The sequence below is a fragment of the Diabrotica undecimpunctata genome, chromosome 1 (genome assembly GCF_040954645.1).
Source record: "Diabrotica undecimpunctata isolate CICGRU chromosome 1, icDiaUnde3, whole genome shotgun sequence".
NCBI classification, from domain to species: Eukaryota; Metazoa; Arthropoda; class Insecta; order Coleoptera; family Chrysomelidae; genus Diabrotica; species Diabrotica undecimpunctata.
The window spans coordinates 43,381,135-43,515,836 of record NC_092803.1 but is presented as its reverse complement, the minus strand read 5'-3'; the positions used below and the strand labels follow the sequence as shown (position 1 = coordinate 43,515,836).

The following is a 134,702-nucleotide window of genomic DNA, read 5'->3' as shown; positions in this document are numbered from 1 at the left end:
TTCGCAGCCTCAAAGAACATGATCGTAGGAAGCACATGTTTTCTACACAAAAAAATACATATGGGGACTTGGACCTCGCCTGATGGATTAACGAACAACCAAATTGATCATGTGATCATAGATGCTAGACACTTCTCCAACCTTATGGATGTCCGCACCTATCGAGGCGCCAATATTGATTCAGATCATTTTCTAGTTGGCACAAGAATTCGGGCTAGAATCTCAAATGCGAAGAAGGAGAGAAGTACCAAAACAAGGCGCCTTAACATTGAACTCCTCAAAAACCCGCAAACGATAGAAAATTTTCAAAACTATATCGAAACTAAATACATAACTAAAGAGAATCTAACAATTAGTGAACAATGGGAAACGTGTAAAAATTACATTAAAGACGCAGCAAATAACATCCTAGGGCCGCAAAGACCACCACCACGCAATGAGTGGTTCGATGCTGAGTGCGAGGACATTTCAAGAAGAAAGAACAATGCATATAAACTGATGCAGCAAAGAAAAACCCGAGAAAAAGAACAAAAATATAAAGATCTCAGAAGAGAAGAGAACTACATCCATCGGAGAAAAAAGCGAACTTATGAAAATAGAATATTGGAAGAACTTGAGGCGTTAAAAAAGGGAAATCAAACAAGAAAATTCTATAAAAATCTAAATAAAGCAAGAAAAGAATTTAAACCAAGGATCGGACTATGTAAGGATAAGGAGGGACATATACTCAATACAAAAGAAGAAGTATTGAAAAGGTGGGTGGAACACTATAAAGAACTGCTTACTATAGAAGTAGAAGATCCAAATCAACCACCCCCAGGAGCAAACAACAATACACCATTGGAGCCTCCATTAATTCAGGAAGTACGGGATGCAATAAATCACCTAAAAAATAATAAATCTCCAGGAAGTGATGGTATGCCCGCGGAACTTATTAAATGTGGAGGTGCTACTCTGACTAATCATATATATAAAATCATACTGAGAGCCTGGAATGAGGAACAAATCCCAGAAGAGTGGTGTATTGGGATCGTTTGCCCGCTACACAAAAAGGGCGATGAATTAGAATGTAGAAACTATAGGGGAATAACCCTCCTTAATACAGCATACAAAATATTTTCGAGTATTTTATATGGTCGCCTGAGTGAATATTCAGAGGAGCTTCTTGGCGAATATCAAAGTGGTTTTAGGCCTGGTCGATCAACAACAGACCAGATCTTTGTGCTAAGGCAAATACTGGAAAAAACCAATGAATTCAATATCGACACATACCATCTATTCGTAGATTTTAAATCGGCCTATGATAGTGTCCTAAGAAATAAATTGTATGAAGCCATGGATGAATTCCACATCCCCGATAAACTGATAAGATTGGTTAAGGCTACAATGCGTAAAGTTGTTTGCAAAGTCGAAATACAGGGCGAACAATCACAGGCATTTGAAACGCATGTTGGGCTGCGACAGGGAGATGCGCTGGCGTGTCTCCTTTTCAACATAGCTTTGGAAAAGGCGGTCAGGGATGCCCAAATAGACAGCAGAGGAAACATTTTTAATAAATCATCCCAAATTTTGGCATATGCAGATGATGTTGATCTAGTTGCCCGCACAACACGCAAGCTAGAAGAAATATATATACCACCTTGTCAAACGCCTCAAAAAATATGGGCCTGCAAGTAAATGAAAATAAAACTAATATAATGTCATCAACACCCAACAATAGAGCCAGAAACATCGGCCACCAATTCACGGTTGATAATTCTACCTTTGAGGTGATGGACAAATTCACATACTTAGGCTCCCTGATCACCAAGGAGAACGTCATGATGGAAGAAATCAAGCGAAGAATAATCCTAGCAAACAAATGCTATTTTGGACTGAGTAGACATATGAGAAGCAGAAACTTAAGCCAAAAAACAAAAATAACCATATACAAAACCCTTATACAACCAGTGTTGACATATGGGTCGGAGACATGGACCATTTCCAAGGCAGATGAAAATTTCCTGCTTATATTTGAACGAAGGATCCTGAGAAGAATATTTGGTGGCATCTGTGAAAATGGTGTTTGGAGAAGGAGGTACAACTACGAGATATATCACAGATATAAACATATATTTGGTGGTAAAGACGTAGTTTCCTTTATAAAAATAGGAAGACTAAGATGGGCAGGACATCTGGCAAGATCACAGCAGAACAACCCTCCTAGAAGAATCCTTATGTCACAACCTGTGGGACGTAGAAATAGGGGTAGACCAAAACTCAGATGGAGGGATGGTGTAGATGAGGATGGTAGACAAATAGGCGCAGCAAACTGGCAACAGTTGGCAATGGATAGAACTGACTGGCGTAATAGACTTGGGAAGGTCGAGGCTCTTTTATAGGGCTGTAGCACCAATGATAATGATGATGTCGCTATTCCCTATTTTTGGAACGAATCTGCACACCTGCCATGGTCAATGCGCACTAGAGTTAATGCAGACCATTGTTTGTAATTTACTTCCATGTCGGTGATATTGCAATTGTAACCTTCAAACCAAGGTTTGTAGTTGGTCATAGTTATTGTTTTGAAGTTGTTCAAAACTTGGCATTAAAATCCCCCATTGTTATTGTTATATCTCTATTATTGGTGCTGTCTAGTGCTTTTTTAATATCATTGTAGAACTCTTCTATTTCATTTTCATCTTTATCTGCAGTGGGGGCGTACACCTGTAAAAGAGTTCTATGCGCTGTTTGGACTGTGATCATTAACACTCTATCCGATATAGGAACAAAACAAGTTACAGCCTGGCAAAAACTTCGATCAATCACTATCGCGACGCCATTATAGTGGTGAATATCTTCATTTCCTGAGTAGTATATTTTGGCATCGTCGACTTCGATTTCGCCAGATCTAGGCCATCTGGTCTCGGATATCGAATATATAATGGTTAAACAGGAGAGGAGCGAGTACTGAACCTTGTGGAAGCCCGTTATTGATGAGTTTTGGTTTGTTTATTCCTCCGTGTGGCATCGCCGAGTTTTTGTAGCAGGTTTCATACCTTCGTACTTGATTGGGAGAAATTCATTGTTTTAGTAGCTTCGGTCCAACGTTGTCTTCTAGTGGAGGAGGTCACTGCTAAAAAGTTTCTGGTAAAACATTTCACATTGTTCATTCCGTCCTAAAATATATTCTCTTCTGGTAATATGCTTTTTGGCTGTAGTAGTTATAGCTTTTTTAAAAAGGTGGTACCATTTAGGTAGTGCTGATACAAACCGGGTACATTTATCTAAATCTATTTTATATTTTTCCCAGCCAGCTCTTTGAAAATTCAATCTAGGTTGTAGAAGGGGCCGTGGCCGTACTAAGGTATAGTTACATCAATCTCTAAGATGACAGGTCTATGATGGCTGTAAAGTTACTATCAGCCAATTAATTTTGATATTAAAGATCAAATATGTATAGTATCACACAAATATGTATAGTATCACATTTATACTTCCAAGATGTGTTGGATATCTATAAAAATATGGTAGCTACATCTGCAGTATGTATAGTATCATATTTATACATCTATGATGTATTGAATATTTAATACATAAGTACTGTCACTGTGAAATATTTTTAAACACACCGCAAGAAAAATTTAAAGTTTCTATTTTGCTATAGTACGTTTGTTATGTTGTGTCTTGTTCCCTTTTTAAATTTCTGACGACTGGTTTTTATAACGCGAAACAAAAATCTAGCTTTGTTTCGCGTTGTACACAGTCGGAAAAATCTATGTACCTATGTGGTTTCCGTTGTAAGAGATGGTCGTGTAACATCCAATCTAGTGACACAACACTCATACCCACGGTGCTTATATTTATGCAAGAATGTTATTCACAGTATTGATTTGGTGAAAAACGTGGAGAACTCTATAGATGTAGAAGTGTAATGGTCTGAAAGGCTTTATAAGCTTACATATATTTAGTAAATATGGAAAGACAACGAAAAACTTATCTGAGATACATTGCTGAATGCGTGGTCTGTAATTAATTAATACATTGTTTGTCCAGAAATATGGGAATATATTGATTTTCCTACTTGTTTTATGTAAACACCTCTAATTTTATTTTTGTTACTTTTTAGAAGAAAGACATTCCCTTCTCGGCTGCCCGAGCATAAGCGATCTCTCCACAAACCTTTGCGAAATAGAAGATTCAGAAAACGAGTCCGAGCACAAACCACTTAACAGCTATCTAGGAGGCGTGCAACAGACCTCAGTCTGACACAAACCTCACACGGGTACGACCAGAAGGACCCGTTTCCTTGGATAGTATAAGATGACCACTGTACCAATGGATAACGTTAACTGTTAAGTTTGAATTTAAGTGAAATTTAGATAGGAACGACGTGATTATGAACTATTCGACGTGTAGTTGAGCTAAAACGTTTTATTTGTGAAAAATTTTACTGTATTATTTCCGATACAGATCTTTTTCGAAAAACTGTATAAAAATGTATATTTCGTTCACTTTTAGTTTAAATCAAAAAGAAAAATCGAAACTTGACAAATCGATTTACATAAATCTGTTAAAATACTGGGTGTCTTCAAAAAATTCGATTCTTTGTTTAAATTGTATACAGTAATCGGTTATTGAGAAATCGATGTGCATCTTCTTAAGGTGTCATATTAAATAAACGGTAGCCTCTCTTACTCTCTACATTCCCTTCCAATATTAAAAGCTCCATTATCTCCGTAAATTTTTCCCCAGTAAGCAATATTCTTTCTTTTCATATATTTAAAAATTATATAAAGCAGCCTTTTCCATGACATTCAGAATATTCGACAAAGAGAGAACTTGGAAGTTTGTTATGAAGTTGGAAATGGATGTGGGATTGAAGGTCCATACTTTCTTGTCGTGTAACAGTATAGGCGGAACATAATCCTTACGTACGTTATATCTATTCCACAATAGGTCCAAAACTTCCGAATTTTCACGAAGGTATTTCTGGCTTGGTCGACTTATTACACTTTTTGGATCCTTTTATTAATCAGAAGATCAAGTATTTTAAGTTCGATTTCTTTTCCAGCTTCATATACGTAATATATATATAGAGCTTTTTTATAATAAGACCTCTTTTTCGTATTGGTTTTAAAGATGTACTATTGATGTTTAGTATGAATAAAGATTGCTATAGTAAAAGTAGAGCCAGCAATCTAAAAGATTCATTATTATTCATTTCTGATAAAAAAAAACAGTTATTTGAGTACAGCGAGCAAAAAGAGAGTGTATTTGTTTATAGCATCTGGGCAAAAAAGTCTATATTTACAAACCTACATAAATTTTTTTTTCTAGATTTTTTTTTCATATTTTAAAAGGTGGGTCGGAAATCTTCGTAAGATACCAGGTCTAATCTCTGGTTATGTAGGATTTTCTTACCGCCACTGAAATGGCTGTCCAGCCCTCCACATGTGACACGCTCAACCGCAATCGCCGCCAGGGCGAGAACCTAACCACTTTAACCCTCCATCCTCTTAAACACACTTTTGTGATCCACGGATACTGGACGGGAATCACTCTGGTGAGGCCCTAACTTAATTCTTGTCTCGTTAAATCGCTACACAGTTGGCCTTTGTGTTTTTGTGGCTACAGCAGTTTTTCTTGGGGTCTCCTTGGACTGGAGCGTCTGTATCACGAATGCATGGGTCCTTGCCCACGTATCTTCATTCTCACATATCCTCGCAATCATATCGCTCACAGAATCAAAACGAGCACCATTCCTTCTCTCCAATTCACACTCCATCTTGCACATCCCAACAGTGTATGTGACACAGTGGCAATCAAACCACAGTAGGGGCTGTTGGTTGAAGCCGTTTTCTTGAAACAGAAGAGCACCTGCGACAGGTAATAATCCACACACCGGTATCCACATTAGATTTTTCAGATCTCATTTGAAGTTTTCTCAATTTTTGACGGCGACGGCAATAGTATCTTAATAGTTATGTTATTTTGAGTGTAAATATTGACAGAAAATCAATGAGTCAAAAGTAGGGATACAGTATAATTGAAGTTATTTTAACAATTTATCTTTTTATATTATTATATATTAATATAATAATAAATCTTGTATTCTTATAGAAATCGTAATCGAAATATACGAGCATGACATTATTCGATTCGATTTATGTAAATCGATTGTTTGCCGATATTTCTTGATGTGTCATTTAAGCGAACCTAGAAATAAAATAAAACAAATTCTTTTTGGTTAATATTTAAAAATCCTATTTTTCCTGGATAGAACCACTCGGCTCGATACAAACATTCGATATTAAATAAACTATTCGGGAATTGAAGAATAATATACTTAAAAAAATTATCGTATAGTCCGCATATCAACACAGTTAATCGAGGAATTTTTTATAATAATATAATATTGTGTTGTATTTATTTTACTTTTTTTCTATGTAACTTTTTAGGATATATTGTGATAGACTGTTTCTGTAGCTTTCCCCTCGTCAAATTCCTCTTTTAACTGCGAGCTACTTAAAGAAAATTATGTAAATAAAAGGACCTAAAATATTTTTGTAATGTTAGTGAAATATTCGAAAAACAGGGTCCGTATATTCAACCCTCTGTATTTATTATGTCTTTTTTATGTTCTATGAAGGGTTGAATATGCCAAACCGTTTATTATAAGTAATTGTTTTGGGAACCGACACTCTGTATCTCTATAAAAATTAGAACAATATTTTAAAAGGGGATCCAGACGTTTGGTTCTTGCTAAATATTTCGTATTTTTTTAAATAGGTAAATAGGGTTCTCACATAGCATCATTGCCATTTTTGTATTACTTTTACACCCAATATAATGTAGAAATAAGATTTTTATATCTATAGTTTAATTTGAGCTTAAGTTTCGTCGTTATCTTTATTATTAAATCTGTCAAATGACTTTGTGGTATAGCTGAACTTTTTCTTACTAATTCCAAACTTTAGAGAAACAGACCCTTCAACTTATCTCTCGCCCTCTCCCTCTCTTTCATCTGTTCGTTTTATTATTCATGTCTTTCGCTCTATTCCTTTTTCTTTCTTATAAACCGTCTATAATTTTTAATACCTCTAGAGATTTATATCAATAATAATATTACATGATTTGAGTTTTTCTGTTTTTAGCTCTCTATCTTCCTCATCTCTCCCTCATACTCACTCTTCTCTATTCCCCCTTCTCTTATCTTCTGAGCGTTATATATCCTTTAAATATCATTTTCGGCTTATTATGTTACTAGAACTATTTGATTTTTCTGTTTATATTGATTTCTTTATATATATAAAGAAATCAATATAAACAGAAAAATCAAATAGTTCTAGTAACATAATAAGCCGAAAATGATATTTAAAGGATATATAACGCTGACATATATAAGAAATACAGTCATGATTAACTTGTATACTGCCGATTGATTTTTCCTGCAAATGCCATTTCTTGCCCAATTAATAAACAACTTCAATCTCTTGCCTGTTTCGCAAAGTTTCGAAAGAATATTTTCAGAATCCTGCAAAGATATTTACAGATTTTGATTTTTCCAAAGATAAATCGTGAACCAGTCTTATAAGAACATAAATTTAGTCCCAATTTTGCAAAAATTTGCAATTTGATTTAACTTTTATTTTAAAGATTATTTCGTATTAACTGTTTTATAATTCGCTTGTTTACTTTTGGTATATAATAAATCGTATTAAATTTTTTTTTTTTTACTCACATGTAAGAATTTCGTGAAAACTATTACACGGTACCAGTGCGGCAACACTGTAGTGCCGTAAATTTTGAGTGTAAGTAAAATCAAATAAAAAAAAAAACAGATTATACTGTAACTAGGACTCGCCTGCTTACAATTTTACCATATTACAATATTTTGCAATTTAATATATAAATAATCTACAACGGGAATCAATAATAAACTTTTCTTCCAATATAAGTCACAATTACAGTGTTGTCAAAGTGTTTCTTTGCTTTTCCTTTAAATATTTATGTATGTAAAAAACTCTACATTCATCTCCAGGGAACCAGAAAACAATCACATTTTTCTAGAACTTGTTGTCCGGTTTTAATGTCTATAAAATTTTGATATTCTCGATAAGAAGTCACTCGTAACTAAATTAAGTAGTCGTTTATCATACTGAACGTGTTTTTAAACAAATAACCTAAACAAAATCAAATTCCAGCTGCAGAACTGATTATACTATAGGTGAAATTTTTTATACTTGTTTTTCTTTTACATCGTTAGTTTTTAGCAGCACGGTTAGAACAAGGTGATTCATTCCACTTTAAATCTTTTGTTCGTGTGTTTTTATTTATTTAATTGTGATAACCCTCATTTATGTGGTGTTTTAGAGTTTTTACGGGGTGGTATTCACCATTATTACAGTTGATTTTAAATAAATACTTAAAAGAGGCGGAAAATCAAATATGTATTACAAAAAATTTCGTAAAATGGGCCTCAATAACGTATCAAGTAGTATGGAAAAGGCATACGTACCTTTATTTTGATCTCCAATCTAAGTGTAAGTTCTGGCCTTATATTTTAGGCAGTTAAATAATCTAAGCTAATTTTTGACTACATTTTATTGCCGATTTGTTCTACAGTTTCTAACTTTATTTTACTTATTTGTATATATATCTTATGGTGAGTACAGACCCCATACCAGTGCATTTATTGTGTATAAGTTAATTATTACGGTTTTATGGAGTATCAACAGTAAATTTTTGTAAATTGAATGATATGAATAATATAGAAGATTCCAGTTTACAGGTCGTGGTCTGGATTATTTCTTCCTAACGTTTCATCTGTTAATGCATCAGACATTTTCAAAGCTAATGTAGCAACGGTGAAATTGCACTTCCGAACTACTAATTATTGACTACAGCTTCTCGAGAACGCAATTTTTAAATCTTCTTTCTTTTTCCCAAATCGGGCTAGACACTACTTGTCTCTGGAATCGTTGCCCCTTTGTTCAACTCCACCAAGAACTTTGGGGGGAACTTCACTTTCTTATGGGGAATTTAAGAATTTCTCGTAGCTCAATACTTGGTGTGTCCTCATAGGACTAAACATTTCACAAAAAAGGTGCCTGGAAGTTTCTTCCTCCATTTCCCTAGTTGACAATGTCTAGGCACATTCAGTGACCTGTGATCGTCTTTAATTAGTCTCATCGAAAGCGTTCTTTCAGTGTTATTAATGATTTTGTTTAAATTAGTTCTCTGCATCTCTGGTTATGACGACTCTTTTCCATCGACGTTTGAATCGCATTTCTATCATTATCATCTTTCAGGACACCGCTGAATGGTTATGGGCCTTTAACAATTCCTATAGAGCCTTGATTTACCAGCTAAGTATTGTTCTGTACTTAAGTACAGAGTTAAGTTAAGTAATTGGTTGTATTATTTCGGTTTCTGCAGATTATTCAGTAAAATATTCACCTTACCTTGCCAGAATTATTATATTTGGTGTATCTTTTTAAAATACAGACCTTATTCTTCAATTTGAGATTAATTGAATGCTTTAATTGATATAATGAAATGAATAATGAAATGTTTTAGCTTCCTGACCTCTGAATATCAACTAATAGTCATTTGATAATTAACCTCTATCAATTTAAATAATATATGATGGGCGTTCTATAATTATATGAGTCCTGTTCTACAACGGTCAATTTTTAAAGATGACAATGACGTCAGATTCTTTTGTGTTCATACAAGACAGTACCAGTTAAACAGCCTTCTCTACTGCAGTTTGTCATTCTAATGTACATTGAGCCACTGTTTGCGATCCCAAGTGTTTCAGGCAGTCCTTGCAATGGCAAATTAAAAACTAATATATGTGTCCTGATCTTCATTTTTTATTTATCGTGTCCCTAAAATATAACAAAATATTTTTTCATATTTCGTGTCTGTTTTGAACATACCACTATATTGACCATGTCCTTTGCAGTGCTATCGAGTACTAGAAGTTGTCAGAGGAGTAGCAGACTCGCTTTGTTGAAGCTTTTGTCTGTTATTTGCAAATACAACAGTGTTGCCGGCATATTTTATATTATTGACATACAGTAATTTGTTAAACGCTCGGAAGATACTCACGTTATTAAAAATTAACAGTAAACGTGCTGATTTATTTTAGAACATTGTTGATACCTCATTTGCCTTAGTCCTTTAGTAGATCTTCTATTTTGACTAATTTCTATTGAGTTGTTAAATGAAATGTGCCTAATAAAGATTATTAATGATGGCAGCTCAATTCACAAAAGAAACTTAATACTTTATCTAGGATTAGACGGTAGTAAAAGACTTGATATTTTCCTGGTAGTGCAATATTAACCATACAAAGTGTCCATAGATTGAGTTCATACAGAATTGCCATATGTTCGGCAATCATACTCACTTTTAGACACATTTTGGCAGTTGACATAAATCGTTTTTGAATAAATTAACAGCTGATACTTGTCCAATTACTTTTGGCAGCTTTTTGTTGGTTAGTGATTTTTACTTTTTAAAGAATTTTGTTGCGTATCTTCCGAATTATTTGAACTGTTTCAATTTATTTAGCGATGTAGTTTGAGCGTGAAATAGGGTTTATTGAAAACTGAATGCTTTTATGATATTGCCAGATCGCAAAGACAATAGTAGATATCAAATATTAATAAAGAATGGTAGCTAAAAGGGTATTTAGAAGTGATTGATGATTGCCATTATGTGCCAGGAACTTTTTTGTTTATTTTCACATGTGATACAAATAACACTATTTTCTAATTATTTAGACACGTCGCATTCGCCTACCTATATATTATATCTTTGTTCAAAGATGTGGAATACTCTTTTTGACATTTGTACCACCGATTGACTTTTTATTACCATTAAATATATAAAATTACTGTAATTTTTACATAAATGAAATAAACTGATTTTTATATAGCTAAGAGTTTCATTTAATTTTATTTTAACCCTTTTCGTTTATATCGCTAAGAGTTTCATTTAATTTTATTTTCGTTTCTCCTTTTAATACAATAAAGTTGGTGCCAAACAGTGGGAGAATTGGTGATGTGATGTGGCGGTTTTCCATGTGTGGCACGGTACTTGTCCATTTCTTGAATTTCAACTATCTCCCAATTTTAGATCTCTGAATTTTAAATATGAACTATATTTGAAATTGATCATTTCGAAACCAATTGCCAATTACGGCACTTTCCTGACCGACGCGAGGTCGCCATTATAAATCAGAATTTTACTATAAAGCAAGCACACGTGTTCGTATCCAATATTAATTGTACCATTAAACCAGTACCAGTAAACAATTATTCACATTCGGTTTATCAACTTAGTAGGTACCGCTGCATCAATAATATATTAAAACAAATGTGTATTTCTGAATTTTTTTATTGAAGTCATTTATAAATTAGTATTTAAAAATAGAAAATTTTTCATCAAAATTAATGAATATACACTCCCAGTATTCATTATTCTTTTTTCTTCAATTAAAGAAGTCTGTGATAGTAAGTTTATTTCAACTATTAATACAGTGATACCTACCAGTAAGTTAACACTTACATATTAGTTGTTTATTTTAGCTACAACACCCTGTTGTATAAGAAAAAAAAGCAAATGTTATAGAAAGAAGTTTTTTTTATTTTAAACAATTTTGAAACGAATAAATATTATAGAACTAACATTTTTTATAACTGAATATAAATAAATGACAAATTCAACTGACAACTACATATTATTATATGTATTATAATCAACATCAAGCATAGAAGAAAAGTGAATAAAATATACACACTCGATAGAAAAAATATCGACGCAGGACAGATCAGCAGTTGTCTAATGATATGTAATGATATGATAATATATGTAAAGAAATATGTTTCCAAGTTCAGTGAATCAACTACACATAATAAAACATATTTATATTAAAATGCAGAAAATATTCACAGATTCTTGTGATCACATATAATATTTAATAATAAAACACATAATTTAACAAATAATTTTGGAGATTGAAGTGTTAAAAGATAAACCACAAAAAGGACAGTTAATGTTTTGGTGAGAGCGTTTTTGTCACTTTAATATTTGGCGAGAGCGCTAGTTTACTTCATAAAATTATAGCATGACTAACTAGATGGCGTCACCAACGTTAGTGTGTATTCCTAATTGCATAGCTGCTAGGAACTGGCATGTATATAATGTTAAGTGAAAAAGTTTCAAAAAGATATGTTATTTATAAGCGTATTGTATTATATATATTCTAATTTTAGATATATAATATTTACGTCATAAATTCAATATTTTAGCTGTGACATCTATATATCGATGACTAAACTAGTTCAGAAGTTAATTTATTTTGACATTACTCCATGTATGGTTTGTGTTACTCCCTAAATGTTATACAAATGTAGCAGTATAACTGGTTGCCTAGTATTAGCATTTAATACCACAAAATGCAGGAAACATTTAGAGATAATTCATCATAATGGAATAATATTTAATATAAAATACTGCAATATTAATTAATAGGTAACTCTGAATTGGTTCCGTCAGATGGATAAATAGCACAAATAAAATATTAAGTACAGTTAGTAAGTAAATATAGCTAAAATAAAACAATACATAATCGGCATTTCTTATTTTTTTCATAAATAGTTTAATTTTATGTTTCTTGAAGTCAACAAAATTATTTACCCAGTTTTTCATACAACCAGTAATATTTTACGTTTCTTAGCAACAATTTGGCCGAATTTGTAAAAAATTAGTATTTGCCAAAATTACACTGTCAAACCGCTCTCGCCAAGATTGTAACTGTTTTTTAATGGATAATACTTGCTTAGTATACCCAGTTTACTTATCCCATCTCCCAGTGTCTAGTACATTGATTACTTAAGTAATTCATTTTTTGCTGCTATATTCATAGATAAATAATATAGTATATATGGCTACATTTGACAAATTTTGACTTCGACTGTAGTCGGCTGAAAATTACTATACAACCAATGACATGTGCTCAAAGACAATATTAATATAGGGAAGGGTGGACATAGTGGCCACTGCGGGCATAGTGGTCACTGGTTTTGTCCGGTGTTGATACACAGCGACAGGCCCGTCAACTCTTTCATTTGAACGTCTTAGATGTGTTAGGCTACGGTTATATTGGACGCGTAGTCTGACGACCAATCAGTCGGACACAAACGGACGACATTGGTAGTGCGACTAGGTGGTCGGATTGCAAGCGTTTAACTGCGACTATGTGTTCAGAAAACATGGCCGAGGATGAAGAATATTTATTAGAAAATAATTTTTTACTTCTTTTGATGTTAGAAAACTCAAGAGTATGGGTAAATGATATATATAGAAATAGAGAAGAAAATGGCGAGTTTCACTTAATATGGAATGATTTGTTACGCCAACCACAGAAGTTTTTTGAATATTTTCGAATGTTACCTGAAACATTTAATTATATTTTGTTTCATATTTCCGAAAGACTGGAAAAACAGTCGAACTTTAGAAAGTGTATTCAACCAGCAGAAAAACTGGCATTAACATTAAGGTAAGTCATTACTTATGAAATTATTTATTAAACTAAATTTATTTTTCATACAAACTTAAAAAAGAAATACTTTTTTGAAGTTAGGATATAAAAACTAAAATAAACTAACAAGTCATGTATTCTTCATAACATTGTCATTGACAAGGAAGGTATAAAGGAATTCAATCTTTCAAAAACAGTGGCAACTATGGGGACGCACCAACCAAATAGATCAAGAATTAACAACAGAGCAAATCAACAAGCATATGATATTAGAAATGCTTTTAAAACCTTACTTACTGTTTTCACCCATTTCTTTTGCCAGGGATATCCACATCTTACGAGCCATTTATCGATTGTGATAATCTTTATTAGTTTGGTCCCATAATGACTTTCTTTCAAATACACCCAAAATTAATTTTTCAATATCCATTTTCAGACGCACGTTGCCGCAGGAAAAAAGTTTGTATTTTGAAATTAGTCGTCCGTAAACGTGCATAAACTGACGGCTAGTACTTATTCAATATATAAAAGGTAAGCTGTTCTGCTCATTTGTTTAAAAGTTATTGAAAATTTTTGTGATTTTCAACATCCTTATATAAGATAAGTGTATTTAATTAGTAATTATTACAACCAAACTTTCATTCAAAATACAGGCAAATGGTAGTAACGTCTTAAAAGAGTTGTATTTAGGCTACAAAACGATGTGTTTGTGTAACGCCTTGCTCGATTCATTTAGCCGGTAGTGTGGCATTTATATAATCGCGGCTAAGAGGGCAAAGTAGCCACGTCTGTGGCCACTATGCCCGACATAAAGTAAAATATATTTTCATTGAAAAATAATAGTATTTTATGTTATTATTAGCATAATAGCATGTGTTTTATTTCAATTTTTACCGATTAAAGTCTGGTTTAGGGGTTTTCACCTGCAGTAAATCTATTTTAGCAGGTAATGTAGACTTTATATTATATTCCAAGATCACTTATTGTACTATGTAATTACTTGATACAATAAATTAGCATTACTGTATACGATTAAAATGTTTTTTTTTTTTTCAGATGTAGCGATGGTGTCAAAATATCAGAGAAAGAGTCATCAGCAGTCATGAGACTCCGCAGCGATGCAAAGAGCAATCGATGCCGTGAAGAAAGACGGAATGCCTTATCAAACGGCTGCTAAAACCTTCACTGTGCCTAGGAACACACTAAAACGTTGCGTACTAAATAAAAGTCAAGACGCCACTGACAATAACAAAATATTAGGCCATTTTCGAGCTGTTTTCAACAAAGAACAACCACAGCAGTTGGTAAATTATCTCTTGGAGATGAAGGTACGTTTTTTTTGTGGAATTACTGTAGCTGATTTGCGCAGCCTTACTTACCAACTGGCTGAACGGAATAACATCCTCCATGGTTTGAATAAAGAAACGAAATTAGCAGGAAAAGATTGGGTAACTGGGTTCACAAAGCGCCCACCTGAGCTTGTGTTAAGAAAATCTGAGGCGACTTTAGCAGCAAGGGCGCAAGCATTTAAGAAAACAAATGTAAGTTTTTTGACATTTTGGGGGATGTTTAAAAACATCACTTTGATCCTCCATAGAATTTACAATGAAACTGGACTTATGACTGCCCAGTCAAAGACTTTAAAGGTTTTGCTCCAAAAGAGCGGCGGCAAGTCGGATCTCTTATATCTGCAGAGAGAGGTGTTCTCAGCACATTTGTAATTTCTATGTCAGCTGGGGGAGTTTTTATTCCTCCTTTTATCATCTTCCCTAGACAGCGGATGAAAGTGGAACTTCAAGACGGCGCTCCACCTGGAACAGCTTTTGTTTGTCATTCTTCAGAGTGGATGCAAACTGAGATCTTTACACAATGGTTTGACCATTTCTTGAAATTTGCGAAGTCATCCGAAGACGACTCAGTTTTGTTCATACTTGATGGACATTCCACCTATACAAAAATCTAGATTTCATTGAAGGGCTAGAGAAAATCACAGAACTGTAGTTTGCATTCCCCCCACTGTAGTCATAAGCTGCAGCCACTCGATGCTACTTTCATGGGGCCCTTTAATGCTTATTATGTCCAAGCGATCGAAAGATTCTTGCGTAATAATTCTGGTAGATTAGTGACACAGTATCAGGTATCTTGGAGAGGCTTTTCCATTTGCAGCTACTTCAACTATTGCGGTAAAGGGGTTTGGAAAATGTGGCATAGTTCCTATAAACAGACAGAAGTTTACTGACGCGGATTTTGCTGCAGCCATGACCACAGAAATTTCCGTGCAAGATTCTAGCTCTCTTCAAGAAGCTGAAAATCAAGAACTGGGTGTTGAATACCAAGAGAAAACTTCTGCTGTGGTGCCAGGAGAAGATTTGGCAGATTCGCAACAAAATATTCTTCGACGTCAAGACACCACTTGCAAGTAAAGAGAACCCGCTTTCTGGAGAGATAGATTTCCGATCAGCAACCTCTGCATCCAACGCTTCAGTTCCTATGTTTTTCAATGACCACAGACAAAAATTCACTGTAGGATCTGGAGATCGAAACTCTACGTTCGTTCTAATTTCTAAAGACTCGCCAAAGCCAAGTACTTCAACATTCCAGCACAGTGCACTTCCTTATTTCAGTACTTCATGTGATTTAATCAGCAACTTCAAGTGCAAGGGCACTACACTTTTGCTGTAAGCCCACGGGATATTGTTCCAATCCCTAAAGCAAATATTAGCAAACGAGAAAATAAGCGAAAAAAATGAACAGCTGCAGTTTTAACCTCAAGCCCTTTCAAGATGGAACTAGTAGCCGCAAAAGCAGAAAAAGAAGAAAAGGAAAGGTTTAAGAGAATAAAGCTGAAACTGAAAAAATCAAAGCAGAGTAACAAGAGGAATGAAGGAAGCAAAGAAAAATTAAAGAAAAGCAGAAAACGAAATCAATATCAGCGAAGCGTGCTTTATTTAATAACTCGAACAGTGACATGAGTGATACTGATTGCCTTTTCTGCGGGGATTCCAAGTCAAGGGAATATGAAGGCTGGATAAAGTGTTCGGGCTGTTTACGATGGGCACATTAAGCTTGTGCTGGGTGTGAAGAAGAAGACAATGACTTTATTTGTGACGTTTGTAAATAAACTCGGTGTGAAACTTTGTTTTTCTACAATGGCAATAATGTTTTTATTTTGAAAATACACTTTCATTTAGTATACAAATTCAGTTTAAATTTTGTATTTTACATCGGACAAAGTAGCCAGCTCATGGCCAATTTGCCCCACCTCGCAGGGCAAAGTGGCCATTTGGTAGGGTTAGGGTAAAAAATATGTATCTAAAAAATTTACCGAGATAAAGTGAAAATTTAAATTGCCTTATGTAGCTAGTATATAGGGTATCGTATGTTAATATAAATATAGTGTATTTCTAATTTATTTTCTTCAAGATAAAGAAAAACATTTCTTAGCATGGCTACTTTCCCACCCTTCCCCTACTTTAATTTAAAATAATTTTAGCAGTTTTATTTTAAAAGGATCTATTCTAATTTTAGCTAGATTTTATTAGTTTACTGCTGGGATATATTTATGCCAATGTGTATTAAAGTAAAGATGTAATAAAGCCAAGTATTTTTTTTTCTATTTGTATCAATAAATAAAATTTTGTCATGCTATTGTCCTAATAGCAAAAAGAAGCATTAAATGGTTAAAGTACTGAGAATCCAACGCTTGAAAGAATGCCAGGATACAAATATGAAAAACCTACTTGTACGTTCTCAGATGAAGAAAGAGATAAAGGAGATAGGAGTACGCAGATATTCATACTATTCGCGATAATAAACAACCGGTCTTTATTAAACCAGCTGAGATGGATTGTATTGTAGCGTTTTAAATTTTTTTTAACTACGAAATATTTATATGTTACATGTTATTTCTAACTATAATATTTCAAGATTTTTTTGTCGCTGAACAACGATTTGTTTACATTCAAATCCCCCAAATCTCTGAATACATTGTGAGGTAGAAAAATCAATATAATAAGTGTTATTTCTTCATATTTGAAAGTAGTTTGTTTGAGGGTCGCTTTGTAACATAGTTGAGGCCTGTTTTAAAAACAAGAAATTTATGTTATGGACGTAAGAAGGGTCGCCCACACCAGTATTAGATTTAGGTCAAAAGGGAAATTTATTTTGGTTGAATTTGTAAAATCTAACGCAGAGAAGTCAAGCAAGAGATGTCAGAGTAGAAAGATGTTTGGGTAATTAGGAATGGCGAGTCGATTCAATTTTTTTGTGTTATGTCTTAAGACCGGTTAAGGTGATAATACTCTTTGCATAATGGCAGTTTAGAACAAAGTAATCATCATAAGATTTGTGCAGTACACCGGCACTGAAGAAATTTTGGAAAATTATTATATAGGATGTCCCCGTCGTCAGCTTGCTTCCTCCACCGAAACTAATTCTACATCTTTTGATTGTTCGTCCCTGAGTATGGAAATGGTTGCTTTGTCCCTGTTGGAGAATATGTCCAGATAGATGTCCCATAGATGTGATCCCATAGAAACAGTGAAAATCAAGGTAACATTTAACGTATTAATTTTAAAGTAAAGACAGACATTTTTTTGCTAAAACAATAATTGCTTTCATTAAAAGGATTTGTAATAATTAATAAGTTGTAAATTTTATGGTTTAACTTAGCTGTCATTTTAATTGTTTTTTTTTTAAATTTAATGTTAACATATGACAGCTAGCTCTATTTTTTTCGATATTTATTTGTTTTGTTTGTTTAAAAAAAAGGTTAATCTCTGTGCGGTAACATTTGTAAGTTTTTGTAGTATCTCCAACACCTGGAGTTTGTAAACGAACACATGTAAGTTTTTTATTCTGTATTTGGCAACTATTTATATAGTATATTTTTTATGCCATTTATGTGTTGATAACTGTTTGTATGAGACAAAAATAAACGTTTTGATTTGTTTCTCTGATCCATTTTTTTTTTATTTATTTTAGAAATCTCCTAACCCTTTATGTATTTTTTTATTTTAGGATATTTTTCCTAAATCCAGCAAGTTTAGGATTCTTCGAAGCGGCGTCCTTTAGTGTAAAATAGCTAGAAGCCCTTTCTTGTTGTATTAATTGTCCAGTTGTCCAGGAGATTTACGTAAGTAACCCCTTTCTTTCATATTTTGGTAGCTACACCAATCTGACACCCTTTTCGTTCACTTATCCACGACCCCAGCTCTCCAGCAACCCCCTGAGTGCCGTTCGCATAGTAGCGTTTATTTTGCTTGCCCTATCTTCGCCCCCATAGTTTCTGTCCCCTATTTCTACCCCTATGTTCGTACCCTGAGGTAGGCAATATAATATCGTTACAAAATGGCGCCCCCAAGGTGTGACATTTTTTAGATTTTGTCCTTTTTTCCAAGCCAGTTATATGAAACCCCCTCTTTCTAATAGTGTCCCTAGTGTCTCACAAACAGTAATTGTTATGTAAAGTACCCATATCAACATTGTATTGGATATTAACATGATATGTATTTTTTTTCTATGTAAGGTACTGTAGAAATATTTATATGTATTTTGTGTATTTGGTAAATGAAAGCAAATATTTGAGTTGAATATTTAAATATGTATTTTGGATGATGTTTTAATATTGAAAAGAATTTTTAAAAGTTAATAACAGTAACAAATACCGTTATTGTTGCATTTATTCTTAATTGATTTGACAGATTTTACAGAAAAATCGGATTTTGTAATTTTGTTTGTTCGGTCATTTTGAGTAAATGTCTGTATTGTTGTGAGTGACCTTTTTTTGTTTGAGCTGTGTAGTTGTGAAGTAGTGTTATGCATTTTGTCTTCTAATTAACCATATTTGACGGCGTATTAAATGCCACAGGTTAGTTAAAGTTTGTGTACGAGGAGTAGTCATTGTGAGTCGTAGAGAAGATTCGACCAAGTTTAGTCTCAGTGGTAGACTGTTTGTTTGTTGTGTATCCTTTCTTGTATCTGAATGACCACAGGTGTAATATACTCGTGATCAGGAGATGCTGTTTTAGTTTTAACTAGGAGCAGTCTCATTTAGTTTTCGGAACAAGAGTTGGTTTATTTTGGTGTTTATTTAGTGTAGCTCACTCAAAGGTCAAGTTTTCAATATTATTAATGTTTTGTCTCCCCTTGTATGTAAAGTTTATGTTGCTTGTTAGTGTCCATGTTGTCCCATGTTGTTTAAAACCATTTTTTTAGTCCTTGTTAGTGGAAGTGTGAATTTTTAAGAGACAGGTTAGAGACCTCATTTTTGTTTACCTACTGATTACTAAGTCAAGAGCAGAGGTTGCAGCGAATTGGATGAGTTTTGGATTCCAGTAAGCGGGTGTGCAAGTGAGACTTACTATTAGGTGATAAATGGAAACGGTTGTTTCTTAGAATTGTCATATTTTCTACTAGTTGTTGAGTTTGATCTTAGTTATTTTGTGTGTTTGCTTTCATCCAATTTTTGAAAAATGAAGTCTACTTAGGTTAATCATTTGAAATCAGGAGAGTCATCTTATGAGCTCATAAGAGGTAAAAATGTCCCAAATAAGACAGTTGATGATGAGAGAAAGATGTTAAAGGCTTTGTTGGCCAAAGAGGCCACTTCGTCTTCAAGTTTAGTCGATTTGGTTAATAATGTAGTAGATGCTGAGAAGGAGTTGGATGAGATCATGTTAATTATAGAAGATTTATATAGTAGTGCTCAATCAATAAATGTAGAATCAACCAAAGCTGATTTTGCTAGATTTGAGACAAGGTCTACACATTTAGATACCAGATTAGAAAATTTCCCTACTAATGATGTTGAGGAGGAAATAATAAAGTTTGTCAATGAGTGTAAAGATGATTTGTTGATATTGAAGGGTAATGTGTTAGAAAAAGAGGAAATGTTTGATGAATTAGCGAAACAATCCACTAGTTGCCCAGTTTCAGCCCCTGTAGTTCCTAGTTATACAGTCCCAGCCCCAATAATACAGGTTTCAACTGCTGTCATTATTTCTGATTTACATATTAAGTTTAATGGTGAAAGTAAAGCCCTCCCCACATTTTTAGAAAAAGTAGAGATTCTGCTAGGTCTAGGAATATTTCCGAAGACATCCTGTTTCGTTCAGCCATTGAACTATTTGAAGGTTATGCTGCTATTTGGTATAGGAGTGTTAGAGATAAAATTACTAGTTGGGATGAGTTGGTAGCCCTACTCAAATCTGCTTTTTTGCACCCAGATTATAATGATAATCTCTTAGATGAAATTAAAAGTAGAAAGCAAAAAAGAAATGAATTCATAACCATTTATTCAGCAGTGATGGAAAACCTTTTTAAACGTTTGGAAACTTACCCTAGTGAAGCCCAAAAGGTGAAAATAATGAGGAAAAATATTTTAGTGGACTACATTCCACTAATAGCCCTACAAGATTTTGTTACAGTAGAAATGTTAGTAGCAACTATAAAACGTTTGGAGCAGAATGTCCTGCTCTTGTTGCAGACTACTAAAGGTCTTGCAGGTATTTCAATTGCATGTGGTGAATAATCAAAACAAGCAAGATAAAAGTGGAGTAGTTAACAGACAGGACAGAGAAAATAATTCTTCTAGGAGACCCAATCCCAAATATATGTATGAAAATGATAGACCCAGTCCACCAGAAAATACTGAAATAAGAAACCAGTCTTTTTCATCCCCACCTCCAATGATGCAATCTTTTTCATCCCCACCTCCAGTAATGCAGTCTGCCCCTTATCAAGCCCCCAGAAATCCGAAAAAGATTATTTGTTTTAATTGTAATAGGCCAGGTCATATTTTCCGTGACTGTAGAAGCAAGTCAGTATCTTGTTATCGTTGTGGTTATAAAGGTGTGACCATATCTTCTTGTCCTAAGTGTTGTATTTCGAATAGGTCTAAGACCAATAGACCTTACAGGCCATCATTGAACCCAATTTTTGAAAAGAAAGATTTTGATAGTCGTCCTCATGTTAGTATTTCTATTTTTTCTATGAACTTTGTAGTTCTTCTAGACAGTGGTTGCTCTACATCCGTTCTAGGTGCCGCTGGAGTTGAATTTTTAAATTATCAAGAAATTAAATATAATCCCACATCTAATAAGCATGGCTGCTTAGCAGATGGTCTATTTCTACCCCTATGTTCGTACCCTGAGGTAGGCAATATAATATCGTTACAGTATTGAAAATCGATAATCGCCTAACCCATAATTAACCACAGGAAAATAAGTCATCAAATTTACTTTTATAATTACAAGTACGAGCTACTACATTTGAATGATTGGAACTGCTTTATATAAAGTTTTAACATCAATGTAGCACACAGTGGTAACGTCTGAACCTGGAGAACGCAATCTCAAATGAAGTTCTGAAACTGTTTTCTTGTGGCATGTCTAAATTAAATACTGTGTTGTGTGTGTGTTTAGATTAATGACCTTGGTTTAGACCAATTGGACAGCCTGTAAAATACTGTGTTTGTATAGGAATAGGCCACAATTGATGGTAATGACAACTATCAGAGTTTGAATTTTCCATAAGGCAAAACATCCCCCCTTATATATTTTCAGCCAAATGTGGCTGTTGCCTATAACACCGTGGGCAAAAGTGAATCAACCTTCAATTTTGTTGACATTACTTAACCATAGACATATAATATAAGATAGACTGATCGTTGCAATACCAGCCCGTTCCCCCAGTGCAAAAGAGCAAACTGACGGAAAACAGTACCTGCATCTCTTTCTAATTTGCCAGGCTTATCGACCGCATGACCTAAATAACCTATGACGTCACGTGGTCGATAAACCCAGCCCATTAAAAAGAGATACAGGGACTGCTTAGGGCAGTTTTCTCTGTCGCACTGGGGAAACGCGACTGTATTGCGGCAGTCAGTATATCCTGTATTATATGTCAAATAGAATATGGCCCGAATAGAATTCTGACGTATCGGGATTCTAAAACGTATGATGTTTGTTTTGACACACTAAAAATATTCTATGCAGATTTATTTTGATATTATGAATGAATATGAAACATGCAAAATAAAACATTTTGAGGCACACAAAATGGTACACTACAAATTAGTTATAGTATCGTGTTCGCCACTTAGTAACAGACTTCGGTCTAATGATTGATTTTTTTTATTATATTCGTTATATATAATGTACTCGTTATTTCCTCTTCTTTTATTTGCCATGTCGCATGTTAGGATTCGATCAGTTGTTTATTTTCTTCTCAGCCAGAGGCCTAAAACTCTATTTTTATACAAAGTGCCCTATGATATCTTATATGACGCTATACGTTCATTAATAATGAAGATAGTGTGTGTGTGTGTGTAATCGGATGGGCTCGTGTTCGTGTAAGCGCGTGATCGTGTGGGCACGTTCATATATGCTGTGAGCGTCTTTGTGTGGTCGCTTGTTAGTGAATGGGGGTCTTCATGTGGTCATGTTTTCATGTGTGCGCGTGTTTTTGTAAGAGTGTGTTCGTGAGGGCAGCTGTTTGTGTGGGCGCGTTTTTGTGTAAGCATGTCCGTGTGAGCGATTGTTTCTTGTGGTCACGTGTTAGTGTGTGCGCGTGATCGCTTGTTAGTGTGGGCGCGTGTTTGTGTGAACGCGTTTTAGTGTGGGCACTTTCATGTATGCTGTATGTGTGTGTTTGTATGTGAGTTTGTGTGTGTGTTTGTAACATTTTTAAACCAAATTCAACGGTGTACCACAATGAGGGACTTAACTTAAATTTTCAATTTATTTATTTTTAAAAATAATCAATTGAAGTGTGATGTGATTCAAAATGTGAAGTCATTTTATAGGAGGTGCTCAAAATGACCTTCTTATTCAACACAAGTTCACGTGTACATGTCGCATGTATCATCTCCGAAGTAATTAGGGTACATGCTTGTCTAATTTTAGTTTTTAAATCGTCTACATCTGTAGTTTCTTCTTTATAAACAATTCCTTTTAAATAACCTCATACAAAAAAATCTAAGTGTGATAGCACAAGCAATCTTGGAGGCAATAGGACTGTCCGTTAGTTCCAATCCATCTGTTTGGACATGTGGCATTAAGATAATTGATTACTATACCGCAGTTATGTGGGGGTACGCCATCATTACCATATCGTACCTCCTCCTTTAGATATTCTTAAAAAATATATTAAACGCCAATTAAATAACTCACACCAAATATAAATTTCCGTTTAGTTTGAAAGCGAGTTTCACTTAACACGTGCGGATTTTCCACTGACCAATAATGGGAGTTATGGCGATTTACAATCCCATTGTTATGAAAACGAGTTCCATCATTTCTAGTTAAGTTAAAAAGTTATGAGTGTCTTGCCTTATCATATTGGTATTAGTCTTGCATTATGACGATGAAGCAAACACAGTTTAAACGGATGTTAATGGTGTTTTTTTTAAATCCTTGGAACTGTAGTTGAAGACACTCTAGTTTCTATAGCTATCGATGTAAAATGTTTACTAAATTTTGTTCCTTCATATATTGGTTTGACATGATCTCTATATTTACCGTTCGGAAATGAACTTTGCCGGATCTTATCCTCAACCCTAGCAAAAGATGGCAATAAGGTTTTTTTTTCGAAAAAGCGTCCCATATATAAGGCTTGAGCATATCGAGCATTGTTCCTACATTCATCATAAAACAACAAAATATCTACGTATTCATTCTGTGTGAATAGGAAAGGCATTTTTACTACTGTATGAACTCAAAATATTCTAAAACTAAAATGAACGTATTAGTGAGTAAACACAAGAAATTTGATTAGCTCTTACTATTTGTAGTTGTCAAAAAAGGATTTAAATAAAATTTCAAGGACAACTTGATTTTCTTGTGAATTTGTAAAAACTATGAAAGTTTCTGGTTAATTTAAATATGATAAATGCGCCATTAAATTAAAAATTTAGCGCATTTATTAACATTAGTTAGTTTTCCATTGTAATGACCTCTCAGCGCCCGTGATGACGTCACAGATCTCATGTATACATCAATTGATAGTATTCTAGATAGAATTGACAATCCACAATTTTCAAATAAAAATATTCATTACTTCCTGAATTTTAGGCTGCTAAAAACATGTTAGAACACCTTCTATAGGCCCTGATTTATACCCAAACACCTTTGTGCCAATACATGAATACCAAACAATGCCCCTTTGGTGACCATATCTCTTCTTAACCCTACTTGATTCTCGGAACATTTTTTGGTGTTCGGTGAAGTTAGAAAATTCAACTAAAATTTTAATGTTATCTTCATCAATGAGTTTCAGGAGCTCTATTCATCATCATCATTGGCTCCACAACCCATGTCTTGGCCTGCTCAAGGATAAGTCTCCATTCTCTCCTATTCTTCGCCTTGGCTTTCCAGTTTCGTACTCCCAACATTCTCAAGTCTTCCTCCACCTGATCCTTAAATCGTGCTCTGGGTCTGCCTCTCCTTCTCACTTTATCTATTCTTTGATTATAAATATGTTTTGGCAGCTCCATCCTCTATTAGTAGCTCATTAGGTCCGTCAGTCTTAACCTTCTTTGTTTGCTTGATCGTATGTAATAACTTCCACGCGTAAAATCGGTGGATCCATTTCTACAAAAGGGTGGGGAGTCATTGGTGCTCGATGATCATGGAAAAGGTCTTTTATGTATTCTGACCAGCGGATTAGCTGTTGTTCGACGTTTGAAATCAGTAAATTATTCCTGTATTTAATTACAGTTGTTTGCTTGTAAGCAATTGATACTCTTTGACCTTTTTGTGAAAGTTAAAGCTGTAATACTTCTGTTCGTATTCTTTAACTTTTTACCTTTCCTGAGAATCCCATACTTTACATCCCATTTGATCTCATGGTTTATTTCCCCTTGTACTTAATTGGATCTTGCTTATTTAATGTTCTTTCATCCATTAAGTTTAAGATCTCGTCTCCCATCCAGTTTTGTTTTGCTAGTCGGTCTGCCAATAATTTTTTTTCTCCTACTGTCACTATGGCATTTTTAGTGTCATCCCATGTTTAGTCTCTCTTCGGCAGGAGCCGAAGGTTCTTATTTATTTTCTGCTAAGCTTCTTGCCGAATAACCGGATTTTTAGTTCGATATTATTCTAATTTTTTTTTATATCCTTTATTACATAAATTGGATTTCTCTTAGTTTATTTCATAAAGCTTATTTCTTTACTTTGTTTTCAAATTGTTTCAAAATCTTTCTAACTTCTCTTTTTATGCCATCAGTATAATTACATCGATGTTAATGGCAGCTAATCTGAAAAGCTCAACGTAGGTGGCGCTTGTGTAGTTGGAGGTTACGTCAACTCTTCAAATCAATTTACTTGTAAGTAAATATTGCGTTTATTTTGGCTGTGTGAATTTAATTTGAGAAAATAAAATGCCTCAATGTTGTGCCTTTGTGCTCATCGAGAACATCAGGACACAGGTTTCCCAAAGATATTCTGATGACAAAAAACTGGATTCTAGCAAGAAGGCATAAATATGTGCCGACAATAAATGCACGTATTTGTTAAAATACTTATATTTTTCTGGAATATTTAGTTGCAGCCATATTTACTAAGAATTTAACAGGGAGAACCCTGTAGTTGGCTGTATGCCACAGGTATAACATATTAAAATGAAGTAAAGACTTCGGTTGTATGTTTTTATATTAAATTAATTTAATATACTAACATACAAAAGAAGTCACCACTGTTACGTTACATGACTGTATTAGCTCAAACTCAAATACTTCACTATAAAACTCAGATGAACATAAATATTTTTATTTTGGTCTGAGCTATAGAAATAAAACATTAAGAAGATTATTAATATAGTTTACCTTTCGATAGTTGCTTCCTTTTTTCCAGTAACTTTGGCATTCCTTCTCCTTAATTTATTTTTTAACGCACAAACAGTCCAAGATCCGTATTTTTCTGCCATAATTTATTAAATCGTAAACAAAAACACCATATACAAACTTCACGAACTGTCATAACGTTAACCATAGATAAATAATATATGACGTTGACCCCCAACTACACTAGCGCCGCCAAGCGGGAGCAACGGCGTACATAGCTGTCATTCCTGTGTATAACACCTTGTGTATATATGTTATGTTTCTAGGATTCTTCTTCTTACGAAAGAAAGCTATGCCAACTATGTATATGTCATCTTTTATTAAACAAATATTACACAATAGCATATGCCACAATAATTTTGTACTTGATTTCAATAAAACAACATGAGTTATATAAAAGAAATAAGAGTCCAAACATACGAGATTAAAAATAATTTATTCGTAAATATCCTACACATGATACAATTTGTTACACTACGCCTACGGTGAAATTGCTGGTTATTGAACATCGAACCATAGACCTTCACAAGAATTTAACCAAACAATTTTACATTAGCTTCAATTTTGTCACAAATAAAGTTGTTAAAAATTATTTTCATTGCATAATTAAGCTTTGTGAAAGGATGTTAATCAACCTTGAAGTTTACGGCCGCCATCAAGAAGATAGTCACAAATAGTATGGAACCATCCGGCAACTATGTATGAGGTTTATTGTGTATTTAACGATTTGTGACTTGTGCTGTGTAGACAATAAGTACTTTAAAGCCAACACTGAATTTGTGACTTACCATAAACAAGCCAGACAACGTTGCCAAATTTTAAAAAATGAAGTAAAATAAAAATTTTGTTAGTCACATGAGTTGTTACATTTTAAATTATTAATCGATGAGTATTTGCTAGCGGACATAAACGTCTCAAAGGCTTATGAGGAATTTTTAAATAATTAATGTTGTATTGGAATTAATTTTTCTCCTGAAGTGATCGCTGGAAGAGGTGCTTCGACAGTAAGGACGCCATCTTTACTTAAGGAGCTCTTGATGTGTTCGGGGTTTGTTCCTTTAGGCAGTAAGAATTCCCTATTGTATTCTCTGTATACGGATTTTGATTCTGTCTTCTCTTCGTGTTTAGCGTGAACCTGAAAACAAAAAAGAGATCAATTATATCATCATGGTTTAACACGGAGGTGGTTTGTTTTATAACAAAAATGATACTAAACTAGAATAACTTTACAGTAAGATTTGATGTTTTACATAGCTAAGGGAATTCTTTCCAAAAGGACCCATGAAACGACAGAAATATCAGAATGTTAAAATGTTATGATTAAAAATGGTCTTAAAATTCACTGACCAACCAGTAGCATAATTCAGTCAAGTTTAAAATTTATAGGTGAAATATTACGACCAGTTTTAACAAGAACCTCGTTAGAAATAAGCTGTCACACGAATTTTAGGCTTATTTGAGTTGATTATGAAATTAACTTAAACCGAAGAGGGTCTACTGAACAGCTAGTATTAGCATTATGAACAATTTTACTGTGTTGTGGCCCATTTTATTCATTCATTTATTTTATTTAGAAATATTCATTCTAATTTTATGATATTTTAGGATGAAAACTTATCGCTTATCGTGTACATACTGTCAAAGCTGAAATTAATATTTAAATTTAGCACAGATTTAAGAAAAAATATTGTACTACAAATATAAGAAAATATTGACATAATTCTATCCACATTCTCACGTAAGATATTTTCGTATTAATTAAGAGTGCAATGATCTTTTATTTAATTTTGCTTATTGCAGTACCCATTATGCATACAAAGTTGTTTTAAATACAAGCGGTGTAAATATACAATCCAGTGAACTGGCACGTGACATTCCCGAAATAGATATTTTAAAGGCGTGTTTAGAATTAGAAATAAAATACGATAGTCGATTAGGTAGTTCTTATGACAATATTGATGGAAATTTCATGAATGATTTAACAATAATTATTCATCTAAGAACTTTTGATATCGTAATTATATCGTTCACTTTTTCTCTTGTAACAATTTTTTATTTAATAACTGATCAAAGTGCAAAGTGGGACTTATATATCCAATAGAAGACACAAAGGTATAGGGAAGAGGCTTGTACCTTGGGCCAGCTTGTACCATGAGCCACCCCATTTTTTTTTAATTTGGCGCGCGAACTCTCTCTGTTTCTTATGTCAAGCTCTTCTACAATCGTCGTCATTCTGTGGTTAGTTGTTGAACGTCACCAGAAATCATTTGCGACCGTCTTAAAAATATAGTGAATTACTTTGTGAAAAGTAAGTATTTATAGGATAGATAATTTTTTTTTAATTTTTGTGTTAACAGATATGGTAAATTAAATCACAGGGTGTGTATGCTTATTCTAACAGGTACTTAAACAACTTAGTGAGAAATATAACAAAACAGTTTTTTTCAGTTTAAATTCATATTCTTTTTCTTTTCGGCCGAGTCTTGTACCTTGGACCACTATCACGTCTTGTACGTTGGTCCGCGGCCCAAGATACAATCTCTTGTAGGTCGATAAATAAAACAGTTCTTTTTTCTTTACATATGCCTAGAAGCAAAACCGACGTAAAAAGAGCTCCGACAGATCATGAAAACCTATTAAACGCATACAACAATGCAATTCAAGAAAAGCAAATATCGGTCTGATTAGCTGCAAAGGAATTCCATGTGTCACGGACAACACAGATTATTGGTCCGTGGTCCCAACAATTTCCTCTCTTATGGTGCTTGCAAAGTCCGCAAGCACCATAGTCTTTTCCACTGATAAGGAAAACGACTTATGTCAGTATTTAACTCAAGCGAGTCATATGCATTATGGACTTTAGCATTTGAATACGCTAAAGCCATCAATCAGCCAGTCCCACCGTCCTGGAATAATAATTATCGTGCCGGAAACAGTGGTTCCTTGGCTTTATGAGTCGCCATAAGCCACTTAGTTTAAGAAAGCCACAAGCCACTAGCCTATCTCGCGTAACTAGCTTCAACAAACACAATGTCTCATTATTTTTTTCAAAATTAAAAGAAGTCATGAATAAGCATACTTTCACACCAGTAAAATATACAATATTGATGAGAGTGGTAACACTAATGTTCACGTTCCTGGAAAAATTGTAGCTTGCAAGGGTATTAAACAAGTTGGTTCTGCTACAATTGGAGAAAGGGGTACTAATGTAACATTTATCGCTACTATAAGTGCTTCAGGGAATGTTGTCCCCCCTATGTACATATTTCCCAGAGTGAATTTTAACCCCTAATATGCTGAAAGGTGCACCTGCTGATTCGGTGGGAACGGCTCATCCTAGTGGTTGGTCCAATGGAGTCATATTCTTAGAATATTTAAGGCATTTTATACATATCACAAAGCCTTCCGTTGATGATAAAATATTAATAATATTAGACAATCATGAAAGTCATATTACCCCCGAAATCATCAACTTAGCTAAAGAACATGGGATCGCAATATTGACTATTCCACCTCATACGAGCCATAAGCTCCAACCCCTCGATCGCAGTGTTTTTGGCCCATATAAAACTTATTATAACAACGCGTGCACCGAATGGATGATAAGAAACTCAGGAAAACCAATATCTATTTATGATGTCGCGAAAATTTCTAGTAAGGCATATAAACTAGCATTTAATCGCACAAATATTGAATCTGGATTCAGAGTTTCAGGGATCTGGCCAGTGAATAAAAAGTATTTTAAGAACACGAGTTCTATAGTTCTTCGGTCACTGATAGAGATAATCCTGTTAATACCAATGAAGACATTTATTTCAGACCCCCTATTAATAATCATAAAATAACTGCTGAGACTGAAGAACCTGAGCTACCATACAAGTCCTTTACCTAAGGCACTTCCAAGAACAAAAATACAAAAAGATCGTAAAAGGGGCAAGTGTCGAGTCTTAACTGATACACCTGAGAAAAATGAAATAAAAAACGAGCACGAGGAAAAAATGAACAAAAATATGAAGAAAACAGCTGTGAAAAGAAAAGTTATGGACACCCAACCGAGAAAGCAACATTTAACAGACAATAAAATTAAAAAGACTAAACCAGTATTTCCCCAATCGAAGGATCTCAACAATTCATCATCTTCTGACAACGACGACGTCGAAAGCATTCCTTACGATAATAGTTCGGATCCGTCTTCTGAGCATGAGTCAGACATAGATTGGGAAGGACATATGTCTAAAAATAACAAACCAGACACACGAACAGATTTTACACTGGAAACTGGTAGATTCTACCTAACAAAGCTTATTGGAAAGAGGATCGTACGATTTTATGTTGCTAAAATAGTATCTTTAACTCCAACAATAATGGTTAATTACCTGAAGATAATCCGCTTATCTGAAAGCTTCTGCCTGATTGATATAAAGGCATATAAATTCGAAAAGGAAGACATCATTGAAAGCGTCGTGGAAGTTCCCAAGAAAGATGGATCCTCAAAACGTCAACAAGATATTTATACTTTTAACTATTTAAGTATTTGGTTAAGTAAAGTTTACGTTATTTAAATGGTTTGTTCTTATGTTTAATAATAATAAATCATTGATTTATATTATTGGTAACTCATTTTGCTTAAAATGGTCCTTATTCTAAACAAAACTTAATAAAACAAATATTAAAAGGATTTTATTCCTATGTAACCTTAAATGTGTCTGTTTATTAAAATAAAAGTTTTGGTAATTATGTTTACCAGTGGCCCAAGGTACAACCTTTGGTGGACCAAGGTATAATACGTATTGTACCTTGAGCAAATTGTAGGCGTTCAGGAATTTTTTTCTTTTAAGAAAACCAACTCATGTAATCAGTTGTTATTTTTATTTTACATACTACAATAGTTTATACCTGCCCCAGTGTAAATTTTAAAAATATAACTTCAATATTGTATTTGTAATACGTACTTAAAACAATCCTGCCTAAGGTACAAGCCTCTCCCCTAGACATTTTGGAGTTTGGAGTAAATAGTAAATGTCTCCCCGTCTAATACACAAAAGTTGCAGAGTAAAACGTTGCATAAACGACTCCCTTGAAAAATGTCTCCACAATTATTCAGAAATTTTGAATCCAATCTAAATTCAATGTTGAGTGGATTCAATGAAAATAAATATACAGCAGCCGCCTTTCTAGATATCAGTAAAGCGTTCGACAGAGTCTAGCACGAAGGCCTGTTGAATAAAATGAACCAATATGGTTATAGTGTGGCGATAACCTTCTCTCATCATATAAGCCGACAGGTGGTTCAGAGCTCGGATAGGGCCAACCTTGTTAGAAGCTGGAACCATGGAGGCTGATGTGCCAGTGAGTGGTATTGTCGCCTTATCTATACCTCATATACACAGCTGACACCCCCACCGAACCAAGATCGTTGCTAAGTCTATACGCAGACGATACAGCGATAACTGCTAGCAGTACCACCCCAGATCTATTAACAGGACACCTAAAAAGGGCTTAACAAACGGTTAAGAAAACCAAAAGAATTAGAAGTCAACTCTCATAACTAATAGTCGGAAGAGTAAACTGAGATCCAACAAAAAGAAAATACTAACTCAGAACCGTATGATCAGAGAGGCTCTGAATATACTAAGTACGTTCCATTAAGGTACGTATTTATCGATTCAGAACAAAAGAGAATCCTGACAAAAATGGATAAACAAGCACACGTGATTTTCAACGATCTAAGGAATCATAACAGCAGACTATTAAGACAATTGACAGACTATGAAGAAAATCAGAGGACTGTATATAGGCGATCCAGACAGCAGCTAGCTGGATATAGAGAAGACCCAGAAGAACAGTGAAGAAATGAGATAGCCATATAGTAGTTGAACGTACGCAATAGCAGAAGGTCCAAAAAAATACCAAAAAATATATACACAAACCATCCCATTATTACTTTCTCTCTAATATTATTTTCTTTTAACCCTGTATAATAACCATCTGTTACAGCAGTTATGCAGCGTTAATACAAAACAAAAAAGTAGATCGAGTGAATGCTGACCAGCCAAAACAGACAGACAAGCCGACCTTCAGGAAAAAGGCCCTTCGGCACCTAATACCATTCAAGTAGGTCAAAAGGACCAAGTTCGTGGAACCTGAGTATCGGGGTCACGTAAGAAGAAACGTGAGCTCGATAGCAGACCCTTCGGGAGCTCAGCCAACGAGAACAAAATTTATTTTGCCAATTCGGAGGCTGAGTGACCGAACACACTATTCGGGTGGAGAGTCCTAAGTCGGTGACTAGCTGTCCGCAACACACATTTTGGAGCACAAAATGCCATGGAACGACAAGTTACTGGAGGCACATTGAAAAACAGACATCCAAAGTAATTTTCAGAACAAAGCCTCCCCATACGTTATGTCCTGCAATGGAGAGGGGTGGTTGGTTATAGCTTGGGGGGTCAGATAGATACCACTCAAGCACATAGGTACAGGTAAAGGTTGTGAAGATTAAAATGGTTATGAAAATGTAAATATTTTTATACCGTTTTGTGAGTGACTTTTATGCAGTTACTCAAGTTTTCACTGATGATGGTCTGATAGGAGCAAAAACCACTGGGAACATTTTAAGAAATAAATTTCTTATTAGTCGCAAATGGGTAGAAGAAAGAACAAAATCAAAGTGATTTATGACCAGTCGTCGTATAAAATTGTACAGTTGCCTGCATCATACTTTTTAATATGTAGGATAACAATGTGTGATAAACAAAATCTTATATATTAAAAATAAATATCACAGCATAATTATCATACATTAACAAATTTCTCAGTAAGGTCACGTCTACATCACGTCCAAAAGACTGTTAACATCACCTATAAACATTGTGTTGACATCATGTAATCATTAATTGCTTCTAGTTTGAGCTTAAAAATAAAGTCACTTGGCAAACCGCCTTATTATTTATTACAATAAAAGTGTAACATTCCACTGGCGACATAACGGTCTTTATATTTATACATTATTTAATGGTTTTGTTGCAAGCAGAGTATTCTAGAATGTATATTTTAAATAGCTCAATTGTAGGGAGTAGTTTACAAATATGTACAAGTATTGTACCAGAGCATACAGGGGAAACTGAAGTTAGTAACCCATACAATTTCACGTCTGTGGATTTGATGCAATTTGACTACATTGGACGCGTGTTTTTCTGTGGCGCACTCACGGGGAGGTTTTGGGGGTTAAAACCCTCCCCAGGACATATAAAGTAAAAAATATATAAAGAATAGTAGGAAAATGTAACTTGTCTTTCACACACAATACAAAATATTCAAAACGCTAATTTAATAATTAAATTACCACCTTAAATATGTGGAATACAATAATTATTGTATAAATACACAATAATACGCTCATGACAAAAGTAGACAGAACGAGTCTGTTGCGAGTAGCATGCGCCTACAGGACTGTATCTGCGGCGGCCTTGTGGGCTATCACGGGTTGTGTTCCTCTGCATATGTTAGCAGTAGAAAAGAGACATCTCTATGAGAGAAGCGAGCATTTGACAACTGCTATAAAAAAAGAAGAAAGGGAAAGATCAATGGAAAGATGGTAAGAAGAGTGGAATAACAAGGAAGATGTTGCCCAGTGGACCAATATGCTGATCCCGAGACTAAGGGACTGGGTAGATTGTCTGTTTTAGGGCGTATCTTCATAGGTTCAGAAAGACAGATACAGATAAATGCCTATACTGCAAATATTCAGACATTGTTACTCACACAATGCTGGAGTGTAATAGATGTATAGTGGAGAGAAACAGAATGTATAAAGAAATAGGTATGAACCCTGTGATTGTAAGAGAGATGATCGTGAAGATGACGGGAAGTAGGGAGGGATGGAATAGTGTTCACAATTACATCCGAGCAGTCATTAAAAAAAAAAGAAGAAAAAGAGAAACACCAACCAGACCAACGACAGAGATAAGATCTAATTACTATTTTAATGGAAATAAGCCACAATTAAAGGTTAATATAAGTTTATTGACGTTTGAATCTCCACTTCTCAAAAATACTTACAAACATTAATGTCAAACATCAATAAACTTATTTTAACCTTCAATTGTGGCTTATTCCCATTAAAATCGTAATTACTTTAAAATGCCACAAGAAAATAGCTTCAGAACAATAGATAAGATCTAGATAAGAGAAGGGAGTGTTCCAAAAATGTCGTCAGCCTTACAGCGGCCATCCCACTTTTGGAGTACGGTGCGTGCGGCAGTCAACTGCGCACAAGTAAGAGAGGGTTTAGTTGGTAGGCAGGATAATAGATACCTGAATCTTTGACACTGCTATATTTAGTACATTAAATTAAACTAAAACTCAAATTTTAGGGACTCAAAATGGAGGTAGCATAAAAAAATTTCGAAACCCCCCCTCAGGCAAATTCTGGGTGCGTCACTGGTGTTTTTGCAAATGTAGTTTTGGCCCCAAATTTGACAACCTCAAGGTAATTCAGCAATCATTAATATAATAATCATTAATATCTTAACAGATGTGTTGTGGCTCATTATTGAGCTTTAGCAGCTCGGATAGTTAGTAAATATTTTTCAATCTTTCATTACATTAGCTTTTAAATTGTTGTGTTCTTTCATTTGAAGTGTTGTAAAAAGGAGTTGGTAACCAGAGCCGCAGTCAGCGCTAGATCGTGTTTTACATTGGCTAATATATGTTTTCCAGCGATGTTTAAACAATATGTAATCGATTTAATTTCGGTATCGTCAATACCTCAGCTGAATAGTATACTCTGGAATAATCACATCCCTAAGAACACAAAAATGAGGATATACAAAAGTATCATAGAAAGTATTGCTGTATATAGTTCAGAGCCAGGTCCAAAATAAAAACAATGAAAATAAATTGTTGGCATAGATGTTGCCAATTTTAAATACAGAAAATAAGAACAAGAACTATTGAAATCAGAGAACATGAGCACATACCTCGACATTCTGGAAACTATAGAATGCAAATGACTGAAATGGTACGCCATGTGGTAGGATGAATGATCAACGATGGTTAAATAGAATGTGACAGTGGATCACCACCGACCGGAAAAAAAGTGGTAGACCAAAAAGATCGTGGAGACAAAAAGTAAACGTTGCAATCGAATATAGACGCCTACAAGCAGATGACTGGAAGCATCACAAGCGTTGGCGGCTAGGATGGGAAAACGGCGACAGCTGTAATAAACTCGTTATATAAGTTTGAGTCGAAATATCTTGAAAAATAAATGAGAAAGAAAAATAAAGACAGCCGCAATATAGAAAAGGAACAATTTATAGGAACAACTTCAGGAAGAAATAGATAAAAGAAATAAATCAGGAAATATCGTAAAGGGCCTGAATAGAAGGTCCAGAAGACAACACAATATTAGAACAGTAGGTCTTTTTGTAGAAGATATAATTGACAACAATTGCGAAAGATTGTTCGAGCTATGCGAAATAAACAACTTAAAAATTAAAAACGGGTTCTATAAACAAAATAGCATTCATATATGAAAAAAAAAAAAAACGATTAACCCGATTGGCCAACAAATCCTATAAAAAAACTGGTAGGCGACAAAAAAATATACAATGGACTGATAAGTCGAGGAATAGTATAATTTTTTATTATAATACATTAAAACATTTTTTTACAATGTTTTAACAATTATTCAAGGCCATCCGTCACGGTTGACACACACATTTATTATCATAAATGTTGATCTCCGACATGGTATGTAATTACACATTCTAATACATTATTTATCAAACAATGCAGATTTAACAAGGCTTTACATGAACTACATATTTTTTCATATTGTTTTGATTAAGATAATCATTTAGTATTTTTTCTGGTTAAGTAAAGAAAATTAAAAACTACAGATTAAGAAAAAACAACAAAAAATTCTGATTATTATCGAACTTCTGTTGAATAGGGGTACTGAATTTGTTTAAATAAAAAATATAATTTTCTTACGAAACGGTTTTTTCCATAATAGAAAACATAAAAACCAATGTTTTCTTTATTTTTAAAAAAGATCATTTTTATTTAATAATGTCTTCACTTGTTCACAAAAATCATCGCTGTCAGTGGAAATGTGATACGTTGTTCGGCTGAACATCATGATTTCGATAGTCAAAATTTACCAACTATCGAATAAATCTCTTTGAAAACGATTTTAAGACGTTTTTACTTATCATGTAAAGTAGATTTAGTAAGGCAAATATTTCGAATTTGCCGAGATTCGATTGCTTTAGGTGGCCAATGTCTTCGCAACAAACAGTAACTTCTGCTCTGCTGAAATTTGAAATATGAAAACGTCCATTTAAGTAATATACAAAGAATTTTGTTATTTAATAGTTAATGGTCATAGATATATATTATTAGCATAGAGTCAGTGCTTAGTTACCATGCAGAATGATGTGACAATTCTTTTTTGACATTGTCAATGTCATATCCAACCCTAACTCAATCCCTTCTCTATATTCCCCGCCAGCACTTGCCAACCCGTCTTGCCAGCGTAGCGAGTTATGGCTAAGATACTCTAAATGAGTTTTAAAACAACAGGATTTGGTCCCCAGGTGGGTGCTCTATTCGACACCTCTAAGGAATCAGGGGAAGCAAATACTCATTAAAATGTTACTTTCAATGTCAGACCAGCACCATCTAATCACCTGAAAGAATGGATGAGCTGAATGAAAAAATAAGTAGGATCAAATGGGACGAATTGAGTCTAAGCGAAACGAGATATCAAGGAACAATCTACAACAGTCCAGTCTGGACATAGTTATATCATCAGTTTCATAAAGAGTCCAACATACATGTCAGCTGTGTATCACATTTGTCCATAGAAGAATAAATCTGGTCACAAAAACTGCTGCAATCTCGGAGAGGATTTTGTACATCCTTCTTTAACTATCAGACAGCATCCAAATCGTTTAAGTATAGGCTACTACTAGCCAATCAACAGATGAAGAAATAGAGCAATTTTAATGAGCCAAGCGCCTCATTTAAAAGACTGGCATTCGATTTTGCTCATTCTATCTGCTGCTTCAACTACAATAACGGGTTCTGACACCCGAACCATAACCAAATTTTTTAATATGTTTTTGTGAAGTCCAGTGTACAGTCCTTTTTGTTTTTTCTTTGTCAAATAAATTAGAACCAGCATTTTTCTGTAATTTTCTTATATCTTCATATGTTCTCTCCTAGTAGGATACTTTAATATTTGGCGTAAGTGAATCATTGTTAAAGTAAAATTGGTTATTTACATCATTGTTCTTCTGGAACATAGCTCCGAAGATGGCTTTGTAAACCGAAAGCGCCCAGCTAGGAATTAAAATTGTTTACACACTTCAAAAATACTTCCCTTTTCCATCTTTTGATTTAAGTATTATTGTATTTAAAAAATAATGGTAAATATTTTGGGCTATTTTAGGCAGTTAGACAGTAGGCAGCACAAAAAAGTCAACATTTCTATTCAACTCTTCTGTACATTTAAGAATCGTTAAATAAATGAGTAAGAAATAAGTTATTACTTCTTAACATGAATGATGCTGTCAAATGCTATTTCAAAGTCCACGAACCATACTACAGCGTGTATTCATTGATTGTTAATATATATAAATAGTGAAATACTTACCAATAGTTTATTATCAACAGTTTTAACTACAATTTCTTCTGGAGCATACTGACTAACGTCGAATCTTAATTTTAGGCTCTTTTCGTTACCGTCCTGTTGGATTAGGGGAGAGTTGAGGTCGTCGTACCATGTTCTGACATCACCACTTGGTGCTCTGTGGGCTAGATCTGATCCCGTACTGGTTTGCTGTGTCGTTGAACTAAAAACGTAAAAATTGCAAGATAAACAAGGGATCTAAATGTTTTCTTAAATTTAAAGTAAGACAGTGTGAACTATTCTAATTATACATGATGAAATGAAGATGAGGTGGAGATAAAATGTTAGTAAAGAAGGAGAAACTAAAGAATTTATAGATAAATTATAAGTTTTAGACAATAAAAGACGAATTTAGAGTGAGGATCATCAATAATATTTTCTTTACAAAACATTGGTAACACAATTTGTTAACTGAGTGAGTATGGCTTAACATTTTCCGATTTCAGTTAAACTCGAGTTATTTAAAATGTCCGCGTCGAAAACTTTCTAGAATGAAAAGTTTGTCTTCGAGTAAACAAACAGTCTTTGCAATTAATCACTTCAGATTACTATTTTCCAAAACTTGATAATTACAAAAAAAAACAAGAATTTATTTTCACATCTGAGCTTTCTTCGAAGTTAATGTAATAGTAACATTATTTTTCACTCTTCTTAAATATATGATTCGCAGCTGAAGCATCTCGTTTCTTTACAATCTTTAGTGAGATGGTTATCTTGTGTAAGATTCCTTTTCTACTGCTCTGTCATCAAGCATTCATATTCCTGTTGGAATGTCTCGCTGAACGTCCCGTTGAACTTTTCCTAAGACTAGACATGGGAGTGAATATTCAATTCAAGCATTGAGCACTTATGGATTTTAACGATGTAATAGCAATGGCAGTAAAATTTACATTAAAATGACCTTCAATTCCACGTCTTCTTTCTTCTAATGTAGGTATAGGCTTCTAAGGTTTGTGTCTTCTTCGATATTAGCCACCTGCATCTCTTCCTTGAGAATTCTTGAGATCTCTTCCTTGGACTTCCAATACTTCTTTGACCATTTGGTAAATTGCCTCGTCAAATTCTGATAATCCTATCTTCTGTCATACTGTTAACGTGTTCGTTCCATTCCAGTTTCCGTTTTGTTACATATGAATTTATGTCTGCCATATTACATACCTTTCTTATCTTCTCACTTCTTTCTCTATTAGTAGGCTTTTTCCCGATATTCTTCGCAGTATTATCATCTCTGTCGTTTTTAACAGTCGTTTCGTTTTGGATGTATCGGGTCTCGTCTCCTCCGTGTATGTCATTATAGGTGTAAAAATTGCTGTTTTATAGATCCTTGCTTTTGTGTTTTGTCTCAGGTGCTTATTCTTCCAAGCTGTATTATTAATAGATTCCGCTGCTTTATTTGCTCTAAACACTTCTTGTCGACAATATCTCTATAACTAGTTATATCTATTCCTAGATATTTAAACTGCATTTCCTGCCTTTTTCGATGTTCTGTACCCATGATCTTGACATACTGCTTGTATTATTTAGACCATTATATTAAATACGAATAACGCATCATCTTGCCTAACTCAGCTTTGTATTGGTGCTGGCACTAAAAGTATCAAGCATGAACAGAATTGAAACATTAGAAATGTGGATACATAAACGGTTGCTGAAGATACCTTGGGCAGCAATAAAAACAAATGAGGAAGTACTAAGGAGGGACAACAAAAATAGAGAGTTGAAATGTCTTATCTGGGACATATGGAGAGGGGAAATCGATATATATCGGATAATTTTGATATGACACTTGAAGAAGAAGAGGACTGTGCGAGTTTTTCATTTATCTTTATTATGGGAGTGGATGTTTTCGATGGTTTGTATAATATTGATTGGTATATTATATAATAGATGTAAGACATCTCCAACTTGAATTCCATCGAAAGCCTTCGTTAGGTCTACGAAGCTTAAATACGCCGGTTTATTATATTCAAAGATCTTTTCATGATTTTACAAACACGGTGTCTACGCACGATCTTCCGGATACGAATCACCGTTATTCGCCTGATAGTGTTACCAATTTATTAATTCAATTTTTTAAGACTTTTGCAGTAAGCTTGAATGCGGTGTTTAGTAGATTTATGCCCCTATGGTTTTTGGGGTCCTCTTTGTCTCTTTTTTAAACCTAGCTATCATGTTATTTCTCGATGCGCCTGGTATCTTGCATTATCTTATTTTTTTGGACAAGTTTTGTAATCTAGAGGGTTATGCTTTCTCCTCCATATTTCAGGAGCGCATTAGTTATTACGTCTTGTCCCGGTGACTTTTCACCAATTTTTTAGCGAATTTATGACTATCTCAATCTCCTGTTGATTGATCGTGAGAGTTTTCATCGTCTCTCAATTCGGGCCCATTTGTGTGTTTCCTTTCCTTTAAGTGAGCCTTTAAGTATCTTTCCCATCGTTTACTGGTATGAAATTATTTTCCTTTAATTGTGCCATTTCTTTCCGTTGATTCCGTATAAATGTCGATTTCCATTATTTTTGTAAACTGCTCCCAATGTTAATTTTTTGTTCTTCTTATCAGCTCATTTCTTTCATTTCTTATTCTTCTATGGATTTTCGAGTATTTGAAGTTTTATACTTCAGGTAGGCCTCTCGTTTTTTTTAACATTTCCCTTTGATTTCTTTTCTAAACCATGGCGTTATTTGGTTATCTTTTCTGACTATAGATTTTCTTAAAGTTTAAATTTTGCCTCCTCAATGTTGTTTTTAGTTTTTTCCCCGCTCTTATGTATATCTTCGATGTTATTTGTATCTTCTATGACAACCTTCTTGGTACATTCCTCTGGTAGAACCATTACACAGTGTTTCACATTGAATTTTTCCTGAAAAATTATTTTGAGATGACGTTTTGGAACTATTTTCATTCGTATGTTTGCTAGGACTCGGTTGTGTTCCCTACCTTCATCTGCTTAAAGTTTAAAGTTCGAATATAAATATAAGATTTGCGTTGGGTGTGGTTTTCTGTTAGTAACTATAAAATCATCATAGGTTTGGGTCCAGGTACAGGTCGTTTTCGTCCAAGATAGTTTGTAATTGTGCATAGAATTGCTCCTGTTCCTCCATAGATTTGGAGTCCTCGGGGCTCTATAGTCGAGGATAGAAATAATATTTAATTTTTGTTGTTCCATCGTTATTTTCGTATGTATTATTCTTTCAGAGATATCTTTCTTCTTAAAGTGCCTATCCGTTCCGGATGTTGGCGATCATCACGGTTATCTTTACTTTGTTTATTGCAGCGCGGAACAGTTCGGTGGTAGTCGTGTTATACCACTTTCGTAAATTTTGAAGCCAGGAAATGCGTCTTCTTCCCAGTCCTCTCTTACCATTTACCTTCCCTTGGAGAATCAGCTGGAGAAGGTCGTAACGTTCTTGATTTCTCATTACATGTCCTAGATATACCAACTTTTTAGTTTTGACGGTCATGAGAATTTCACATTCTTTCTCCATTCTACGCAGGACCTCCACATTAGTAACTCTGTCAATCCAGGATATACGTAAGATGCGCCTATAACACCACATTTCGAAAGCTTTGAGCCGATTCATAGATGCAACAGTCAGTGTCCACGCTTCCATTCCGTAGAGCAGAACCGTGAATATGTAGCAGTTCAATAGACGGCATTTTGTTTTTAATGATATGTCTCGACTGTTGAAAATGGTTCTCATTCTAACGAATGCTGCTTTTGCTTTTATTATTCGTTGTTTAATTTCTGTTGAGTGGTCCCATTGGCTATTTAAATTGGTGCCTAGATATGTATATTGCTCGACTCTTTCGATATTCTGTTGGTTGATTGTAAGTTGAGCGTTTAGTATTGGTTTTTTACTAATTGTCATAAATTTGGTTTTCTTTATGTTTCGTGTTTATGTTTATGCGTCACCCATGCAAATCCATGTGTTGATTAGTTTCCTTTTTAATCTATTGAAAGTTGTTGCTTATATGTCAAAAACTTCTTTTCCTTTGATAAAAGTCTAAAAATACTAATTTATAAGTTTTATAAACTTAAAACTCATCTAATGAATTGTTTTAGTTAATTTCCCACACCAGCTGTTTGCAGAACTATTTATTACGTGCCAGCTATTTTAAGGTGAAAAATTTAAAATTTATTGACATATTTCGCATATTCGTTGTGGTTAAAAACTAAAAAATACCAAAATTAATAAAACGTCTATTTTAACCGGATGTTACGCTTAATTTGCCGCTAACATCCGCCCAATTTTTCCACAAACATATTAATACACGTAAAGAATTTCGTGATAAATCAACTGTCATAAAAATTGAATTGTTTCTAAAAATAAGGACAGTTGTAAGAGACAGACGCCCAGTTGGAGCTCATGAGACGACTATAGATATTATATAATTTGATATGTTTATGAATTTAGAGAGTTTGAAATGTTTTGATTTAAGCAGATTCGGAATAAAATTTACAAGAGAAGTAACAATGAAAACATAGCCAAGTGGGTAAATAAAAATAGATCTATTATTCTAATAATGGTACCGGCGAGAAAATAAGACTAAAAGTATTATTCAAGATCAACCTAACTTGTTGGAACCACTTCAGACTGTTTTTAGACGATCCCACACCTGACACCGCACACGTGTGGCAGTCATAATCCCGTAAATAAAATAAAACCTCACATAAATAACACCGCAAAGGTAAGGTAAGGATAGTTAAAAGTATTTGTGGGTGCATAAATAATATACGCAACAAGAAATATTAGATTTAATAAAACAGTAGTGAAAATTTCAACCCGCGCAAGTAAAAAAATACTAAGAAATTCGAGTACTTATCAGGAAACCAATACCAATAAGTCTGGATAATTAAAAATACTGAGAAAACTAAAGGAAAGTACCAAAGAATTACAAAAAATATGGACAAATTCTATATACGATCTCTTTGATGCCAAGGGTCAAAAACTGGGTGAAGCATAATGATTTCAGAAGTGGAAAATGGGAATTCTCTGAAGGTTCCAAAATGTTAATAATATTCATAATGTCGCCAGAGCGGCCAAGCAGAGTGAAGATTGTCACTCTGATCGGCCAATAACACACGGTTTTTTTAACTGCGTTGTTATTGGCCTTCCGACGGAAGATAGCTGCGGAGTTGCAAAAAAGAAATGCATAAAAAGTCAGCGCATCTCCCGATCGGGATCAAGTCGGTCTACATATCGACCCCAGGTAGACCTTGCTAGGCCTTTTCAACTATTTCTGCGCTTATGATTACATGAGTGAACATTTCTTCGAGTTAAGAAGACTTCGCTTCGAAGACGATTCCGAAAGCTCTTTAGTGTGTGAATAAACACGAAGCCTTGTTGGCTACGATATTATTCAAACCAACCAGGTATAGGAACCGGTGTTGTTGACTGTTAGTCTATCTTTTGTCGAGGTAAAGAAAAGTCCGGCAACGGACTTATAATTACCTCGAGGAAGCCAGCTAACAGCTCGGAGAAGACGCTCCCTGTCCGGATAGACATCGATCTTTGAAATAGAAAAAGTCAGGTTGTCTTAAAGCTATTTCAGATCGTGTCGAACTGACAGTGTTCCACTAATCCCCGACGGTTAGGAGTAAATAAGCCCCAGGTGGACTTAGAATAACTCCTCAATCGGTGGCCGAGCTGAAGTAGAACTTCACAAATATATTATTCACGTAAGGAAACTGGAACTGTTTAAAGAATTCTGCATTGCCGGTGGCCCTTTGCTGACCACAGAGCCTCCAGTGAGCTTCTCGCCGAGTTGAGAGTCAAGTACACACAAACTCCACGACGCCCACAAGTAAGAGGATGGAGGCAAAAAACCTTCGCTCCTCCTCCAGAGCGGCGGTTGGAAGCCATAAAGAATCTCCGAATACTTCGGAGAATGGTGCGCCCGTACGACAATAACAGGAGGCAGGTACCTTGAGACTGACTGAAATGAGCATTTAGACACATTTTTGAAAATACTGGCACAAAAAACGCGAAAATTAATTAGCCTAATGGGTCATGGATTAAAGTTGTCTCTAAAGGTATTTCACAAATTATTGTATGTAATAAAGGCTATCTAAATTTAAGTGAATTGCAGTTGGGCTTTCGTGAATAATTGGAAACCCCAGAAATCCTTTATTTACAATATCAGTACTGCTAATATATAAGACCAGGAAAAGAAATATGTATGTCTCATTAATTATGATACAGCATCTGATTGTGTCAAACATCATACGTGGTTGAACATTCTCGAAATAAAACACACAGGTCCTAACGGTTTGAAAATTATGGACAGCACAGTTTTTATGACATCTGATAGCTGATAATCCCCAACGCAACGTCGTAAAGCAGTGACGAAGAATTTCAAAATTCTTTGAAACTTTCCTTTCTCAAATATATCAGTAATTTTGGAATCATTAAGGGGTTACATAGGTCTTGTATTTTCATAAAATGTACTTTAAGAGTATTCACACCAAAATTTAAGTAAATTCGAGCAATATTATCGGAGTTATAAAAATTTGAATACCGCGCGGTCGGTATGAGCGCTCTCAGTTTAAAACCTTAAAACCCGTTTTTCTTGAAACTTTGTTTTTCTGTGCGGTAGGCACAATTTCTCGAGAACCAACGAGCTATTTTGTTAAAACTTTGCACAGTTCATCTTTATATTATGGTATTGTTTCGTTATTGAACGAAGGGATTGAAAAAAAAATAAGTTTTAATAAGTTTTAAATTAATTTGCGTCTCATATTTTTTAGCATTTTTTCGATTCTCATGGGTTTTAAAACATTTTTTTCATATAAAACCAGAACGAGTCGACCGATTGAAAATTCCTTTGTTCAATCACGAAACAATACTATAAAGATGAACTTTGCAGCAAAATCGGTCGATTCGCTCTCGAGAAACCGTGTGAAGATTTTAAACTGTGAGAAAAACGCATTTGAAGTTCTTAAACTGAGCTGACCGCTCATCCGCAGAGATCTTTCGCGCAGCAGTTTCCAAAACTACAATTGCCATTTGGATCGCCAACCTTCGAAAGGAGACGGCGCAATGAGAAGAAGAAACTGAGAGCGCACGTAGCTACCGCACGGTATTCAAATATCTGTAACTCTGGTAATATTGCTAGAATTTAATTCAAATTTGGTGTGAATACTTTTGAAGTATTATACTTTCATATGAAATAAAAAATACTTAAGAAGCAGTTTCTTAGAAAGGATTAAAATTTCCAATGGACTAAAATTTGGTATTAAGACTGACAAAAAGCAATATTAAGTGAACTCGTAAAATGAAAAGGGAGACAAACATCTTGTTTTACTCCTGTAAAATTAAAGTGTTATTGTACAGTGAATTTGAATATCCCACTACTACTGTTCGGAGTACAGTTTCGAAGTGTTCAACCATGAAGGAATTTTAGATGCTACCATTCATAGACTTTTGAAACAAAGAAACCAATGAACTACTACTGAAGCACCGAAAACATCAACAGTGTATTGGATTAAAGTTTCAAACTGGTAAAGGTCATCAATTGAATATCACTTTATATTGGAGGGGATAAAAATAAACTAACAAGAAGAAATGACTGATGAAAATGTCACAGCACAGAAAGAAAAATTCTATAGACTCGATACGATAATAGAAAAAATAGCAGCGTCAATTATAATTTTTTATCCAATTCGAAGAGAATGACATACTTATGTAGGTAAACTCATGTTCTCTGTCATTCAGGCTTAAACCATTAAAGGTACACGCGAACTTGACCGAACCGGTCGGAATAAAACGCACCGCTCCAGCTCGGAATTAAATGCCTTAACGAGGGTTCTCGGCAAAATCACGACAGGTCAGTCAGTGGATTCACATCTTTCATGGAAGATGAATCCAATCATTAATATTGTTAGTTTGTTGTGCAAGGAAGAGGAACAACAAAATAAACTCCCAAAAAGGAAGCGTAATAAATAGGTTTATGAAATTTGTAAAAAGCGAAACACGGAAAGTGAATTTGCTACTTTATTTCCTGATTTAATCGATTACAACTCTTATTATAAAAACTCATCTCACCAAACAAAATACAATATTTATTAGAAACTTTATTCCGCCAGAAGAACGCTTTAGCAGTAACTCTTAGATAAGTATTTTACATTTTTAAGTTCGGTCAGTTGCGGTAGCGTTCACTAAGTCACCAGACAAGGCATCGCTACACATTAACTTCGAAAATATTTCATTCCCAGTTTTCGACGCGGTTCGGTGCACAGTAAATTGCTTAAAAATAATTCTTTTTAAGCAATATACTGTGGTTAGGTGTACGTAGATGTGTTATGAAGGCATTCAATTGCTGATCGTCGTGGAGCGTTTAGTTGCCGCCCGGATCACGTTGTGCGCGTACATTAAGGCTTGCTCATTTGCATTTTAATGTCGTATTGTACTCGAAGTTTATCGGGTCAGATTTTTTTTCAAGTTATTGTACAAAACTGAGACAAACACGTATCAATATTTATATTTTTTCTGCTTTGAACAGTCCTGTGTAAGGATCGTGGTCTTAAAACCTGTGCTGTTATACATTTAGAAATTGAGTATATATGAACTTTAAGTAACGATAATAAATCATAAAACATTAAAACTTAGCTATATGTGAAAATTTACATACTAAGAACAAAGAAAAAAATATCCTAAAATATATAATATTAAAATAAACTTTCTTAGATATAAGAAAAAGGTTATAAGAAAGGGTTATCAAAACGAATAAAGATATCTATTCCAAGATAATGTAGGTACGTGAAAGTAATAATATGTTCCAATTACATATTTCGGTGTGAAATATTTCAAAAATGTCAAATAAGATGTAAGAATAATGAACGTGATGTAGATATTGTTACTTTGTACTTTTTGTTGTTATTCACGCATTTTTTGCATTAATAGAAGTTTTTTCGTATTATTAAGCTCTTCTTTGTTTTTTCCCTTGAACATTTAATTTTCTACTGTGATGTTTTCATAAATATTTTTCCTCTTCTATTGCATTTTAACACCTTATCCAGTAAACTCATTTTTAATGTAGTTTGTCTAATCGGTTGTGTTTGTCATCAGTCAACTGTTTATTTACGATGTTGTTTTATGTTTCCATTTTTTTAATATCGTCGTTTTAGCTAAGTATGTTTGTATCGGTGGTAATATTGATTATAATATAATCCTCAACTTAGGTACTAATTTAAATGGTTACGAAAGTAAAACAACGGGTAAGGAAAACATAAAAATTGATCGAATCTACCACCACACCACATCTAACAATATATAGTAAGATTTATCTTCAATCAACAAAAAGTTCAAAATAACATTAAAATACAAATGTATTTGCTAACATGTACATATTTTTTCTAAAATACCAACCTGGACGTCGATGAAGACTTATTTCCACCAGTCACCGTTTCAGATTCGTACGACATGCAAAGATTAAAAGCATTGTTAGATTTGTTATGTTAAGCTATTGGCGATAAACTTATTATATGTATCTAAAACAAATCATCATAAAAACTCTAAATCAATTAGGCAAGCCAGCTTTTGTCGATTTTGGTAAACAGGTTTAAAAAAATTAGTTAAAATCTAATTTTACTGTTAATCTACAATATTCTAACAATTTGTGTTGTTTCTCACAATAACTGACTATAAAGCTCAATTTTCAGTCATTTATTTCTACTTTTCTTCTTCTTCATCTTATATAATATACCTATAATAATAGGTCTAATATAGATAACATATTCCACATGTTTAACTCATCTCCATTGCAGATTATCAAACCATACTATACCTCCAAACAAATTATTTTTCTACATGAATTTTAAATATTCCATTTTTTAAGGTCGACTTAAACGTTCGTGTATCTTATTTAAGTGTCTTCTTTCTTCTGAAGGCTGCCAATTCCATGTACTTTGAAATTTATTGCTCTAAAAAGATGATCATTTTCCAGTTTTTCCATTATCTGACTTTTTTCTTTCCCGTTTATTACAGTAATTAAGATTTTTCCAGTTCATATGCCACACATAGATTTCCTTTTTTCTTTTCGTTCGTCTTCGGATCGAACACGTCAGCATTCATAATTCTCTTCACTTTGTAAATCCTTAATAACCAATCGTATATCTATCCACCTTACATTACGCGTAGTGCAACCATATGCTTCAACTCGCTTCTTTACAACTTCGGACACGAAGTTAGATTATATCTTGATTCACCTTCAGGCCCTCTTTCTTCCAGGTCTTGTGTGTAAGTCTTCTTCACCGCCCGTGTGTCAAACATACTTTCAATGTATCCTGTCCATCGATCTCATTTTATTCCTTCCGTTATAAGATTAGGTAAATCTACAGCTGGTATATTTCTGTATCTGTTCTTCACCATACTCTATTTTCGGAAAATTTTTAAGAAGGTGGATCATGAAATTTTCCTCATTTCAATTTTTGGTTTACAGCAACCAATGTTGTAGATACAAGTTTAATGTTCTTTCACCGACCCGTCGCAGTTTTTTTATTTTAATTGTTTCTAAAAGGTTTTGTGAGGTGTGTGGTTGTGTTTAAAATTAAAAAAAGCACGTTGATGAGTTCAAAACCACTACCCTCGCCCAGATTTAATTTATACTGATAACCTGTAAAGTTTCTTCTACTGCGCCTGATGTAGTATCTAAATAAACCCCGACACCGGAAGGTAAAATTATTTTGATTGTGAATACTTATATTTTCATCCTTTGAAAACTTTAGCTTGTAGAAACTTAGTAGGCAATGGTTTTGCTACAAATTTAAAATAATTTGCATTGTAGTTTTTCATTTATTTGTTTTTTCTCCTGATACATCCTAATCTTTAATCATGAGATTTCTCTCCCTGTTTCTCTAATCCCTTGTAGGACTATTTTCAAAAGGTTTTTACGTAGGAAATATTAAAGATTCTTCATAGTCGGTTTTTGCATAAAACAACTTCCAACATATAATTTTGTTTTTATTTTATAAAATGTTTCATTATTTTGTAGAATATTTAGAATTTCATCACAAAATGTAAGTTCCTTTGATGTGTGAGCTAAAAAGAACTTAGAAAGCAGTGTAAGTAAAAAATAAAAGAGAAACAGAAATAGTTCGGTAAAGTATACACGTGCCATGGAAAATATGTCGTCTTTGAGAGCAGAAGTCTATTAGGGAGTAGGGAGTATTCGCTCTTTATGCGGAAGATAATAAATACGAATCCTGTGAAGTGAAAAATGTATAAACATCCAGCTTTATATATTTATTTATCACTTGCCCTGCACCGTTTTAACTTTTATAGTTTGTGTGATGCATTTTTTTTCTTTTTTAAATTGTGTTTTTTGTGATTTTATTATGATACAGGCCTTGTCATTTGTTTTTCTTAAAGACTCCAAAATTTTGCCTGTTCATTTACTGACTCCGTTTTTCCGCATCCTTTTAGTCTAATTGAGGATCGATTCTCTATATCTTTGCTCTAAGATCTAGATTGTTTTATACAATGGAATGACTTCCCAAAGTCATCGATACAAAGTATAAGTATTGATATACAAATACCACACCTTTTCAGGCTAGCGACCACCTTTTTTGTAGAATTATAGTTACAGCATGATCTGTTGTATATAAGGGGGTAAAGGAAAATGACATATGGCGCAGAAGATATAACTTTGAACTGTACACAGCATACAACGAACCCGAGATCATAACATCCATAAAGATCGGACGTCTGCGCTGGATGGGCCATGTTGAACGAATGTTGGAGACTGAAACACCAAAACATATTATGAGACAAACACCAGTAGGAAGAAGGTCAAAGGGAAGACCCAAACATAGATACATGGAACAAGTGGAGCAAGATCTGAAAACACTTAAGATTACCAACTGGAAAAACAAAGCAAGGAACAGAACAGAATGGCGGAAAATCCTAGAACAAGCCAGGACCCAGAAAGGGTTGTCGAGCTACTGATGATGATGATGATCTGTTGTAACTTCTGATCATGCATACTAACTTCTCCAAAACACAATACCTTGTACTGGTCAAAAACACTTCAACGTATGGCAAGCAAATTGAACAAGTTTATACCTATAAGTATTTGATTACGAGATTAAATTAGGAAGAGACAACCAACCAAAAGAGTTAAACAGAAGAATAGGACTAACATAGGCAACATATAGACAACTGACGGAAGTCTTTAGACCAGATATTCCCTTTTTCATGAAAAGAAAGGTCTTTGATCAGTGTGTACTTCTGGTTCAACCCTTACCAGAAAATACAAATGGCACAGAGAGAAATGGAGAGGTCAATGTTGAATGGATAATCAAATAGTTAGGAGAACAACTGGTGTTACGGAAACAGTTAAAAGTAATACAACGCTGGAACTGGGCAGGCCATGTTGCCACAGTTAAAGATGGAAGATGGACCACGAAAAATTTTAAAATAGATACAATGCTTGATGTAATCGAGGACATCATCTAACAAGATGGTCGGATAACATCAAGAACAACTGGATTAAATGTGATCAAGACTCAGTTCTCAGGGATTTTTATGCTTCTAATGATTTTTGGATGCATCGGAATTATTAACAAGATATTTGCGGCTTTAAATGGATTTATTGATTTATTTTTTCATTTAAGCCATTCGTTTTCATGGAAACTGTAACTGGAAAATTGCGCTTTGGAAGCGCAACCAGAGTTTTCTTACAATTTCTTTTCATCTTACTGTCATCTGCCTTAAGACTAATAGTCAACCTTATTGATAGATATTAGCCTTGTCTCCATCATATTTTTTTATCAATATATTTCGCGGACGGTTATAAAAACTAAACAAAAGATCCTAAGTCAAATGGGAAATAAGAAAGTGTTTGAAACTAAAAAAATGGAAAACTTCTTTTTCTTATACTTAAACATCGAAAGAAAATTTAGGGCAAACGTTGAATTTATAAGAAAAGACAGATTTGAAGATCGCACACCCTAGTGGATAGGAAAGACACTAAGAAAAAGAATCAATCGTGATTATTTAAAATTTCGAATATATTTTAGGATATATAATACTTGGGCATATATTTTTTAATTCTTAATAGAATATTTACATGTAAACCAAACTAATCTTAACTCACAATTGATCAGAAGTGTGGTGATATAATATCTAAATTTCTTGACTCATTTACCAGATGTAGATGATATATCATAAAATTAATTATTTTGTTGATGAAATTGCAAATATCTTTTGAAATTAATAATATCTACAATTTTTTTATTAATAGCAACATAATTAAATAGTATGAATTCAAATTAAATATTTTTTAGACTAGTCTTTCTCGAAGTATATCTCAATAAAAGTATACAAAATATACTGTATGCAAACAAATAAGTACTTATAAAATATTACGATCATGAAAATATCGTGAAATAACCAAAAAATGAGCACTTTTCGGGGAAAACTCATTAAACCTTTTTGAAAGTGTTTAAAAAATGGTTTATTTTTGTTTTATTTTAAAAATTTCTAGCATCAAAACTAAGCAAGTTACGCTCAAAATAAAGTTAGTCCTTTTTTTTTGGTAAAAACACCGTGAAAATCATCCCCTAATTAGCACCCCAAATGAAATTAATCGTTACCGCTTTACAATTTACTTTCCAATACATTTTATTACCCGGTAGAATCAGATATTTCTTACTATTGTCGTGATGGATTTCTCGCAAACAAAATTTTTATGTATAATTTTATACGACGTATGCCAACCAAAGACACACCTTTTCTTCGATGCTTCCTTATATAGCGTCCATTCTTATGTAATGAGTCATAAACGCTTCATCATACATTATAATTACTTCGGCAAGGAGAATAAGGTGTATCTTATACAAATACGAAGCAACGTTTTGGTTTATTAATAAATCAAAAGATTATACACTTGCCACTAATTCATCTAATGAAAACAGTTCTGAGGATGATTGATAAACGATGGCACCTGCTTTTCTAATTGAAACACAAGCATTTGCAAAAGATAAGACGGTGTATACATTATACTTTGTATATGATAAATATTGGGAAATTATTCGTTGTAATATATCACGGAATTTTAATGTATTTTTAATATTTTTGTTCCATACTTCCAGTCTGTTCATCTTAAGAGATGGGTCGTGATTATTAATGTTGCGATATGCCTGACAGGTACGCCTGAACAGTTACGCTTCCGCGTTATGTGTGCTTCCCATACCTGGCAAGTTTGTCAATTCACCATGGATTTTCCAAAAGATATCTACTCTTTCTTTTCTTGTTTTTTGTAATTTTTGATAAAAGTAAAAACAGACGGAAGAAACGCAAACAATGGTGTAAGGAATGGTCGCAGAGAAGAAATAAACTTATCTATATCAATCTCCTTAATGAATTAAGACATGAAACATCTGATATAGTATTCATATAATAATTAACTTCATTATTTCGATTCGACATTTTTTAATATGTACCTAAACTGATTGTTTTATTTGGTAAAAAAACTGATAAAAAAGAACACCACAGTAAAATAAATAAAATTACAAAGATTACAGGCTTAACCGTCAGGTATACCTGATAGTGAGTTACCGGCCTTACTGGTTATATGTCCGAAGATTGTTAATATTTGTGAAAATATGAAACTAGACAGACTTTTGCTCCACCGAGACGAAAACCCAAGAAACCGGAAAAAATTTAAGCACATTACCGTTCTAAACGTACAAATTTTTGATTAGTTTCTGGTTTAGTTTATGCGACACAGATTTTTAGTTCGCCGTATTGTATCAAAAGATACAGCACATTTTGCTTTTACTGTTTGTTTTCTTATTTCCGAGTAACCATCGCTAAAGTCGTATATTTGTATACCTAAATATTAAAATTACATTTTTTGCTGAATAAATACTAATCTATCAACTTTTACTTTCCGGTATTGCGGGAATGAAGTAGCCGCTAAGGAATGTACAGAACAGGTGTATTTTGGACCTGAACTCTTTTATCCAGTCTCGATCAGAAATGTAAAACTGATATATGGAAGTGGTTCCTAGCTCAACACCTGGCAAAATACAACGGGAGGAAACCAACTAGTTACTTTGAGTAGAGATGGAATTCGCTAACAAGTCTTCGCTAGGCAACAAAAACATATATGGGCTTAGCCAATCAGCAATGTGTCCAAGATGTGAGAAGAGAGAAGAGACAGCAGAGCACTTTTTGGGTGACTGTCCAGCCTTCGTTAACGGGAGGAAGTAATTTATCCACTGTCACCAAACAATCCTCAAAGAGGTAGTGACGGAGAACATGCTTGAAACGCTTGCCTGTTTTATCAAGAAAATCGGAAAAATGGATGGCTAGGAGGAAACTGATAGGGCAAGGACAATGCATCCAGCCGCTAAGTGCAGTTGGCACCTCAGAATTATAAATTATCTGTGATGCATTTTGTTTTATGCCTACACTACACTATCGGCGATGATGGTTGATCGTGTGATCATCTATGATCGGCACAATCATCATACAAGTGTCCACACAATCGTCCGTAATAGTATGTCGAACAACAAGCATCAAGCGGTTCCCTTTGATGCATCTCTGGTTTTAGGCGATCATAGGCAATGCTGGGCATATATAGCTGGGTATGTCCTTCTACACAATCGTGCACGCCCTTACTTGTCTGTAATCGCCGATTATGAAGAGGGGCCATTAGAGCTAGAAATCATGTTGTAAAGAGATTAGAATATTCTGTAAATTCGTATAAGAGTTTCGTATCACAGGAGAATTCATACCATAACTGGTATTTAGGTTTATTATACTGAACTAATTTTTTAATTATTTGTCTGGCAACAAAGACAACATCCGAGCGATCTAAATCCTTCGCTTATTAGTAAGCCATAATAAGGGAAAATTTCTCTACCACTGTTAATCGGTAAATGCTTCTGATAATCCATTTTTGAAATTAGTTTTAATTCATACAGATAGTGAGTGTGGAAAAAGTGTATAAATATTTGGTTTTATTTGTCTATTACAATATTGCTCACTATTTACTATCATAGAGACAACCCATTTGTATAAAAAAAACAAAGAAACTGATACAAAGCAACAGTCCTATTATAATAGTACGTGCGTGTATATTTTGCCCCGAATAAGTCGACCTTGAAAACCCCCTATAATTCGTTAAACACTCAAATAACTCAGGGTGGTTATATTTGTAATTGGATTGCCGAGTTTCTGCTTCGCTAATGTGTTTCCATTGATTTTCCAGATGAAGATGGAGATTAGATACGAAATTAGAACAACTGAAGTGAAGGGTAATTTCAAAAGCAACTTCACTATACACGTTCTTCCAATATGCCGTGCACACGTTTCTGTATTGTAATAAAAAATGATTGTCCGAGTTATACACAAATTCGAATATCAGATGTAAAGTAGACAGAATCGGATTCGTGAACAAAGTCAAATATATAAGCTATGTTAATAAAAAAAAATAAAAAATATTCAAAATAATAATCTTAAGACAATAACAAATTCTAATATTACAAGCTTTTTACTTTTGCTCACTACTACAAAATTGTAATCCGGAAATATAAATTCAACATAATTAATGTGTAACATAAGGGAAACAAACTCTTAAGTTATCTAATAAGGTCAATAAGAACGTGATATCATTATAATAATTTCTAATCACGTTTATGTTTCTTCGTGCTATTGTTAATGTAAACCGACCTTGGAGATGCATACTTAAAGCGTTATATTTTCAATTAACAGAAAATTCAGAACAAACTGCTGATCAGTCGTTATGTGAGGTGGCAAGTTGCGACCTACGTCAATTGTAAACACGTTAGAAGTTTTTATTAAAAAGTGAAATCTATGTTTTCTTAGTGAAAAATGTTGATCTGAACCCGAGTTGGGTCAGAGCGGAAGAAGCCCAACACCACATGGCGATTCTCGCCAGTCCTTGTAACCAATACCACATGGCGATCCTTGCCAGTCCTTGTGACCGACACCACAGATGATTAGTTGCCAAAGATAGAGTTTCATATTGTAATGACTCGCAAGATCATTAGCTGTTTGTGTTAATAGCATTTCATTTTGATTAACCTCTTAATAAACCGTACATTTAACTCTCAAGTTGAATCCTGGGAGATCAGGTTGAAAATGTAGTACACTGTTTATTTTAATATAATCATCATTATCTTTGCTTTTGTCTCTAAGTGGAATATCTTTCCCTTCTTACATTTCTATGTATATTTTCCTCTTGATACTAATATAACTCGTCTTCATATATGTATGATTTCTGCAACATCAGCTTGGACTGTTGATTGACCTGTGGCTATCTGCTATCGTTGCACATTTTCCAAATTGTAATAATAAACTTGTTGTATTGTTAGTCTGATATTAATCTGTTTATAAGAAAGTCTTCACAAGAAAAGACTCAAAGATGAGAGAACAACACCATATGTAAAGAAAAACAGAAAAGGATGGGAAACAAGTACAACATCCCAACAACATTCAAAACAATCAACCCACTAAGATCTATCCTGACCAAAACCAAACCCAACAACACAAAAGAAAGATAAAAAGAAACTGCATCTATAAAATGCACTGTATATTTTCCATATTGTATACATATTTCAATATTGAAGTTAAAATAAATTTATGTTCTTTGCAAAATATAAATACATGTGTTTTCTATTTCTTTGTGACAATGTGAGCTCTCGACAATGTCTCTCAAAACAAGTGTCGTTGGGCAATGAAATTATCGAATTATTCAGTCCTTCCACCAGTTATGCCATCATTTCGAGAGTTTTCCGACCCTTAAAGAAGTGGTTTAATGAGCGTTGTTTCGGTTTGCTCATTGCGAGTGAAAAAAGGAAATATTTTGAAAAAATACATTTATTGTGGTAACTTTAACAAACAACTAACACCAAAAAGGGATTTTTTGGCTGATCTGTGATTAAATTGATTTATTACATGTGTTTGGGAAAGTATATACTATTTCTTTTCATATTTTTACTATTAATATTTCTGTTACGGTACTGTAATGTGATCTAATATAATGCTATGTATTCTAACGACTTTGGTAAAACATATTGTTTCCGGTTATTTCGTAAAATTGCTAAACTGGTTGTCTCATGTATTATGTTTGAAGTACGGAGAATTTGACTCCTTTGTATTCTGTGTCACAAATATGCACACAAGTGTACGGTTTCGTATTACGGTCTCAATTAACTTAAATTATTGCATTCTAAATCACAATACAATAGGGTGATTTATTGATGTACCCTCTTTCACCCAACGGCCAAAAGATTCTTTTCTGATCTGCAATCTCAACACTTCATCAACAGACAGCGAACGAAACAGACCTAGTGCGTGATAGGTTCTTCGCCATCGAGCGTCGGCCGGCGCCCCGACGGTACCAACGAGATTTCCTTGGCTACGATTCCAATATTTCAAAAGGTAAGTCTATATTCTTTGTACAAACATCAATAATGAGTAAGACCAGTTAATTTCCTAATTTATTGACAGTTATATTTGCTATTTTTCGCTAATTGATTTACAAACAAATTATTTCATTTTTTCGTTATTATTATTTATCGAATATCATTTCACCAGCGACCTCATTAAGTTTTATACAAAACAACATGGCAAAAATCATTTTGAAAGAACTGTCTTCCGTATCGTATACTTGCAACAATCTATAGAACAATTAGTGACATTACATTCTACTTTTTTAATTTTTTTTATTACATTAAGTTAGCCGTAAATGTTTTCTTTAATTTGCAGTCCTCCGGATGTGTATTAACTGAAAATTAAACCAAACAATCCCGCCCTGTAGATATCCAATATAGACGACAATGGTTATTTGTAGAAAAGGCAGGAAAGGAACCTTCCCTAATGACGGAAGTACACAACTGTGTTGACGTATTATTAGACAAACCATTAGGATAGATATCCGATATTACGATCTGAGCCAGACTATTTAAGTAACTTTTGAATTGTTTTATGTATGTAAATACGCCAACTGTGCTATTTTAAATGATGTTCACGAAATACCAGCTGTACAAAAATAATTGTGTATACCAGTTAGAATATATAAAATGTGGAACATAGATAAGTGAAAATATATTATAGGATCTAAAACTACCAAACTATTGGTTAACAAAGCACTAGTGAGTATCATGGTTACTGAATCTGATACAAACATTAGTCTTACAAAATTAACGGTCTTATTATACTTACAAAATTATAAAACGTAATTCAAAGTTGAAATAATTGAGAAACGAAAAATAAGTAAAAAAGTAGCCTTTGGATTGGCACTTACATATAACCAATGTTTAATTGAGGATTGGCCTGGATAATTCTGAAGAGGTGGAAATACGAACAGGAGTAAGAGAGTAAGACAGGGCTGTATTTTGTCCCGACTAATATTTAACATCAATTCTGAGTTCGTTTTAAATAAAGCATTGGATAATGTTCAATGTGGTAATAAAATTAATGGTGTCAGTATTGATAATTTGAGGTGCGCGAATGACACGATGTTAGTTACAAATAGTTACGAAGAACTTCAACATCTAATTGATAGGATTATCACATGATGAATATAAACTGAAGCCAAACACCACACTAAAAAGGTGATGGTTGTCAGTAAAACGACTAGAAGTCGTAATAGTTTATGAAAAACAACTTGAGAGAATCAACAGTATCACTTATCTTGGTTGTAATTTAAATGAGAACTGGGACAATAGCAAAGAAATTAGAATACATACAGAGAAGGTCAGAGCAACATTTTTAAGAAGACGAAAACCTTTTGTGGTAACAGTATCACTTTGAGACTAAAAATTAGATTACTAAGATGTCATGTATTCTCTACTCTTTTATACAGTGTCGAAGGCTGAACCTTGTCGGATATACTTCTGAGAAAACTGGAAGCCTTTGAAATCTGGGTGTATCGGAGAATCCTACGAATAAGTTGAGTAGATATATAGAATTCGTAAAGAAGTTCTTTTGTAGCGGATGAGAAAAGTTGCGAAGTGGTCAGAACAGTTAAAAATCGCAAACTGGAATATTTTGGTCATGTCATGCATCACCTAGAGAGGTATAGTACACTCAATAGGCAAAGGCAAGAGAGACGAAAGAAGAGGGCCAGGCCGGATAAGAATGTCATGGAAAGCTGAAAGAATTGTCTAACAGATCCTCTGCCAATTTTGGAGTCAACGCACGATAATTTGGCATGGAACAGAAAAAATAAGAACCAATGTAGCTAATTAGTTAAAATGATGAGATTAAGACAACCAAATGTTAACCTAACTTGCACGAGTGGTAGACGAAAGTAAGCCCGGTACTCCCTGCTAGATAAACGAGCATTTGGTGAAGAGTATGATCGGAATACTAAGTGGCATGTCTCAGGGAAGCCAATTTCCATTCATATTAAAACCTGTTTGGTCAGCGTTTATGATTATGTCAAGATTATGTTAACAATTTCCTTTCAGATTAAGTGGCTAAATGATAAAAACTCCAGTACAAAGTAAAATAATTTAAAGCAACTTTGAGCATAAAACAGTAAAAGATAACTTTGTTTTAATAATGCTGTTTCTAAGAACAATTGAAATAATAAAACTAAGGAATTCTAATACTAGGTTTCTTTTGAAAAATATTCGTAATATAAGATGTATTTAATGTTACTGTCGTATTAATTCTAATGAAAATGCTCCTTTTCTAACTTCGCAATAAATCAATATAAATAATAATAAAATTGTATGTCATAGTCGCCACATAGCCATCATTTGACTAGTCTGTTGAATTTCACGAGTTTTATTTTAGTTAAAGTATACACGTACACAGATTATAAAGTTTTCTTAACACCTTCTGAAGAAAAGAAAATTAGAACCATAATGCTTTAGTGAAATATCATTTTAATCTTCTAAAACAAACTAAACATGACAAAGGAGACTTTGAAATCACAGTAGAACATAGAATAAGTAACTATATGCAGATATTTGCGGTAAATCCCAAAATTGAGTGAAGAAAATCAGACTGAGAAAATAAGCTTGAGTAGCTTGGGTGGCTTGGGTAGTATTCCCAAAGAATAAGAAATACTCCCAGTATCTAAAAGAAAGAGTCTTCAATCAGTGTTCTTCCATACAACTAACAAACAAGGTGAATATTAAACTGCCAGAAAAAAAAAATTAACTCAAATAGCAAAACCTAACCTAAAATCGAAATTTGCTAGGGCATACCATGAGACAGAAAAATTACAGAATAAACAAAGAAATTATACATTGGAGACCAGTGAAATAAAAATGACCGAGGAAGAACAAAATTTGGATGGCCATATGGCATAAAAGCTCATGCTAGTCGGAAGTGGATCAGTGGCGGTTTCTTCATAAATGCACATGTGCACGTGCACTCTCACAATTATTTTCATACAAACATTTATATGAAAAAATTAACCATTCTATAAATAATATTTTTATCTAACTATATAGTAATTGAAATTAAAAATCACAGATCCGAGTAGTTTATAAGTGATAGCTAATATTTCATCAACATCATCTTGGTGCTACAGCCCTTAGAGGGCCTCGACCTTCTCAAGCTTTCTACGCCATTCTGTTCTGTCACTTGCTTGCTATGAGCAAGCAAGGGACAAGAAATATATAAATAGCTAATATTTAATTATTTTTATTCTATTTCGACATGCGGAAACTTCACGGGTTCGAACCTCCAGTGCACTGCACTGCGCAATGTATTCTCATAGGCCCAAATACCACCCACCGCACTTCCCACTTCTTCGCGATATACCGTGGTAAAGATTGACTAGTTTGCACAAATCGAATGTGAACATGTATTTATAATGCGGCACATATACATTTAAATTTTGCTGACTTGCTTATAAAGTTCGAAACAATTTAAGAATGGATAGGTTAGTGAATATTAGCATGGAATATTTAAAATCAATTAAATTTTCTTCACTATCTTTAGAAGAAAAATTAAAAGTATTGGACGTTCTAAACCAAATTTGTTAATTACGAATGTAATAACATGCCAAACTCGGGTGTGTAAACGATCATTTATTAATATGCAGATTTATGAAAAAACTGACTGGTTGTGTGGCTACTAGCAACACTGTTTACTATTTTCCGTATTTACTGTTTGGAGATAAGGAATCAGAATGGACAAAATACGGCGTTTTTTCAAAAAAATTAAAAATCATCAACATTCAAAGTTACATATATCTGCTAAATTATCTATTTTTGACGTGACAACGTCTTAAATTAGGTTGTGGCTCGGAGTCATTCATGAAAAAGTGAAACGCCCGCTCACGTCTGTTACGATGAGTCACCGAACGAGAGAGAGGCCCGCCGGACCGGAGAATGCCTTGCGTCTCTCTCCCACTCAAACATGATCGGTCCGCTGCGCGCGCAGCACTAGAGAATTAGGCGCGTTGAATCACATTACAGCAGAAACACTTCCTTTCATTTCATATTTCTCCTATCATCGTCCTATCCTCAACAAAATCACTCAAATAGAAATTAGTTAAGTTTAAGTTTACATGTACAATGTTTTAGTAAACAAAATATATTTCTATAGTTCAAATTTGTGCAATTCTTATTTTCATTCAATTCCTTGTTCCTATTGTGCAATTTAATAATATTCATATCAATAAATATTCTACCGAGAAAAAGACGTTGTCACGTAAAATCTTCGCCCGTAAAACCGACTTTACAGGCAACCGATTTTTTTATATCTTAATATATAATATCTGTGCACCCCCAATACTTTGGACTAGGCGCCGCCACTGAAGTGGTTGTAATAGCACAGGATGGGGAACGATGGAGGAAGCCTATGTCAGAAGATATATACATATATGCTCTCGGCTAATTAGAGAGAGAAACATACGAAATTTATTCACTCATACAGCCATACAATACCTTTTAATTTAAACTTTATTAGAAATCGTGGGAACACACACAAACCTTTCCTTTGCATATTTAAAAAAGATGCTTCAAAATCCTTACAAATGTAGCAAAATATTAAGAAATACCCTAGGCTTTAAAAATTTGTCACCTGCCCTGCGATTTGCAAAGTCTTCTCTAAACTGAATTCGACAAAACCAAGTACAACAACCTCAAGACATCTGATGCAATAAATTCAGAGGTTAGTAGCATATTAAGTAGGAAATTATATCCGGAGAATACTAATAGTCTATATTTAGAAACCTTTCTGATCATGTCGAATAAATAATATATTACAGACCGGCGAGTATCTGATCCGGCGATGCTATTTTTAAAGCTACTGTCCTGTGAAATTACACTGCGCTGTGTAAAATAAAACAGTATTATGTACTGTAAATTAAAACGTTCTAAATGGAGGGAATGAATTATTATTGTAATCCAGAGACGGAGAAAATGAGGTAACGTCCTTTTTAGTTTTTTGAATTTATTTTTCAGATATTGAAATCTACTTACACTTTGGCTTGTTATTTCGTTGAGAAGCTTTTTCTGGCAACATTTACACGATTTTCGAGGTAATAAGCATTAAATTCTTAAGATTTTTTTGGAATATTTCTCACAGTTTTATTATCTGTCATCAGCATTCTGGATTGAGATATAGGACCTAAAGATAGTCTAAGTTTCATCATCCTTGCGTTTGGAATAGGTTCTGCACAACCTATTCTTTTTATTATGTTTGTAACTCTAATTCTACGTAAATCTGCACTTGCACTTTTACGACAGTCACTTTATCATAAGCTTTTTCAAATTTAAAAATCAAGCATTTGTGTTTATATTCAAACATCGTTGTACGAGTGTCATCATCATCATTGGCTCTACAACCCATAGTGGGTCTTGGCCTGTGAATGGCCATCTCGTTAATGCGCTTGATATCGTCCGACCACTTTGTTGGAGGACGTCCTCAATTACAATAAGCATCGTGCCTAGATCTCCACTCTAAAATTTTCTTGGTCCAACTTCCATCTCTGACTCTGGCAACATGTCCTGCCCAGTTCCATTTTAGTGTTGTAATTTTTTTAAATGCGTCCTTAACACCCGTTTTTTTCGTAACTATTTGTGTTCCAGAAATGAACATATCGTTTTAAAATATAAAATAAAAATATAATTCCTTAGACTTTTCTTAGTGCAGAGTAAGTAAAATAGTCATTTCATCAAGTTTGCTCAGGATACCCGACTCATTGGCGCCACAGCCTCCTAAATAGTTTTCACACCTAAATACAAGAGGGGTAATCTTCACTTTTACGCATCAAGTAGTATTTTATCAGTTCATTCTCACACATCGCCCTTGAGGCATGTGCATTTTTAAAACACTCTCAATTCATGTATAAAATATTTCTCTACGCCGAAATCGGGTATTTTTTTATACATAACGGTTTTCTCTTTCACGTGTTATAAAGAAAGAATTTTTTGACATTGTATAGTACGCTACGGCAGTGTTGAGGCTTCTCTACTCTAAAAACAGTTAATTATAAGTCATTAAACTTAAAGTGATTTTATTTCTCTGGAGCCATATTTGCTCAAATTAACAATCCTTATCCTTCAACGGTCACTGAAGAACCAAACCTATGGAGATACATCCACTCACAAGTCCTTTGAAGTAAGGCTTGGAATCAAAAGATTTCCAACCCTCTTATGTAAGGAGCCAGTTACAAGGCTCCCACAATTTGATTTAAAACTCTGTATGTGAGGGATATATTCAACATTGACCTCTCAATTGCTCTCTGTGTCACATGTATCTTATTGATTACTTATCTGGTAAGGGTCAATGTTTCTGCTCCATACTTTAAAACTGGGAGTACACATTGATCAAATACCTTCCTCTTTTAGTACATGGGAATATCTGTTGTAAAGACTTCCCTCAATTTTCGGAAAGCTGTCCATGTTAGTTCTATTCTCCTGTTTAACTCTGTTGTTTATTTGTCTCTTCCAAATTTAATCTCGTGGCCCAGATACTTATAGGTATACACTTCGTCAAGGGAAATGTGTTACGTTTCGGCAGGAAACCCTTGCCTTTGTCAAGATTCTAAAATGTACATGTATAAGACAAACAATTATTGTAAAATAAGTATACATATGACTTACCAAAACGTAAAACGGGACACAGACATTAATGAACTGACAAATACAAGTTGATATTTGATATCTCATAGTTTACTGTCATTAGTATATATATATATTTATATATATTCCGAAGGAGAGATGTATACCTATGATCAATTGAGGACTTTACGTTCAAAACACCTAAACGTTCTTCATCGCTTTTTGTCATAGTCCATGTTTCTGACGCGTAAGTGAGGACGGGGCTTGATAAAACTTCTGTCTATCAATATTTTCGTTCTTTTTGTGACTGTTTGATATTAAAAGTTTCTTTAATCTATAGTGTGCTCTATTTGCTAGAGATATACGTCTGTTAATTTCTGCAGTTACTGTATTACGTTGGTTGATTTTTGAGCCTAGATATATGAACTCCCATACTCCTCCGAAAGTACATATCCCAACCGTTAGACCTTCGGGTTTTGCTACTTGCTTATTATTTGTCACCTTCATATACTTAGTTTTACTAGTGTAGTACTATTCTTTTTGCTGCTGCTTCTTCCAATGCCGTGAACAATTGGACCAGGTCCGCCTTTCTTCTTGCTATGATATCGAGTTCATCCGTATACGCTGGTATTTATACACTCATATTAATAACGGTTCCTCTTGTTGTTATTCCAGATTCGCTAATACCTTTCTCTAGGGCAAATTGTACAAGTGTATTGATTCGAAATAGTACTTCTAGCATGAATACCTAGAACAATTACCTTAAGATACAATTAAGGCAACAGGTAAACGACATAAGATAGAGATAAATATAAAACAGAAAATGAAAGGTAGAAAATAACTGTGGAAGATATAGAATAACAAAAAACACCAAAAATTGTACAATAAACCTGAGAATGCGCAGATATTCCTTGAGCTCATTCTACGATGATTGCTAAAATTCCAAGTGAAAGCTTCTGCAGGAACTATTCAACAACGGTTGAATATCGATGAATATTTTAAAACAGATGTCGCTAAAAAATATCTTCTTTCTATTACCATTTCATTCGGTTTCACCGCTTTTTATCTTTTGGTATCTTTTGTAATAATATATCTGTTCTATTATTTAGACATATTTATCAATAACAACTATTTTATAATATTTATATTATAAATAATTTATATATTTATAATAATTTTTTTTGTTTTGTTTCATTTATCGTAGGGTTGTCTATAGATACGAATTGATTGATTGTTGTTTTCGATTTATATTCATCGTTTCTTTGACTTTCTTATGAGTATTGAACTACTGTAAAAATACAGAAACTTCATGAATGCTTTGCTTTTAGGAAAATGAACTCGCAAAAACATTTAGTCGCGCCAATGAAGGTGTATATACATATGCATGAACCACAATGTAATGGATTTCTTCCTGTCGATTTCTATAGACGTTGCACATTTCATGCTAAAATTAGATTGCTAGCTGTGAGGGTTTCAGTTTACGATGTTGATATTGATTTTCTTCGATTATGTTGATGTTGAAATCTGAAACTTAATTAGTTTCTGGTGTATTGTCAGATATTTATATGTAGTTGTAAATCAGAAAATAGTGCTATGATTTGTAATCTGGTCTAATTTTACGAATCCTTCTACCTGCTGAAAATTAAAAATAAGTTCCTTATATTTTCATGTTTCAAGCTCGTATTCCCCGTGGTTTCAGATTGCAAACTTGTTCTGTTGTATCTTTAAAATAGAACCAACACAATGCTTTTCTCGTAACTAATTTTACGGAAAAGATCGGATCCCTAAAGACAACAAAAAAAACTATTGTGCTTTGGTTCCGTTATGTGGAAATTTAGGAAGAGAGTGTGTGCCTGTGTGTTTGTATTGAGAGTACGCACACGAATCATTATTGAAACGACAATGTGTCTCGGTCAAGGCTATGGAGTAATTTCAGTCTTGATGCTAAGTTAAGTTTTGCATTTTTCACTATCAACTCCCATTTTTTTTAATTAACGTGCATCTGACAGCTATGGTCATTAGTACCAATTACAGTTTAGATGGTATATCATATAAATTACAAATAATATCGGTTCAAATACATTTAACATTTATATTTTGTTACAATTGATTTTTCTCAAGGAATGTGATGGCCTTGTTGATTTGATCTGTGCTGTTTAGGACCTCGTTTAAAGATAGCCGTAATACCGAGCTGTTTTGGCCGTGCCGTATTTTAACATAAAAAGTACATTGAATAAGTATATGTCTGATTCGAAGAGTGGTGACATTTTGGTTGTGGAGATAGTTATGTGTTAGACGGATATGTCCTATACGCAATCTCCGTATGATTTTCATATTTTTCCGAGATAAACTGGGATATGTAAATGGATTCAACAGCAAATTTGCCAGGTAGATAAATTAAGCTTCTTTATCTATAATAGTATCCATGGATGATGCGATGATGTTTTTTGCAAGGCAATCGGCTTTTTCGTTACGACTACTCCCGACATGTGATGGTACCCATATTAGAGTGAGTGTTGTATTTTGGGTTATAAGAAGACTCTTTTATTATTAACTCTTTTAGCTCTTAAATTGTAGTAACGAACCATCTTCTGTGTGGTCGGCAAACTCCAGTTTTTTTTTAGAGAAGCTAATTTTCCCTTATAGTTATTCTATTATCAATGACATTATGTCACCATATTTAATTAAGATTTAATATGTAAACTTAAGATTTTTACTCCTGTATATTATGTGTCTGGTACTCATGGTACTCATGGAAAAGGCCTGTTGTGCACTGTAAACAAAATATTATTTGTGATCAAAATTCACTGATGATGGTCTGATAGGACCAAAAATATTTTGATACATTTTAATAAACCTGGATATTTTTATAAATACATCTTCAATAAAAAAAAATTTTTATAGTTCCTTTTATTTTAATAAATAATCTTTTAATAATTTTAATGAATAATTTGTGCCAAAGCTTTGTCAGCAATGACAAACGTAAGGTTTGCCAACTATACCTATATGATTGAGGGTGGGCCTCAAATTTTTAAAAGGGCGTATATTTAATCACACAGTTATGACCTCATTGTTGTTCAGTTTCGTGAATTGGAAAGAGAACTGCAAAAATGGCATTTATTAATGTAGTGTATAATCCACAGAGGCGGACTGGTAATAGCAATAGGGAAATAGTACACTCAGTTGTAGGTAAAACAATTACGAAATCTGTTGAAATTTAATCAACGGAATTTCTGTATTAAAATATGGTCGACTTTCCAATTCCGGTCATCTTTATAGATGTTTCCGTAAGAGATTATAGTCATCAGTCTTTAACGATTATGACGAGCGGCATCAGACTCAGGAGACTTATCTCCTTTAAGAAATATTTTCTTTCAACATTTTTATTTTGAAATAGTTAGTGATTTATTACATCTACATCATTATCAAACTGATTTGACAACCTGTATGGGTCCTAGCCTCCTCAAGAATTTTTCTTCGCTCCTCCCTATCCATCGCCTTCCTCCGCCAACCATGTATTCCCATATTTCTCATGTCTTTATCGATGTTATCAAGGAACCCTGTTCTGAGTCTTTCTTTCTGACCAATGGGTTCATCAAGAAGCGTTTTTGTTGCTGGGTCATTTTGTTCCATCCGCATTACATGCTCTACCTACCTCAGACGTTCTATCTTAATATATTTTATGATATAGTGATTTATCACTCTCAATACCAAATAAAGTTTGAGATATGATGTAATTAGAGATATATACCGCACAATAAAGAATGAAGACGTCACGATACAGCGAATTACCCTGTATAAACTTACGATAGAGTAATAAAACACAGACTGATGTATACTTTTTAATGTGTTAACGTGTTGGTCGACTTCTTTTGTAACGTTACAGCATTATCTGTCTTTTATAGTGACCGGTTATGAGGCAGATGCCGTTCTCAAGTACTGAGACAAATGGAAAAAAACTGTCTGGAATTCGCGATATTATATGGCCAGTTGCTGTACCTTTTTGTTATTGTTGGAATTGTTATTTACCTTTTTATTATAGAATGCTTATTGAAATTGAACGAATATAGACCCTACGTATCATCCACAGTCGAATAAGGAATAAGTGTGGAGTATATACAGATGAAACGCAGTTTAGATGTAGAGGTGGATTGGGAACTAGAGAAGCATTTTTTGCATTGAATGTTTTTCTAAAGGAATGTCGAGATCGACGTAAATATATCTTTGTCGTTTTTATTAATTATGAAAAGGGATTCTATACAGTACACAATGACAAGGTAATTAAAATATTAAGAGATGAAGAACTTGATAGTTGCGACGTCAGGGTCATTGAAAAATTATATTGGTATCAAACAGCGACAGAAGAGTGTAAGATCTAAAGTGAGTAAGACAATGTTGTGTGCTCTCTCCACTGTTGTTTAATTTATATTCAGATAGAATCTTTAAACATGCTTTGCACAACTTAGAATATGGTGTACACATTAATGGAAAACTGATAACTACTATCAAATAGGCAGATGATACACAGTTATATTGAGCGATGAATTAAATGGATTGCAATGTCTTTTAAAGTCATTAATTGTTGTGAAACAAAATATATGGTATTTAGTCTATCTATAGGATTTATATTTAGTCTATCTATATATAAGATTTAATATATCTTATCAAAATACACAATTACAAATAAATGGACAGCCAATAAAAAGAGTATCCAATTTTAAATATCTAAGGTGTTATATTACCGAACAACTAGATCCAGATAAAGAGATAAAATGTAGAAATGAGAAGGGTCGTACAACTTTTTTAAAAATGAGGTCACTCTTGTACCTATAACTTGAAACTTCAACTTCGGAAACGGATGATTAAATATTAGAGTTTTTATTTTTGTGTATACCGGCAAGGATTCGGACCTACTTCCACTAGAGTCGACCGTCTGTCCCGCTTGGCTATCTGACCGACCGTATTAGTGACTTATGTGAGAATAATATTGAACTAACTGGTGAGATTCGCTCAAGGTTTAAAAAATGTTCTAATAATGTCTACCTAAGATTTCGAAAATCTGTTATGTATTATTGGTCCTGTAGTTGCCTAACCAGACTTTCTTGTCAATACACTTTGTTCACACTGTTCCAACTTGGTAAAATATATACAGACCAAACAGAGACTCTTTACCATTACCGACTCGAAAAGAGACAAGAAAAAAAAAGAGAGAAATGTATTGGATTTGTTGACACTTTATCGCGGAACATGAATGTTTGTCTGATCGTTGTTTTATACACTGTGTGTCAGCCAAATGGAATAAATTAGCTAATAAATAAATGAGGGAGTATTCGAAAAAACGGCCGAACACGCCGATTAGTATTTATAGTTGCGCATTTTTTTCCATTAAAACTTTTTATACGGGGTGTATCAGATAACGGTGACCAATACCAACTTGCTTATATAATAGAATACCCTGTATATTAATTAATTTTTAGATTCCTCAGATAATTTTAGACATTTTTTAAATACAATGTCCTATACTTATCTTTGACTGTTTCGGAAATATTAAGTATGATGCAAAAATTCACATTTAGAAAAGAAAATTATTTATTTGTCGAAAGTCGCTTACTTACTTAGTCCTAAGCCTTTCTACCGTTAGGTGCGAAAGTCGCTACTACTGTCATAGTTCTTGCCCATTTAGGTCTTGGTAATGATAAAGTAAACAAAAACTATTTAAGCATTCCTTTTTAGTGATATGTTAAAAAAAAAACAAAAAATTGTTTACTTTGGTTTATAACCAGGTTTGGTTTATATACAGAAGTAGTTATCAGTGCTATAGTCATTTGAATTTCATTAACTACAAGCCAGAAAAGAGAAAGAGAGCAAATTGAAGTAGCTCGTTTATTTCACGATGCATTTCCTGATTTCCCGCACATATCTCAAGGGACAATCAGTAAAATAGAGAAGTAATTCCACGAGCTGGGCCATATTAGGAAGGTAAAAAAGAAGCTGCTAATACAATAAGTGAGAATACCAAATTGGCTGTTATGCTTGAGTTTGAGGAACACCCACATACATCTGTTCGAAAAGCAGCCCCAGTACTCGATATTAGCTATTCATCGGTTATTCGAATATTATAAAAAAAAATGCATCCCTATGAAATTATATACACTCAAAAGCTCATGGAAGATGAACTTGACAGGAGAACGATTTTTGTGAACAAATAATGACGATGTTAGACAGCAATGTGATCCAATTAGAACATGTTTTGTTTTCTGATGAGTGCAAAATTGCCGCTATTGGTCCAGGGAAAATCCTCACTGGATGAGAGAAGGCAATACTCAATACCCTGAGAAGGTTAATGTGTGGGCAGGAATTATTGAAGATCAGATCATAGGTCCCTTTTTCATAGATGGCAGATGGCAATTTGAATGGCGAAAATTATTTAGCAATAATGTAGTGGTGCCAACTTGTATCCTGATGCAGGAAATCCACAAGTTCCAGCGAATATGATATGGTTTTAACAAGATGGAGCACCACCCCACTACCAAATCCATGTCCGGCAGTACCTCAACCCAATATTTTCGAATCGGTGGATAGGGAGGCGAGGATCGATGGAATGGCCACAACAATCCCCCGATTTGACGCAATTAGACTTTTTTTATGGGAATATGTGAAAAGTATGGTATACAAAACTAAACCCATTGATTTAGCTGACTTACGAAGACGAATAACGCTTGCGATTAGATTGATCACATCTGAGATGTTGAGTAACGTTAGAAGAAATTTGGGGAGCATTTCACTATTCGCTATATGGGGAGCATTTTGAACATCTACTACATTGACATTATTGTTTAGATTTGTATTATTTAGAAGTTTTTGAATACGTTGTAGCGACTTTCGGCAAATAGATAATTTTCTTTTCTAAATGTGAATTTTTGCATTTTACTTAATATTTTCGAAATAGTCAAAGATAGGTATAGGACATTATATTTAAAAAATGTCTAAAATGATCTGAGGAATCTAAAAATTAATTAATATACAGGGTGTTCTATTTAAAATAAGCAAGTTGGTATTGGCCACCGTTATTTGATACACCCCGTATAAAACTCCCTCATTTATTTATTAACTTATTTATTCCATTTGGCTAACACACAGTGTATGCGTAGTCTGGACAAAGTTTTACATAAGGCAGTGAGTTTTTTAATTCTACATACTCGTAGGTACAATTTAATTAAGACTATATGCCTAATAAATAAATGTCGACGCTGCCATTCATCAATTACATCATTTTTATGCAATTATGTCATTAACATACACTACATCCTCTTCTATCAATTCAAACGAGATAAAAATCGTGCAGTTATAATTTTATACACTCTATGTACAGGTGTAATTGGCATAATGCTTGATTGAATAATGATAATGGTGGTATTGTATCTATTGAAGGTGTGTTGTGTCCTAAATAGATTTGCATGGTATGAACGAGTTCGTGTTACAGAGTACACGGTGCAAGAACGCCTATATAAGATTTTATATCGCTGATATACGAGTATGAGGAAAGAACGAGAACGAACAAAAATATTAGCAGACAATATCTTCAAATGCGTATTAAAATATAGAATTTTTGAAGCATTGCGTTAAGACATATAACTTCCTTTTGGGTCAGGTGTTAACGGCGTATATCTCACTTAAAATCAGGGGCGGAATAAGGCCTAGGCAACCTAGGCACGTGCCTAGGGCCCGTAATTTTGGTGACCGAAAATTAAGTTTTTAATTTTTTAATTTTTATAATTAATTTTTATTTTTATTTAACAGAAAATGTCATAGTCATCATTATTGCTGAACCATATATCCAAATTATGCCGAATCGTTGATTGATAAAATCGACAAGTCATGACATTAACTTAAACCTGAAAATGAGATTGGTTAGATGCTACATCTTCTCGATACTGCTGTACGGAGAAAAGACTTGGACTTTAAACAAGAGCAATATTGATAAACTAGAGTCCTTCGAAATGTGGATATACAGAAGAATTTTGAAAATACCTTGGACAGAAGTAACAAATAGTGAAGTTCTTCGAAGAATGAACAAAGAACGGGAGCTGTTGATCACCATCAAGAGAAGAAAGTTGGAATATTTTGGTCATGTGATGAGAGGGAAAAAGTACCGATTGCTCCAGTTAATTATCCAAGGAAAGATTCAGGGCAAACGAAGCGTGGGCCGACGACGTATATCTTGGCTGCGCAATTTAAGAGACTGGTTCCAGTGCACATCTAACCAATTATTTAGAGTAACAGCTTCAAAGATACGAATAGCAATGATGATTGCCAAACTCCGTAGCGGAGAGGGCACTTGAAGACGAAGAAGAAGGACAAGCGCTCCAGTGCTTGTGGATCCAGACCCACGAGTGTTAATTCAATCAAGCCTATTATATTATAACAAATAATATTATAATATAATATCACAAATTGTATTTTTTTTGTGATTGCGATATTGCAGAAATGCAAAAAGAAAACAAAAGGCAGATCGAAATAAAGTAGTAAAAAAAATGAAAAGATCTTTGGAGAAATTTTTAACTGGAAATGGAGAACAATTACAAGAATCATTATTTTCACAAATTTCACCTGTACAAACTCAAGAAACATCACTCGTGTTCAAAACTATTCTGCAAAAAGACCAGCAAGAAAAATCAAGCAATGCCGATTGTGAAGATGAAACAAAAGGAGAAAATATAAATTTAAAATTATATCAAAGTAATGATGAAACTAAGAGTTTTGTAAACAATATTACATTACGGCCAGAATACTTAACAGATGCCATATTGTTCAGGAATTGTATGTATTTTTTTCAATTTTCAAATATAGGTTTAATGCATTACAATGATTTTGTAAGAGCCAACACTTAAGCGATAAACCTATTTATGACACTAGGTGGTCTGCTCGCTTCGATGCCGATGCTGTGAAATCCTTAAAGAAAAATTATGAAGAAATTAAACATTGTTTACGTAATTTTTTCCTGAAACAATGATGAAAAATTCATTAACAGGTCCGAAGCTGCCGGTTTACACAAAAAACTTGATACATTTTAGTATGTACTGTTAGTTAATATATGGGAAAAGATTTTAGAGAGAATAAATGCTTCAAATAAGACTTCAACAAAAAGACGAATCCCTAAATCCAGCAGTTTTAATAAATGATTCATTGATAGATTTCATAAACTGTTGTAGAGATGATTTTGACAACGTGATAAAAAGAAGTATAAAAAATTAAAGATACTGCATATACTAATGATAAAACACTCTAAAAAAAGAATATACGACAACTATTTCATGATGAAATTCCAGAACATGAAATAAGATTCAGTGACAAAGAACATTTTAATGTTAATATTTTTTTGTTGTTCATTAGCAATATTAAAAAAAGATCTGAGGGATATAATAATGTGATAAATTTATATGCGGTATCTGAGTGACGTAAGTGTCTCTTCAATAGAAGAATTAAAATAATATGAACAAGATTTAAACCTAGCAGATTCTAAAAACTAAAGTATTACAATTTAAGATTTTTATAAGCGAAAAAAATATTATTTCAGCTCTAACCATGTGGTCATTTATTCAGCAAAATAATATTATTGCAACATTTTCAAATTTAAACACAACTCTGGGAATTTATTTAACTCATTCAATAAACAATGCAAGCGGTGAAATATCATTCTTAATAATGACCAATAATTTTTTTAAGATCCACTACCAAATGCAAAGTTTGTGACATGATTGAAAAATTGCCTAGGGTCCCGCTTTGGCCTTAGACCGCCACTGCCAGAAAAGCGCAGTAAGCTGATTCTTCACTAAAAAATACCCTCACAATTCCCACAAGTCAAGAAAAATTAAAGCCGAAATTGAGAAATTAGAAAAACAACAAGAGTTGATTGGAATCACACATTAAAATATTTTGTCTCCTCTACTTTAACAGAGCCAAAACACTGCAACAATATAATAAATATCTGCAGTAATTGTTCAAATATGGCTAAAAATACATATGACTCGTTCATCTTTTGTTAAAGGCCATAAAATTAGCTGACGATTAAAGAACAAACCTACGGTTACTGTCATTTTAAAGTGCATATAATTTTCTTCGGTAATAAAGTTGTTAATGTTTTTTCTTCTACTAATGAAAATTGCGTCATTCGTTAAATAAAAGCGAGTGGGAGGAGTTAACCATTTTGTGTAGGAAATAGGGTTGCGTCATCAACAATTTTACATAATAGTATAAGAAGTAATGAACATTGAACTAAATACATTAATGCTGTTTTTATTAGGAAGGTTAGTTTATTTATCGTTTATGTCTACTGCAAGTACATTTAAGAGAGAGACTTCGACTAAAATGTTTTATTTTAACAGCATTGGTTGATTTAATTTCGTCAAAACTGAGTCATAAATGTATAGTTCCAAAAAAATTGCGCTATTATTGATATCCAGGACAAATAAATGAAACAGTATTTCGTATTTACTATTTAAGGATAAAGGTGCGAAATAAAATATTTTTTATAAAAAAAAAATAAGAAAACGGGTGGTGTTATTTACAAAAAATGAGTTCCGCAATCAAAATATGTGGTTAAACAAAGGTTTTACAATTCTTCTTCTCAGACTATCAGTTCGGGATATTGGCGACCACAATAGCAACTCGCATTTTATCGAATTGTGTACGAATAGATATGGCAGGTTTATAATGTAACCAAGCGGTTTTAGATGGACTATCAAAGGGAATAAAAATGCCCTCTGGTAAAGGAAAATAAACTCAATTATTACCCATATCAGTGGTGCAGTTCATTTCATTTCAGTAGATGCACACCGATGATTAGCCCGAATATATAAATATTGATGTTTTTGAGGACGTTTTGGCCTCCACCCTCAACTAAAAAGGCAAACTTTATAAAACAATAATACGCCCACTTAGGGATCGGAAACATGGGCAATGACGACTCGAGATGGAGAGTTACTACGAATCTTAAAAAGAAAAGTATTGAGGACCATATTTGACGGAGTTAACGAACAAGGTATGTGGAGAAAGCGATATAATTTCGAACTCTATAGACTTTTTGGTGATGCAGATATCGTGAAAACCCTCAAAAGAAACAGCCTAAGATGGGTGGGTAACGTTATGCGAAAGGATGAAAATGATCCTGCTAAATAAGCCAGCCAAAAAAAAAAATGGGCGACGTAAACTCAGATTTGGACGATATGCAAGACGATTTAAGGGAGATTAGAGTAAGAGGATGGAGAAGACAGACGGCAGGGAGGGATGGAAGAATATTTTGAGGCATGCCAGGGATCACGAAGGGTTGTAGCGCCAACTGATGATGTTTTTGAGGAATCCTTTCAGCACACGACAAGAGTTAATTTCGACATATTCCGTAATTGTTTTAAACAATGCTCCAGAGCATTCAAGAAGATTGGAACACACAAAGCACAAATTGGAACTCTTGTGACTAGTGATTTTCGGAGAAACACTATTTGAAGACGACATGATGAAAAAAGAGCTATTGACAATTGAATATGCTTTAGATATACAAAAAAATCGGTTGGTAAAATAAGTTATTCACAACATGCAAAAACACCGAATATTCGATTTAGTATTGTAACTTCCTCTCTACTACAGTGAACTGATTAATGCAAAACTTGTACAGACCCAAGAATAAATAGCTAAGAATATATAAGAAATTTTCCGAAACATTCTTTTGAAAAGTTACTAAAATACCAGCTGTCCCAAGCTCATCAACACGGAAGAAGAGTTCAATTTTTGTGTGCACCCTCACACGTCGGAATAACGAAGAAGCTGCCAGTACTGCAGCACAGGCAATTTTAAGCGATTATTCGGACACTATAGACATAGATCTAAAGTGTGGTTAAAGTGATTTAAAAGCTTATTTTAAAAATAAACTGTTGTGTTTGTGGCAAAATGAGTGGTCTCAAACTAATTCTAAGCTGAACAAGATCAAGAATAATGTTTCCCAGTCGATTCCATAGTCGCTTAGCAGGCGTAAACAAATTGTGCTTGCGCGTCTACGTCTATCAGTGTAATGTTCGATTAACAGTTGAACACTTTTTAATAAATTGTGGTAAATATGATCCAGAAATACATCGTTATAATATCTCGAAGTCTTTAATAGACGCTCTAGATCAGGAGTGTTCCAATGAAAATATATCGGATGACATATAATTAAATATCTAAGATCTGTAAACATTTTCTCTAATCTGTAGATATTCAATTTTGTTATTTATATTCTGTTCCGTCGCTAATAACCTTTTGGTTTATTGTTTTTTTTTTTCTATAAAAAAAATATATAAGTATATATGTATATATATATATATATATATATATATATATATATATATATATATATATATTATGGTTTATGGTTTATATATATATATATATATATATATATATATATATATTATGGTTTATGGTTTATATATATATATATATATATATATAAAGTAGTTAGGTATTATTGACTGACACGTTATGTAAAATAAAGTTTTATTTTGGGGTTGCAGTCATTAATAGGACAGGAAAGTGAAACTCTTTGTTCTTTATCAAGCTTTCGCAACATTTATTTGCTTCTTCAGGATATGCTAAAATATGGTATCAGTAAATACAATGAAATTAGAATTAAATAGCATTGTATAAAACTAGTATAAAAACTTACAACGTGAGGTTAATCCATTAAATTTTCAAATTTACAAAACATTAAAACTTAACTTATTAAAATGATATAGTTATCTAAGTACAATATTTTAATTTTATTTAATTTTGTACAAATTCATTATGACATTGATTATGTTGATGTTTGATTTATGTCAGAAAGACACTCGTTTCTGTTTATTATATTTTTTGTTGTTGGTAACTAGCTCTTGATTGTTATTATGGTTACGTACAAAGTGGCGCCAAATATGATTATTTAAATTTTTTGAAATTATAGTATTTATAGTCAGAAAATCTAATATTTGAAAATTATAGTATTAATTTTCGTAAGACAGAATGTAATTGTAGATATTGCTTAGTTTATCAATAACAGTTTTTTTATTAGCGCATTGATATTTATTTATGCATACCATTTCTAAGAATTCTCTTTTATTTAATTGGTTTTCACGTCTTAATATATTAGTTTTATTGAAATTAAATGAATGATTTTTATCAATTGCATGATCTATTAATGCACACGTATTTTTATTATTTCTAAGGTCACTTTTATGTGATGTTAGTCTGCCTATTAGATTTCTAGATGTGTGTCGGATGTATGACTTATCACAATTTTCGCATAGTATTATATAAACTACATTTGAGCTTTCCATAATGCTAATAGGTGATTTAGTTTTTGTATACAATGATGCTAATGTTTTAACATTTTTAGTTGCAATTTTAATATCAGAATAGTTAGCAAAGACTTTAGTTAGTTTGGGGGTTAATGTTGGTATGTAAGGTAGTGATGTGAAAGTAAATTGAGATTGCACGATTTGTTGATTTGGTTCTCTTGTTTGATTCACGTCAATCATTCTATTATTAGGATTGTTAAATAAAAATTTGTTAATTATTTTAATTGGGTATGAATTCTCTAATAAAATGTCTTTAAGTTCTAATAACCCTTTGTTGATGTTATTGATGTGTGATAATTTGACTATTCTGTTTTTTAAAGCCAATATCAAATTTATTTTCATATGGTGGATGTTGTGAATGATAATTAATAAATCTGTTACTAAATATAGGTTTTCTGTACCATTCAGTGCTTAATACATTTTGTGCATTACGTTTGATTTTTATGTCAAGATATGGGATGCTATTTTCTATCTCTTTTTCACATGTAAATTGTAAATGTTCACTATAATTATTAAGTTTGTAAAGTTTCATTTATTTTGTCTGCAGGTAAAGCAAGTATTAAGACATCCACAAATAGTTTGATTTGTGGATGAGTCTATCCACAAAAATTTGTTTATAGAATGCATTATCAAAAATCAATACATTTATCAAACGATTTGTGGATGACTTAATACTTGCTTTACCTGCAGACAAAATAAATGAAACTTTACAAACTTAATAATTATAGTGAACATTTACAATTTACATGTGAAAAAGAGATAGAAAATAGCATCCCATATCTTGACATAAAAATCAAACGTAATGCACAAAATGTATTAAGCACTGAATGGTACAGAAAACCTATATTTAGTAACAGATTTATTAATTATCATTCACAACATCCACCTCATATGAAAATAAATTTGATATTGGCTTTAAAAAACAGAATAGTCAAATTATCACACATCAATAACATCAACAAAGGGTTATTAGAACTTAAAGACATTTTATTAGAGAATTCATACCCAATTAAAATAATTAACAAATTTTTATTTAACAATCCTAATAATAGAATGATTAACATGAATCAAACAAGAGAACCAAATCAACAAATCGTGCAATCTCAATTTACTTTCACATCACTACCTTACATACCAACATTAACCCCCAAACTAACTAAAGTCTGCTAACTATTCTGATATTAAAATTGCAACTAAAAATGTTAAAACATTAGCATCATTGTATACAAAAACTAAATCACCTATTAGCATTATGGAAAGCTCAAATGTAGTTTATATAATACCATGCGAAAATTGTGATAAGTCATACATCCGACACACATCTAGAAATCTAATAGGCAGACTAACATCACATAAAAGTGACCTTAGAAATAATAAAAATACGTGTGCATTAATAGATCATGCAATTGATAAAAATCATTCATTTAATCTCAATAAAACTAATATATTAAGACGTGAAAACCAATTAAATAAAAGAGAATTCTTAGAAATGGTATGCATAAATAAATATCAATCCGTTAATAAAAAAACTGATATTGATAAACTAAGCAATATCTATAATTACATTCTGTCTTACGAAATTAATACTATAATTTTCTTATATTAGATTTTCTGACTATAAATACTATAATTTCAAAAAATTTAAATATTCATATTTGGCGCCACTTTGTACGTAACCATAATAACAATCAAGAGCTAGTTATCAACAACAAAAAATATAATAAACAGAAACGAGTGTCTTTCTGACATAAATCAAACATCAACATAATCAATGTCATAATGAATTTGTACAAAATTAAATAAAATTAAAATATTGTACTTAGATAACTATATCATTTTAATAAGTTAAGTTTTAATGTTTTGTAAATTTGAAAATTTAATGGATTAACCTCACGTTGTAAGTTTTTATACTAGTTTTATACAATGCTATTTAATTCTAATTTCATTGTATTTACTGATACCATATTTTAGCATATCCTGAAGAAGCAAATAAATTTTGCGAAAGCTTGATAAAGAACAAAGAGTTTCACTTTCCTGCCCTATTAATGACTGCAACCCCAAAATAAAACTTTATTATATATATATATATATATATATATATATATATATATATATATATATATATATATATATAAACCATATGGTTTTCCTCGAAACCTGATAGTCTGTTGGTTTAAGTTTACGCATAAAATCTTTTAACGCATCTCTACATATCTAAACATTTACAAAAATAGGGAATTAGGGAAAGTAAATACTTCTAGCTAAGCTATTCTAAAGTTATTACGTAAATCCATTAGTCAAACTGAAATGCAAGTAGATATTACCGAACACTCAATGTCCACCTTAATTTTTCAAACATCAAAATACTAAATTTCGCGCTTGGGTCCTGAATCATTTACTATTTTTAGTTTACCTTACAATGTTGCCAGTAATACAAAAGTAATAAAAATTTAGATATAAAATTATGCGAAAATTACATAAATCCGCAGGTTACTGTAAACAATGGTGATGATGTATTTTCATTTATTAGGAATTATAAAGGCATGTTCAAATTACATTAGTACTAAAGATTTCTTGACGATTTTAGATAAAAACGTTAAGGGATGAAAATGGCACGTAAAGAGTATGTGGAGAGCACCTCTCTGCAATGAACTTAGTGGTGGAAAGAAAAAAAGAAAAATGAGGGAGAGGTACTGATTCACTCTTTTGGATAGGAGGTATTTTATATACATACATACGTGGAAATTATACAAAGTATCGAATACTAAGGTACAGACCGTAACCTAATCTCTTCAAAGATAAGCTCGTTTAATTGCCCATTAATCACTACAAATCACTCAATGGAAATCTTCAAACAGATTAGCCTTAACACAGATTATTAGTAATATTAATACTTAATGATAATATTAATAATTAATTGTAACATTATTATTTGGTTAAAAAATTTCATTTTACTGACAACTTAACTGTTTCAAATTAAAGGCGGAATTTGTTTGAAATCGATATCGATCGTTAACGAGCAATACGAGTTTGGAGTCAAGTATAACAAAGATTAAAAAACATATGTACGCATTTACTTTGATTTTATAGCTTAATCTAAATTTACATATTTATTCACCTTGAAATTTGCAAAATTTTTCACTTCGTTCTCGATTCAAACAAACAGAAATATATCTATTTATCTGTTAGTACTAAAAATATGACATCATCTGGTAATTAAGTAGATTTTTTTATACTATATGAGTAGCCTAATCATATTTCTTTACAAATTAAAACGATTGCTTTTTGCTTCTCGAGAAAGATGGACTAAAAACGAACTTCTGATATACAGTGAACATCAGTATGCTCTCTAATAGAGCAATAAGCATAAATGTAGAAGACGTTTCTGTTAGAGGCATGGTTACGAGGGGGTGTCCACAGGGAGGGGTGCTATCACCACTACTCTGGAACATAGTTCTAGATACTCTGGTTGACCAACTCAGCAGCAACGGTTTCTACACAATAGCCTATGCAGACGATATTGCTGTCCTGCAAAGCGGTAAGTTTTAGAACACACTATGTGAGAGATCACAAGTTGCTCTCCGACTAATAGAAACATGGTGCAAGGAACACTCACTATCTATAAATCCAAAGAAAACAGAGGTGGTCCTCTTTACCAGGAAAAGAAGAATCACGGGCTTAATACCCCCAAGGATTCTAAACTACAGTCTAAATTTTTCTGACGAGGTGAAGTACCTTGGTATTACCCTTGACAAGAAGTTAACATGGAACTCACACTTAGATGGTAGAGCTAAAAGAGCATATATTGCCTATGAGCAGTGTCGACGAACGGTTGGACGCACCTGGGGCCTCACGCCCACACGCCTCACGGGTCTACACCGCTGTCATTAGGCCAATGCTAACTTACGGAGCTATTGCTTGGGTACCAAAAGTTCTACAGGCAACAGCGATTAACAAACTAAACCATATTCAGCGGATGGCTTGCATAAATATAACAGGTGCCATGAAAACAACACCAACTGCTGCAATGGAGTTGATCATTGGCATCACGCCTCTAGATATATATGTCAAAGAGGTGGCGCTAGTGAAATGATGCGACTGCGCTCAGCTGGTGCAAACCTTGATGTAGGAATGGGACAATTGAGAACTCGTTTCTGGCGAGGAGAGCTGGATGCGTTATCACTCCTACAGGCAGACTGCGACTCAATTGAACCAAAGTTTGTCTTTAACAAACCCTACAAAATTTAAACAGGACAATATATGGAGACAAACGTGGCAAATGCCTATTGCATATACACCGATGGCTCCAAAATGAAAGAAGGCTTAGGATGCGGGATATACTCCAGATCACTGAACCTAAGAATAAAGTGGGGTATGGGCAAAAATGCCAGCGTAGTTCAGACAGAACTGACTGGTATCTCCATAGACGCAAAAGAGATAACCCAAGAAGGTATAGCAGGGAATGAACTATAATGATCTGCACAGATAGCAGACAAGCGCTACTAACCTTGAATAGACCACGTGTCACATCAGGTTTAGTAATGGAGTGTCACGAGTCACTAACTCAAGCTTCGGATGGTAATACCATCATCCTGAGGTGGGTTAATGGATACAATAGGAATAAAGGCAACCGCATTGCTGACCAATTATCTAGGAAGACGGCAGGCCTAAGACTCTTAGGACCTGGGGATCTTTTTGGTTGGTCAACTACAACAATCGCGGAAATTGTCAAATGTCACTCCCATACGCAAACCATAAAAATATGGGAAGAAGGGAAAGGATGTAAACTTGCCAGGGTAACACTAAGTAACCTTGAAGAGTCAACATCAAAGAAGTACTTGGGAATGACCAGGAAAAACCTACGTTTGGCAGTTGGTTTTTTAACTGGTCATTGTCAACTAAGCAAACACCTCCACACACTGGGGCTAGCAGACACACATCTATGTAGGACGTGTGAACGAGAAGACGAAACTGTAGAGCATGTCCTATGTGAATGCCCAGAGTTATCGTTAATACAAGAGTACGCGTTTGGCGAGTCCTGGCCCACACCTGCCCACATAAGAGAGATGTCTCCTGGTGACTTGTCCACCTTCCTAGAAATGGCAGGATGGACAATGAGCTAAGGGTGACAACTCCCTGGGAGGATGCACAATGGGTCAATTGTGGCCTAAGTGCTGTGAAACTTAACTCGCCCTCCCTACTCTACAGATATAGATACAGATACAGTAAACATTGTTTAGAAACTTGAAACTGTATAAAATGATTCTTCAGACAAAAATTTAGTATACACGCAATGTGTTTCCACATCCAACTCCTTGTTATAAACGTTCTGTAAGTAGATATTTTTAAACCTCAAACTATCCCAGGTATACATAAATAGGTATAAAGAAGAGCAACAGATACAACATATTATGCGGAAGACATAAATGAATGGACTATATAAAGAAAAAAACAATACAATTAAGTGAATGGGGAAATTTGGTCGTCAAATAAAAAAGCATACAACAAGTTGGCGAAAAGGAGAACTAAATGAATGGCTAAATAATAGGAAAAAAATCGTATATGATGTATGGTAAGTCTATGGTTAAGACGGAGTTACTAAATATTGCACGACAGCACAAAAAAATATCAGAAATATGTTGTTGACGAAATGGCTCATCACCATGAGTATGGTGATGAAATGGCTCATCGCGTAAAAAAAAGAGGTAGCAAGTCGAAATACGAAATAAGTTATGTGATGTACAAGTACCCTTCCATGAAGCCATGAATAACGTTACTCCACATAACTGGCAAAAGTACATCTTTCACGCGAAAGAAGAACAGATGTGGAATTTAGATTCGTTCCTCCAGGATCTTCGGGGTCGTTCTCTTTTCCTTCTTCCTATGGGGCTCCATTCGGTTATTCTCTTTATCCATCTGCTATCGCTAGTTCTTCTTACAGGTCCATACCACTTAAGTCATTTTTGTTCTATATATGTTAGTATGTCTGTTTCTATTGATGTTCTCTGGTTTATTTCGTCATTACTTCTCCTATTAATTCTTGTTACTCTGCAGCATCTTGGCAGGTATTCCATCTCTGGTGCTATCTTACTGCTGTTTTTCTTGTTTATAATCCAATTTTCAGCCCCATATATACTTATATATATATATATATATATATATATATATATATATATATATATATATATATATATATGTATATATATTATATATATACTTCGTACTAATGTTTTATAAATCTGTGTTTTTGTCTTTATATTTAGGTGTCTATCCCACCATACTGAGTTAAGTTGTCGGATTGCTGTTCTTTTTTGTCCTAATCTTTGCTTATTTTCTTCCTCTATTGTTGCCTTTTTCGTGATTATAAACCCCAAGTATTTGAATTTATCATTTCCTTTGATTGTTACGTTGTCGTTAATCTGTAGATTTTCTATGTCTAGTTCACTTGTAGATAGGTACCCTGTTTTCACGAGGTTAATATCTAGTCCAGCCTTGGTATATTCTTCTTGTAGTTTCTTCGTCATATAACTGAGGTCTTCTTGGTCTTGTGCAATCACTACTTGATCGTCTGCAAAGCTTAACGTATATAGGTATTCGTTTCGTACCGGTACTCCCATGCATTCGCATTTTCTTTTCCATGTAGTTAAGGCTTTATCTAAGTATATTTTGATTAGAATTAATTAATTATTCAATTTGAAAAGTATTTTCGTGAGTTTTTACCAAGAACTTAAGACGAAATTTAATGGTGTTATTGATATCTTTGAGAACAAAGTATGATTTGATGATGCCGTTTAATTTTATGGTGAATTTTATTTCGATTCTTTTCTATTTGCTGTAAATATTTATCCAAAAACCTCGACGCCATATAGAAACTGACTTAATTTGGGGCAAAATGTAAAAATTGCATACGAAAGCATCTCTGCAAAAATTGCATTCACCTTTAAAACGCATTTTGATTTTTTTCTATAGGACATTCTGATAAAAAAATATAGAATTTTTACCGTCGATACAAATTTTATTCAAAAAGTTGATTTCGCGCGCATAATTATTGACATTCAAAATCACCGGTCGCTTCAAGCATTATTTCTGAGAGAACCGTTTATTCCACACAAAAAGTGCTGATTAAAATTATTGTAAAGAATTACCTCAGCCAAGTGAAATTCCAAAATTTTCCCCAATACAGGGTGGTTTAGGGGGAAGCCTGGGGGTAGGTGTGACAAACTTCTTTGCATCTTTTTTGGGGTTCCAAAATCGACATTTTCAGCAAAATTCAGCTTGTTCATATGATTTTTTAGAGGTTCAGTGACATTTTCGTCTATGACGATTGGACTATTTAGTTAATATTTGAATTGTTTGTTGAGTTTCAGGTTTGACTGCGGTAACTTTGATTTATCGGTGGATGAGTATTTAAATTTTATAATATAAAACTTGAACTTTATTGAGTGCGGTTATATATTATGTTGATTGACTATAAAGGATTTTTATAGAAAACAACGAGTATTTGATCTCAATTTCGATTAACAAAAAACAGTGTTACGGCTTTGGTGATCTACAACATACAATTTACTGTAAAGACAATTTTATATCTGGACAAATATATTCTAGAAATATATTAATAGAAAATTAATTATAATAGATGCAGTAAATATAAATAATTAATGACATACATACGTCTTCTCGTGAAAAATTCGACGTTTAGAAAGCACTCATTCAATAAAATTCTTGAGAGCAATGTAACATATACCTACACCACTTCGAACAACTGCCTTGTGTAGGTCTGATAGTTTCACTTTCCTTTTTTGGCGCCCACTGCTTTTCATTGTCCGTCATAATTAAAAACCAGAATACCGGCGAAATGATTCAGAATATTTCGAAGTGGGTAGCAATATGTTAATTTCTCTATTTGCCGTGACTGCCATGACCATTTTTGGGTTGTATTCAAAGTAACTGGTTCCATTCATTAAAATGTTTCCGTAATAGAAGTAACATATGATTGATAAGTATTTTATTGTGGCGACAGAAAACTCACCGAAAATTTTATGAACAAGCTAATCCAAGCGGTTTAAAAAAAGCAATTCACATTCAACTGTAAGTCAAGAAAGGTATAGTATTTCTATTTAAAATTGAAAACCAAACTTGGACAATGACGAAATAAAATCCTGACATGAAGTGGCACAAAGACAAAGGAATGGGCGATACTGGGTATATATTTACGAGACAAAAGAATGAACTACTAGATATCAAAACAAAACAGAAGTTAGAGAAATAACAGAAAGAGCCACAGAACTAAAGTAGGAGTTTGTCACATATTGCAGAACGAGGGAATAGCAGATGGAGTGCAAAAATGTTGGAGTGAAAATGTATCGAGGGATACGTGATACAAAAAAGGCAATATGATGATCTAAAAAAGGCTAGGGGCTAAATTGGATAAGGAAAGCCCACAATAGAGTACAAGATTTGATAATGGAATAAAAAAAAAATATTTTTGCCTTACTAACCACATGCCGACATCTCTATCTCTCTCTCTTCCCCCACCCCATCTCTCTCTTTCTCTCCAATGGTGCTACAGCCCAAATCGAGCATTGGCCTCCTCCAAACTATGGCTCCAACCTTGCCGGTCCCGCGCAGATCTTCTCCAGGTTCTCACGTCTAGCAAATTTTGCGCGTTCGCTGCCACTTCTTTTACTACATGACTAGCTAATTGAAGTATCTGAAGTTTAAAGGATTCTGAGATCGGTGTCTCTTTGATCAATTTGTAGATCTTCATACTCCGTGTTCATGAATAGGTCCAAATATCTTCCTTTGGACTTTTCTTTCAAATACTTCCAGCTTTTTTTTGTGGATTCTGTCATCACCCATGTCTCGCATCCATAAAATACTCTTGGTCTGATAATAGTTTTGTAGGCCCTGATTTTCGATCTCCAGTTTGTGTATTTGGAGCGAAACACATACGGAACAGGAGAGAGAAAAATAAGTTTTGTTTTCCTTTACTATTCTTCTTTGACTTTCTGGTTATTCTGTTCCATCCGTGCTTAATGCAACTCCCAAATATGTAAAACCTTATACATTTTCTTTACTTGTCTGTGTTAGCTTTTTTGTCTTTTAAATATTTATTTTTAGTCCGGTCTCTTGTGCCCTTGTTTTTAATTGTGAATATATTTCTCTGTCACCTCTTCCGTTCTGCGATACATAATGCTGATATCATTGGCATAGGCGGCAATCTGTATTGATTTGTTTTTTAGGAGGTTAGCTCTTCCTATATTCAGCTGTCTTATCACATATTCGAGATTCAAGTTGAATGGTGTCGGTGCCAGCCCGTCTCCTTGCTTCAATCCTCTATCAACACGCCGACATTACTACTTAAAGAGAGAGCGAAGAGTTACATAATTATTGAGAGAAGAAAGAACGGTGGGGTAAATAATTACATATTTTTTGTAGGGAAGGCACAACGATGGGAGATACACAAACTTTAAAAGATTTCAGCTTATTACAAATGATGCAAAATTCTTTTCGCAACTAACACATGGAATAAAAATGATCCATGATGTTGTCCGAAAAGCGACTATATAATAAAAGATGCTAACTCATAATTAAAAAGTGAAAAAATGCCTACTGAAACATAAAACAACATAGTTCATGCATACTTTCATTTCAAGGAATGCTTTATTAGGTTATCTTGTTAGTTACATACCATAGGACTACCCTATTTCCGTTATCTTACTATAATATAAGATCATCGTCATCGACTGCATACCTATCATATCACTATAATAGCTTATATAATAAACGAGATAATGCAATGATGTCATTGAGTGGTTTCGTCAACCACAATCGCCAAAAATAAACAATGCAATATAAATCCTTGATTTTTGCTATCATTATTTTTATAACTAAACTGGTAAAAATATTGTGCATCATTATATAAACAACTGTAGGTAATCAATTTTGTTTCATTAAAACGAGTTTATTGAAATGGCACTTTTTAATAATTTATTCGATGCCGATAAAAAATGATAACAAAATGGAAATTTTTGAGAATTTACGGTTTTTTTTTTTCGACAAAGTTTTATAAGGTATTCATGTGAGGATTTAGTGTTATTATCATTGCTATTTTTAATCGTGACATTGGAGTTAATAATAAGCTAATGAAACTATTTTTATATCTCTATTCAATCAGGAAGTACTTTGTTTTGTATAGATTCTTTCAGACTTTATATTTTTCCATTATGGGGATAACTACTTAAATAAAACCTAGATTTACGAAAAAACAAATAGTAATTCACGTTACAAAGAGCCAAAGAGGTGAGAGAAAGTGGGTTTTTTAGGTCGAGTCAAACCGAGTCCAGGGCGAGCCGTAGGCGAGTCCTGGAAACATGGGGAGCCCTGAAAAAAAACTAATTTTCGGTCGCGTGACGTAAATTTCTCTATTTTTTTCCTAAATGTAGTATTTATTTAACCCGTAACTGGTGATGCGGTGTCATACGAGCTCCATCAGATTTTTAAAGTGACATACGTCCTCGCTTACTTAGCGCGACTACTTGACCGTCTCAGTACCTTTCCGTCTCCGTCAGTGTGTTGTGTGATATCGAGCGAGATAGTCGTGAGCAAATAGGTAAATGTTTACAAATTACCTATACGGAAATAACTGAGCCCTGGGGACACCTCACCGGTTACGTTTTTTTTTAGTAATTAGTTTTTTTTTATTTTTAGTTGAAAATGGACCTCTCACGATATAATAAAATGGATTCCGATGATCCTAGATTTGAACACTGGGCTCAAAGTATTCTAGATGCGGATGAGAGTGATTTCAGCGGTAACGATGACTCAGACAATGATCCCGACTATGTCAGCGAACACGAAACTGATTCAGAAATTGAATGAGAGCCGGAAACCGTGGAACCTCTATTGGATGTTGAAGATAATATCCCGCAAAATGCAGCACTTTCGGAGGTTAACTCGGACTCGGATCTACATGAGCAGCAATAAACTCCAGGCCCTTCGAGAACGTACTATGGCAGAAATCGATACAAGTGGACTGCAGAAGCTTCACCTTCAAATGTAAGAACAAGAAGTTTCAACATTATCTCTCATCATCCTGGGGTTATTGGGCCAGCCAAGTCTCTTGGGAAATTGTGTCTCCAGAAAAGTGCTTGGGAATGGGACATCGTAGAAGTCGAAGATGGCCTCTTACTTGTTTTTATACAATTTTGGATATTTCTTCCGTCAATGCGTTTATATTATACTCATCCCTACCTGGAAACCCCCAAAAGTCGAGGTATGAATTCATCAAATTTCTGGCTCGGCAGCTTGTACAGGATCATAAGAAAAGAAGACTAACTATTTCTTAAATTCCAAGGCAACTGAGACATAATATCGCTTCCATTTTAAAAACAGACATTCCTGAACAGAAAAATGCTATTTTAGAAAAAAGAGGTACTCAAAATGTCCACGCTCATTGGATAGAAAAACGAAGATAGTTTGCATTAGTTATTGTAGATTGTAGTTTTTATGATGTTTTTTGTTTTTGGTTATTTTTTTATGTTGGTAGGTTAGATTGAATGTTTAAGTTTATGTTTTAAGAAAAAAATTTTTTTTTTGTTCCTCATTTTTTGTTACAAGATAATGTTTAGTCTAGTTACAAAATAACTCAGTTTTTGAGGCTATTTCTTAGTTTAATTTTTTATGCGTGATAAGTATTTCAAATATTTGTTAAATTAATGTTATAACAACATAAACGTCTTTAAGTTATTGAAGTCATTTTTTTTTAAATATAAACAAATATCAGTGTCTAATTTTGCAAAACAAATTGGGGTTAGTGTGGCCCCAACTCACCATACACGTAACAAAAAATGGACCTCACCAGTTACGGGTTAAATACTAATCCCCATATATTCAATATATTCATCATTATACACGTTCTCCCATGCTCATATTTTTATATTTCTATTTTGTTCTTTAACAATATTTGCAAAGTTTCCGACAGAAAAAAGCCTTAATCTTATCAACACTAAGAAAATAATACAAAACGCTATCTGTTCAACCATGCAGCGTCTCTGACACATACACATCAAAATACCAACGACCTTAGTCACATATCCTGTATAAGGTTTTATTAATTGTTTTTGTGATCTGTGAACTATTTCTGTCATCTTTTCCGCAAAAAAAGGAACAAAATAGGAAATAGTGCGTTGACAAAGACGCATGAAGGAATGTTTTAAAATCGATGGGATTTTTCTGTATCTAATATGGTTAGATAGTGTTAATTGTTTTCTTTATTTGGGTTAAACCATTTTACCGATTAGAATATAAGTTGGAATTGCTTCTTCAACCTTTCTCGAGATACGAGAGAATGCAGAATGTGGTTCTAGCATTATGATCGTACATTTAAAGAACGTAACCTATATAGGTACAGTCTTTCCAGTAGATTTATATCAAGTATGTTACAAGGGAAAGAGATATTTGTAATATAATTAGGTATGTCCCTGTAATTGTTGTACTTAATATTAATATGCTATATTGCTATCTAGAATCAAGATCTCAAAAAATAATCTCATGAGAATCGAAAAGCTTCGCCCAGTTATATGAATCTAGCAATCAACTAAATTTTCTTTTAAATTTTTATTGCCATAAGCTAAAAATCTCGTATGCCGTATACAGACAAAATGTTTAAATATTTGGCAGTTTATTTTTTATCCAAATTAATAAACTGCCAAGTACAAAGAAGCTTTAGCTCATTTTTAAAATTTTGAGGGTTTTTTAAAAGCGTTTTATTTTGTTTTCCGCGACTGACTTGAAAAAAATTAATTTGCAACATTCCAACATTCAGATTTCCACTTATTGTCAAGAAACTAAAAAAACAGCTGGATTCAACGACAACCAGTATACAGAAGCAGCCTTCCTGGACGTAAGCAAAGTCTTCGACAGAGTTTGGCATGAAGGACTAACAAATAAAATGAGAAGCTATGGATACAGCGGAGCCATTACAGGACTAATCTTATCGTAATTGGGCGGCCGGAGGTTTAGGGTTCGGATAGGACAAGTTCTGTCCGAGCACGGAGCTCCGGAGGCCGGAGTGCCACAGGGAGCGGTCCTGTCACCTCTACTGTATACAATATACAGCGCCGATGTTCCAAGAATACCAGAAACACTTCTCAGTCTTTATGCAGATGACACAGCAATTACGGCTAAACACAGAAACATTGATGTAGCTGTAAACAACTTACAGACAGCATTGGATAACATAGAAGAATGGAGTATCCAATGAAAAATAGCCATTAACTTAGAAAAAGCTCAAGCAGTCATGTTTAAAAAGAGAAGAGAAACCCCAGACGAACAACTTACAGTACAAAACCTAGGAGTTACAATGGATCAAGGACTAACCTTCACGCAACATGTGGACCAAACCATCCAAAAAACAACCACAGCCAGAGCGGCATAAGAGGTCTAGTAGGTAGTAAAAGCAAATTAAGACTAAAAACGAAAATAAGACTAATTAACAGCATTCACCTGTTCAGAAAACTGAAACAACTAAGGGTGACAGACACGATGGAAGAAAAAAACAGAACAAAGTTTGCTGATCTAGAGAACCACCCAAGCCCGATACTGCGAGAGATAATAAGATATGATGCGTTCTATCGATGGAAGCACAAAAGACCAAAACAGCAAATCCTGGTCAACACATAAAGTCTAGAAAATCGTAGCTCTATCAACAGAAGACAACCCAGCACATAGCACTGGCAATTTTAGTAATGACTAATGATATTACTTTTCAGACATCTCTCAAAAAAAAATACAAAAAACTTAAAAAACGGCTTCGGCCACCAAAAAAAAATTACAAACACGGAGCGGGGACTTGGAGCCCGAGCAAGCAATTTCAGATACGATGATAAGTCACTAGTGATAGCAGGAAATAGCGCAGGATTAGGCTAATCTGCTTGCATCGGGATAGGATATCGTGTTGGAGTTCTTGTACCCAGGACCTCCACACGACAAGCACTTTGCTGATAAGTGTGCTTCTATCGCGCATCAGAGTTCTATATAGGGAAAAGGGATGGTCTGAGTACAAGAATTATTCCTCCTCGCCTCAATGAATTGTAACACACGATTGTCATTAATAAGGGGTTTACAAATCTCACAGGCTGGGTTAAATTAAATTGCTTGGTTGCTTGCTCTAACAATATTTCAGAATTCATTTTTTAAATTTACATAATATACAGGGCAATCGATATGTTTTATAGAGCGAAATAAACAATATACCTGAAAAATATGCAATACATACCTGAAAAATATGCAATAAAATGTGAATTTTAACTTTCTATTTTCATTTACAGCGAATAGACGTGGTAAAAATGTAAACATATCAATAAAAGGCAAATAACAAATAATAGGGCTATACTTCTCATATAACAGTGATAGCTATACAGATGAGACTTATTTACCTACAATTTGTAAACTTAATATGTCAAGGGTCATAAATAATGATATGGCTGGGGTATAGCCAAAGAATGTTAGTGGGAAGAATACTAAAGATGGCCTTACTTAGGAGGACTGAGGACCATAGGAAGTAGAAGGAGAGGAAGACCGAGAGTAAGATGATAGTATCATTAAGAACTTTAGTGAAAAAATAGCATTAAGTCATTCAACTGTAGCTTTTTGCCCTAGACCTACAAGGCCTCTTGTGCACTGTAAATAAATAAATACGCTTAGCATCACAATGTTAAAATTATCTAAATTATTTGCTCGCCAGTGTACATAGCTCTAACCGATAGCAGATAACCTTTTGTTACATAACCTTGGATAATCGATGTAGATGTGACAAATGCAACAAAACATCAAAAAGTACCTGTCGTCGGCGATTGTCAAGGTCATTGTTGTTACCGTTGAAGTATTTGCATTATTGTAGTCGACTTTCATGATGTAACAAACAAATTTGTTCAGTAAATAAAAATATTAACTATAGTTATTATCATAATTATCGTCATGCTGAGAAAAACCAATTTAGCAAATACTCCTTTTGCTATGACGTCATGATGTCAACTATTTGAGGTTGGGTTTGTCCTTATTTCAAACGAAACTAAAATTTTCTATTATAAATTTTTCAAAAACACTTCATCTACTCATTATTTTCAATGCCCGAAAAAATGCACTAAACGTGTTTTTCCTTTTATCTTTGGTCGCCGATGTATAAAAATCAGAAAACAAAAAATCCTTTACAAGAAGAAAATAGACTTATGTGCTACAGAAGAATTTGTAGTAGTACAACACAGATTTGAAAAGATACAAGCAACGCCTAAGGCGCATTCTCAACAAAATACCACAAATTTTATCTTTTATTGTGCCTAGCGACCCTGTATAACACAGCTAAACATAATAAAACTCAAATAATGACACAAAACCCCCTAAAGCATCAAAAGAGCGACTGCAAAAGTCAACCAAAAGTTACATGTAATTGGCAGTGGCATTTTGCGAATATTTGGTCGAATTCCAACTTTTAATGGAGTCTATTTTTAAAACTTTGATACGGTAAGATCATTTAGAAGATTGCTTGTGTTATACTCTATTTAAAACCAGTGAATCGAATATTTTCGATAATATGAATGACGGGATTATTTTCTTAATTTATAATTAATAAGCTTGGATTTCTGTTGACATTTATAGAAAAATACAACTTTCTGTTTTCTTTCAGACACTATTTTTACGTAGGTAATTATAATCTTTAATTCACATTCAATAGATTTATTGCTGTAAATTTAAATAATTATGCAGTTATTTAGTAATATAGGACAAACTTCCTATATAATTTGAGAATTGACGAACATTAAAAAGAGTTGCTTTGTAAAATATGTGAAGCACAAAAAGAATTAGATAAATATATATAGGTAGAACAATTATTTAATTTTACAGTGACAGAAGTACATAAATTATCGAATTACGAGATTCTGTTAAATACTAAGATGAGTAAAATTAAGCTGGTCAAAAATTTGCTACAAATATAGACTTTTTGTTTAAAATAAAAACATACGCTACTTAGAATCGGCTTTCAATATGTTAATAGCATGAAGTTGTTATAGTTGAGGAGAATACCAATTGGAATAATTAATTCATTCATTAGTAGTCCCCTAATATGCTGCGTAGGTGTACATTGATAGATTTTTTATAACCATCAATCAAATAGATTATTTTTCCGTCCTCCAGCAGAGTATGTAAAATAGTCCGCAATGATGAATCATATTTTAGAAGATCGTTTCCAATTATTGTACGTCATTGCATTTGTCCTTATTATTATTCCTCCTTTCTAATAAAGATTAATGTATAAGAATAGCACCTGATTACCAAAATTTTTATTGTTTACGGATCGTATTCTCGAGTTATCGAAAAAACAAAACAAGTTTGGAGTAGGCTGTAATAATTATATGTTATCTAAAAATGCGCAGGTCCACAAAGGGTTCCGTTAATAGGAGTACAATTCTGTAAGCCCCTTTGGAGGCTGCAGACGTTTTCACATGAAAAAATTCTTGTTTTTTTACAATCTCTGTGTTTTGGAAGCATAGCTATCTTGTCGCGGGCTACAAACGGAGCGGTGGATTGCGCACAGGTATAAAAAAAAAATAAAAGCGATTGAAACGATACTACATCGGGCGACCACACATTACATTGAGTAGTAAACGCAGTCCCATGCGTGTTTCTTAATAAAATAAAATAATTTGAGTATAAAGTCGAATTGAAATAAAATAAAATAAAAACTATCAATCCGTGCATAGACGATAAGAGAGCTTTGCTTCCCCTCCTCGGTCATTTCCAGAGTGCCACATCCTGTTTTTCTTCTATTTTGCTGATCTTTCTTTTCTTCCACACGCTTTCTTATTTTTTAAATCTTTATTTCCCTTTTTATCTTCTTACGCCTATTATATTCATCCTACCTTCGCTTGTATGTCTTTTAATCTATCACGTGGTGTTCAGGTCTGTTAACGTTGTTAAAAGGTTTGCCTTACCTTTTCAATGTTTTCCACTATTTCATCCAATTTTTTTATTTCCTGATTCTTCTTCCCTGTCTTCGTTTGATATTCTTGGTACTATCATTTTTCTTATTATCATCCTTTCGAAGACTCTTACTTATTGTTTCTACCTTACTTACTTTGGAGTTAATTGTTTGTGTACAATGTATGATCTAAGTGATATTATTAGAGGTACATAAATTGTCGCTTTTATCGATATTAGAGGTAAAAATCATGATTTAGGAATATTAAGAGTTTGAACTGCTTAAACTTTATGAAAACTGCGGTTTTTGTTAGTCATCATCAATTATTTTAATTATTGCCAAAAAAAAAGTAGTCAAGAAAAAAAGAGCAAATTGTGTTAACGTTGAAAAAGTAGTTCGATGAAAAGAAACAGACATTTAGTAATATAGAATATAGAACAAGAAGAAAATATAGCAAGAAGAAAATATAGCAAAACTTGCAGGCTCAACAGTGTCAAAACTTAGATTCAACTAAATATTCCTTCGTTTTTTTTTTTAATTTGAGATTTTTATGCATTGGAAAATTGCAAATTGTATGTATTGTAAAATTGCAAATTACTTAACTATAGAAACATGAGAAACGATCAAGAAAAATAATTATTGATAGTAAGTAGTTTGAAATTTATAGTACTTAGTCCATTTAAAAAACATCAACAGCAGGTAAGTACATATACTATTTGTAAAAGAATTGAAATCGTCAAAGACTCGTCGTTCGTAATAAAAAACCTTTCTAATCAACCGATATTATACTTTTTAACTGTTTTTGGACATTGACATGGGTTTTACCAGGAGTATCAGTTTGCAAAATATTAAAAATTATTCAATGAAACTTTCAGAAGTAAGCTTAGTGGGTTAATTATAAGGATTTTTACTGTAAGCGGTACGTCTTTGATTTAAATTATTTTTAGAAATTCTATAGGTATCTAATTTAAAGTAATTTTCAAAAATCTAATGAATTATTTATATAGAAAATGAATACATAAGCATATTTCTTTCTAAAAGTATTAGATTAACAGGAATGTCATTTTTCTCTCCGTCTTGACAGTTTCCTTGATCTTACTATGAATGAATTGATCAAATGACCAGTATGTTTGTAAAGAACTGAAAATCAATACCCACCTACGTTCAGGTGAATGTTTGCCCATCAATCTTCGAAAAAGACTAGTCGAATATTATTATATTAAGCCGGCAACTTTACATTAGCGTTTTTTATATAAAAGCCAAGATATTTACCTGGTTGTGCTCCTGAAGAAGTTGTTAGCCTCCCTACTTGTAAGTTCAGATCTGAATTTGTTCATTTCTTCTTCCATTTTCCTCATTTCGGCGTCGAACCTTTCCCTGATGCTGCTAAATTCCGTGTCGATAACACTGAAGTCACCCATTTTGATAGGGATGTTGCGGTTAGACATTGTGAATTATAAAACTGCACTTTCTGTTACACTACACGCAAAATATGAACACTAACGAGAGAGCGGTGCGTCGTTGATAGTAGTTGCTTCTGGTCTGTCACCGAATGTTACTAGCGCGCAGAACCGGGGATGGGACGGTTTTAAATAGAATTCGTGAGGGGGTACGGACGAGTCTTGCGCAACTCTTCTACACCTCTGCGATTCGAGATCCACGGATACCGAATCTTGTGTTGAGATGCGTGGTTGCATCGTTGCCACATAGTTAAATTATACACGTATATGCGAATTTTTTTAAATAAATGATTCCATGAATTTAAATTCGCCAGAAAGAAATAATATGGTACAATTATTCATACTCATATTCAATTATTATACAATTATTCTTGTATGTAATACCAAAGAGAGAGGGAGCTACTTTACAACAAATATATGCAAAATTTTAAGGACTGTTAAAAATAAATTAAAACAGCTAATAACATGTATATAACTTGTCCTTCTATTTAAACTCATTACACATAAGTCAAGATAAAGAAGAATAAATTGTGATTGGTATACTGGGAAAACTTTTATAGGAAAAAAATTATAAGTATCAAGTATGCTTTTAGTTTTCCCTTATCTTCTTCATTGTTTTCCATCTAAAACTTACCACATTTTATTTATTTTCGTCTTCTTTTTCACTACTTATACCTGTTATGTACCTCTACTGAAGTCTAGAAAAAGTAGAAAAAGTATTACCCTTATTTGGGGCGCAATGTCTGGTGTGATGGTTCTACCCCATTATTTCTTTTTTCTCTCTCATATATACATATGATAACTAAACATTTATAATTTCTTTATAACACTAGCAGAAGAACAACAAAATTTTCAAAACAAACATTTACTTTGGCATCGGAGATATTGAAATTTGGTTGAAAGAAAGTTAACTCCCCTGGACTGTTTAAGTGTTGAGAAATGTTAGGATATACTACTGCTAGAATAGGAGAATTTTTGTCATGCCAAAACTTATTGACTAGATTAGAAACAGAGATTTCACATATTTTTTATAGTTGTTCAGTTGTAAGATTATCATTTCAGAATTAAGTTTACAGCTAAAAATAGTCGTCTTAAATGTAAGGAATGCTCCATAGATTCAGCTAAAAGGTTCTCTGTAGGTGTAGATTTGAGAACCAACCGCAGAACCTTGTATTGTTCTAGTTTGAATACCTTAAATGTGGTCTAGTTTTTTAAGACTACTGTTAGTGGCAGATCCGTACAGAAAGCTTCCATAGTCGACAATGGATCTGGTATATGCATGAGAAAGCATTAAATTAATCTTAGGGTCAGCAGCGATCGATAGCGATTAACAAGACCAGTTGTAACCATTAATTTTTTTAATAATCAAAAAAGAAACATATTCAATTTTAATTTTGATAATCAAATGCACTCTTTTGTTTGTTTTGTTAACTATTATCCAAAAATAAATAGATATAGCTTTTACACTTTTGGTTTCTCACTTTCTTGGTTTATTTTGGTTTTTCCCTTAATTTTTGATGAATGTAGCTATTTGAAACAATAATGTTGAAATGTAAAGAATTCTCTCTATATATCGTAAGAAGCATTAGGACAAAACTTACGAAGACAGTTAGATGATACCAACATAATCCTGATACCTATCCTTAGATATAAGAAATCCTCCAAAAACTAGATTGGAACAACTAGAAAACAAGAGTAGAATCATATATAGAAGAAATGCACAATCTCACTAGATCGAAATGTGTAGGGGAAATATGCACTTGGAAAATTAAAAGAGACGTGAAATCAGTAGGTACACGCGCGTCTATTGTTGAAACGAAATCTACCTACAATACCTCTTAAACCCTTGGAAAGCCAATAATACAAGTCAATGATCCTATTGAACGTAAGCACCCTCCGTATTTTACATTGAATCAAAAAGCTTTTATTAACCGTGGGTAGATGTAGGAAATTAGACTGTATTCAAAAAAAATAATCTGATAAAAAATTATCTTTAACAAATAAACGGGGGGCATTTGAACCTTCATAAATAAAGCTCTTTCATAATAACTTTTTGTAATTCTTAATTTTCTTTGTATACGAAATTTGCTAATATTCTTATGTTTTCGCTTATAATATATACTAAAAACAAAACTGATTCAAAAGAATGCTAGTTTACTGGTGAGTGAAGAAGACATGAATAAGTAGGAATAGGAACTAATGGTCGTAACACTAGCTAGATTACACTATTTCAAGCAAAACTACAATAAACCTATTATAACAATCAATGTTTGTGCTCAAGAGTGACTAAAAAACGCCTGAATATTTATTGCCTCTAACGGCTAAGCTGTTACAACTTGCGAGTTTGTCAACTAGCGAAAAACAAAAGTAATTTTATTATGAATGCAAGGCATAAATATAATTTTAATATCGAGATAGTTGCTAGTTTTACTAAAGGAGATAATAGTCCTTTTATCTCACCAGAACAATTCTACGATATCCCAAAAAGCCGAATCGTGGATGGTGTTCAAAAATATGAACAGAAACTTAGTACAACCTACTAGAAAAATATTTCGTGCCACAAACAAGTAAAAAGTTTTTCACAACCTTTTACTCGGTACGCAAAATACTCCTGTGACTTCAAAAAAGGACCTCAGATGAATTACAGCCACCTGTTTAGGTAACAAACATGGCGCCGAAACGGATAATGGGCTTCTGTAGAAGTCTAGATCTTTTGGACTTACAGAGATCTCGGGAATCTTTCCGGTCACAGTGTGCAACGGTCTAGTAGGTCAAATGACCCTTTTGAAATCTACAACTGTATGTGGTACTTTTTCTAAGAGATCGTTTTTTGAAAATATTCATTAAAAATATGAATATTTTGAAAATTTGTATTCTTATTCATTATCATCATAATAATTGATGCTACGAACTTCTTAAGCCTATATTTCCATAAAGCCTTATTTTTTTTCAGCTTGGTGCTAGTTTGCCACACCGATTTTCCTTGCATCCTTATCCACACAATTTGTCCATCTCAACCATGGTTTACATCGTCGTTAGTTCCCTACGGTTTTGTCAATGGAGTACACCTTGCAGGGTCTTTCGTTTGCTCTGATTATATATCCTGCCCACTGTAAGCGTCTAATTTTGATTGCAGTAATTACTTCTTTGTTTATCTTGTTAGTCAAGGACTTCTTAGATGTTTGAAGTTCATAATGAGTTCTATTTGCAAGCTTTATTTTTACTTTTATCTCTTCAAGATATTTTGTTCGTGAACTCAGTGCATTCTTTCATGTCTCCGTTTGTGATGAATTCTCAAGAATAGTTATTTTGGATTTTTACTTTACATATGACATTGTCATCTTTACGAATCCTATTAATATTATTATTAATTCAGATTTAGCTCATACTCCCTCTAAGGAGAAAATTCACTCATCCCAGATACCTAAGGTATCAAATGGATTAAGCTTGAGAATAGTACAGCTTTCTGCATGGTCTTATACAGATGTTCATTCAGACCCAGCTTTTTATATTTTCTAGGAGGTTCTTCGAAATGACTCCAGTAGTAGAAAGAATTATAGGTATCGTCTGGGTACTTTTCATTCTGCATTGTCTCCTTATTTGTATTTAAAGATCTCTGCTCCTATCGCTACGTCGATTAGTGTTGTTTGTCTCGTTAGTTTATTAACTAGTACGAGATCTGGTCTATTGTGTGCTACTGATTGGTCTGTGAGCACAGTGCGCTCCCAATATAGCTTGAAGTTATCATTTTCAAGCATACTCTCTGGGACGTATTGATAATAAGGGAGATGGTTTGCTTGGAGAAGTCTCAGTTTGATAGCTACTTTTTAATGGAGGATTTTTCCTACTGAATCATGCCGTTACTTGTATTTAGTTGCAGCAAATGCCTGGCAGCCCCCAGTAAGATGTTGGATGGTTTCTTGGGTTGGACATTCATTTCGGCATTTGTCGTTTTGGACTTAAGGGTTTTGATGATATATTTAATTTAATTTTTTGTTGGTATAACCTGATCCTGAATGACAAGTAATAAACCTTCTGTTTCATCTTGAACATCTTTCCTGATGTCAGCCAATAGTTCGACGCTATACTATCGACATAGTCTTGACTGACTTCATTGGGATGTCGCCCGTGCAGAGGTTTACCCATCCAGGTGCGCATTTTTTCGTCCTTAGTAAGATGGTTTATGTGCATTTCTGGTTCCCTCAGTTTGATCAATGTCTACTGCACAAATGGCACGATGTAGAGTAGATGTCTCAGCCTGCACCTGAAAATAAGTTCTTAAATTAGTGATCTGTTTTTCTAATCGTTCACTTATATCCATAAGTCCTCCTTCTCCTAAATACCTCGATAATGTCGTTCTTTCTACTACACTTCGAACATGGTGTTTTTGTGCCTTTGTGAGGTGTGTTCGTACTTTTCGCTGAAGATTTTCTATATCCATTTTTGTCCACTTAACAATACCAAATGAGTAGCTAAGCGCGGAACATGCGTAGGTGTTTAGTGCCTTAAACAAATTTTTACTATTGAGGTGTGAACGAAGCAGCTTCGTATAAACTCAGTAGTTATCTCAGTTTTCATTTGCTTATGGTCAATCTTCCGCGCTTGCGTTATTCCGAGGTATTTATACATATCATTTTCACCGATGGCCTCGATGTTCTGGCCATTTTGCATGTCGAATCCACCGGGCTGAACGCTTCTTTTGATTATATTTAAGACACGGTACTTGTCAAGACCGAAGTGCATACTAATATCATAAGACAAATTTTCTACTGTTTTTAGCATCTGATCCAGGTGGTTTCGAATGGAAGCCAATAGTTTTAAATCATCCATATACTATAGATGATTAAGCTGTGGCACAACAGTAGTGTTATTTTTGATGCTAAGACCTGTGTCAGTTGAGTTCAGTAGCTGGGATATGGGGTTCATCGCTAGACAAAACCACAGTGGACTCAATGAATCTCTTAGAAATAGGCCCCGGTTGATTGCAATATTTTCAGTTTCGATGTTGTTTTCAAAAGGTATTTGGAGGCAAATTATTTATTGTCTTATAATCTAACATTATATGTTTTAAAAAGGTCACTATGTTATTATCGACTTTATATATTTTTAATATATCTATAAGCCATTCATGCGGCACTAAATCAAAGGCTTACTTGTAGTCGATGAAAGCAGTAAATAGATTCATTTTTTTTTGTTATATGCTTGGTTAGAAATGACAAAGTCGATGATAAGTTATTCTTTGCAGCCCATGGAACCCTTAGCGCATCCTTTCTGTTGAGGCTCTATGATATTGTTTAGAGCGCATCCTTTCTGTTGGGGCTCTATGATATTGTTTAGAGCACAGTGTTAGTAGATACGCTGGGATATACAGGATGTGACCAATTTATACAGAGTTGGAAGGCAAGTATTGTGCGATACTTGGATAGATCTTGTGTGTTATTTTGATCCTTTGTTTTCCAGATCCAGAAGTTTTGAACGCCCTCTGGTCCAGGAGTTTTCCGGTTATGAAGCTCTTTGATAATATTTGAAAGTTCTTCAGTAGTGAAGTGTTCGTAGGGAGCAGTAACGTAGTGTTGGCAGTTGTGCGCCGTATCTTCAATCCATCCATCATTTGGGGAAAGTACGATTTATTGGCACTTTCTGTAGTAGAATTGAGTTTTCGATAGAAAGCTTTCTCGGCATTCTCAAAAAGCGAATTGCCGGATTTTCGTTTGTTACTAATTTTGTATCTCCTTAGTCGGTTGAGTAAACGGAAAAATTATTTTTTAATGTATCCAGGCACTGATGTGATGTGTTTTCTGGATCATATTGTGAGTATCTTGCGGTAGTTTGCATTATCTCTTGAGCTCTTCTGATTACTTTTCTACTTGTTGTTCCAAACATATTCCGTGATTTGATATATTAATATCTTATGTATTATTAATATCTATTAGTTTAATACAAACTTAAAGTATTGTCAATGTTAGACAGAATTTTATACATTGTATTCAAGAGGGTAATCTGAAATTGCCACATTTAAGCTGATCGCCTTTTTGCTCAATACACCGAAATACCTAGGCGTCTCACTACATTTAATGAGCCTCTAAAACAAAAGTACCAAAAAATTTATCATAATAAACAACATTATTTAAACGTTCGTGTGCTGGGGAACATTAGCTTTTAATAATCTATGCTCCACCGCTTTGGTTTTCCCATCTGCCGAAGAGAGTACTCTATTCTTAATAAAAAGTCCATACATAAAAAAATATGACACAACTGCATGGAGTAACAATAGTACTACAAAGAAGCAGTGGTTCCGTTCCCAATATAACGTGACAAATATAACTACATATATATATATATATATATATATATATATATATATATATATATATATATATATATATATATATATATATTGTTACGTAAAAATATGAGTCATAGTTTTAACCTGTAAACATGTTTTTATTCACTAATATGTTTTAGATTATACGAGACCTTTCGACCATAAACCCCAAGTAATAAAAAACTGGTTCCATTCGAATCTTCCGGAATTAGGCCTGTCCATTCGAGGCGAAACCAGGTCAATTGAGGTCAACATCCATGCAGTTCTAGAGCAGCTGTTTTCGTATAAATATGAGGGAACTTTTATTTTGAAGACAGTTAATAAAGAAGATTCGCGCTCGCGATATTGTTGTTACGCTCGCCTACTAATAAATTATGTATATTTAGTGATAAATAAATTAATATCAGTTATTGTGCTTTTTAATAAATTTAGATAAGAACCTTTAGAACAATACATTATAAATTAAAAAGACAATTAATAAATTCACAACAATATGTTTGCTTTGCAAGTTGTAGAAAGCACAGTGGTAAAAATTTGAATTCGGTTTCACCAGGTAGGAAATCGTATGATTTCTCTTGTTGTTATATATATATATATATATATATATATATATATATATATATATACATATATATATATATACATAACAAATCAACGATTCTACAAGGATCTTCAATCAAAAATAAACATTAACATTAGTTCTCCGAGAATTTTAGGGGAAATAAAGGACTAAGGCAAGGCTGCAGTCTTTCACCAACATTTTTCAAAATCTACCTGAGTGAGACACTGAAAAAATCTGGAGATCATCGGTTTCTGGAATGGGTATACCAATTAACAACCCTATATATACTTCATTTCATATAGTCATCGCATAAGATCAGGAAGATCTGCAATTCATAACAAAGCGATTAATATAGCGATGGGCACTAAATGTTAACTCAAAAAAAAAACGAAATACATATATGCTTAGGAGGAGGTGAAAACGATGAGCTACTTGGAAAATAAAATTGTAATTTCGTCATGTTTCGAATATATCTATTTGAGGGCAAAGATGGAAAGAGACGGGCGCACTGAAATAGAAATCGAAGAAGGAATCATAAAAGGGAAACAAATAATAGGCACACTAAACTCACTACTCTGGTCAAGACCTATCTCTAAACAGAAAAAGATACAGCAATATATCAGCATTTTTTAAAGCGTGTACTATAAGTATGCGAAACCTGCCAACTCACTAAGAGAACGGAAAAAACTCCTTGTTCTGGAAATGAATTTTTGGCGCAGGATATCGAGAATGATGCATGTAACAAATGAAAAAATAAGACAAATCATGGACAGAACAACCAACATCATCGAAGAATTACAGCAAAAGCAGCTTATTTGGTACGGACATGTACAGAGAATGACAGACCATTACCTACCGAAGGTAATATTAGACTGGCAGCCACCTGAGCGAAAAAAAAAAACGAGAAAGACCGAAAATTACATGGCGTAATGGAGTCCAAAAGGCAAATTCATGGGCAAATTAATTAATTCACCTTTGACATGGTCGATGTGTAGACAAGCTATTCAAATTGAGCAAAAGACATCTCATCAATGTGATTGCGAAAAGTACGAAACAATAGATTACATTTTTGAACAGCGTCCGAATGGTTGATAGTAGCAAATCCCGTGGATTTCCTCCTTTAACTTTCGAATAAAGAATTTGTAGCAGTTACCACGCTGCTCCCTTAAAAATCTGCTTAAATATGCCCATGTCCCAAATTAAAATGTAAGAGGTTGCTGTGCTTTAACACTAGCTAGAAGCGAAATTTTGGTTTGATCGTCAGTTGGGGTCAAAACTCGAGAGTGCGTAGCAACTTTCCGTCTCTCTGTTGGCGAATTTGGGACCAATTTGAGAAGTGAACGTCTTTTACATATGTTGAAATTTTAGTTAATACCATCACTAAACATTAAAGCAACTCAAATTAGGCAAGAAACTTAAATAATAATAAATTATATATCAAACCACGTCATAATGACAATCGCTCTAAAGTCCTAAGCTACACATTCATCTCAGGTAAGCAATCTCAATTATTTATTTTATAAAATCGGTTCTTTTAATATCCATACACATCGTTATTCATTTTGTAGGAAACGTTTTGATGTCATAATTTCATATGGCCTTCATTTTTATTGTAACATGTATCGTTTCTCATTAGTTTTTATTCATTTTTTTTTAATACGGCAAAAAGTCCGAGCTGCGTAAATATGTACTGTTATAACCATTCTTAGAAACAATTGGAATTTTCTTGATGTTATTTTGTAGATTCGTCACCAGCCAACCATCCAGGTATATTTACATATATCCATCCACTCATTTGGAGAAATCAGCTTGACTTATTCCAATCAGCCTTTCATCGTCGTTGGTTTTTGTAGAGCCCAGAGGGTCAAACCCTATGTGGACCTTTCTGTGGAACCAGCTGTTGGAACAGATAAGCTTTTATTAAGTTTAAATTCATATAAATACCCGTAAATCGTTTTAGATCTTTAAATCGTTGTTACTTGTTTTGATTTACAATCAATGTATAACCATGTAAACTTACTAGTTTTTTTTATAAATAGGGAAGGGTAATTTAAGTTTATATAGATTGTTAAATAAGGGAGGGCAAAATGGAATGCGTTTCTTTTTAAATAGGTTTTTATAAAGAGTCTCTGACCCGACTCATTCTATATCTTATATAAATATCTTAATTATAAATAGGTATTTAGTTACTATTCGGACACATATTAGTCCCATCGGTAGTACCGGAGTACCTCACCTCTTTAAGGTATTCATTTATTGTAACCATAGTTGTTCTTTTCTTACTTTTAATACCTTACCTAGTCTAGGTTTACTTTGTATACTTTGGATATGGTGGTATACTTTGGATACTTTGTATTCGAATACTAACCTTTGGTGTTAAGTTATTTCGCTTTTCTCCTGGACTTTAGATTATTGTTTTTACTAGTTCCCTTGTTACTTGACACAATAGTGGGGTTTTTTATTTGTTCGTGGCTATTAAGCCCTATCTTACCTTTACACATCCACCACTACTGTTATTTCAGCTTTTCTTTTACATGTAAGTAAATTATTTAAACTGTTTAACAAAATTTATAAATATAGTTGTCATTAGTAGTTAGCTTTTTATTTCAGTTTCTACTAACCAGTATATTATAGCAATACAAGGTAAATAGCGTTTTTTTAAGTAATTCCAGGGAATTGTATTAGGTATACCTGTTTCTTGTTGTTACCTCATTTCTAAATTCTCAAGCTAGTCTTGAGTGGCGCCCACATTCAGGGTATCTCTGGCCATTTAAATTTATTCTTCTGAGCTAAACCATTCTTTATTAGTACATTCAATAACTTCACTCCAAATTCTCCTTCTTGTAAATTCTTATTCCTAAATTACAATACCCCAGAATAATGGGGTTTCAAATTCCGAATTCCCTTTTAAAGTCTACAATTTTTTATCTTTTAACTCTTTTTTAATATATAGTAGTGATTTGTTTAATTGTTAATTTGTGGATTGGTTTAACATTTCTAAATTAACGTCCGATAAATAAAAATTATAAGTTGAAAATAGTTTGTGTACTGCAAGAGGTATCAATAAAAAACGCTGATATATACCATACCAATGATCAATGATTTGATCAAATGCAATTGATTTAAATGAGAAGAGAGTGGCAAATTTAGCAACCAATACAAAGAAAAAAGGCTCGTTATGAAATTAATATAAAACACCCGACAAAAAGCTTCAATATTTTTCATACGGTAGTATTTCAAAAGAAGCAGCAACTAGAACAAGAATTGTATTTTTTACAATACAACTACCAAATATTTTTATGCATTACACCTCACTTCTTCGTTTTGGCACAACCTAATGCCTTTTTGGACGTGGGATTATTTATCAACTAAAAAACGATATTTTCTGGCACGATCCGTATTAAATGCCATTAGATTGAAAATGTGGGTAAACGGATGCCAATATGATTTGTAAGTATGATTCACAAACAAGTCTAGTGCTTTAGTCAGTACCTACACAGAAAAATATCCATTCAGAAAAAATACATACGCTTAATTTATTTCGATCGGATATTATGCTAGCGGGAGATTTATGTCAAAAATGATCTTGGTACAAGCTGCCAACAGAGTATTGTGATAAAAAATAAAGTGTCGTTTCGTTGCCAACATTTGCTAGAATTTAGAATTTATGAATCGAAATGGAAAATTATTTTTCTATATAATAATTATTTTCGAGACCAGAATTTGCTAGATATTTTTCAGAAGAATAAAAAAGAGATATGTTTTGACGATCAAAGGGGAATTCGTTTATTTATAGTCGTCTGCTTATGTGGAAGAAAATTGTTATTTTTTAGTACGTATACCATTTGATTTACATAAAACATGGAACGTGCTTGATTGAAGTACATATCCTAAAAGAATACATAGGTCACCTAGAAGGAAGTTTCAAAAAGCATCTTAAAAATAGTGACTTGATTATTAACGAACAAATAGACATGAGAGATCGTTACTGTCTCTAACAGATATTAGGTAAGATGTAAAATCCTTCTGAAGGTATGCAAGTAATGCAAGTATAGAGATTATTTGCAGACAAAAACATTAAAAGATTATAATAATTCTTCTAAGAAAGCTGATGGTTAAGCGAAATATAATACTTTGTGGAAAAAACAGTTGTGTTTTTTGTTATTTTACACAGAAAGAACACAACATTTAAGTAAATATTTTAAAGACATATATATAATAGCTATTTGTATTAAAAGGGATACTATATATATATATATATATATATCTATATCTATATATATATATATATATATATATATATATATATATATATATATATATATATATATATATATATGTTCGGATAAGTTTCCGCGGTCAGATAAATGAAAATTACTGAGTTCTCGGGAAGAACCGCGTTGAGAATTTAAAACTCGATGTTTCGGCACCCATTTTGGAGCCATTATCAAGAGGGATACGGTTCGGTTCGAGTTCGGGGTCTCAATCTGCCTACTCCCCTCACTCGAGACGTACCAGTATCGTGTTCTATATTGCAAGAACTGTCTCTCGGCACTGAGGTCTCAATCTGCCTACTCCCCAGTGTCGAGTGACAACCGGTCTTACCCTGTGTGGCTGCTTTTATACTCGCTGTATGCGCGGGAACGGTATGCGCTGACGTGGTCTGAACTGACGTGGCCTGAGCGGTGTGGGCGGGAGGTCGCTGAAGAAGGGGTCGCCATGTTGCCGGCAATCGTTTCGCGTCATCGCGCGTGTTCAAGCTGTGAGGCCGTTTTTCGATTTCGATAGCTTCACGAATGATTATCGCTTTTAATGAGCGGATGGGAGCGATGGTTTTTGCTTTTTCGAAATCTATTTTGTGGCCTGTCTGAATATGATGTTGGGCTAGGGCTGAAGTGGTATCGGAATGTTTGACTGATAGAGAATGTTCGTAAATACGGTTATGGATTCGTCGATTTGTCTGTCCTACGTATGTACGTGGGCAACTGGAACAAGGTATCTCGTAGACACCATGGTCTTCATTGGGGATTTGGTCTTTTACGGATCTAACGAGATTGGACAATTTGGAGTGAGTGGTGAAGATGGTTTTGATATTAAGAGGGATAAGAGTTCTACTGATCTTGTCAGTGACACCTTTAATAAAAGGTAGAAAGATTTTGGGTTGATCCGGCGGCAAGGTTTCTTTTTTGGATGGAATGGGGTTTAGAAGTTTTTGAATGCTTCTATTGATTTGGGTTTTGTGGTAGGCGTTTTGTAGGAGTGTTTGTCTTATTGAATTGATTTCGGATGACCTGTGATTGTTGTCGCTAAGTCTTATGGAACGGGAAATAAGAGTGTTGATGACTGAATTAAGTTGGGCGGGGTGATGATGTGACTGGGCATTGAGATAGCGGTTTGTATGAGTGGGTTTCCGGTACACGGAATAGGAAAAACTGTGAGGTGGATTTTTCTGAATAAGAACATCAAGGAATGGCAAAGACGCTTCAGACTCAACTTCCATCGTGAATTGAATGCTGGGATGTTTTCCATTCAGGTGGGAGAGGAAGAAGAGATCTAATGTGTCTTTACCATGGGGCCAAATGACAAAGGTGTCATCAACGTACCGTAACCAGCAGGTGGGTTTGAGATTTAACGAGGACAAGGCTACTGTTTCGAAATGTTCCATGTATATATCTGCTATTACGGGAGAGAGGGGCGATCCCATTGGGGCACCTTTGATTTGACGATAGAAACGATTTTGGAACGTGAAATATGTATTAGACATGCAGTGTTTTATAAGAGATAATGTGTCTTGGGGAATTTGATGTTTAGAGTCCAAGATGGAAATGGTTTCATCGATGGGAATGTTGGTGAATAAAGAAACAATGTCAAAACTGACTAGTATGTCTGAGGGCGAAATAGAAAAGTTTTTCAGAAGATCAATGAAATGAAAAGAGTTTTTGACAAAGAACGAGGCGTTTTCGGCTAATGGTTGTAAGGATGAAGCGAGATGTTTTGCCAATTTCTGAGTGGGACAGTTGTATGCACTGACGATGGGTCTTAGGGGAACATTGGGCTTATGGATTTTTGGAAGGCCGTATATCTTTGGAATTCGGGATGATTTTTCTCTGGGTATAAGAGATTTTTTGAGGTCTGGAGATAGAGTAGACTTATTTATAATGGATTTGGTCGTTTTTTCTAGATATGTGGTTGGATCATTTGGGACATGTTTGTATTCTGTGGAATTCAGAAGTTCGGACATTTTGTCGAAATAGTTAGAAGAGTTGAGAATGACGGTGGCATTACCTTTGTCGGCCGGAAGGATGACGATGTCAGGGTTGTTGTAAAGTTCTTTGAGGGCACGTCTTTCTGAAAGACTAATATTTGAAGTTGGGGGTTTGGAAGTACGGAGAATTCTGGCGACATCTTGTCTGGCAGCTTCGGCTTGGTCGGAAGGAAGATGGGAAATAGCTTCTTCAGTTTGACAAATAATTTTCTCAGTTGGAATGGAAAGAGGAGTGACAGAGAAATTGAAGCCTTTTGACAGAGCTTTGGTAGCTGAATCGGATATGTGAATATCTGAGAAATTATGGACAACAGTAGAAGGTTGTTGATTTGAAACGGGCGGTGGATTTTGCTGAGAGATAAGTTGGTCCAGTTTGCGTTTCTGGGTTTGGGTTTTGTTGTCAGAAATGTGTTGGGCTTTTTGGTGAGAAAGACGATCGAAAGTGTCCCATAATAATGGATGGATATTGAAAGAGTGGATGTCATTGTAGGTTTTAAGAAGTTGGGAATTTGTTGTATCTAAGTTGCGTCGGGTGGAATGAATTGAATTTCTAAGAAGCGAAAAACCTCTAAGAATTTTGGAAATTGATGAAGATTTGGTGTGATGTTTAACTTGTAAAGATTTTGGAATGACTTGATGGTCACGACATGATTTAAGAAAAGCAAGATCACAGAGAAGACGGTATTTGCGTGTTAGAAGATTAGAAAAAGATTTGGTAAGAATGAAAAATTCCCCCCCGTAGAGGCGAATAAAATGTTCGGATAAGTTTCCGCGGTCAGATAAATGAAAATTACTGAGTTCTCGGGAAGAACCGCGTTGAGAATTTAAAACTCGACGTTTCGGCACCCATTTTGGAGCCATTATCAAGAGGGATACGGTTCGGTTCGAGTTCGGGGTCTCAATCTGCCTACTCCCCTCACTCGAGACGTACCAGTATCGTGTTCTATATTGCAAGAACTGTCTCTCGGCACTGAGGTCTCAATCTGCCTACTCCCCAGTGTCGAGTGACAACCGGTCTTACCCTGTGTGGCTGCTTTTATACTCGCTGTATGCGCGGGAACGGTATGCGCTGACGTGGTCTGAACTGACGTGGCCTGAGCGGTGTGGGCGGGAGGTCGCTGAAGAAGGGGTCGCCATGTTGCCGGCAATCGTTTCGCGTCATCGCGCGTGTTCAAGCTGTGAGGCCGTTTTTCGATTTCGATAGCTTCACGAATGATTCTCGCTTTTAATGAGCGGATGGGAGCGATGGTTTTTGCTTTTTCGAAATCTATTTTGTGGCCTGTCTGAATATGATGTTGGGCTAGAGCTGAAGTGGTATCGGAATGTTTGACTGATAGAGAATGTTCGTAAATACGGTTATGGATTCGTCGATTTGTCTGTCCTACGTATGTACGTGGGCAACTGGAACAAGGTATCTCGTAGACACCATGGTCTTCATTGGGGATTTGGTCTTTTACGGATCTAACGAGATTGGACAATTTGGAGTGAGTGGTGAAGATGGTTTTGATATTAAGAGGGATAAGAGTTCTACTGATCTTGTCAGTGACACCTTTAATAAAAGGTGTCCTTGATGTTCTTATTCAGAAAAATCCACCTCACAGTTTTTCCTATTCCGTGTACCGGAAACCCACTCATACAAACCGCTATCTCAATGCCCAGTCACATCATCACCCCGCCCAACTTAATTCAGTCATCAACACTCTTATTTCCCATTCCATAAGACCTAGCGACAACAATCACAGGTCATCCGAAATCAATTCAATAAGACAAACACTTCTACAAAACGGCTACCACAAAACCCAAATCAATAGAAGCATTCAAAAACTTCTAAACCCCATTCCATCCAAAAAAGAAACCTTGCCGCCGGATCAACCCAAAATCTTTCTACCTTTTATTAAAGGTGTCACTGACAAGATCAGTAGAACTCTTATCCCTCTTAATATCAAAACCATCTTCACCACTCACTCCAAATTGTCCAATCTCGTTAGATCCGTAAAAGACCAAATCCCCAATGAAGACCATGGTGTCTACGAGATACCTTGTTCCAGTTGCCCACGTACATACGTAGGACAGACAAATCGACGAATCCATAACCGTATTTACGAACATTCTCTATCAGTCAAACATTCCGATACCACTTCAGCTCTAGCCCAACATCATATTCAGACAGGCCACAAAATAGATTTCGAAAAAGCAAAAACCATCGCTCCCATCCGCTCATTAAAAGCGAGAATCATTCGTGAAGCTATCGAAATCGAAAAACGGCCTCACAGCTTGAACACGCGCGATGACGCGAAACGATTGCCGGCAACATGGCGACCCCTTCTTCAGCGACCTCCCGCCCACACCGCTCAGGCCACGTCAGTTCAGACCACGTCAGCGCATACCGTTCCCGCGCATACAGCGAGTATAAAAGCAGCCACACAGGGTAAGACCGGTTGTCACTCGACACTGGGGAGTAGGCAGATTGAGACCTCAGTGCCGAGAGACAGTTCTTGCAATATAGAACACGATACTGGTACGTCTCGAGTGAGGGGAGTAGGCAGATTGAGACCCCGAACTCGAACCGAACCGTATCCCTCTTGATAATGGCTCCAAAATGGGTGCCGAAACGTCGAGTTTTAAATTCTCAACGCGGTTCTTCCCGAGAACTCAGTAATTTTCATTTATCTGACCGCGGAAACTTATCCGAACATTTTATTCGCCTCTACGGGGGGGAATTTTTCATTCTTACCAAATCTTTTTCTAATCTTCTAACACGCAAATACCGTCTTCTCTGTGATCTTGCTTTTCTTAAATCATGTCGTGACCATCAAGTCATTCCAAAATCTTTACAAGTTAAACATCACACCAAATCTTCATCAATTTCCAAAATTCTTAGAGCCACTGGTTTTTCGCTTCTTAGAAATTCAATTCATTCCACCCGACGCAACTTAGATACAACAAATTCCCAACTTCTTAAAACCTACAATGACATCCACTCTTTCAATATCCATCCATTATTATGGGACACTTTCGATCGTCTTTCTCACCAAAAAGCCCAACACATTTCTGACAACAAAACCCAAACCCAGAAACGCAAACTGGACCAACTTATCTCTCAGCAAAATCCACCGCCCGTTTCAAATCAACAACCTTCTACTGTTGTCCATAATTTCTCAGATATTCACATATCCGATTCAGCTACCAAAGCTCTGTCAAAAGGCTTCAATTTCTCTGTCACTCCTCTTTCCATTCCAACTGAGAAAATTATTTGTCAAACTGAAGAAGCTATTTCCCATCTTCCTTCCGACCAAGCCGAAGTTGCCAGACAATATGTCGCCAGAATTCTCCGTACTTCCAAACCCCCACCTTCAAATATTAGTCTTTCAGAAAGACGTGCCCTCAAAGAACTTTACAACAACCCTGACATCGTCATCCTTCCGGCCGACAAAGGTAATGCCACCGTCATTCTCAACTCTTCTAACTATTTCGACAAAATGTCCGAACTTCTGAATTCCACAGAATACAAACATGTCCCAAATGATCCAACCACATATCTAGAAAAAACGACCAAATCCATTATAAATAAGTCTACTCTATCTCCAGACCTCAAAAAATCTTATACCCAGAGAAAAATCATCCCGAATTCCAAAGATATACGGCCTTCCAAAAATCCATAAGCCCAATGTTCCCCTAAGACCCATCGTCAGTGCATACAACTGTCCCACTCAGAAATTGGCAAAACATCTCGCTTCATCCTTACAACCATTAGCCGAAAACGCCTCGTCCTTTGTCAAAAACTCTTTTCATTTCATTGATCTTCTGAAAAACTTTTCTATTTCGCCCTCAGACATACTAGTCAGTTTTGACATTGTTTCTTTATTCACCAACATTCCCATCGATGAAACCATTTCCATCTTGGACTCTAAACATCAAATTCCCCAAGACACATTATCTCTTATAAAACACTGCATGTCTAATACATATTTCACGTTCCAAAATCGTTTCTATCGTCAAATCAAAGGTGCCCCAATGGGATCGCCCCTCTCTCCCGTAATAGCAGATATATACATGGAACATTTCGAAACAGTAGCCTTGTCCTCGTTAAATCTCAAACCCACCTGCTGGTTACGGTACGTTGATGACACCTTTGTCATTTGGCCCCATGGTAAAGACACATTAGATCTCTTCCTCTCCCACCTGAATGGAATACATCCCAGCATTCAATTCACGATGGAAGTTGAGTCTGAAGCGTCTTTGCCATTCCTTGATGTTCTTATTCAGAAAAATCCACCTCACAGTTTTTCCTATTCCGTGTACCGGAAACCCACTCATACAAACCGCTATCTCAATGCCCAGTCACATCATCACCCCGCCCAACTTAATTCAGTCATCAACACTCTTATTTCCCATTCCATAAGACTTAGCGACAACAATCACAGGTCATCCGAAATCAATTCAATAAGACAAACACTCCTACAAAACGGCTACCACAAAACCCAAATCAATAGAAGCATTCAAAAACTTCTAAACCCCATTCCATCCAAAAAAGAAACCTTGCCGCCGGATCAACCCAAAATCTTTCTACCTTTTATTAAAGGTGTCACTGACAAGATCAGTAGAACTCTTATCCCTCTTAATATCAAAACCATCTTCACCACTCACTCCAAATTGTCCAATCTCGTTAGATCCGTAAAAGACCAAATCCCCAATGAAGACCATGGTGTCTACGAGATACCTTGTTCCAGTTGCCCACGTACATACGTAGGACAGACAAATCGACGAATCCATAACCGTATTTACGAACATTCTCTATCAGTCAAACATTCCGATACCACTTCAGCCCTAGCCCAACATCATATTCAGACAGGCCACAAAATAGATTTCGAAAAAGCAAAAACCATCGCTCCCATCCGCTCATTAAAAGCGATAATCATTCGTGAAGCTATCGAAATCGAAAAACGGCCTCACAGCTTGAACACGCGCGATGACGCGAAACGATTGCCGGCAACATGGCGACCCCTTCTTCAGCGACCTCCCGCCCACACCGCTCAGGCCACGTCAGTTCAGACCACGTCAGCGCATACCGTTCCCGCGCATACAGCGAGTATAAAAGCAGCCACACAGGGTAAGACCGGTTGTCACTCGACACTGGGGAGTAGGCAGATTGAGACCTCAGTGCCGAGAGACAGTTCTTGCAATATAGAACACGATACTGGTACGTCTCGAGTGAGGGGAGTAGGCAGATTGAGACCCCGAACTCGAACCGAACCGTATCCCTCTTGATAATGGCTCCAAAATGGGTGCCGAAACGTCGAGTTTTAAATTCTCAACGCGGTTCTTCCCGAGAACTCAGTAATTTTCATATATATATATATATATATATATATATATATATATATATATATATATATATATATATATATATATATATATATATATATAATTGATCCCACTGGTGCACTGGATAGACATGGGACTACTATAACACAGACGGACGAGAAAGTACAAAGATGGGCAAAATATATCGACGAACTGTTCGATGATGAAAGAGGAGATCTGGAGCACATAGAACTTACGTCAGAAGAAATAGGTCCATATATTACAAAAGAAGAAATATTACAGCATTAAAAACAGTGAAGAATGGGAAAAAGCCCTGGACCTGACATACTTCCTACAGAAATCCTAAAAATTCTAGATGAGAAGTACATTGATGTGTTAGTGACACTCTTGAACCGAATTTATAGTTCAGGCGTATTACCCAAAGAGTGGTTAACGTCGATGTTTATTTGTCTCCCCAAAAAGAAAAACGCAAGAGAATGCAGCGATTACCGCATTATTAGCTTAATGTCTCATGTGCTAAAGTTACTACTAAAAGTCATCCCTAACCGAATATATCACAAACTGGACATAGACGTTAATGATACACAATTTGGTTTTTGCAAAGGCCTAGGAACGCGTGAAGCTTTTTTTTTTCACTTAATATACTGATAAAAAGATGCCTGGACGTCAATCAAGATATACGCATGTTTTATTGACTATATTAAAGCATTCGATAAAGTAAGGCATGAACAATGAATGTCCTGAAATCAAAGAAGATTGATACTACTAGATACTATTGTTACGATAATTATCCTGGCCTAAAATAACCGTAAATATTATGACTAATGCTGTTCTGTTTTAGATTTTACGAGAGTATTCTATTAGCCGGCAGAAATTTACCTGAAGGGACCTTCCAGAAACGGTCGAGCCGATGTAAAAATACCCGTTTGCCTTACCGTTATAATTTCGCCGCTAATCGAGAAGGCTGTTCGATGATTCTAGCGTAAAGGCAATGGCATATATAAAGGACATTTTATTTGGAAGGAACAGTTAATTCTCAAGATCCGCGCTCGCGAATTTGTTACGTACGGATATAATAAATTATTGTCAGATAAGTTAATATAAATAAAGAAATAAATTAAATCCGTAAGTGTTATAAATATTGAACCTTTTAATAAATTCACAACAAATGGTGTCAGAGTGAGATCGAACATAAATTAGACTTATAATAATAATACAAGTGAATATAAAATAAATTGTGAAAATGGCTACGATTTATGAGCTGACAGTGACTAATTTAAGAAGACATCTTGAAGACAGAGAATTAGCTTCTACCGGAAAAAAGGCTGAGTTAGTCCAACGACTAAAGAACGCTTTGCTAGAAGAAGGACTAGATCCAGAGACTTATATATTTGAAGACAAACATGATGCTGTCCTCTCGTCGATTTCGAAAATTTCTGGTGACATCGCATCATTAGAGAACAAAGTTTCTGACGATATTTCGAAAGTATCTTCTGATGTAGCCAAAGTTTCCGGCGACATCGCTTCCTTGGAAGACAAAGTTTCTAACGAGATTTCTTCGCTGGAAAGCAAAGTCTCTGCTAACATCTCTTCGGAAATCTCTAAAGTCACTTCTGAGATGTCTGCCCTGGACGATAGAATATCTTCGTTAAAAAACCAAGTTGCTGCCGATATGTTGGCCTTCGAAGAAAAGATATGGAAAGAGATGGAAAAGAAGATGGAGGAAACAGGGACAGCAGAGAGAGGTAACAATCCGATTACAGTGGAGATAAAAGAAGACGAGACGAAATGTAAGTTGGAGACACGGCCGAAATTTGAAGGAAGTGGAGGTTCTATTCATGTTAAAGTCCCAACTTTCGACGGAAAATCATCATGGAACAACTACATGAAACAGTTCGAATCAGCCGCAAGAGCGAATGGATGGTCTGAAAAAGAAAAGGCTGTAAACCTGACTATCGCTCTTCGAGGAGATGCCTTAGATGTGCTTCAGACCATAGCAGTAGAGGAGACCGATGATTTCGAACAACTGAAGAAGAGGTTAAATATGCGATATGGCCACGAACATTTGGAGCATGTATATCAGTCGCAGCTTAAAAATCGTAGACAGAAGAAAGATGAGGCTCTTCAAGAATATGAGGTAGATATTGCCAGATTAGTACGATATGCTTATCCAACAGCTCCCGAAGACATGATGGAAAAATTGGCCGTTCAAACGTTTATTGATGGTCTTCGTGATCATGAAATGCAGAGAACACTACGATTAGCTCGTCACAAGACGCTGGTTGATGTCTTATCCGCCGCCCTCGAATACGAGTCAGCTACGCAGGCCTCTGGCGGGTACAGTAAAGACTGTAAAAGAGGAAGGAGATGAAGATAAACTTGACCAGCTCGTTAATATGATGAAAAGCATGACATATAAGAAAACGAAGACCATCAGATGCTGGAATTGTGGCGAAATAGGACACGTACGAAGCTCCTGTAAACACCCTAGGTACGACGCAAATCAAGAAACTCACCATCAGGAAAACTAGAACGGGTCAGCCTTAGGGGGGCAGCTTCGACCCAAAACTTTTCCAAAGACCCTCTCATACTAATAGCTTCTTTGAAATGTCGTGAAGATAGTGTATATGTAGATGGAGAAATAAATGGTAAAAGACATACGTTGTTGGTGGATACCGGAGCGACCAGAACCATCATACGTCCAACAGTTATAAACAGCCGTAAGAAACTGTTACCAACGAGGTTGCGACTTCGGACCGCTACAGGTGAAAATGCCAACATTCATGGAGAAATCCAGGTACAATTGGGAATTGGAGCAGAAAAGTTCGTCCATACTGTTATAGTTGCTGACATCGAAGAGGATGTTATATTAGGAATGGACGTAATGAATATGCATGGATTCCAATTGGATTTTAAGAATAAGGTAATCAAAGTTGGCAACGAGGAGGTATTTCTCCATCCACATAATGACAACACTGTGCAAGCAGCCATTACAGAAGATACAGTCGTGCCTGCGAGAAGCGAAACGATCATAGTAGCGCGGCTACAGGGAATTGTGTACGAAGCGAGACCTGTTATGATGGAGCCTTGGAACCACGACGATGAGGTTGGCCGTGGAATCATAATTGGAAAGGAATTGGTGACTTCGGCTAAAGAAATTCCTGTGAGACTTATCAATGTCAACGACTACCCAGTGACCATAAAGAAAGAGACAAAAGTAGGAACTTGTGTACCTGTGACATCCATAATCCGTCAGGCGACAACATCTGATAATTCCAACGACAAATTCGACCAAATGGTTGCAGTTGCAGGACAGTCTCTAAATCAGATGGAGAAAAGGAAATTAAGGGACTTTCTGCGGCAGTATCGTGATATTTTCGTACCGAAAGGAGGAAAGACGGGAAGAACTACCGTTGTTAAGCATAAAATTGATACTGGTAATGCTAAGCCAATTCGTCAAACAGCTCGACGATTACCGCAGGCGAAGAGAGAGGAAGCTGAAACGATTGTTCAGGAAATGAAGAAAGACGGGGTGATAGAACCTTCTACGAGCCCATGGGTCTCTCCGGTGGTCCTGGTTAAGAAGAAAGACGGAACGACGAGGTTCTGTGTGGATTACCGTTTGCTGAACAACGTTACCAAGAAAGATAGTTATCCTCTGCCTCGGATCGATGACACATTGGACACATTGGCTGGAAGTAAATTGTTTTCTACTTTAGATTTGAAGTCTGGATACTGGCAGGTAGAAATGGACCCAGTCGATAAAGAAAAGACAGCCTTCACCACAGGATCTGGATTGTGGCAATTCAACGTTATGCCATTTGGACTTTGTAATGCTCCTGCGACATTTGAGAGGCTTATGGAAAATGTGTTGAGAGGGTTATCTTGGAAAACATGCCTGGTTTATTTAGATGACATAATCGTCTTGGGGGAGACATTCGAAGATCATTTGAGGAATTTAGAAAACGTTTTTAATCGACTTAAAGCTGCCCAATTGATGCTAAACCCCAAGAAGTGCCAGCTATTTCAAGGTAAAGTCAATTATCTGGGTCATATAGTCAGTAAAGAAGGAGTGGCCGTGGATAAGGGAAAAATCGATTCCATTAAGGAATGGCCAAAACCAACTGACAAACATCAAGTGAGAAGTTTTCTTGGACTATGTACTTACTACCGGAGGTTTATTAAGAAGTTTGCAGATATCGCTAAGCCATTAACGCGACTTACAGAGGAAGCAAGAGAATACCGCTGGGATACAGACTGCCAAAATGCCTTTGAGACCTTAAAAAAACATCTAATAACAGCACCAATTTTAGGGTATCCACTGCCAGAAGGAGAGTTCATCTTAGATACGGATGCAAGTAATGTGGGAATTGGAGGAGTGCTGTCTCAGATTCAAGGAGGACAGGAACGAGTCCTCGGATATTTTAGTAAAGTTCTTTCAAAACCTGAGCGGAATTATTGCGTCACGAGAAGAGAACTTCTAGCAGTAGTTAAATCAGTAGAGCACTTCTATCAATACCTCTATGGCAGAAAGTTTCTAATCCGAACCGACCATGCCGCCCTTAAGTGGTTGATGCAGTTTAAGAATCCAGAGGGTCAGATAGCCAGGTGGATCGAACGACTCCAAGAATACGATTTTAAGATTGAGCACCGGGCCGGAGTTAGCCACAGAAACGCTGATTCTCTTTCCAGAAGGCCATGCCCAGCAGAGTGTTCCCACTGCAACAAAACGGAATCCAAGGAAGCAGCAGTGCTAAGAACGACGATTGTCAACGACGACTGGACGCCTACTAAGATAAGGGCAGAACAAGAGAGAGATCCAGTTATACAGAAAATCCGAAAATGGAAAGAGGAAAACCGTCGACCACCTTGGCAGGAAATATCAAACCTATGCTCAGTAGTTAAGACGTATTGGGCCCAGTGGGACTCATTTATCATCGAAGATGGCTTGCTCAAACGAGTCCTGGAAAATGATGACGGTTCAGAGAAAAGAAGACAGTTGGTGATCTCAAAGAGCAGAATAGCCGAAGTACTTCGTCAGTTACACGACAGTCCATCGGGAGGGCATTTTGGTGTAAGGAAAACCCTTCAGCGAATTCGGGAACGGTTTTATTGGATGAACAGTTCCGACGACGTAAAAGACTGGTGTAAGAAATGTACTATTTGTGCTACGAGTAACGGGCCTCACCGGAAAAGGAGACCTCCTATGAGACAATATAATGTTGGAAGCCCATTTGAAAGAATAGCTTTGGACATTGCAGGGCCATTTCCAGAAAGTGAAAATGGGGGCAAGTACATGTTGGTAGTAATGGATTACTTCACTAAGTGGGTCGAGATTTACGCACTTCCAGACCAGAAGGCCGCCACCGTTGCAGATAAGTTGATCCAAGAATATATCAGCCGATTTGGAGTGCCTTTGGAGATCCATAGTGACCAAGGCAGGAACTTTGAAAGTGATCTATTCCAAGGAATATGTGATAGACTAGGCATGAAGAAAACAAGAACTACCGCGTATCATCCGCAATCGGATGGTATGGTAGAACGAATGAATAGGACAGTTGGCAAGTATTTGACAAAGATGGTGTCCGATCATCAGCGAGACTGGGACCAATACCTTCCGTTCTTCACAATGGCCTACAGATCTGCTGTTAACGAATCAACGGGCCAGACACCAGCCAGAGTCCTATTCGGACGCGAAATGCGACTACCTTGTGATCTAGAATTTGGGTGTCGACCTGGAGAAGATGTAGCAGGTAAAGATTATGTGATCGAATTACGAAGAAGAATGGACGATGTACATGAGTTGGTCCGTTCCCACCTTCAGATCGCTAGCGACCGAATGAAGAAACGGTACGATACACAAGCCGAAAAGGGTTGCTTTAAGAAGAACGACAAAGTATGGCTGTATAATCCCAAGAAGCGAAAAGGTTGTTCTCCCAAATTGCAGCAGTTTTGGGAAGGTCCATACCTCATCATGGAGAAGATCAACGATGTCATCTACCGAATAAGCAAGATTCCGAGGGGAAAGCCGATGATAGTACACCATAACCGGCTGGCGTCTTTCGAAGGTGACCACGACGTAGATGAAGAAGTGGAAGTAAACCAAGTCCAAGACGTGTTTGACCTCACGTTCAAGGAATTCATGGGTGCCTATGGAGGTACCGGTAAAGCAAGACATGGTGTTACCACTGAAGAAAAGCAAGATCTACTCGCGCTCCCCGATGACTACTCGCTGGCCCTTACCATCCCGGCCAGTATCAAAGACGCACCAGGGTTGGCATCCGTCTTTCGAAGGAAGTTTGGTCGAGTTGCAGAACTTCAATGCCAGGTGCCAGCTCCCGGTAAAACCTTGAAACTCCAAGATGCATCACGTTACCTTTTCTACCTGGTAACAAAAGACACTGCCCGTGACCAACCTACCTACCGAGATGTGTGGGAAGCCTTACTTCAATTGAGAGAGCACGTACTAGAGTCCGACGTTCAAAAGTTAGCCATGCCAAAGTTGGAGTGCCGCCAATTAGATTGGAGGGTTATCCGAAATATGGTGGAGGAGATCTTTAAAGACACCGAAGTCCAGGTGTTAGTCTGTTGCAATCCGCATAGTTACTGGTGCGGAGAGAAAACCGTCCCTTGTCATTTTTATACAACTGGAAGTTGTAAAAGAGGGTCCAGTTGCCGATACCAGCATACAGTTCCGGTTCCAGTCCCGACAAGGTTCCAGGAGGAACCATCTTTTAAGAGGGGGGGCAATGTTACGATAATTATCCTGGCCTAAAATAACCGTAAATATTATGACTAATGCTGTTCTGTTTTAGATTTTACGAGAGTATTCTATTAGCCGGCAGAAATTTACCTGAAGGGACCTTCCAGAAACGGTCGAGCCGATGTAAAAATACCCGTTTGCCTTACCGTTATAATTTCGCCGCTAATCGAGAAGGCTGTTCGATGATTCTAGCGTAAAGGCAATGGCATATATAAAGGACATTTTATTTGGAAGGAACAGTTAATTCTCAAGATCCGCGCTCGCGAATTTGTTACGTACGGATATAATAAATTATTGTCAGATAAGTTAATATAAATAAAGAAATAAATTAAATCCGTAAGTGTTATAAATATTGAACCTTTTAATAAATTCACAACACTATAAACAGCGAGCAAAAGTACGTGTTAACGAACAGCTGTCAGAAGAAATTGAAATTAGACGTGGAGTGAGACAGGGATGCGTATTGTCGCCAATCCTTTTTAATGCCTACTTCGAAGAGGTCCTGAAAAAAGCTATTGAGGGTGAAACAGTTGGAATAAAGGTAAATGGAGTTCCCATTAACAACATTAGATATGCGGACGACACTGTAATAGCCGAAAATATTGAAGATATTCAGAGACTGGTGACCAGAATAACGGAGTATGGAAAAGAGTACGGTCTAACAATGAACGTCAAGAAGACGAAATTTATGAGAATATCGAAAACTTAAAGAAATAACGAGAATCTTCTAATAAACGGAACCAACGTCGAACAAGTGGACAAATATGCATATCTGGAAACAATGATCACCTCTACAAATGATTACATTCAGGAGATCAAAATCAGAATAGAAAAGGCTAGAGCAAATTTAAACAAAATGAGAAGAGTGCTATGTATAAGGGAATTAAAATTGGAACTAAGAGTTAGGTTAGCGAGGTGCTATGTTTTTTCGACTTTGTTTTACGGAATGGAATCTTGGACCTTTAATGCGACATCAATGAAAAAACTGGAATCATTCGAGGTGTGATGTATAGAAGAATTCTGAAAATATCGTCGACAGAACACGTCACAAGCAAAGAGATTCTGAGAAAGATGAATAAAGAAATAGAAATTTGAAATACAATTAAAACAAGAAAATTGGAATATCTCCGACATATTAGACGTGGAGAGAAATACACCTTGTCCCAACTGACTATACAGGGAAAGATCCAAGGAAAGAGGCGTAGAATGCCATGGCTGCGCAACCTGAGAGAGGTATAATTTATGCCATTAGGCAGTTTTAAAAATTCTGCAATTTTTGTATGAGTTTTAGCTATAGATTTTTTTCCAACCAGTTGTTTGATACATTTTCCTGCTCTATAGCAGACAAATAAACGTGACTGATCCATTTTAGGACGTAACGATATATATTTCCTATAAATCTCAATATAATTAGGGCCATTCCCCGGTTAAGCATTGATTACAAACATTCTCTGCATATTTGTTTTAGTATTTGGTATATTTACTATTAAAATTAAACCTTTATCTTCAATATCTGTAGTGACCATTTCAACCAGCTGGTCACGCTTGCATGCTCCTGAATTTCTGATAATGAGGAGACCTACAAAACAAAGAAAAGAGAATTAAAACATATTTGGCGACTCATAACTTGCACCTACAACGCAATATTCAAGAGTGTGCGGCGCATCCACTCATTGAGCTATCAGGACTCATATATGTCAACTTTGCTGAATTAGGAATATAGTCTATTTCTAATACTTACCTTACTTAAATATCTTACCTTCATTAATAAATAATTATCATCGGGAGCTTTTAGTAAAAATTTATTTACTTCCTCTCTGGAGAAGGTTTTTGCCTTATAAGCTTTATGTCCCTGGTTTTGACTTTTTAAGAAAGCAATTAATTTTCGGTATTTAATATTCACAATTTATTTTATTTCAAGCATGATAGGTAGCATCGAATATTTGGACCACAATGTAGAGGCTTTTAATGTATTGGCTAATATCGAAAAATAACATTTTCTGAGTAAATACGAATATGCTTTTCTTCAGTCCACTGTTTAAAATATAAGTAGTGTTTTTCGTACTTTTCTTTGGATTTTTGGGGTAATAAAGATTGTGCTGTTACATAAATTGTTCCAAAATATCTGGCGGTGCATTATTAATATCTTTAAATTCGCTTGAATCACTCATTTTTAAATATTATTTTATATTCTGTAGATATATATTATGTGTACACACTTTGAAATTACATACTAATCTGTCAATCGACCATAGCATGCTATAAAATTTAAAATCATAAATTTGAAAACCAGATGAATCTACGAATTGAAGTCAAATTATTAATGTAATAATTGTTAAATCAAACTAACAATTTACTCTTTTTTACCATTTTTCAAAATACAGAGTGTTCTATAAATAAACGTTAAATGTACCTATAGATAGTTACGTAATAGAATATAGTATAGGGCGTCAATAAGTTATTTCATCGATGATATACCATGATGTCACTTTTACTTTTACTCCCTAGGGAGTAAAAGTACTTTGTCTCCATAGGGAGAAAAAGTACGACTTTGCTTCTTACAATGATGTCAGGAAATGTATACTTTGGATAGAGGTAGGTGGAAAAAATTATTTACATATCAAATATATTGTTGGACTATGAATATATACCAAAACGCTGAAAACGTTATATCTTCACAGAAATGTCCTTTACTAATGGAGGTCTAATATGAGACACACATCCATCTGAGTTCGCGATTTGTCTCCATACCCAATCATCATGAGTATTTCAATTCTTTGTTTTACACTCAAATTCATTTCTACTTAAAATTAATTCTAAGCAATAATACAGAACATTCACGACTTAATACTATTATTTTACTACTTAATTGTTATTGAACGTTACTAAAAATAATTACAGTTTACCAAAAACTAGAAATAAGTTACTTTTTTGCAATTGATAATAAATAATTTATTTTCTAAGCGCATATCTTTCAAATTATATCCATTAGACCCGAGTATTATGCTTTTTTTGAATCAGCTCATTTTTATCGGTCTAAAAATGTCTTAAAATACAGGGTGTTACATTTAAAAAAGAGCCGATAACATCATCACTGTAATGTGTATCACCTTGTATAATGAAATTTTATTGTGTAAAATGTAGAACATTAAATTTAAAAATCGACGTGTTTTAGATTTTTTTTAAATTTTAAAAAGGCTTTTCATTTAGGAAATATCGAATTTATTCCATACTTTACGGACACCCTGTATACGACACTACAATGTTTACGAAAAAAAAAATTGAGTGTTTGACTCATTGAAAGCCTGCAATGTTGCAAAAATTATTAATTACAGAGCGAACAGGATAAATATATTTACTGACAGTCAGACGGCAATAAGCTAGCTACTAGCTAGTAAAGAATACATTTACCAACTCTAAACTGATGAAACATTACAAAGATTTCCTTATTAAATTCATACTTAAACTAGCAGACTTACTAGCAAAGCGAGAGAAGTAAAAACATAAGAAGAGTATGCAATATAGAAGACGTAAATGGATGGGTGACAAAACGGAAACAGGAGTGGAACGAACACATTAGTAGAATGGCAGATGATAGGATAGTACGAATAGCAGTAGATAAGTCACCAAATGAACGAAGAAGTATTGGCAGACCAAGAAAGATATGGTGCGATAATTTAAACAATTTAGGAGGCTAATATTAAAGAAAAACAGGCTTTAAAGCCTACATACAAGAAGGACGAAGAAGAAGAAAAAGAAGTATATATACGTTTTATTATAAAAGATAAAAAATCCTAATTAATTTAAAGCCAAAGGTTTTTGACACATATTTGTGACACATATATTTTATCCTTCCTGTCATGACTTATGAAATGGAGATCATGACACTTACTAACAAATCTCTTAAGAGACAATACAACTCAAAGAGATATTGAGAGAATCATGGTGAATGTTTAAGAGAAATATGAGAAACGAAGATTTCAGAAAAACGAATGTAGAAAATGTTATCGAAGATATCACAAAATCTAAGTGGAAATGGGCAGAACATATGGCAAGAGAGAGCGAAGAGAAGTGGAGAAAACGACTAGTACAATGGCGGCCAAGAGCATATAAACGAGGCATAGGAAGATAAAAAAAGAAGGATCGACGAAATTAAAAAAAAGGCCAAGAGAAACTGGCATCAGATGCAAAGACAGGCCGACATGAAAAACATAAGGGGAAGCCTGTGTCTAGAAGCGGACCAGAACCAGCTGCTAAAGAACGTTAAAAATTTATAAGCTTCCGTTTAATTATAAGTAGTAATAAGCTTAATATTTATATTCATAGGTTTATACAATATATTAATATATTGTATAAATATTTCTGTACTTGTTCTCTTATTCTTGCTACCATAACTACCTCAACAAAATATTGTCTTTGATATATGAAAATAATGATTACACAGAAGATATTAAGGCAGGAATAGGACAGGCAAGAAATTCTTTCAAAAGAGTGGACAAAGCATTACACAAAATTATTGCAGGAGAATAGGCCGGAGTATATCTAATACGACCCTGTGACAATAATAACTGAGGAAGCAGAAATCACAGAGGAAGATAAAATAAAGCACTAAAGAAATCCAAAAACAATAAAGCACCAGGACCAGGGAACATAAAAAATGGAACTGCTGAAATATGGAGGCGCAAGGATAGTATCGTTTATACGAATGTTGTTTAATAAAATCGAAGCAGGAGAGAAGATTCCCGATGAGTGGAATTTATCATACATGTCCTCCATTTTCAAAAAAGGTGACAAAAGGTCACCAAATAACTACATAGGGATCAGTGTAATGCCTTCAATAGCAAGAATCTTTTCATCAGTTATAAAAGAAAAACTAGAACAACACATGGACCATTATAGCGAAGAACAAGCCCGATTCCGAAAAGCCAGATCATGTTTAGATAATATATTCATTATGAGACAGGTGATTGAAAAGAACAAAGAAAGACTTAGAGAAAGCATACGATAGCGTGCCCAGGAAACAACTATGGGAAGCAATGAGAAGAATGCGCGTTAGAGAGAAATGGGTGAATATAACACAAAGACTGTATAAAGAAACACAAGTGCAAATAAAGTTAGGTAATGAAATAACAAAAACAATCACCGCAACAAAAGGCCTCAAACAGGGATGTGGTCTCTCACCTACACTTTTTAACATATATATATATATATATATATATATATATATATATATATATATATATATATATATATATATATATATAGATCAGGCTTTGAAAAGATGGTATAGAAAATGCGGAACAATGGGCATACCAGTACAAGAGAATATATTACATTTACTACTTTTCGCAGATGATCAAGTCATTTTTGCACAAGACAGGAAGGATATGGAATATATGATACGGAAATTAAAGGAAGAATATGAACTTTGGGGACGCAAGATAAATATGTGCAAGACCGAATACTTATGTATTGGACCCGAGGTTGCAGATTTGAACTTAAGTTTAGAAGAAGAGGCTATTAAGAGTTGTAAGGCTTTTAAGTATTTAGGGTCAATGATTAGCCGAGATGGTACTTGTATGAAAGATATAGAAATGAAAATAGCACGGGGAAAACAAGCCTCAAGAGCACTTCATGGAGTGATATGGAACAACACTCTAACCAAAGAAAACAAAAAGAGGATCTTTTAAAGCATAGTGATGAATATTACCCTATATGGAGCGGAAGTATGGCCAATGACAACAACAATACGAAATAAAATAAGAACAGTTGAACTGGACTTTAAGAGAAGATGTCTACAAATCACAAGAGCGGATAGAATAAGAACGGAGGAAATATGGAACAGAATGGAAGTAAAATGCTTAATTACAAAAAAATTGGAAAACAGAGCCCTGCAGTGGTACGGGCATGTACAAAGAATGCCAGAGCATAGGTGGCCGAAAAGAATATTAAACTGGGACCCGCCGGGAAGAAGACGGAGAGAGAGACCTGCTACAAGATGGAAAACATACGTCGGAAATGCTATGATAGATAGAGACCTCAGAGAAGGTGACTGGGAGAATAGAGTGCTGTGGAGGCGAAAACGGCGAACTCATAATGGGAAAAGCCGAAGAAGAAGAAGAAGAAATTCTTTTAACAAACTAAAAAAAGTACTCTGCAGCAGGGACATTTCAATTTCTTTAAAGATCAGACTTCTGAGATGCTACGTGTTATCTGTATTATTTTATGGGTTGGAGGCTTGGGCATTAAAGAAAGATGTTTCGGACAGATTAGAAGCATTCGGGTTATGGGCCTACAGAAGAATATTAAAAATAAGTTGGGTAGATAGAGTCACGAATGTCGACGTGTTGAGAATAATGGGAAAAGATAAAGAGGTTTTAAATACAATTAGAGTCAGAAAACTGCAATATCTGGGACATGTCATGAGAGGCGAGTGTTATAACTTGCTGCAATTAATAATATAAGGAAGAAAACAGGGTAGAAGGAGTCGCGGAAGAAGAGGCATCTCCTGGTTAAACAATTTAAGAGCTTGGTTTAACTGCACTTCTGCTGACCTCTTTAGAGCAGCGGTATCGAAAGTGCAAATTGCCATGATGGTTACCAATCTTCTTAGAGGAGATGACCCATCAGTTTTTATACTCCATCTTTATTTAGATTTATTGGTCGTGGCAGGTAGCATTCCTATTATTTTCTTCTCAATGGTAGCTATTTTTTTTTCTTGTCTTTTCCAACCAACTTTTCTTGTCTTGAGCTGATCCTCGGTTATCACAGGTTTGTGGTTTTGATATTTTGCATACATTTTATTGCCTATCAGAATGTTTATTATCCAACTATCTATTATTTTGTATAAGCCTTTTCCCCCAGACGTCCATTTTTAAATCACTTCGATTTAATCCTTAGAGGGTGGTCTGTGGTCTATTTTGTTTTGTCTATCTTGTTATTACTCAATTTTACTTCACTTAATTAATATTTAATAATAATATCCGTTCCATCTGGTTAGTAGTTACTATAAAGTGAAACTGAAGTGCTTAAATAATTCAACAGCAAAAACGGCAGGTAAGTCACTAAGCAAGACGATAAAACTGCAATAAGTTAAAAATATCCCTTTTTACCACTTTGGACTATTCAAGGTTATTCAATTCACGATAAATTTCGTTCACACAAATACCAAAAGAAACAAAATTGTCCTCAATACCCGCATCTTTTCAGGCCAAACGTGTCTCGTAAACATGTCCCTAAGGATTAACAAAAAAATCTGCATTTCATTCGGCATTCCTCGACGTACATTCAAAATATTCAAACTTCAAATAACAACCGAATGTTTATGACACAGAGTTGTGTTCAGATCAGAAATAAATTCTAAATTTAGAGTTTCTCCCAACGACGAGCGTCGAAAGTTCCAGAACATACGGCGAATTTTCTGTGGTCGAGAATGGTATAAAATAATTCGATTCTTATTGTTCTTTCTCGGAATATTAACGTATCGCCTTCCTACATAGACTCCGATTCAAGAAACAAATATGAACACGTCATCCTTTTTACTCGTGTTTACAACACAAAAATGTCGTAGGTAGATCTTAGTATTTTAGGATTTTTGGACTAGACACTTCGCGCAACGTTGCCAGACTTATTAGCCATTCTCGCGCATGAGAAAACCAAAAGAAAAATCAGTATTAAAAAAAATAGATTTTTTAACGGTCTAACGTGTTTGTACTAATTATTTCCCGAATAAAATATATTCATAGGTATATTAATATATTGCATTATCCAAATACCTATATTCATATATTCAGAAACCATATTTAGGTATATACCTACAGATATTTTATTAGTGATGGATTCGACCGTTACTTGATGGAAGTTAATTTTTCATCTAACAATAAAACACTGAAAACTTTCGTTTTCAACACTTCCATGCAATTTATTCTAATTTATTATCATTACAGCTGTTTCGGCAGCGCGCCCCTTCTAAATAGGCGTTAGAACATTCAAAATCAATATTAAATTCAATAAAACAGAAATACCTGAATATTATGAACCCTCAGCACCCTAAATTATACTCTTTTATTAAAGTACACAAATCTGACCACCCAATAAAACCAATAGTTTCTTTTTATACAGCTCCTTCGTATAAAATTTAAAAAAAACTGTTCGATATTATTTTAGAACACATTAAACTTTCACCTAAATTTACCGTAAAAAAACACGATACAACTAATTAATAAAATACAACATTGTTCAATTACTCTCAATAACTCCAGATTAATTTCATTTGACGTAAAAAATCTTTTTTGTTTGTATTTCTCCTACGGAAACTTATATTCTAGCAAAAACACTTTCAGACCATAATATTACAAATCCAATCATTACATCTAAAATTTTAGATCTTTTTAAAATTTGCTTAGAACAAGACTACTTAGAATTTAATAATCAAATATATTGTAATCATACTTATATTCCATAAATGTACTAAATAAATTGTAAAACTTTAAATTGTACAACGCCAATGACCCTATGAGGTTGAGGCATAAATAAATAAAAAAAAAATATATTGTAATTTTTTTTTGTAGTTTACTTTTTTTATTTTGTTATCTCCTTCAACATACAGCCGACACGCCACTGACCGTATCTGTGTTTTGGCAATAGCGTCTTGTCTTATTGAAATGCCTTATTAAAGGCGTAACAAATTACCAAAGAATATAGACGCTTATTAAGCGTCTATATTCTTTCTATATATAAGCGTCTATATTCTTTGAAATTACTGTAGTGAAAATTTATCTTCTTGAATAGAAAACTTCAACCCTTTGCGCGATCAACAGTTAAGATTCGTTACGCCATATCGTATCTTCAATAGAGTTGGTCTAATAAACGTTTTATAATACTTTTTTAAACGTTTTATAATACTTTTTTTAAGTAATATAATTCAAAGTATAACGTTTTTTTAAATAATTTTTAATAAACTTGCTAAATATAATGAACCACCAACACCAGAGGTGACGACCAACGAAGAAATAAATATTGAGGAGAAGGGGCAAAGAAAGCATTAAGGGAATTAAAAAACAGAAAACAGTAGAGGACAGAATACCGAACGAACTCCTAAAGTACGGAGGACCGGATCTGACTGACTAAACAACGACTAAAACTAATCCAAAAATAATAAAACAGAATTAATTTATTAAACTTAAGAAGGTATTTGACCGAGTCAAATTAAAGGACGTTATCCACTCATTGTACGCAAGACAGATTCCTTTAGGAATAATCAACACGATCGAAAATATCTACCAAATCAACACAAAAAAATTAAAAGTAGAAGAAGAACTAACTGACCCTATCGAAGACAGGGAAATTTCCTGAGATCTCTATTGTTCAAGCTGGTTATGGATGAAATAATAAAAAAAGTAAGAACTAAAAAAGGATACTAAATAGAAGAAAAAACTTAAAATAATCTGCTATGCAGACGACGCAATACTACTATCTCAAAGTGAAAAGGATTTACAATGTATGCTGCATCAATTTAATATAAACGCCAGAAAATTTAACATGTTAATTTTCCCAAAAAAGATAAAATGCATGGTTATAACAGCAAATTCACCAAGATGTAAATTGGAGCTGGAAGGTCAGATAATAGAACGTCATGGAGTTTAAATATCTATGCATCATATTATCTTGCTACGGAAAACTCGAAACAGAATTGGAAGATCAAGTGAATAGAGCAAACAGAGTCGCAGGTTGCTGAATGAAACAATATGGAGTAATAAAAATATCGGGAAAGAAATGAAAGGTGGAATTTACAAAACAGTCATCAGACCAATAATGACATACGCGGCAGAAACACGACCTGGCACAGAGAGGTCAAAAAGGATCAAATTGACGGCAAAATACTATGGGACAGGGCTAGAAGTACAGATATACGACGTAGATGCAACGTGGAGAACGTCAAGGACTGTGTAAGAAATAGAAGGGTAGAATGGAACGATCATATAAGCCGAATTACAACAAATAGAGTAGTAAAGACGGCAAGAGATGGTTCCCCAATAGGAAGGCGATCAGGAAGTCATGTCTACACAAAAAGAAGAAGAAGAAGATTCACTTAAACTGGATATCTTTCTTTTGCTACTGTTTTTTGCCAAATCTCTTTTAACTGATTTTTTCTTACTAAGGAAGTGTCTGATTTTATCTAAACACAAATAATTTGAAGTAGATGATTCTGGAGATGTTAATTCTGAAGAATTAAGCGAAACCGCCTGCAGTGGGCAGGACATGTAGCCCGGGCCCCTGAGTCAAACATGATAAAAAAGATTCTAACAGCGCAACCCGTGGGAATGAGAAGACGGGGTAGACCAAAGCTGAGGTGGATGGACGGGGTAACACAAGATGCCGAGAAGATCGGAGTCGGCAACTGGAAAATGCAAGCGAGGGACAGAATAGAATGGCGTAGAAAGCTTGAGAAGGTCGAGGCCCTCTAAGGGCTGTAGCACCAAGATGATGATGATGATGGTTCTGGAGATGTCACTTCCCTGATAGTAATGTATATCACCGCCGGAGCTGTTGCGGTTGATTCTGCGAACGAGAGTATTTGGTTCCACAGAGAATCCAACGGAAGAATCACTATTTAAGTTTTCTACAGGAGGTGGGGGGTTACCTACTTCCCTGAGAACCGAAACATTACCAATTTCAGTGGATGCATTAGTTTCTGACTGATTTTCAGCTAGTGGCTGGTCGGTCACTCCATTTGCTATAAAGTCTTCTATATGTGGCGGTTTAAAGTTTAAAGTCCAGTAATATTGAACCATCTTGTAATGTTTTTAATAGAAAAAGCACTTTCATATGCACGTTTTGCAGAGCATCTAAATGTCTTATTGTTATGACCTTAGCTGGATCTGTTAGCAGTCAGACATAAGCAGTTGCTAGATACGTTTTAAAAGGGCCATAGACTGCAACGTCCAAAGGCTTCAACCTGTGATTGGTATGAGGGTGGAACGACAGCATTACGATTCCATTTTCTCGACACAGTCTTATTACTTTCACAGCAATGTCTGATTCATGGTTATATACAAGCAGCAAAACCCTATTTTGTTGAGTACATTTTACATGACTGACAAAGTGTTTTATTACTCCAGGAAAAACTTCAGTTTTCATCCATCCCCTTTTATTTCTAAAAGCAATAGATGGGGCTGAATATTCATCTCCTATGTATTCTGGGATATACAAAAACCGGTGGAACTGTATCTCCTGTTGCATTAATAATATCCACAAAAGTAATAAGTTAGCCCTCTCAAGAGCAACTTGTTTTTTTTTTCCTTAGAAGCAACGTAGGTGACAGCACGGTCGTCAAGCCAATTTCATATAAGTTTCATATTTCTTGTGGGCTAAACGTGTACTTGTGTAGATTAAGGTTCAAAATGTTTTAACTCCTCATTATAAATTTAAAATAAAATTAAGGGATTCTCCTAATTACCCATGCGAAGAAGAAGGTACAACGGAGCACATGATATTATTCTGTTCTAAAATAATTAATGAAGTAAAAGTATTAAATGAAGAGATAACCAAAATACCCAAATCACCAACCCATATAACCTAATCCAATTATTAAGATAAGAAGATTATAACAAACAATAAATAAAAAATAAATAAATTTTGTACAAACATATTTTATGTATTAGGTTAAGTTTATAAACTATGTTTTTTCCCTTCGTGTAAAACCCTAAGTCTATCCGAGGTCCACCTTTATATTAGAATTTATATTAAAAAAAAAGATTATGACAAAAAATTTAAAAAAATGAAAAAATATAAAAAAACACAACAAAAATAAATAATTCAAAATAGGATAAATGTTATAAGAGAAATAAAAAACCTTTGTAAAATTAGATATATCGAAAATATTTCTTTGTAAAATTAAAGCAGGATTATGATTGGATACCTACCTAAACAAACGAGAAGAAAGCAAGGCGCACTCCTTCAAGAGCTTCTGCATAAGAAATACAAAATAATTCCATAAAGGTAAAATGGCGAATGGACATTGGCTTCGAATCCAATAATACTCAAACACACACACAAACATGTACTTTTCAAGAACGGATATGTCATTGTAGAAAATGATATTTGTAGAAAAATTCATCAATGACAGATTTATTGAATGCCATTGCCCTGCTGATGCTTGTGTTTTCTGGCTTGCGTAAAGATATATCTTTTTCGTGCCGTTTCATAAAGTCTCTTATCCAGTCAAGACCTAAAAAAAGGAACTTTCAATATAGAACAATTATTATAATAATCAATTGGCACAAACCTGCGATCTTGTTATGATTATAAGATGTTGGCACCTTACATTGCGATATCAAATTGGCATTTCTGACCAGAATCATTCCAGGCAGCCAAGATCTCTTGTTTTGATTTCTTCTTTAGAAGAACTTTTATACGTGATTGTATTGTTTGTGGTTTCATACAGTATTCTTGAGCAACTTTAAACTAGTTTAATAGCCAGTTTCATTCTTTCGTCACTTATGTCACACCAAGTGGTCTTTTTAACATACTTGTTAGGCATATAGAATTAACAAATAATTTGTTAAATACTTTAAATGATGTTCTAAAGAAACATTTAAATAAACAAAATTATTATTTTTACGTGGGGAACATTCAAAAATTAAAGAGGTACAGAATACCAGAAAACAACGCAATATAGATATAGTTGTAGACATTGAAGGCCAGATTTTGACTACCATTGAAGATAAATTACGAAGATGGAAAGAATATATGCAAGAATTATTCAAAGATTCAGCACGAAATCCGACTGAAATAAACAATCCCTACGGCCCAGAAATAACAAACAAAGAAGTAACTATGGCCATTAAGCGGATTAAAGATGGAAAATCACCAGGACCTGATGAGGTGCATGGTGAAATTTTAAAGCTATTAGAGGCACACCAAATCACAGCTCTTACGAAACTATTCAAACACATCTACGAGACTGGTTACTTACCAAAAGACTGGCTACTATCAATATTCATTCTACTTCCTAAAAAACCAAACGCTAGAAAATGTGAAGAACATAGATTAATTAGTTTGATGAGCCATGTACTTAAAGTACTCCTTACTATCATTCACTTGCGCATATACACCAAATTAGAAGAACACCTGAGTGAAGTTCAATTTGGATTCAGAGCAGGACTCGGAACGAGGGAAGCACTTTTTAGTTTGCAAGTTCTAATACAGAGAGCGGGGTAACGGGTAGATACACTTTACGATCCCGGTAAAGCTAGGTCAACTACAGGTTCGCGACCCCGCCCTGCCTACGTGAGCCGTGGTTCACTCTCACTCCCTTTAACCGAGAAGGTATCATGTCCCAACCGATCATCCTTGTCAAAGACCCCGAAATTTTCTAACCGATCCTAACATCCGTCTACCAATCCGCACAGACCAGCGTGGTAGAGAAACGGTCATGAACCCCCGTAAAATGAGAAACGATGAAAACGCAAGTCTCCGACAGTCCCTTGAAACTAAGCTATGGTAGCAGTCACGGAGGTAGAGGAACAGAGGGTGCTAAGAATCTCCAGAGTGGACCAGGCTACCTAGATAAACGATAACGGCAAAGAATATGGTTTATGGCAACATATAACACCAGAACATTGATGGAGGACGAAAAACTTGAGGAACTTAAAAACGAGCTGAAGCATATAAAATGGGATATACTTGGATTATCTGAAGTACGGCCAAAAGGCGAACAACAAATGATACTTTCGTCGGGAAATCTATTTCACTATAGAGGAGAGTCTTCTAATTGTGGCGTCGGATTTATGATAAATAAAAAACACACGAAGAATATACTTACAGTTAAAAGCATAAGTGATAGAGTTATTTATCTTATCTACAAAATACGAAAAAATTCGATTAAAGATCATCCAGGTATACGCACCTACCAGTGCCCACACAGACGAAGAAGTTGAATGGTTCTACGATGACGTTAACACTGCGCTAGAAGAGGTAACCACCAACTATACCATACTGATGGGAGACCTAAACGCAAAAATAGGCCACAAGCAGGATGATTCGGAGTTTGTACTTGGACCTCACGGATATGGCGATAGAAACGAAAGGGGTCAAACTCTTATAGAATTTCTTCTGCAACACAGACTATATGTCATGAATACCCATTTTAACAAAAGCCCACAAAGAAAGTGGACTTGGCAATCACCAAATGGCCTGAACAATAACGAAATTGACTTTATCTTTACTAACAAAAAAGACGCTGTTCAAGACGTAACTGTATTAAATCAATTTTCAAAAGGAAATGACCATATAATGATTAGAGCGAAGGTAGTCTTGAACGTAAAGAAGGAACGAAGAAATATGGTAACAAGGACTAAAAATATTACGTTCACTGCGATTACTAACACGAGGGTATACCAGGAAGAAATAGATAGAAACCTTCAGAATGATGTGCAAGATAAAACCGATATTGAACAACTTAACGAAAGGTTGGTGGACGCTCTAAGGAAGGCACAGAAGAACTGTCAAGTTAAGCAAACAAGGAAAAATGAAAAACTACAGAAGGCACAAGGAACCTAATGCAAAAAAG

At 34.6% G+C, this 134,702-nt stretch overlaps 2 protein-coding genes across 3 annotated transcripts; one reads left to right on the top strand and one right to left on the bottom strand.

Annotated features, from left to right (window-relative positions):
• The first annotated feature begins 13,265 nt into the window (after positions 1-13,265).
• Positions 13,266-15,299, top strand: LOC140438812 (uncharacterized). Its single transcript, XM_072528460.1, has 2 exons — positions 13,266-13,555; positions 14,594-15,299. The coding sequence occupies exons 1-2, from the start codon at positions 13,269-13,271 to the stop codon at positions 14,712-14,714; spliced, it is 408 nt and encodes a 135-aa protein (XP_072384561.1). The 5' UTR covers positions 13,266-13,268; the 3' UTR covers positions 14,715-15,299.
• Positions 15,300-26,795: 11,496 nt separating this feature from the next.
• Positions 26,796-95,060, bottom strand: LOC140448788 (heat shock protein beta-1). 2 transcript variants are annotated; one of them, XM_072541905.1, is made up of 4 exons: positions 94,703-95,060; positions 47,451-47,504; positions 38,044-38,242; positions 26,796-27,513 (listed from the first exon to the last, which is right to left on the bottom strand). In XM_072541905.1, exons 1-4 carry the CDS (start codon positions 94,876-94,878, stop codon positions 27,322-27,324), a joined length of 621 nt encoding a protein of 206 aa, XP_072398006.1. In that variant the 5' UTR covers positions 94,879-95,060; the 3' UTR covers positions 26,796-27,321. The 2 variants fall into 2 exon arrangements, with proteins under 2 accessions (XP_072398006.1, XP_072398004.1); XM_072541903.1 differs by lacking the exon at positions 47,451-47,504 and having other exon boundaries at positions 94,703-95,052.
• Positions 95,061-134,702: the final 39,642 nt, after the last annotated feature.

Bases quoted from the DNA above. Each gene is read 5' to 3' on its own strand.
- LOC140438812 (XM_072528460.1), top strand. From the start codon at position 13,269: ATGGCCGAGGATGAAGAATATTTATTAGAAAATAATTTTTTACTTCTT. The intron at 13,556-14,593 runs GTAAGTCATTAC...TTTTTTTTTCAG, and splicing joins AAACTGGCATTAACATTAAG to ATGTAGCGATGGTGTCAAAA.
- LOC140448788 (XM_072541905.1), bottom strand. From the start codon at position 94,878: ATGTCTAACCGCAACATCCCTATCAAAATGGGTGACTTCAGTGTTATC. The intron at 47,505-94,702 runs GTAAATATCTTG...TAATCTTTGCAT, and splicing joins TTCTTCAGGAGCACAACCAG to GTCGTACGAATCTGAAACGG. The intron at 27,514-38,043 runs GTAAGTATTTCA...TTTTGTTTTCAG, and splicing joins CTGTTGATAATAAACTATTG to GTTCACGCTAAACACGAAGA.